This window comes from Eubalaena glacialis, chromosome 3 (genome assembly GCF_028564815.1).
Source record: "Eubalaena glacialis isolate mEubGla1 chromosome 3, mEubGla1.1.hap2.+ XY, whole genome shotgun sequence".
Classification (NCBI taxonomy): domain Eukaryota; kingdom Metazoa; phylum Chordata; class Mammalia; order Artiodactyla; family Balaenidae; genus Eubalaena; species Eubalaena glacialis.
In genome coordinates this window covers 10,143,516-10,287,694 of record NC_083718.1, presented here as the reverse complement: position 1 = coordinate 10,287,694, position 144,179 = coordinate 10,143,516, and the positions used below count along the sequence as shown (strand labels likewise).

Sequence of the window (144,179 nt, the reverse complement as noted above, 5' to 3'; positions counted from 1 at the left end):
GCCAATTTGTACCTAGGTGATATCAGGAAAAGTACTTAAAATTCTCTAAATCTCAACTTCCTCATGTATAAAATAGGAATAATAATTGTGAAGCGTTCCATATTTTTGGAGAATTCTTCGTTCTGTTACTAAGACTATATTTTACGGTTAGGAATTATACAAACTAAGGGAGCATCTTTAAATGTTTTTTATTAAAATGATGTTTTCCATTCACAGAATAATTATCTTTGGGGGACTGTTGTGGTGTCGTATTACTTTCTATATTTGGCAACCTCACGTTGCGACACTCCACACGGATGGGTGTTGAGAATAAAATGAAAATTCATCTGGTGGCCCATAGACTCTGTGTGAGCTTGCTTTCTTGTGATTTGAAGAGATGTTTCTCTGATGTTTGAATCCTGTTACCTGCTAGAATGCTTAGTTGAACTTGAATCTAAATTCAGTAAAATAAATTGTCTGAGTCTGACTACAAAAAAAAAAGAAAAAGTAAACACCTCATTGGATTGTTCTATTAGAATGAGATTAATGTTACTTCAGTTAGAACCTACACTTAGTAAATGTTATTTTTTCATAATCATTATAGTTATCATCATAATCATCCTTATATTGGTAATATGAGCAAATAAGCAGGGTCCTGTTATACTGTAGGTGTTTAATTAGTTCAAATGAAAAGTGAATGAATATCCCCGGAGGACAATACTTGTGTTCCACGTTTGAATTTAGCATCATAAGTACTCAGTCATTTTTATGGACTACATGAAATAATTAACATAGAGAATATTTATTAAAAGCATAATATGGTTATAGGATATGTAGTTAGATGTCTAGAACATAGTTGCCACTATGAACGTGTTTTCTAATAAATTACAAATTAATTGACGAATGTACTAATATTTTTGGAGAACCAATATCGATAATGTTGATAGTCAAACTAATTTTCTATCTTCCTACATAGATTTAAAAAGAATCCTTTGAGATGGCACTTGTCCTTATCAGTCACACCTGAACCTTCCATAAAATGTTATAATTTCAGAAACAGCTTTATGTCATGTAATCTTAAATATGTATCATATAAATGTAAGTTCACTTTTGTTATTATATAATTTCACTTAAATTTGACTTTTTAGAAAAGTCTTTATAGATTTAACTTACAGAAGAAATGCTCAGTGCCACCAATGTTGAAAATAATCTATTTAACTAGCAAGCCGCCTTCTATTCTACCATTTTCTATTAGACATCATGCTAAATAAATAACAATTTTTTTCAGAGTCTATTTGAAAATTCAAGTCATGGATAAAGTTTTAATAACAATTGAATCATTCTAACAATCTTGACTGCTCACCAATATATTATGCGTATACGTATAATATTAAAATATACTAAATATAAATACATGTGATTATCTTTCATACCAACCCAAACTAGTAAATATGCATTTATTGATAATTACATATTAATAAATAAAATGAATGACTTGAGCACAAGAAATGGTTAGTAATCAGTTTTTCATCTCTTGACATTGATTTAATATGTGGTCAGTTGCCAGGGATGATGTCAATTTCTCATGCGGTTCTGCTTAATGGAAAATACAATTTTATTACCTAATATAGGATCTGTTAAAATTTACAAAGTACTATTACCTGTAACTACTGTAGTTATTAAAAGAAAAACATAAATAATAATTTTATACAGGAAATAAAAGTGAATGCTAGCTTGAGAAACCATTTGCAAAATGCCATGTTTCTCTGGTGAAAGGCAGCACTATGCCTCTGGCGTCCCCTTAGGTGACATTCAACTAGAATACTGACTTCAAAAACAAGAGTGACATACTGTGGCTTGTACTTTAGTATAGAACACTTGCCAAAATGTTGGATACTAGTTTAAGTGCAGATGTGGACCTGGCTAGCATAGGAAAAAAAATAAACAACCACATTTGTTTCAAGCAAGTAAACTTATCTCAGCCCTGTTTTTGTTGAGGCTTTGATTAATAAATGGCATCTTCAAGCATGTAACAAAATGTGAACTTACTACAACCATAAATGGCAACAGGAAAGTGAGGAAGAGATTTTGAAAATACTCATTCATCTATCCTGAAACAATTAATCTTCAGAGGAAGTCATTAACATCAATCTCTTTAGCTAAATTCACCTGAGAATTAGATGCTAGTAACACACATTCATTATCTAACATTTGAGTTTTTCATCTCCAGACTAAAAAATAAGCAAGAACACAAAAGCAATTATAGTTCTTGCTTAACAATTTCCTCTGTTAATTACCTTTGCAAAGAATCAGTCTTTCAAACTGACATGCATTGTATATAAATTAATCTTAAAGAAACAAGAAAGTATACAAGCCTGCCAAGAGGTATTTTATTTTTCTCAGAAAGAGCATCAATCATAAATGAAAGCATTAGCCTCAAGGCTAACATTTTTCTTGGGTCCTATTTAGGAGTCAGAGGACATGGATTTATTTTCATTAAATATTAATCTTGTCTTATTTTATAGACTTTTAGACAAAACACCCTTCCAGATGTAATTACCTCAATAAAATTAATATTTCAAAAGGTAAATTTTAGATGTTAGAAAGTGATATAAAATTTACTTGAATATGTGTTTGTTATTTTTATAATTTCTATCTTATCCATTAAAATGTATTTTACTTTTATTATTGCCATGTGAGCTTGCATGAACAATTTACCTAAATAGGAGAATCTGTAGTTATTAGTTATTAAAAGTTAATCATCAGTTATATTAAGTAAGGTACTAACAAACAAGCTGCTGTAACAAACTCCAGTTACAAAATTGTTCCCACCCAACTGAAGTAAGCTTTTCCAGCCATACTGTGCGTGTTTCTGACGAGCAGGTTTCTTTCCTCCAACTAGTGTTTCAGGAACTCCAGTCCTGTTCAATCTCATGACTTGGTCGTTTAAACATGTAACATTCACTTTGCTCATTTTGAGATGGAGGAATTGTATTTGGAAAATTTTAACTACTAAATAATCGGAGTATAGGCCCTTTGGCTGGCTTACAGTTAGTAGATTTTTGAGTGATAGTAAGTCAAATATTTATTTTGTTGACCAGGCTAAGGCATGGAATTGGAGTATTCAGAGACCTAAACCTCTTTAAGGTCAGCCTTTATGTGAGTCAGAGTAACATAAAAACATTTCATGATGAAGTACATGTGGGGTAGGTGTGGAGACTGTTACTCTTCCACTCTCTTGAATCACTTTTCCTTAGCTCCTTTTTCTTTGTCTCCTTGTTTAAATACATACATTTAATGGATAATTTTGAAACCTCATAGTGCGTCAAACATTGTGTTAAGGGAGATAACATTGTAAAAATGACACATTTCTTTCCCTCAGAAATATCATAATCCAGTGGAGGAAGTACACATTTAAAAAAAAATTATAATGACATATCTAAAATGTTACAATGGACAAACGCCTACAATATTACTGGCATCAAAAGGGAATAACAAAATCTGCCCTGGTGAAAGTTAAAAGTTCTCCCCTGAGAAGTCAAGCTGTATCAAAATATAATTTATTCCAATTCAGTAAACATATATTAAATGCATGCTGACACTGAACCCTTAAAACATAAAGTGAATAAGACTTGGCCCTTGTTCTCAAGGGGCTCATAATCTAGCAGAGAGGAAAGACACAATGAACAGACACGTGAAGTATATTTATAAGACTTGCATATTTGGTTCTCTCTGAGCAACAGGAGACAAAACCTGAGGCTGAGCTGGGGTTGATGACCAGCACACAAAGCCAAGACCCCCTCCCAAGTCATGAATCAGACCCCCAGATCATTCAATGGGGGAATTAGAATCACTCTCTACTCCCACAGATGTATGATGGGAGAAATTCAGTGTCCATCTCTGGCTCTAGGAGGAACAGAAAAGGAAAATATGTCTCTTCTGAGAACTCTTGACATACTCATTTTAGTTTTGAATGGGAGCAGAAATCAGCCTGTCCAAGTGGCCCATAGCACTCAAAGCCAATGCTTTATATTTTAAAGTGATCTCAAGTTACAATTTCTCTTAGGCACCTGACATAATCAAAGAAAATCCTCTCTGGATCAAAATCTCAAAGATTTTTCGTCGGTAATATTTCAAGGAACAAGGATTTATAGTTGAAAATTACAATCAATAATTTTTGTTTAATTTGTTGTAATAATTGAGAATTGGCTGTAGGGAATTGGCTATAGAGAACACATACTTTTTAGTGAATAATCTTTTGGAAAGTAAAAGTATGGATGTCTTGGTAAATACTGTGAGCCAATAATTATTTTGGTGAAAAAAAAAGTAAAAGAAAATAAAAGAAAAAAAGTCATATACATCATGACCATAGTACAATCTGATATAATGGATTTTCAAAGGGGGAAAAAATTGACAAAACAGAAGAGAAAGATACTCAAAAAAAGGAATGGCTGAGAACTTTCCAAAACGGATGGAAAGCACCAATCTGTTTGGGCAGATGGAAAGGTTGAAATCCAATATGGTGGGAACTCTAGAGTCAGGATGACCCTTGAGAGTTGTGCTGAATAGAGGAAGGAGCACGGGGCCTTTGTCCTTCAACACTGATCATTCACTAGTTATAGGCTGCCCTCAGGGAAGGAGTGTGATCTAGGGTAAAGCAGCTTCTTATGGCCAAAGGCAATGCCACATAGATATAAGCTATCTACAAGCTGTAAGACATCTACAGCCAACACTGTTGGTAGACGTAGACATGAGTGTTTTGGTTCTGAAGGGGAATCAGGGACATGCAATAGCATCCACCGTAACTACATACACTCTAACATAAATACTCATGGAATATAGTTGGAAGTCCTGATAGAACTGCTCAATATCTGGGATTCCTTTGCCACACGTTAACTCAGGCTGAGTTGTTATGGACTACATGAAATAATTAATATATAGAATATTTATTAAAGCATAATATGGTTATGATGCTTGTATGGCTGACAGTGTAACAGACACCATCTTGGGCCCATACAGTTCCTCCTGTCCTTCTGCTGACCCTACCCAGGACTTTACTGTGTGGTAAATCACTTCTTTGTCGTCAAGGGCTTTTGAGTTAATAGATATCGTTTAATAATCATTAGAACCAGGTGACCTCCATGCTCTATTAGTCCCCAAACAATGATGAAAATATTTGCTGATGTATTCCTGGCACCCATGTACCAAGCATGTACCCCCGTACCCGAGGTTAACCATAAAATTGTCTCGATGGCCCCTTGTCAGTGTGCAGTGCAGCTATGAATGCTTCCAGGTCATTGTTCTGCCCAACCCCGCCCTGTGAGTGAGTTACCCTACAACCAACGGATCCATTGATTAGATGGAGCTGCTTGCCTCATTTTTCAGTCTCAAGATACCTTGTCAGTTCCGTGGGCACTTTTCGTTCCTTCCATCCTCCAAACGCTGCCGGAAGTTCCAACAATGTTTTAGAACAAAACACTTGTTTTGATCCTCACACTTAAGAAGTACTAGCTGGCAACATCTAAGAAAGTACTTCTTGGCCTCCGTGTTTCCCATTGTAAAGCTTTAATAAATATAGTTGTCACAATGTATGTGAAAAGGTAACAAATGTCATCCCCCTTCCCTACTCCTCCACCTTCCCCGCTTGAGTGGTGTGACTGCTGTTGTCCACCAAGCGTTAGCCGTGGTCGATGTGAGGACTAAAGGACTTACACTGCGTGGCTCAGTACTGTGGACAGCCAGCAAAACATGACCTTCATATTCAGGAGAGGGGATGCACAGAGAAGGAAACAAAGAGGAATCAAGTGAAGGGCAATGGCGCCTGGTTTATAAATGATTTGGTTATCAGGTATTAGAGTTCTAGCATCGAAGTCTCTTGAGTTGAAAACTAAGGGGGAAGGAAGTTGCGAAGTCTATGTGCAGGCAAGAAAAGTTCTATTCTATATCCTGGTTGTCAGGCTCAGAGAAGTCATACCCATCCCTATTCTCCATCCACGGCCCTTTTTAATATACTTTTCATCCCAAGGCTAGGAAATATCTTCACATTGAAATACAAAATAGTTTTTCCTGCTCTAACAGTAGAGGAAGGAAAGAGAAAGGGCTTGGTTGCCTGAAGACTAAATGGGAAGGCAAGGAGAGAAAACAAGTTAATGTTTTAAAATCATCATTAAGAGAGTATGTCTCACAATCTTCCCCCATTGATCTATTATGTATAGAATCGTTGATTTATCTTAGGCATTGTAACTGAAGTAGCTGTTTCAGCTATCTTTTTCTGGGTAACAACCAATCCCAAACTCTGTAGCTTAAACTACCAATTTATTCTTTTCTTTTTTTTTTTTTTTTTTAAGTCTTTATTGAATTTGTTACAACATTGCTTCTGTTTTATGTTTTGGTTTTTTGGCCACAAGGCATGTGGATCCTAGCTCCCCAACCAGGGATCGAACCCACACCCCCTGCATTGGAAGGCGAAGTCTTAACCACTGGACCACCAGGGAAGTCCCATACCAATTTATTCTTTATCATGATTTTATATTTGGCTGGGATGTTTTTGTTTCATCTGGGCTCACTTATGTGCTACCTTCAGCTAAAGGGTCTCCTGGGCTAGCAATCTTCCATGGCTTTGATTCCAAGTCTAGCAGCTGGTACTGGCCATCAGGCTACCTTGTTTCTCTCCCATGGGGGTCTCTCCTCCTTCAGTAGACTGGATCAGCCTTCTCACATGGCAGACCCAAACTGGAATCTATAAGAACTCTTAAAACCTGGTCCCCAGATTGGCTGTCACTTCTGCTGCACTGTGTTGACCAAACTCAATCACAAGGCCAGGTTTAAGGAGAAATAGGCTCCACCTCTTGTTGGAAGGAGAGACAAAGCCATATTGCAAAAGGTCACTGGAGTAATTGATGACGCTGTCTTGGAAACAATCGATCAAAGTATAAAGCATAAGTAGGAGATACGAGATAGGAGTGGGTTTTCATCGTTCCTCAGCCTTGAACCGTTCAAAGCAAGAAGGCAGGTGAATGCTGCCTTACAGTCCAGGTCTTGGGAGTCTGACAGCAAAAAAAGAGATAAAAGTCATCCTTGTAGAGTATATGTATTATATTTTCAGCCATTGCTCTCTTCAAAATCTTTCCGTTTACCAGGTTGGCCTGGCTGCAGGAACTTCATTTTTCCTGGCATTTTGCATTAATATCCTTAAGAGAGCTGAGTCCTCGGAGAACAGGTTTTTGTGACTGGAACAGTGTAAAGAGATACACTTCCTAAGCACTGTAATAATGAGGGAGGAAAATGGAAAAAGGTAAATAAAAATCCCTGCTTTATTTTCTCAGTGCCTAATTTTTTTTTTTCTTTTTCAAAATTATTAGTATTTTGAGGTTCTAAACATTGAAATGTCAGCATTTCCAAAGACTGTGAGTTTTGGATCAAAGTACACCTAGATCTGAATTTCATTCCTGCTGAGAGGTACAGTTCTGCTACTTAAATTATTTTAGGCTGAGTTTGTCTTTCTTTCTGGTTTATAACATGAGGAATATCAATTGAGCGATGGTTGTTAAAAGCTAAGCACTCAATATAGTTAACATATAGTTCCTGTTCTGAAAGGGCCACTTGTGCAGAGTAGGTTAACAGACAAGTCATAGATAAATATATTTCACTATTATGTGGATAAAAATGTGGACCTAGTACAAGGGGGCCACACAGTGGTAAGCAGTCACTTCCACCTGGGAACCCTGAGGGATTAAAAAAAATCTTGTTAGATATGGTTCTTGAACTAAATATTAAACTATAAATATGTATTCATCTAGTGGTGGAGGGGAAAGAAGCCTAGCAAAGACACAGGAATATAAAACAGTATTGCACACTTAGGTGGTTTAGCATGGGTTGAGCTTACAGTGAAGGGGAAAAAACATGGGGAATGATGCCTGGAGAGGAGGGGAGAGGTTATACCATAAAGATATTTTGAGTGTCATTAAAATGAGTTTCAAATGTATTCTCTAGGCTCAGGACACTATTGGAAGTGCTTATCAGAGGAGTAAAATGATCAGATTTCAGTTTCTAAGCTGATTCTGGAGCAATGTGGGATGTGGATTGTAGGAGTGCTCAACCAGAGGGGGGAAACCAGTTATAAGACTATTTCAGGAGAGCATGTGAAAGATGTTTAAGGGCTAGAACTAAGACAATAGTAGAGGAAATGATACTACAGATGAAAAAGCAGTAAAATATGATTATCTGCTTGTGACACCAATTAACAAGTAACCTGTCGTATCTAAATAGTAAGTATTAATATATGACATGAAATGACTGTTCCAAAACCAATGGCTCCTCTTACTGAATTTTTGTTCCTGAAATATCTAGAGCTTGTTTTATATTTTCCCCTGCTTAACAAGGAAACATCCAGTATTTGGTCATGAAAAATGCACTCCAAGCCTGGTCTGTTTTACACATTATTTTTTCACACATTATTTTACAGATTCATAGAACTAAAGCATCAAATGACAGCAAGATAAATTACTCTACACAATTCAAAAGCTATAGTGATACTTGCTGACAAACATTCACAACTTTCTCATTCTTTTGGAGACGTGTAAAACTAAGCAGTATGTATTACTGGAAAATGACAGTATTCTCTGCTTATTTTTACTGTCTAAACATAAATGAATTATCTCAATTGAATGGCCACCACTATGTGAAAACTAATACATGTCTTCTCCACTTTGTCTTTTCTGAAGCTATTTTTCCACACAAGGGACTGAAAACTTGATATATCTGAAGCTCCAGATTGTGTCCAAATGACTCAGTAGACAAAAAAAAAATTTTCAGTCTTCTATCTTTCAACAAATTCTATTCAAGTAAGTAGTACTATAAATTTACATGTAATTGGATACACACACACATATATACACACAAAGACCTGTGACTATTTTTCAGTTTTAGCTTACTTTGAGATAAAAAACATGAAAAACTGATTCCAAGTTTACACAGCAATACAAGCAAATATCACAAAGAAGTATCTAAATAAATGTTACAGATTTCAGAAGACAGAGACATTATGGTGACTTAGAATGATTACATTATTCTAATGATTACATATTCTATAATAATCATATTCTATGTATAATATAAACATCATATATAAATTATATAATTATAATAATTATATTTGAATGTTATCATTGTTAAGTTAATTATTAATAGAATGAATTTTTAAGAGAGGGTAAGACATAAATTGGTCTGTAAAAGCTATATAGGAATCGATTAAAGAAGAAAAGGGAGAAACATTTCACAGCAGAAAGAACAGCCTCAGCAAAAGGACTTTAAGTAGGCTGGTGATAAATAAAATGTTCATTATGTAAATGCTGCTTTGCTTCTTTCCAGTGATACCAAAGCTAAAATCATTCTGATAAACTGTAGTAAAAATAATAAAATATGACAATTTTAACAAGAAGACTACTGGTAATGGAAATGACATGGACATCTGGAGAGGAAGAAAACAGGTAAAGGGGTCTTGGCCTAAATATTAGGTTATCCTGGCTGCTTCAGTAAGTTTGGTGGTCATCAGAGATATATCTATATAGGGATGCTTCCTAATTGTGTAAATCTCCTATAATGGAAGAAGTAAACAAAATGTAAGTGACATCCGAAGTATAGTATTTCTGATTATATAAGTATGTCTAAAACATTACAATATCATAGATATACTGGTGCCATAAATTACCCTTCGTTTACTAACAATAATGTATGCATTGCAAAGCACTTTTCAAGTATATGAATTCAAGTGATTCTCACAGTAACTCTCTGAAGCAAAAGTATGGTTGTTTTTCTCGAACATCATCATCATCATCGCTATTTTTCCACTGTTATATAGTTGCTCAGAAGACATTTTTTAAAAATATATTCATATACTTCATAAACTGTAGAGACACAACTCTAGCCCAAGTTTTCATACAACAAATTTTATGCTTTATATCATGTCATGAATCTTAATAATTTACTAAAATTTAGTAGAAACAAATGGTGAAATATAAATAAACACACTGGCCATTTAGGGAAAAATTGTTTTTCCATATAATCATAATCAACCTCCGTGGATTACTGTAGATGACAGAAAGCATAGACAGGAAACCAGTCAATGTTGAGAATAAAAGCATTCAGATTTTCTGAATGCAAGAAACTTTAAAAATCTCTCAGCATTAAAGATACATCTACAAATGAGTCAGAAGATTAAAACTAATATGTACTTACCTCTATTATGTTATTCATTTTCATTTCACAGTAAGCTTATTTATTAAGCATGTTATAATTCGCACTCAATGAAGGGTAACTACAGTATATTATTTAATCACACAACATACTGATGATCACGTAGCAAGTGTCCAAGTTGATTAATAAAACATATATGTGATAATATTTGATAATAAAGATGATAAAATTAATATTCAGAAATTTTAGAATATTTGCCCAATATCTCACATTTGGGCTTTAAAATTACTGCAGCCTTGGAAGAAACTCAGAACCAGAGAACCCAGTAAAACCATGCCCGGATTCCTGACCCACACAAGCTGTGAAATATTAAGTGCTGTTTTAACTACCAAGTTTTGAGGTAATTCGTTACAAAGCAATATACAACCAATACAAACAACATAACACAAGATTCAATAAATTTTGAAATCATAAAGAATACGTTCTAAGGTCAAAGTGGAAATAAAGCAGATCAGAAAGACAGTTGGAAGTCACCAAAGTATGGAAAATAAACAACACACTTCTAAATAATCCTCCAGTCAGAGTAGAAAAAACAATAAAAATTAGAAAAACATTAAAAGCTTGCATGGTACCAATGCACCAGACCTGGATGCCAAATTTTGCCTGTATAAGTGACAGAACTGTGCTGGTTTTGTGCCTGATAATACACACTTAGTGTGTATTTACGCACCTGGAAATTTTGTGGATAATCTCATTTAAATTACTGGAAATGGGGCCTGGTACCAAGGGAAATAATGCATACACCCAGCCTGACCCCATTTGCCCCTCTTTTGAGGCAACATATCTTTGATGCAATGTGAATTTCACTGTCATTTACTAAATAATACTTCTTCTTTCTTGCCATTTAAAAAGAGAAAAAAAAAAAGGTATGTATAACTAATAAGAGGATTGAAAGACAGGTCATTACTACAGATACACAAAGATATAAAAGCTATTATTAGGAGCCTAGGCAAATAAAGCACTGGTTAAAAATGTTCCCAAAAAGAAAACATCAGGCACAGACGGCTTTCAGTCTACTTCTAAAAAACTTTCACAGAACAGATTGTTCCAATATTATATAAACTCTTCCAATCAATAGGAAGAAATGGAATATTCCCTAACTCATGGTGTGCATAACTCAAGATCAGAACTAATCAAAGACACCATAACAATAAAAATTAAAGGCCATTTTGTTTATCAATATAGATACGAACATCTTTTAATAATTTGCAAACTAGTAAGCTAAATAATGTGTGCAGATGTATGTGTATTTTAAATATATATTATATTAAAATATATATATCTCTCCAATATTTGGCTTATATACATATTTCTAACATCCTAGCCGAGGAACAGTATTTTACATCAAAATACAAATTGAAAATATTTATTTATAAATATCCACATTTGCCAATGTGCAGACCAAACATCTGTGGTCAAGTCATAAACACATGCACACATATGTTTCTTGATATTTGGCAAAGAGGTTGGAACCATTAGAAAAAGAGTAACACTGAGACTTAAATTATGCTATTATTATTGCTGGTATAAATACATTTGAACTTATTGTTTATAAATACATCTAAACGTGCTTAAAATGAGTGCATTTCATAACACTTAAAAGATATATTAAGACCAAAATTTTGAATATAGTGTCAAAATAATCTATTAACTACTTATAAAAAGTATATATTACTAACAATGAAATCTATCAAAGACTTAAGAAATCCAAGATTTATTTTACCCCATCTCTAGACTTTGTCTCATTTTTTTACTGAAAGCAGCTTTTAATAAGAATAATGGAATACCAATTTTCCAATACTAATAAAACATTCATGTATAGAACCAACTGAAAGTGCTGACATAAAATCTTGATAACAGTATATATTTCTGAAATGCTACCCTTGTATTTCCAAAAAAGATTATTATAAGACATCTTCATGTAAAGAAAATAATCATAATTAATTGGTAAATACCTTTTTTGAAATTTTAATCAATTAAAAATATGAACAGGCAGACTGGAGACATTACAGGTTCAGTTCCAGACTGCAATAAAATACTGCAATAAAATGAGTCACATGAATGTTTTGGTTTCTCAGTGCAGATAAAAGTTACATTTATACTATACTATAGTCTACTAAGTGTGAAATAGCATTATGTCAAAAAAAGTACATACCTTAAAGAATACTTTATTGTTGTATAATGCCAAAATAATTACAATAGTAACATCAAAGATCACTGTTCACAAACAATAACAAATATAATAATAACAGAAAAGTTTGAAATACTACGAGAATTAACAAAATGTGAGACTCAAAGTGAACAAATGCTGTTGGGAAAATGGTGCTGATAGACTTGCTTGACGCAGGGTTGCCACAAACCATCAATTTGTAAAAAACACAGTATCTACAAAGCTCAGTAAAGTGAAGTGCAAATAAACAAGGTATGCCTGTATATGATCATTAATCTCTGAAATTATAGACAGTAGACTAGAAAGTTCCATTCTATTGGGGAAGCAATGAGGATTTGGTCTCTGTTCTTGAGTACTTCACAGTTTTATGGTGCTACTGAAAGCACACAGCTCCTTCCTTGCCATCACCCACCATCTCCAAGAAGGAAAGGAGTTTGCTTTTGGGCTTGGTGAAGTCTAAGGACTACAACTAGACTTTATTTTTAAGAGCCTTGTAGTTTTAAAAAGCCTACACAAGACAAAACTCTTTTGCTCTTGGCTTCCTTCTGTTTGTTTTCCCCTTGACGTGATCTTCTCAGACTCTCTTTTTTCCTAATCAGAATTGAAAGATACAGAGGCCGAGATACGGATGAGAAATTAAAGAGAAAGCATAAAAGATAATGCTTGATCTACTTTAGTTTTAGGTTTTAGGCCCACTTTCTAACCCTGAGCTCAACTGAAAACTGCTTTGGGGTCTGTGGAGCCAAAACAGTCACTAGTAATAACACATCCCTTTGTATAGCTTTGTCCTCTGTACATATATTCCTTCGGAGAAAGTCCCAAGTTGCAGGCAGACAACCATTTCAGGGGAGGATTCAAATATTAGGGTCTTAGGTCCCAGAAATATTCCCACTTAATCTTTCCACGTACTTTTATAGCAAGAGACAAGTGTGTATAAATAAAAAGTGCCATTCAGAATAAGGGACAATATATGAACAGATTTATAAAGTCAAGAGGAGCACAAAAGAGATGATAGTCTGGTACAATCCATCCGAAGTGCCGAATGTTGCCATGTGATAGCAGTATCTAATAAAATTCACCTGTTGGTAATTCATTTGCTTCTGGAGCCAAATGAAATACGACTTTATGGGATAACGTGGGGGCTCCTGGGTGGGCGGGGGCACCAAGAGGAAGGCAGTACAATTTGTGTGTGTGTGTGCGTGTGTGTGTGTGTGTGTCTGTGTATCACTTTACGATATGTTAGTATGTGAGTTAATTTGTCTCAGTGTATTTTCTATAGTAAGAGCTAATCCAGTTGTTCCAAAACTGTGAATGACTCTAATATTTCCTATACCTGACCCTGCTTCCCCCTGCCCCCGGAACTCCCTGAAAGAGCTCTGGGAAACCAGCTCTTTGCATTGTTACCCCTCCCATTACCCCTGAACCTATTCCAACATGATCCCCATCTCTCTAATGCTTCTCCCATGAGAGCCACCAGCAATATTTATGCTGCCAAATCTGATGGTCAGTCCTCAGTTTTTATTTTTCTCAATTCAAAAGAATTTGACCCAGTTGTTCACTTCTTCTTGAAAACATATTCCCCACTCCCCTTCCTATTTATCCTTAAGGCTCTGGCAACTGTCTTTCAGTCTCTAGTTTTAGATTCACCACTTTCAGCTGAACTCTAAATGTTGGTGCACCCAGGCTTCCAGGATCTCTTTTTCTTTATTTCTGCAGTCACTCTGTGGGTACATTCATCCTAGTCTCCGGGCCTCAAACACCACCTACATACTGACAATTCCCAAATTTATATTTTCCCCTGAGGTCTCTCATAGGCCAATTTCATCATTGATATTTCTAATTGGATACTTAAATAGAAACCTGAAAAATGACATGCCAAAACTGATCTTGATTTCTATGACATCACCTCCCCACAAGAAAACGTTATTTGTCCAGTGCTCTCCATTTTGAATAATAGCCCCACTATTCACACAGTTGCCCAGACCTAGAACCTTGACTTTCCTCTGTTCTTTTTACTCGGTTCCCATATTTATTCCGCATAAAAACTTACTGACTTGAACTTCAAAATATCTGAAATACAACAACCTCTTATAAAGTCCACCATTGCCCTCTACTCAAGCCTTCATTTTCTTGTTCATTGATGACTTCAAAAGACTCCAGAATGGTTTCCCAGCTTCTGTTCTTCCCATTCTATATACTTTCTCTACATGTTTGTTACACAGCTGCTAAAAGTTATTGAAGAAAACAGATCTAGACAGAGATCTAACATCTTTTACAAAGATTAAGTCAAAATACAACATAGGAGGAGGAGCTTCAAGATGGTGGAAGAGTAAGACGCGGAGATCACCTTCCTCCCCACAAATACATCAGAAATACATCTACATGTGGAACAACTCCTACAGAACACCTACTGAACGCTGGCAGAAGGACTCAAACCTCCCAAAAGGCAAGAAACTCCCCACGTACTTGGGTAGGGCAAAAGAAAACAGAAAAAACAGAGACAAAAGAATAGGGACGGGACCTGTACCAGTGGGAGGGAGCTGTGAAAGAGGAAAGGTTTCCACACACCAGGAAGCCCCTTCGCGAGCGGAGACTGCGGGTGGCGGAGGGGGAAGCTTCGGAGCCACGGAGGAGAGCGCAGCCACAGGGGTGCAGAGGGCAAAGCGGAGAGATTCCTGCACAGAGGATCGGTGCCGACCAGCACTCACCAGTCCGAGAGGCCTGTCTGCTCACCCACTGGGGCGGGCGGGGGCTGGGAGCTGAGGCTCGGGCTTCGGAGGTCGGATCGCAGGGAGAGAACTGGGATTGGCGGCGTGAACACAGCCTGAAGGGGTTAGTGCGCCACGGCTAGCCGGGAGGGAGTCCTGGAAAAAGTCTGGAGCTGCCGAAGAGGCAAGAGACTTTTTCTTGCCTCTTTGTTTCCTGGTGCGCGAGGAGAGGGGATTCAGAGCGCCGCCTAAACGAGCTCCAGAGACAGGCGCGAGCCGCGGCTATCAGCACAGACCCCAGAGACAGGCATGAGACGCTAAGGCTGCTGCTGCCACCAAGAAGCCTGTGTGCGAGCACAGGACACTATCCACACCTCCCCTCCTGGGAGCCTGTGCAGCCCGCCACTGCCAGGGTCCTGTGATCCAGGGACAACTTCCCGGGACAACGCACGGCGCGCCTCAGGCTGTTGCAACGTCACGCTGGCCTCTGTCACCGCAGGCTCGCCCCGCATCCGTACCCCTCCCTCCCCCCGGCCTGAGTGAGCCAGAGCCCCCGAAGCAGCTGCTCCTTTAACCCCGTCCGGTCTGAATGAAGAACAGACGCCCTCAGGCGACCTACACGCAGAGGCGGGTCCAAATCCAAAGCTGAAACCTGGGAGCTGTGTGAACAGAGAAGAGAAAGGGGAATCTCTCCCAGCAGCCTCAGAAGCAGCGGATTAAAGCTCCACAATCAACTTGATGTACCTGCATCTGTGAAATACCTGAATAGACAACGAATCATCCCAAATTGAGGAGGAGGACTTTGAGAGCAACAATATATATATTTTTTTGCTTTTTGTCTTTTTCCGTGTGGATGACAGGGTCTTGGTGCTCCGGCCAGGCATCAGGCCTGTAACCTCTGAGGTGAGAGAGCCGAGTTCAGGACATTGGTCCACCAGAGACCTCCCAGCTCTACGTAATATCAAACTGCGAAAATCTCCCAGAGATCTCCATCTCAATGCCACGACCCAGTTCCAATAAACCACCAGCAAGCTACAGTGCTGGACACCCTATGCCAAACAACTAGCAAGACAGGAACACAACCCCATCCATTAGCAGAGAGGCTGCCTAAAATCATAATAAGGTCACAGAAACCCCAAAACACACCACCAGACGTGGACCTGCCCATCAGAAAGGCAAGATCCAGCCTCATCCACCAGAACACAGGCACTAGTCCCCTCCACCAGAAAGCCTACACAACTCACTGAACCAACCTTAGCCACTGCGGGCAGACACCAAAAACAACGGGCATTACAAACCTGCAGCCTGCGAAAGGGGACCCCAAACACAGTAAGTTAAGCAAAATGAGAAGACAGAGAAACACACAAAAGATGAATGAGTAAGGTAAAAACCCACCAGACCAAACAAATGAAGAGGAAATAGGCAGTCTACCTGAAAAAGAATTCAGAATAATGATAGTACAGATGATTCAAAATCTAGGAAATAGAATGGAGAAAATACAAGAAAAGTTTCACAAGGACCTAGAAGAACTAAAGAGCAAACAAACAATGATGAACAACACAATAAATGAAATTAAAAATTCTCTAGAAGGAATCAATAGCAGAATAACTGAGGCAGAAGAACGGATAAGTGACCTGGAAAATAAAATACTGGAAATGACTACTGCAGAGCAGAATAAAGAAAAAAGAATGAAAAGAATTGAGGAGAGTCTCAGAGACCTCTGGGACAACATTAAATGCACCAACATTCAAATTATAGGGGTCCCAGAAGAAGAAGAGAAAAAGAAAGGGACTGAGAAAATATTTGAAGAGATTATAGTTGAAAACTTCCCTAATATGGGAAAGGAAATAGTTAATCAAGTACAGGAAGCAAAGAGAGTCCCATACAGGATAAATCCAAGGAGAAACATACCAACACACGTATTACTAAAACTATCAAAAATTAAATACAAAGAAAAAATATTAAAAGCAGCAAGGAGAAAACAACAAATAACATACAAGGGAATCCCCATAAGGTTAACAGCTGATTTTTCAGCAGAAACTCTGCAAGCCAGAAGGGAGTGGCAGGACATATTTAAAGTGATGAAAGGGAAAAACCGACAACCAAGATTACTCTACGCAGCAAGGATCTCATTCAGATTCGATGGAGAAATTAAAACCTTTACAGACAATCAAAAGCTAAGAGAATTCAGCACCACCAAACCAGCTTTACAACAAATGCTAAAGGAACTTCTCTAGGCAGGAAACAAAAGAGAAGGAAAAGACCTACAATAACAAACCCAAAACAATTAAGAAAATGGTCATAGGAACATACATATCAATAATTACCTTAAATGTAAATGGAATAAATGCTCCAACCAAAAGACATAGACTGGCTAAATGGATACAAAAACAAGACCCTTATATATCCTGTCTATAAGAGACCCACTTCAGACCCAGGGACACACAGAGACTGAAAGTGAGGGGATGGAAAAAGATATTCCATGCAAATGGAAATCAAAAGAAAGCTGCAGTAGCAATTCTTATATCAGACAAAATAGACTTTAAAATAAAGACTATCACAAGAGACAAAGAATGACACTACATAATGATCAAGGGATCAATCCAAGAAGAAGATATAACAATGGTAAATATTTATACACCCAACATAGGAGCATCTCAATACATAAGGCAAATCATAACAGCCATAAAAGGGGAAATTGACAGTAACACAATCATAGTAGGGGACTTTAACACCCCACTTTCACCAATGGACAGATCATCCGAAATGAAAATAAATAAGGAAACACAAGCTTTAAATGACACATTAAAAAAGATGGACTTAATTGATATGTATAGGACATTCCTTGCAAAAACAACAATACACTTTCTTCTCAAGTGCTCATGGAACATTCTCCAGGATAGATCATATCTTGGGTCACAAATCAAGCCTTGGTACATTTAAGAAAATTGAAATTGTATCAAGTATCTTTTCCAACCACAACGCCATGAGACTAGATATCATTTACAGGAAAAAATCTGTAAAAAATACAAACACATGGAGGCTAAACAATAAACTACTTAATAACCAAGAGATCACTAAAGAAATCAAACAGGAAAACAAAAAATACCTAGAAACAAATGACAATTAAAACACCACGACCCAAAACCTATGGGATGCAGCAAAAGCAGTTCTAAGAGGGAAGTTTATAGCAATACAAGCCTAACTCAAGAAACAAGAAACATCTCAATTAAAAAACCTAACCTTACACCTAAAGCAATTAGAGAAAGAAGAACAAAAACAATCCAAAGTTAGCATAAGGAAGGAAATCATAAAGATCAGATCAGAAATAAATGAAAAAGAAATGAAGGAAACAATAGCAGAGATCAATAAAACTAAAAAGCTGGTTCTTTGAGAAGATAAACAAAATTGATAAACCATTAGCCAGACTCCTCAAGAAAAAAAGGGAGAAAACTCAAATCAATAGAATTAGAACTGAAAAAGGAGAAGTAACAACTGACACTGCAGAAATACAAAGGATCATGAGAGATTACTACAAGCAACTATCTGCCAATAAAATGGACAACCTGGAAGAAATGGACAAATTCTTAGAAATGCACAACCTGCCGAGACTGAACCAGGAAGAAGCAGAAAATATAAACAGACCAATCACAAGCACTGAAATTGAAACTGTGATTAAAAATCTTCCAACAAACAAAAGCCCAGGACCAGATGGCTTCACAGGTGAATTCTACCAAACATTTAGAGAAGAGCTAACACCTATCCTTCTCAAACTCTTCCAAAATACAGCAGAGGGAGGAACACTCCCAAACTCATTCTACGAGGCCGCCAACACCCTGATACCAAAGCCAGACAAAGATGTCCCCAAAAAAGAAAACTACAGACCAATATCACTGATGAACATAGATGCAAAAATCCTCAACAAAATACTAGCTAACAGAATCCAACAGCACATTAAAAGGATCATACACCATGATCAAGTGGGGTTTATCCCAGGAATGCAAGGATTCTTCAATATATGCAAATCAGTCAATGTGATACACCATATTAACAAATTGAAGGAGAAAAACCATATGATCATCTCAATAGATGCAGAAAAAGCTTTTGACAAAATTCAACACCCGTTTATGATAAAAACCCTCCAGAAAGTAGGCATAGAGGCAACTTACTTCAACATAATAAAGGCCATATATGACAAACCCACAGCCAACATCGTCCTCAATGGTGAAAAACTGAAACCATTTCCACTAAGATCAGGAACAAGACAAGGATGCCCACTCTTACCACTATTATTCAACATTGTTTTGGAAGTTTTAGCCACAGCAATCAGAGAAGAAAAAGAAATAAAAGGAATCCAAATCGGAAAAGGAGAAGCAAAGATGTCACTGTTTGCAGATGACATGATACTATACATAGAGAATCCTAAAGATGCTACCAGAAAACTACTAGAGCTAATCAATGAATTTGGTAAAGTAGCAGGATACAAAATTAATGCACAGAAATCTCTTGCATTCCTATAAACTAATGAGGAAAAATCTGAAAGTGAAATTAAGGAAACACTCCCATTTACTATTGCAACAAAAAGAATAAAATACCTGGGAATAAACCTACTTAAGGAGACAAAAGACCTGTATGCAGAAAACTATAAGACACTGATGAAAGAAATTAAAGATGATACCAACAGATGGAGAGCTATACCATGTTCATGCACTGGAAGTAGCAACATTGTGAAAATGACTATACTACCCAAAGCAACCTACAGATTCAATGCAATCCCTATCAAACTATCACTGGCATTTTTCACAGAACTACAACAAAAAATTTCACAATTTGTATGGAAACACAAAAGACCCCAAATAGCCAAAGCAATATTGAGAAAGAAAAACGTAGCTGCAGGAATCAGGGTCCCTGACTTCAGATTATACTACAAAGCTACAGTAATCAAGACAGTATGGTACTGGCACAAAAACAGAAATATAGATCAATGGAACAGGATAGAAAGCCCAGAGATAAACCCACGCACATATGGTCACCTTATTTTTGATAAAGGAGGCAACAATACACAATGGAGAAAAGACAGCCTCTTCAATAAGTGGTGCTGGGAAAACTGGGCAGCTACATGTAAAAGAATGAAATTAGAACACTCCCTAACACCATACACAAAAATAAACTCAAAATGGATTAAAGACCTAAGTGTAAGGCCAGACAGTATCAAACTCTTAGAGGAAAACATAGGCAGAACACTCTATGACATAAATCACAGCAAGATCCTTTTTGACCCACCTCCTAGGGCAATGGAAATAAAAACAAAAATAAACAAATGGGACCTAATGAAACTTAAAAGCTTTTGCATAGCAAAGGAAACCATAAACAAGATGAAAAGACAACCCTCAGAATGGGAGAAAATATTTGCAAATGAAGCAACTGACAAAGGATTAATCTCCAAAATTTACAAGCAGTTCATGCAGCTCAATAACAAAAAAACAAACAACCCAATCCAAAAATGGGCAGAAGACCTAAATAGACATTTCTCCAAAGAAGATATACAGATTGCCAACAAACACATGAAAGAATGTTCAACATCATTAATCATTAGAGAAATGCAAATCAAAACTACAATGAGATATCATCTCACACCGGTCAGAATGGCCATCATCAAAAAATCTACAAACAATAAATGCTGGAGAGGGTGTGGAGAAAACGGAACACTCTTGCACTGTTGGTGGGAATGTAAATTGATACAGCCACTATGGAGAACAGTATGGAGGTTCCTTAAAAAACTAAAAATAGAACTACCATATGACACAGCAATCCCACTACTGGGCATATACCCTGAGAAAACCGTAATTCAAACAGAGTCATGTACCAAAATGTTCATTGCAGCTCTATTTACAATAGCCAGGACATGGAAGCAACCTAAGTGTCCATCGACAGACGAATGGATAAAGAAGATGTGGCACATATATACAATGGAATATTACTCAGCCATAAAAAGAAACGAAATTATTTGTAGTGAGGTGGATGGACCTAGAGTCTGTCATACAGAGTGTAGTAAGTCAGAAAGAGAAAAACAAATACTGTATGCTGACACAATATATGGAATCTAAAAAAAAAAAAAAAAAAGGTCACGAATAACTTAGGGTCAGGACGGGAATAAAGACGCAGACCTACTAGAGAATGGACTTGAGGACACAGGGACGGGGAAGGGTAAGCTGAGACAAAGTGAGAGAGTGGCATGGACATATATACACTATCAAATGTAAAACTGATAGCTAGTGGGAAGCAGCCACATAGCACAGGGAGATCAGCTCAGTGCTTTGTGACCACCTAGAGGGGTGGGATAGCGAGGGTGGGAGAGAGGGAGACACAAGAGGGAAGAGATACGGGGATATATGTATATGTACAGCTGATTCACTTTGTTATAAACCAGAAACTAACACACCATTGTAACCAATTATACTCCAATAAAGATGTTAAAAAAAGAAAAATACAACATAGACCTAAATGTAAAATGCAACACTATATTTCATAATGAAATGCATGTGGGGTAGGCGTGTAGATTATTACTCTACCTCTCTTTTTGATCACTTTTCCTTAGCTCCCTTTTCTTTCTGTCCTCTTTTTAAAATGCATAAAAGGTAATTTTGAAACCTCTTGTGGTGTGTCAAACACTAAGGGAGCACCTGGTATGTGACCGACTGTCACTATTCTATGAAGTGGAGAAAGAGCAGTGAACAAAACAGTGTTTTCTGTCATGAATCCCTTCTCAAGGAAATAGACAATACGTATGTGAATTAATGTGAAATATAATATCATACATATTAGTGAAAAAGACATGGAGCAGATGGGGGATAAAATGATACTGGATGCTCTTTTAAATCAAGGAAACTATAATGAGATGATTTGGGGTGGAGGCATGCATGAAATAAAGAAGAAACTCATGCAAATAAAAAGACAAGAGAATTCCAGGCAGGAGGAGTAGCAGAGACAAAGGCCCTGAGGAGACACAGGGTTGATTTGTTTAGAAAAGGCAAAAAGACCAGTATGGCTCAAGAGGCATTAAAACAAGGAGAGGGAGAAAAGGAGAGGTGGAACATGGTATCCGATACAGCCAGGAGATGGCTCACGCAGATCTTTTTGAATTCTGGCAATGACTTTGTGAGTTATTTTAAATCTGAGAACATACTGGATATACTAAATCAGGTGAGTATTTGATTTCATGGCCTTATACAAAAATTAACAGGTTTTCTCTTTCAGAGCACTTTAGCTTTACAGAAAAATAGACTGGAATGTATAGAGTTCCCACGTGCCCCCTCACCCCACCCCTTATTACTACCTTGCATTAGTGTGGTACATTTTTTATAATTGATGAGTCAATACTGATACATTATTATTAAGTCCATAGTTTACATTAGGAATCATTCTTTGTGTTGTATGTTCTATGGGCTTCGACAGATGTATAAAGACATATATCCACCATTATAATATCACACAAAATAGTTTCACTGCCCTAAAAATCTCCTGTGCTCCACCTTTTCAACCCTGAAGCCCTGGCAACCACTGATCATCTACCATCTCCAGAGTTTTGCCTTTTCCAGATTGACATATGTTGGTATTATATAGTATGTAGCCTTTTTAGATTGGCTTCTTTCACCTCGTACTATGCATTTAAGGTTCCTCCATGTCTTTTTGTTTCTTGACAGCTCATTTCTCTTTATCACTGAATAATATTCCGTTGTATGAGTGTATTACAATTTGTTCATCATCTACTACAGGATATTCTAGCTGCTTCTAAGCTTTGGCAACTGTGAGTAAAACTGCTATTAATATCTGTGTGCAGGTTCTTGTGTGGCCACAAGTTTTCAACTCATTTGAGTAAATATTAGGGAATGCAATTGCTAGAACATGTGATAAAATTTATGTTTACGTTTTTAAGAAATAGCCGAACTATCTCCCAAGTGGCTATACCAAAATCATCTCATTAGAGTTTCTTTGATTTAAGAGTGTCCAGTATTATTTTATGCCCCATATGCTTCATGTTTTTTTCAACACTCATCTGTATAACATTACATTCCATATTAATTTGTGTATCTGTTGTCTCTTTCCCTGGGAAGGGATTCATGAAAGAAGACAGTTTTGTTCACTGCTCTATCTGCACTTCATATATTAGTGCCAGTGAGTCACAGAGCAGGTACTCCCTAAATAGTTATAGAATGAGTGATTGAAAGACTTGCAGGGAATCATTTTTAAATATTTTGAAAACTTGTATAAATATACAAAAGTTAAAAGTACAACGAATCTCCATTTACCCACTGCAGACTTGAAGAATTGTCAACATTTTGAAGAGTCATTAAATATAGCACATCTATTATTTTAATGACAGTTCATTTTATCAACTTCTTTTAATGTGAGCAAATGGTCTGTAGAACAGACAGAAAATATCATGTGGCAAAAAGGCCTACACTGCATTAATATAACAAATCTATATAAACAAAATAATGAGTTATTATAAAGCACCATATGTAAGTATACTAAAGCATTCTTACATACTCCCATGTCAACAACAAATAAAACAGCAGATTAAACACAGTTCAAAAAATTTCTCCTGACTTGCTGTTCTTCATTGTACACATTTATTTATTCTACTTCCTTTGGGCAGTACTTTTATCTTCATCCTTTTCAATTTCTCATATCTCTGTGGCATTCTGTTCAAAGGCCTCCTGGAACCTGCATCTTTGGGGCTATTTCTGCCTAAACAGTTTGACCTTTAGTTCCCAGCTTTTTAAGTTTATCTTATCAGCTAAGCTTGTGCCTCACTGCTGAGTTATGAAACCCTTTCATAATCGGTCTAGAGACTATCAATTTTCTACACTCATGCCCTCTCATGTTTTAAAACATTTTCGCAGCTTTAAAATATAATGCACAGAAAGAATATATAAATGGTACTCTTTTTGTACCTGTGTGGTCATGGAAGTGTTTCAAGAATGAACTTACCGACTACAGTGCCTTTTATTTGTTTACAAAATTATGTTGAAATAATGACTGAATATTTTAGTCAGACATCCTTACCCATTCTTTCTGAATGATGTTCAACTCAGAGACCCTAGTAATTGCTTTAGTCAACAAATATTTATTTAATTTCCATTTGTGCCAAGCATTATTCTAAGTAACAGAGATACAATGGTACAAAGGGCAAATAAGGTCCTTGTCTCATATTATAGCAGACTACTGTATAATTTCACCAAAGTTAAGTAATGAGCTTCAACAGCTTGTCCTCTTACCTAAAAGACTAGCCACATATTTCTTAAGATATTTTGTTTGGCCATTCAATTGTGTATGAATGAAGGAAAGGGCAAGTTCTTTCTTCTTTACATATCAAATTGCTATCATTTATTGCAGGCCATAAAGGAGTATTATTAGGAAATCCACATCAGACTATTTTCTTTAGTCTAAAACAGTCAATTAGATTGGTATTCAAGAACTCAGGTTTGAGTTGGGAAAAAAAAAAAAAAAGAAAAGAAAAAACAACTAAGCACCATAGATTTTCTAGTCATTGCAATAAGGCAAGAAAAAGAAACAAAAGCTATACAGACTAGAAAGGAAAGCAGAATGTTTTTATTTGCATATGGTAAGACTGTGCTGATAGACCATCCTAAGGAATTTATAAAGAGTTACTGGAACTAATATGTGAATTTAAAGAGGTTCCAAATTATGAAGTATACACAAAATAATTATATTTCTATAGATTAATCAAAAACTGTTGAAAATTAAAATTTAAAATGCCAAAAACATGGAATAATTACAAGTAGATTTAACCAGCTAACCATAGGTTCAAGATCTGTAAAAAAAACAAACAAAAAAAAAACTACAAAATATTGCTAGAAGAAAGAAATTTTAAAGCCTATATTAAATGGAGAAATACCCCATGTTCATGAATTGGAAGACTAAATATTGTTAAGGTATCAAGTCTCCCAAGGCTGACCCATATATTCGGTGCAATGTGGAGCATAATTCCAACAGGGATTTTTTTGAGGGGAGGAAGTATAAATTGACAATCTGATTCTAAAGTGCATATAGAAATGCAAAGAACAAGAATAGCCAAAACAACTCTTAAAAGAAGAATAGAGTTGGAAAACTTTTACCATCTGATTTGAACTCATTATAAAAGTACAATAATCAAGCCAGTGTAGTATTGGTGTTAAAGACAGACATACGTATCAATGGAACAAAATAAGAGCATCCAGAATTAGATCCACATGTATATGGTCAGTTGTTTTTTGACACGGGTGCCAAGGCAACTCCATGGTAAAGGACAGTCTTTTCCATGTTTCAAAGGTGCTGAACAACTGTTTATCCATATGAAAAAAAGAGACCTCAATCCTTATCTTGAAATTAAACACAGATATTACCCAAAAATGGATCACAGACCTAAATAAAAAGCTAAAACTGTAGAACTTCTAGGATAGTGGTTCTCAACAGGGGCCAATTTTGCCCCTGCCCCCTGATAGATATTTGACAATGTCTAGAGAAAATCCAACTTAGAATATCTGGCCCAAAATGTCAGTGAGGCTGAGGTTGAGAATCTCTGTTCTGGAAAGAAAAATAATAGAAGAAAATATTTGAGATCTTAGGCATAGGAAATGATTTCTTAAATGTCACACATAGAAGATGAATCATTATACAAAAAATAATGAATAGGATTTCATCAAAATCAAACAATTCTGGTCTTTAAAAGACACTGCTAAGAAAATAAAAATAAAAGCCAAATAAGATTCATAGAAATCTTCACTCAAATATATCTATAAAAACAGATGTATCCTTCATATATAAATAACTTTTACAAATCAATGGACACAATATTTGAACAGATATTTCAAAAATAAAACATATGAATGGTCAATAAGCATATTAAAGTATGACTGATAATATTATCTATTAAAGAAATGTACATTAAAATCATAATGCAGTATCACTAGACACTCATCACAATATCTAAAATTTAAAAAAACTGACCATATGAATTATTGGTGAGGATATGCAGCAACTAGAATACTCACACTTTGCTGGTGGGATATAAAATAATGCAGCCACTTTGTGAAACAGTATATCAGTTTCTTATATGTTTAAGCAAACTTATTTTTACCATAAGACACCTAGTTATTTACACAAGGGAATTAAAAACATATGCCCACACAAAGACTTTACAAAAACATGAGTAACTCAAAACTAGAAACAACCAAACTGCCTATCAATAGGAGAATGGATAAATAGTTCTGGTATCATCCACACGATGATACTAATCAGCAATTAAGGAAAAAACTACTGATCCATATATCAGCATGGACGAATGTCAAAAATTTGTACCAAGTAAATACGGACTCTCAAAAGAATGTATAGTATATGAAAGTGTTGATATAAAGTCCTAGAAGAAAAACAAAATTTTAATAAAAGAAGGCAGGTCAGAACTTGCCTCATGCCAGGTTTTGAAGGAGGTTACTGTTTGTAAGAAAGAACTTTTTGGGATGACGGACATGTATTCACAGTAGAAGCAGGTGTCACATTTATCAAAACTAGTTTTACATTTTAAATGGGTATGTTTTACTGTATGTAAATAAGATCTCAATAAAATTCATTTTAAAACTCCTAGGCACTATAGATCAATCTTAGTTTTATATTAAAAATCACATGTTAATTTACCTATAATTATATTTGTTTATCTCCAATGACCATCTCATGACTTCTTACAGGTTCAGTTTTCCCCAATATGAGTATGATTTCCAAACATTTATATTGGACATAACCTCTTTTCAACTCTAGTCCCACTGTTCTGATTAAACAGTCTAAGAATGAGTATCTTTTTTTTTTTTAATCCTCCATACGATTACACTTTGGACAACATGACTCTTCCCTACCCATAGTTAAGGTGACCTAAACGGACAGTGAACCCCTTCTTTAGCAAAATTTGGAAATGAGATCTCAATCTTAGTATAGCTGGTCTAGCTAGAACTGTATTTCCTGGTTTTATTTTTTTTCTGAAATCTAGTAGTGTATCTATCCCTCACCTCCTTTTTTGTTTAAATATCCCTAGTGGCTTTACTTGTAACCAAACAGTCTTAATCTCTCCAGATAAGGTCAATGGTAGTAACCAGGCTACTCAGAGAACAATATCCAGGAAATGTTCAGAGAGGTTATGTTATGGCCTATATGAATACAAACCAGCACACTCAAGATGAAGGTCAAATTTATATGTCAAGAGTGATGCTGACAATATAAGGGAAACTTTTTTAGGCATTTAATTAGTTTTTAGCATGAGAAGATTACCAGAATTATTTTGTGTAAGTTTGTAAGTTAGTACATTTATAATCAGTATGACAACTATATATTTAATACATTTACATTTTGGCTTATGCATTTGTCCTTTTATATATTTTAAGGTGAATTTGTCCTCTTGACTCAATTGCTTCTGGATACAATAAGAAACCTTTGTGTACAAATAAGTTTGGGAATCAGCTCCTTGATAATGTTCACAATAAAACAGACTTACCCCTTGTGAGACCTTATCTTAGCTGTCTACTGTTATTCCTCTCCAAAAATATTTGTTTTGTTCCAACTTCAATAGAAAGACTTGTGGTTCTGTGATAGGTAGCTGGAATATATATGCTTCTGATCTTATTTGTTCTCTGTACTATATGCACAGAGAACATGCATATACTAGAACAGGTATAGTACATGCATTACAGTAGTGGTTTTAGGATTTATGGAAAAAATAATTTGAGCTTGGTACAAATTCCCACACCAGGGATCCTAGCAAGTGACAAACATGAAGCATCAAAATAATTTTATAAAGTTATTAATTCATTAATTTAAATCACACCTTGTTCTCAAAATAAATTGACAGCTTAAAAACACAAAATAATGTGTAACAAAGTAGAATAAATTATTAGTAGGTGAGAAATGAAAAAAAAATGTAGGAATATAAAGCATAGCCAAATAAGGGACAGATATAAATATGCATATCATAAAATCCTTTACTCTCACTATTGGGGGAATCTACAAACTGGATTCTGATTTCCAGCTGTCAGATAAAAAAGAGATCTTGATCAGATGCATGATTCACAGTGGCTGTGAAATAAATCTCAAATCACATCTTCAAAGGAAGACAATTATTTCCAAATTCCAGAACTAAAAAGCACCTTATTAGAAGGATACTCTAACAAAGAACACTGAAGTGAGTGTAATAGCATCCTTACACTAGGCCTCTTATTGCCTATTAGGAGGCTCTTTCTAAGGTGTTCCTCATTATCTTTATACCAAAGAGCAATGTACTAACTGCAAGCATATACTCGGAGACAAAGTAGAATACACATTCCTCAATCCACATTCTATAGAAACACTGAAAGATGATTAGTAAAAAGATATTAGGTAATGTTGACTTTGAAGAGGTAGTCCCTGATCAGTAAGAACTCAGTCTCCAAGTAATCTAGGTGCTTGTGGAAGCTTATGACTCTTGCTTTAACTGGCCGAATGTGGGGTACATGCTGCTTTTTCCCTGGAAACTTTGTGGGGCAATCAAGAAACAAGTTATCTCCAGTAGAGGTAAGGAAAGAAGTAGGGGAAGGAATCCCTGTGGAGGGTCTGACCCTTTGGGAAGCATATGCCTTCCAACACAAGCCACTTTACTTAGGGACTAATGGAGGCCAAATCCCTTTCAAACCTAACAGACCAAACAGAATCTCACAGATTCATTTTAAGTAACTGTAGGGGACTGGTGATAACAATATGACTCTATAACTTGATTTAAGATAATATCACAAATTTGTAATCTTATGAGCACTGAGTCATAAGTATTTATAATTTAATGGCCATGGAGTCCTAAGAAATAATTTTGCTAGGACAAAATTAAGTGTTATCTCTACTTAGAGAAAAGATTTTGATTATTTCATCACACTCATAAAAATTTTATTCTTAATCTATGTTTGCCTTGCAAACAGTTTTCAGATATCATTGGTTGTGTGTTAATTTTAATTGAATTTAAAATCTGTATATAATTGCCCTATATTGCTCACTTCTATTGCTCTCTTATTTTTCTCTTTTGTTAGTTATAAAATATAAATTGATACTCATTTCTAGTAATACATGTAATCACAGCAGGACCAATGAAAGTAGCCTATTAAATATCATCAGTCTTTATTACTGCAAATCATAAATACCATTGGATATATGATACTGCTTCCACAGGAAGCCATTCTAATATTTTCTGAACTACAGAGCTACTTGAGTTTATAAAACTGAGCCATATATTTCATAATACATAGTATTACATATAGCCATATGTCCATAATATAGCAGGTCATTTAAAAATCACCTTACCCTTAACCAACAATAGTCTTTATTTATTTAGGCATTACCTTCTAGTCTTTATATTATTCACTTCACAAAAAAAGAGGAGATAATTAAAATTAGGCGGTAAAATTTCTAAGAATAAAATAACATTTTTCTAGACTTGAATGCAAGTAGTATTTTAGACACAATTTAAATATAGAGACCAAGTGATTTAAATAAGAGTTAGGGCTAGATTCTATGGTTTTTAATTCCTAGTCCATTATTTCCTCTATTAAATATTCCTGTGCAATTTGCTTATTCATTCACTGATTCATTCCTTGTCAGTCAATTGTTTTCTCAAGTAACATTTATTGAGTACCTTCTATTTTTTTCCAAAAACTGTTGGGAACTTAATTGATGACCTATTAGAAATGCCAAATAAGTAAACAGGCAAGCACAATTGCTTCAACAAACACAGAGATTGTTGGGAGCAGTTAGGAGAACACTTGACCTACTTTGGACAGTACCCAGGATGATGGTATTTTCCCTCTGGTACGAAAGATGAAAACTTCATGTGATAGGAAAGGAGCAACTTGAATTTGGGAATAGGGAGAGGCAGGGAGAAGTTGGGATGTTTAGTACCTTGTAGGCAGAGAAATACATGGCAATACTGAAACATAAGAAGCTCAGTATGGATGGAGTAGAGATATATTTAATGAGGAATAATGCGGTATATGTCTGAAAAAAGTAAATAAAGGATAGATCAGTTGTTATTCAACTTTTATGTTTAGGTACATCCTAAAATTTTGAAAGGCTATGCACATTTTTAGATGGCCATCTAAAGCTTTTAATCAAATTGAAAAAGATACAAAGCAAAAATTTTCCAGTGTACATAATAAATGATATTTTAAAACAAAATAGTTACATCACGGTAGTACCTAATGGAATCTAAATACCAGGGTGAGTCATCCATCATCATCTATTTAGAAAATACATGAACAAGCTCTTCTTACAGGAAGTTAGGCATCATTCTATTTTTCTCCTTAAAGTTAGTTTTCAATTTTACTTTATTCACAGATTTTCTACTTAATATAATTTTTATGCTTCAAAGACTTCTATTGATCATCTACCACATTTTTCCGAAATAAATATGAAATCAATTAAAAATTATTTTAAATTGTTTCTTACTGTGATTATAAGGCTACTACATGAAATACAGTTTTTGGATATATATGTTATAATTATCACACAATTTATGAATATAGTATTTTACTGGATTTTTTAAAACAACTAATTTTACTAAAATTATTTTCATGTGATAAAGTTTTTCCAATTAATTCATTTTCTATAAATGAATTTTATTGAATGCTAGAATGAGATATAACAACAGCAATTCTATTAACCAATTAATAAAATTGGACACAGGGGCATTTTGCATATTCCAATTTATTCAAAAAATATGAGAAAATTAATATTTTGTTAAATTTTAATACAACTTTACCAACACAATAATTGTTGACAAAATGCCTTAATCTTATTAGGTGCTTTAAATATAATTTTGTCAACAACTTTGGAGCTGCATATTCAGTTCTTTCAACATATATATAATGTCTGACATATGAATTAATTATCAAAAGCAGTCCTCCTATAAATAAATTAGCCAAATCAGATTACTGTCAGACAAAGCCTAACCTCAATTTTTGATTCAAATATACGTTACAAGTTCTTCAGAATATTATAAAAGCCAGTGAGAAAAAAATTATGAAACACTCTTTTAAGGATCTGTTGCAAAAATCAATCAAATCAAGATTAAAACAATATGAAGATACTATTATTAATTCACTTGCCTTTATAAGAAGCCATAATAATATTTATTCTATATGTTATTTCTTATTGCTTATCTGTAACAAAGCAATGTAATATATAGCTAAAATCATGTTATTCACAATGTGAGAAGTTTGACAAAAAGGCATTGTATTTTTTTAATAAAAGTGTGAGTATACTGAAGTCTGTATACAATTTTAAAGAAAAATTAAATAGGAACCGTGTATAATGTTCATAATTAATTTCATTAATGTTATTATTATCATGACTAGACTTTCCCCATATGCTTAATAAAGCAGAAATGTATATACTCTTAAAAGTAACCCATCCAACATCTAATATATAACTTTATTTTTGATAATAGGTATAAGAAAATATTAATCATTTAAGTCTAATATTAATCACTTATTAAGGCTAATAAAATGATGACTGACTAATACTAAAACAAGATTTCATGATATGCTTGATAAAATAGGCTTTTAGCTGACTGTATCAGTGAGGGTTCAATACGGAAACAGAGGCTATAGAAGGAATATCAGAATAAGGAAATTAGGAATTAAACCTTACATGAATGTGGGAGGAGTATGGAAAATGAAGGTCTGGAAGAGAAGAGTCAGAAGATCAAGATGAGAGAAACTGTCACTAACCAGTCCTCCTGAAGCACTGAAGTGGGCAGCTCCAAGCTTGCTGGAAAATCCAAGAACCTGCGATGTCTGACTGCCTGAGTGATACTGGGAAGGGGCAACTGACGGAGACAGCCATGGAAGCTGCCATCTCAGGAAAACTGCTGCTTCTGTGCAGTAGCTCCCTGGGCTGCCGGGTCCAGGCACCTCGAGTTGGGCTAGGCTGCTGGTGGTCAGCGGAGCCAGCGGGGGAGATGCAGAGCAGAGGAGAGCAAGGACAAGGTGGGCCGTCTTTCTGTCACCTTGTCAGGCTGACAACTTTCCAAGAGCAATAGTGTCTCCTTCACTTCAGCCTTCACAATTGTGCACAGGTTCCTCTTTTGGCCACTCTTACACTTAAACATATCATGAAGGGATTTCCTGAAAACCTAGTTCCCAGCCTTACCGAAGTGGGTGTTCCACAATTCAGGACATTGACTACTTGTAAAATGCACACTGAGTTGACAAGAAACCATATTAACATTTTAGTCTGTGGATCTTCTCCAGTGTAACGTGAAAATTCTAGTAGTCCCTGAAAACATTCCAGTTATTTTGAAATATATCAATGTCAACGGCATGTACTTCTTGGTCTACTTGAAGGTACTTTCCTTTCCAATTAAGGGGCATGAATATATTCAAGATAAACTGCATACATATGATAGGTGAGAGAAAGGCCATTTTTTCATTTAATTTTTTGAAGCAAATACTCCTCTTGATTTGCCTCATCAAACTCTCCCCATAAGATCTCTGCCTTTTTTGCAAGTCAGTGGATGAAAGACGTAGGATCCTTAAAAGAATATTACCATCACTCTCCCTGCCCACACACTCTACGAGCACATGTGGTTTCAGAGCATCCAAACAATTGCCAAAACAACTCATTTCTAAGCTTATGATGCATAGTAATAAGCTTAATTGCTGTCACAGCAATATGTTTGAGATAAGAAGAGGCAGTAAGGCCTCTGATGGGAAAAAAATCTTCCATTTTTAGGTGCTCTAAAACATCTTATACAACTAAGGAATGCACCATGATAAAATTCTAGGTGAGTAAATTATATGCATCTTTTTCTATAAAGTAGGGAAAGAGAAATTATGACATGGAAGGTGAAAAAGAAAAATTTACATGAAGTTAGTAAAGAATACATATGGAATTTGAGGGTCAGGAAATTGACTTCTTTAAAACTATTAATACCACATACCTCATGAAAATCTTTTAAAGAATTGCAGGAAGAAAAGCAGAGTTCAAGAATCACACGTTATAGTTGAAGAATAAAGCAGTGTGTAGAAAGATGCACACTTTCTACCTTTTAAAAGGTGTTTGTCAGAAACATGAGAATCGGTTGGAAAGTCACATGGTGCCTACCTGATGTAGATTCCTGTAGTTTCTCTCTCTTCCTCTTCTTTTTCTTACCCTGGAAGAAGATAGGCACATTGTCACGTTATAGACTATACTGTGAACACATGGATGAATGTGATACAAAAGGACAGGCAGGTGGTCAACCAAGAGATCAAGATGCCTCATTATCTCTCTCTTTATCATCTGCACCTAGAAACAGAGCAAGAGAGAGACATTCTTATCTCTCTGTGACCTCTGTCTCTATAGCTTCATATTTAGTATCATCAGTACTGACGCTGGCAGTGGCCACACACACACACACACACACACCAGGATAATGATATCCTAGGGCTGTGGCCACTTCAAGGAAAGTTCGCTTAAGGAGGCACTCCTTTTACTGGACTGGCCAAAAAGTTCGTTCGGGTTCTTCCATAAGATCTTACAGAAAAACCTGAACGAACATTTTGGCCAACCCAATATTTTTCACCACAGTCAGAACCCACTTCTGGTAGTGTTCATGATAAATCGTCCTTACTGTGAATTCCACCATTTAATTAAAAGCCCATGATGTTAACTGAGACCCCTCAGCCCCCATGGCACAGGCATGACATAACTAAGGACAGCAGTAGAGGGTAAGAGAGAACCTGAGAAAACTCAAACGGTAATTTTAAAGACTTATTCCTGGCAGTTAAGGACCTTGCTTCCTAAAACAGACACAGTAACATGAATATGCTTGCAACTTTAAATACATTTCAAAATCATCTTAATCACACATTTACAATTTATAGTGGTCCCATTTATAGTTGTTTAATTTTCTGTTTTTCTTCATAATTACTTTCCCCTCAAAAATTAACTGTAATACGGCATAGACACAGTAGATATTTGTTTTATATGAATAGTAAATGACCAACCTGGATTAGGATGGTCTTTTCAAACAAGTGTAACAGAACATATATCACATCCACTATCTCTATCTTATGTCTGCTGTGATAATCATATTAACAAAAAATAAAACCATAAGATAAAAAAAAAAAAAGACTCACAAAAGAATTTCATTCTACTACTGAAATCTTTAAACCATTAAGGGTCTTATTGGAAAGATCATTTGAAAATTTTTGGATTATATCTTGAGACAATGGGTTTGTATGGACCCATTAATCAAGAGGTTGACAATATTATTCCACAGTGGGGAGAATGAAGCTGAGTGTTCAAATGCACAAGAATAGGGATGATTTAATAAGACATTTATGTAAACCAAAAGGAAAGATAATGGTGAAGGGAAGTGGAAGAGGAGAAAGAGTGGAATAAATACACATTACTGATGTGAAAGTTAAATAAGATTGGGTAGTTGATTTAATGTATCAATTAAGCGAAGTATCATAGGCAATTCCAAATTTCTGTCTTACGCAACTGAAAAAATAATGCCAGCTACTATTCACTCATATAGAAAACACAGAAAAATGACTGAGAAAATGCTAAGATAGAGACCACTGGGCTATGTGAAGTGGCATTTATAGTGGTCTCCGTCATCCAGCTGCATGATATTTGCAAGATTTCAGGGGAAAATATATGTCCCAGGCATAATACTGTAAAAATATGTTGAACAAAATGGTTGCCAAAGAAACGCTGAAGGACAAGCATCATCGGAAATCTGAAAGGGGTCTTTTTTTAAGTACAGGTTTTTGTTTTCAGTAAATTTGCCATAGAAACCAGAAAACTTACCAGTTATTTTCTAAGCATACCTTGGTTTGGAAACTATGGCACTGAGATAATCATGCAAACCAATTAAAGAGTGCCCTTCCTGGTGCAGCTGAAGCCTGCCTTCTCAGCCTTTGTTTACTAAATGGGAATTCCCCGTGATAAATCGCTGAGAAGACCTCTTAATACCTGGTGGAAATCAAGACAGGGTTTTTTCCCAGCTCAATGTGTAGTTCTGTCTCTCTTTGGATGGTCCATGTTGAAATTCAAAACATAATCAAGTTAGGCCAAGTTTTGCCTCTTTTTTGGAAAGTATTTCATAGAAAAAGTTGTCAAGATTCTATTTATTACGTCATATCCACACCACTACTTCAAATTTAATACTTCAATATGATTTTGTTGTAAACTGTATGTATCCTTAACTTGTCACTAATGTTTAGGATGGCTGCTACTGTGATTCTTGTAAATGACTGGGTCAAGCGCCATTGTCTCTTACTGGTGAGTGGAGATACCAGTGAATTTTATTATTGTTAAGACTTCAGATTATTTGGAAACTAGATTGACAACTAGTGGAAAACAGCAAAAGGTAATATATAGGGACTTCTTGTGCTACGCTATGTCCCGATTATTCCTAGTTCTTTCACAAAGAAAGTTCCATAGGCAGGTGAATATGCGGAGCTAGTGCTCAAAGGAATGGGTTAATATGTAGCTATAAATATGATTTCATGAAATATGAAATCCTGGAACTGCAAGAGAGCACTGCTGCAGACTGAGTGTCTGTGTTCCTCCCAAATTCATATTTTGAAATCCTAACCCTGAAAGTAACGATATGAGGAGTTGGGGCCTTTGGGAGGTGATTATGTCCTGAGGGTAGAGCCTTCATAAACAGGATTAGTGCCCTTATAGAAGAGACCCAGAGAAATCCCTTGCCCTTTCTGCCACGTGAGGACATAGAGAAAAGATAGCCATCTAGGAAGAGGGTTCTCACCAGACGCTAGGTCTGTCGGCACCTTGTTCCTGGACTTCCCAGCCTCCAGAACTGTGAGAAATAAATGTCTGTTGTTTATAAGCCACTCAGTTTATATTTTTACTACAGCAGCTCGATCAAGCTAAGACAGGCACCAAAGGAAGAAGTACAAGAGAAAGAGGGTAAAGAATGAAGCTCTAAAGAAGATATACTCTTAAGGAATGGGCAGGGGAGTGTACCCATGATATCCAGATATGCTGGAGGAAGACAAGGAGAACAGGATACGGTGAGAGGCAAAGAAGAAAGAGTCTTAGTAAGGTTTGCCTAATTTTAAAAAGAGCTGACCATCAATATATGATTGGATGTAGCAACTAAATGTGATCTATTATCTTGACTAGAGCATGTTCAGTGAAAATAGTGAGGGTATAAATCAGACTTCAGGTTTTTGATTTTAAGAACTAAAAGTAGAAATGTAAAAGCAGTTAGTGTGGACAACCCTGCAAAAACATTTGCACGTTTAACTTGGGAAGACACATAATAGTTAAACATATGGGCTATGGGCAGTTTGTTGCGGCAGTATTATTGTGGTTTTCTGATACAGAAAGTAAAACATGAGTTCTTTGAATAACATGCTGATGCAAAAGAGCCAGTGATGATAAAAATATTACATGTTCAGAGGAGGAAGCATAAATAAGGTGATGGGTTTCTGAGGAGGAACTAAAATCTTGAGAGAATTTGAAATTTTATATTTCACCCATGTGGCAGAATTATAACATGAGTTACTAATTTGTTATTCCCTCTCCCTGTCTCATGAGTGTCCCAGTGGCTACTTTCACCTCCTCCAGCCTGCAGCAGAAATTTTAAAAAGCCACAGGCCAAAAGGCTTTGGATGCATGCTTACAGTGTGAGTTTTTTTGTTTTGCCTTTTTTTTTCACAGCTATAAGATAGGATTGAGTCTGGAGGAAAGGAAAGGTAACCAGGACTTGAGAGAATGTTTTATATTGGGACTTCAGACCATTGAAGTGACTGAAAGAAAAATCTTTTTTTTTTCTTCTCAAATTCCTGGGAAAGGAGTATGAAGAACTCAGTGATTCTGAGCTGAGATCAAATATGAAACATGCTAATCTACCATCTGTGGACCATCCACCATCCAACAGGCTTAGACCCCTGGAACCTCCTGAATAATAGGGTCAGGGGAAATTGTGGGAAAACGCAATTAAGGAAAAACTTTGCCCTTGACGAAGGTGAAAGTATACAAAATCAGTTGGGCTATGAGCTACGGCAATGGTGAGACACACCATTACCCATGAGGAGACTCAAGCAAACGAGATCTAGCGTTAAGAGTGGAGACTACGCCGGATCACAGAAAAGGCAGAGTAAGAAAACCCTAGGATGCCCATAGAGTGTGGACATCAATATTTTTGAAAGAATCTAATATTTCAAATAGGGAACTAGAAGAATTTCTGCAGCGCTTAAGGCCTAGTTACGATTCAAGACCATGAAGTTGCGGGGACACTAACAGTAGTCCACAGCATGGTAGTGCAGGAGAGGAAAAGGGAGTATCGGCATAACTCAGTGTTGTGATACCCCACCTCTACTTGACCCAAGTGAGCCCTAAGTAGACTACTTCAATCATATTGGCCCACTCTTTTTGTATGAGAATGTCTTAGAGGAGGTCAGAGAGATGTGAAGGGACTGAGGGGATGCAGAGTGTCAGGCATCTGGGAATGTTTAATTTTTAAGAAGAGATAAACAAAAGAAAAATGATGCTTTTCTTTCTGCTCTCTTTAGTTGTATCTGCAGGTGATACCTAGAACTATAGCCACTGTTTTGTGAGTAGAAAAATACGCTGAAATTGACAAAGAAAAACGATAAATGTGGCCATATCTTTGATGAATCATTGAGCCACTGAATTAGTCAACCCTCCAGCCCCTTTTTCTTCAGACAGCCAGTTATGTGAGATAAGAGAGGCTCATTCTTCAAGCCACTTGGGCTTTTCATTTTCTAATAGAGGAAAACATCCTATAGAAGTCATTTTTCCAACACTTATTTTTACTATGGTTTCAAAACACTGTGACTAAAAACACTATTATGTAAGGAGATTAAAAAATCATCTCTGTGTATGATTTAAGCACTCAATGTTTTTCGAGAACTTTACTGTGAATTTATTAGCAACTCTTTCCAACAGAGGTATGATAAAGTCAATGTTCTCATAATTTTAACTACTAAGAAGCCAAGATGAAGAGAGATAAGTGGATGATTTAAAGTGGCGCAGCAAATCTGCGGAGTAATTTCCAACTCCGAGGCAAGAACTCTCACAACAGAACTGCCCTGTCTCTTTTTATTGCTCTGGTTCACCTCAGTGTTTATGGCTGTGCAGCAGACAATGTGTCGCCTCTCACAATTAGTAATTTGGGCTAAAATCAAAGAGGTGTTGAAATAACTTTTATAATTCACAGTGTTTCTATAGGATGAACACTCCGATGAATCAGCTGATGCCATGGTCTTGTGAGCTTAATGCCCCTGTTTAACATTTATATAGGATTCTGATTACAGGAACACACACCCCCTGCCCCCCACCCAGCACCACTGCTGACATGAGTTTAACCGTCCTGTGAGGGATTATTTCAGCTCTGATGAAATGACAAAGAATCCTGCTAATTGTAGAGGAATCTTAACATACTGTTAGCATTGTACTCTCTTAATACTTTCAGTGCGTTCATTTTTTAAAAATTCCAAAAGATTATGTTAATAATCTTTTTTATTTTTGTTAATATTGCATAAAAGCAGGTTAAACAATTCTATCCTTAGATTATTCCCTCATGAGGTTACATTATTTCTCTTTTTAGTTCCTCTCTAATATTTTGATATTGCTGTCATTTTATGACATTTTCTAGCCTTAGCTATGTTATTTTTTTTCTTGTGTGATTATGTTTATTTTTTAAAATTATGGAACCGAGCAGAACACTGCAGCCCCCTACCCCACACCCCAAGTACAAAACCAAGCAGCAGACTCAGTGTCTGATGCACGTTCCTGAGTCGTTTTACAGATACTATAACTGCCACCAGAGGGGAGGAAAAAAAAAAAAGCTAACTGTATGATGACCAGACTGCAGCCATGACACAAGCTGCTCCAACTTGAGCAATACTGAATCTATGGCTAGCACAGTTCCAAGAACTGACTCAAAAGAATGGGATTAACATTATTGCTCATAATAATCTATATCTTTGTGGGTATCAAAATAATTGTAGCTTGCTCTGCCCAGATACGTAAGTGGGCAACTGAAATTGTCAGCAAAGAGATGCTACAGACCCATGTTGACATCGTCCACTCTGAGAATTTCAGCCTGAAGAAGTTACAGAAGATGGATCTTAACCCCTAACCCTATAGAAATGGAATGATGTTTGACAGTGGGGAATTGAAAGCAGCTATTCTGCCCCTTTCCTGTTTGCCCATTTCTGTTTCCCTCTAACCTTCAAAGAACCTAATTATAGGAATGAGATCACTGAGCAATTTAACCTAACTCCTGATTTATGCTCTCCTGAATGCACACCATGCCTTGCCTAACCTGTTGATTCTTTTCCTAGATAAAAAGAAGAATGAAGAATTAAGTGGTTAAAAAAAATGACCAGTTCTACCCCCAACAGCTCCCCTTAGCAATCCTGCAGGCAGATCACTCAGGCAAGATAACATCTGAAGAGAGAGTCAGCCAGTCTGCTCGCAACGGAGAATGATGCAGAACCCAACCTCCTGCCTCGATGATTCACTGGGATTCTTTCCCCAACTCCATTTTTCCCTTTGAAAACTGTCATGGCTGAGCAGAATCATCAGAGTTGGTCTCTGGACACGAGTCCACCATCTCCCCAGATTGCCGGATTTTATGATTAAAGCACCTTTCCTTTCTACTGACACTTGCCTCTTGAATTATTGGCTTCTAAGCTCAAGCAGCTGAACCTGGGTTCAGTAATAATTATACCATTATAAAACTTAATAAAAATTTCTCATGTGAAATATTTTTCTTTAACATTTTACAACTTCATCAAATGCATACCACAAGAGATTGTTGTTGTTGCTGTTTAAATAGGGTGTTCTCATGATTTTAGTATTATACAAATTTAAGTTGAGACTACACGCAGAAATAAGTTTAGAAAATGGCCTTACAAAAGACTGGGAGGGAGCAGTGTTAAAAAAAAAAAAAGAAAAAAGCCCACCCAGGGCTGCTATGCAGTAATAAGAATCCATGCATGCTTTTCTTCAGGTAATCAGCTTTGGGACAGGTTTCATCACTGATCAATCCTTAGCTAGTGTAAATGGATTCAACTAAGTACTCAGTTTAAATCCAAATTATAAAATCTCTACTAGAAGTACTGCTAGTTGTCTTTGGTGGAGCTAATGGCAGACTCTGGGAGGGCTCACACCAAGGAGTACTTCCCATAACTTCTGCTGCCAGTTTCCTTGTCCTCATGGTGAGGCACAGCCATGCCCCGCCTCTGCAGGAGACCCTCCAACACTAGCAGGAGGGCAACAAGTCTCAAAGAGATTAATTGGACCTGAATCACACAGCTTCTGCAAGATGCCCTCAAGAAACAGGATATAGAGAAGCAAGAAAAACTACAATCCTGCAGCCTGTGGAACAAAAACCACATTCACAGACAGATAGACAAGATGAAAAGGCAGAGGGCTATGTACCAGATGAAGGAACAAGATAAAACCCCAGAAAAACAACTAAATGAAGTGGAGATATGGATGGATTAAATGCTCCAACCAAAAGACACAGGCTTGCTGAATGGATACAAAAACAAGACCCATATATATGCTGTCTACAAGAGATGCACTTCAGACCTAGGGACACATACAGACTGAAAGTGAGGGGATGGAAAAAGATATTCCATGCCAATGGAAATCAAAAGAAAGCTGGAGTAGCTATACTCATATCAGATAGAATAGACTTTAAAATAAAGAATGTTACAAGAGACAAGGAAGGACAATACATAATGATCAAGGGATCAATCCAAGAAGAAGATATAACAATTATAAATATATACGCACCCAACATAGGAGCACCTCAATACGTAAGGCAACTGCTAACAACTATAAAAGAGAAAATCGACAGTAACACAGTAATAGTGGGGGACTTTAACACCTCACTTACACCAGTGGACAGATCATCCAAAATAAAAATAAATAAGGAAACAGAAGCTTTAAATGATACAATAGACCAGATAGATTTAATTGATATTTATAGGACATTCCATCCAAGAACAGCAGATTACACTTTCTTCTCAAGTGCGCATGGAACATTCTCCAGGATAGATCACATCTTGGGTCACAAATCAAGCCTCAGTAAATTTAAGAAAATTGAAATCATATCAAGCATCTTTTCTGACAACAACGCTATGAGATTAGAAATGAATTACAGGGAAAAAAACATAAAAAAAACCCACAAACACATGGAGGCTAAACAATACGTTACTAAATAACCAAGAGATCACTGAAGAAATCAAAGAGGAAATCAAAAAATACCTAGAGACAAATGACAATGAAAACATGACGATCCAAAACCTATGGGATGCAGCAAAAGCAGTTCTAAGAGGGAAGTTTATAGCTATACAAGCCTACCTCAAGAAACAAGAAAAGTCTCAAATAAACAATCTAACCATACACCAAAGGAACTAGAGAAAGAAGAACAAACAAAACCCAAAGTTAGTAGAAGGAAAGAAATTGAAAAACAAAAACCATATGATCATCTCAATAGATACAGAAAAAGCTTTTGACAAATTTCAACACCCATTTATAATAAAAACCCTCCAGAAAGTGGGCATAGAGGGAACCTACCTCAACATAATAAAGGCCATATACGACAAACCCACAGCAAACATCATTCTCAATGGTGAAAAAGTGAAAGCATTTCCTCTAAGATCAGGAACAAGACAAGGATGTCCACTCTCACCACTATTATTCAACATAGTTTTGGAAGTCCTAGCCACGGCAATCAGAGAAGAAAAAAGAAATAAAAGGAATACAAATTGGAAAAGAAGAAGTAAAACTGTCACTGTTTGCAGATGACATGATGCTATACATAGAGAATCCTAAAAATGCCACCAGAAAACTACTAGAGCTAATCAATGAATTTGGTAAAGTTGCAGGATACAAAATTAATGCACAGAAATCTCTTGCATTCCTATACACTAATGAAAAATCTGAAAGAGAAATTATGGAAACACTCCCATTTACCATTGCAACAAAAAGAATAAAATACCTAGGAATAAACCTACCTAGGGAGACAAAAGACCTGTATGCAGAAAACTATAAGACACTGATGAAAGAAATTAAAGATGATACCAACAGATGGAGAGATATACCATGTTCTCGGATTGGAAGAATCAACATTGTGAAAATGACTATACTACCCAAAGCAATCTACAGATTCAATGCAATCCCTATCAAATTACCAATGGCATTTTTTACGGACCTAGAACAAAAAATCTTAAAATTTGTATGGAGACACAAAAGACCCCGAATAGCAAAAGCAGTCTTAAGGGAAAAAAACGGAGCTGGAGGAATCAGACTCCCTGACTTCCGACTATACTACAAAGCTACAGTAATCAAGACAATATGGTACTGGCACAAAAACAGAAATATAGATCAATGGAACAAGATAGAAAGCCCAGAGATAAACCCACACACCTATAGTCAACTAATCTATGACAAAGGAGGCAAGGACATACAATGGAGAAAAGACAGTCTCTTCAATAAGTGGTGCTGGGAAAACTGGACAGCTACATGTAAAAGAATGAAATTAGAACACTCCCTAACACCATACACAAAAATAAACTCAAAATGGATTAAAGACCTAAATGTAAGACCGGACACTATAAAACTCTTAAGAGGAAAACATAGGAAGAACACTCTTTGACATAAATCACAGCAAGGTCTTTTTTGATCCACCTCCTAGAGTAATGGAAATAAAAACAAAAATAAACAAATGGGACCTAATGAAACTTCAAAGCTTTTGCACAGCAAAGGAAACCATAAACAAGACAAAAAGACAACCCTCAGAATGGGAGAAAATATTTGCAAACGAATCAACGGACAAAGGATTAATCTCCAAAATATATAAACAGCTCATGCAGCTCAATATTAAAGAAACAAACAACCCAATCCAAAAATGGGCAGAAGACCTAAATAGACATTTTTCCAAAGAAGACAGACAAATGGCCAAGAAGCACATGAAAAGCTGCTCAATATCACTAATTATTAGAGAAATGCAAATGAAAACTACAATGAGGTATCACCTCACACCACTTAGAATAGGCATCATCAGAAAATCTACAAACAACAAATGCTGGAGAGGGTGTGGAGAAAAGGGAACCCTCTTGCACTGTTGGTGGGAATGTAAATTGATACAGCCACTATGGAGAACAGTATGGAGGTTCCTTAAAAAGCTAAAAACAGAATTACCATATGATCCAGCAATCCCACTACTGGGCATATACCCAGAGAAAACCGTAATTCAAAAAGACACATGCACCCCAATGTTCATTGCAGCACTATTTACAATAGCCAGGTCATGGAAGCAACCTAAATGCCCATTGACAGATGAATGGATAAAGAAGATGTGGTACATATATACAATGGAATATTACTGAGTCATAAAAAGGAACGAAACTGAGTCATTTGTTGAGATGTGGATGGATCTAGAGACTGTCATACAGAGTGAAGTAAGTCAGAAAGAGAAAAACAAATATCGTATATTTAACGCATGCATGTGGAACCTAGAAAAATGGTACAGATGAACCTGTTTGCAGGGCAGAAGTTGAGACACAGATGTAGAGAACAAACGTACGGCCACCAAGGGGGGAAAACCACGGGGGTGGGGGTGGGGATGGTGGTGTGCTGAATTGGGCAATTGGGATTGACATGTATACACTGATGTGTATAAAATTGATGACTAATAAGGATGTGCTGTATTAAAAAAAAATAAAACTGTAAAAATTTTTTTAAAAAGTACTGCTAGTTAATATTTATTTCACCAATAAGCATTTAAAGGAAAAAACAAAGTGTAAACATTTTTATTTAAGTAAATTCCAGTAAAAAATTAAATATTATTTATTTTTAATTGACTAAGAAAATGGGATAGAGATGGTTGATTCTAAGAGAGATTGGGTTAAATATGTCAATTTAGTGCTGCAGAAATATAATTGTATCAAAAATATCTAAAAAGATAACTGTACAAGCTGACCTCTACAGTCTAGACTTGTTATTACAAAAAAAAAAAAGAATTCAATGTTAATTTGAACCCACATCTATATTTTAAAGCAACCTGAACCCAAACAACCCACTAGAAATCTATTTTTTTCTGAAATAATTCAGATGATGATGATGAAGGGATTCCACAAAATACATCTTATGATAGTTTTATTACTTATCTTTATCTACTGGTAGTAAAAATATCTAGAGCCAGTTTAATTACCTGAGTCCAGTATTTTGATTAGTCTTGTGCCTAAATCTCTTATTCCTTCTGTGATTTTAAATTTCAAAAGGATATTATTATATACTTTTACTATTTTTCTGTAAACAACTTAATTTCTTTTTGAGAACAAGAGAATATAATCCATAAAGTACAGCCACAGTTGAACTTACAGATTATATTTTTAAGAAAAAGCATCACTGCACTGTAATTGTAATTTGAGGACAGTTATTATGTTTTTCTGTAACTGTAAGTATAATTTAAGGACTGTTATTGTATTGGTTTTTCTATTTTTATAAACTCAGATACGGTCCAAAGTCTTACATGAAGATGGTGCTCAATAAATGCTTATTGAACAAATTCAAGAATAATAATTATAGGTCTTTTTGAATAAATAAAATGTGCACTTCAGGAGAATTGGTTTTTGAACAGTACCCCATTAGACAGGGAATGTGTTTTGAATTCAGACAAGCCTTGGTAGAATCTTAGGTTTGCCAGTTGTCATCTATGTGATCTTAGGCAAGTTATAACACCTCTGTGAACTCAGCACCTCATTTATAAAATGGGGATGTATATCCTGTAGTGCTGTGAAAACACTAATGGCAATGTATGTAAAGCATCTAACGGATAGCTGGTACATGGTATACACTCATTAAATGGTTATTAATTTTATTGCTTATTATTTTTACTCTTTAACTTCCTGCAAATATAGGATTTTATACTATTCAAGCTTGATATATGACAGGCAAATTTACATAATAGTTAAGGTTAATTTTCAGCCCCTTGTGCTACTCCTTCACTCCTTTTACACCCTCTCTACTTTTTCCTGCCAGTAATCAATTCCCTGATGATAGCTTCTTGTTGGCAGTGTGGCTACTCTAACATGGATGGGGTTTCCCAGCCCCCAAACCAGAAGTTGTTCCACAGAGTCCATACTCATGTTTCATTTCCTCTCTCAAGTTGAATCCAAATTCAAGAGATTTATGCACTTCTAAGGCATAATGGGGAAATTGGAACATCTGATTCCTTGGTACATTTGTCCTTGCTGGCATCCACTGAAATATCTAGTTTCTTGTCTCATCTTTTGACACTCTCAAAACTAAAGAATTCACTTTTCATTGCTTTCTGTTGCTGTGACATAATTTTCTAAGAGTAATGGCCACCAGGAGCCTGGCTGGGATGGAAGTGTGCATGTGTGAAAAAAACCCTGAAAAAAAAGTTAATAGTTCAAATATATTAAACTCCCATATATTAAAAAAACAAGGAATATTCAAACAGCAATGAATAACCTGTTCTTATTAGCTGAAGGAGAATTTTAGAGTCAGAGAAGAGTCTCCCACTGGTAGAAGAACTAAAATCAGACATTGATACATCAAAGTCAAGTCAGGGAAGAACTCAGCAGTTTGAAGGGCTCGCTATGTCATTGCTGCCTGCTAACCAAGGGCAAGAATCAGGTCACACAATACCCTGACCAGGCAGCATCTGTTACAAGGTGAGGGACAGATCTTCTCTAGTTCTGGAACCAGAACAGGAAAGCAAAAAAAAAAAACTAAGAAAAGCTCTTCCTGGAAAAAAACATTAACTGGAAAATGTATAATTTTCTTGCTGGATTGCTCAGCTATTAGTGTAGTGTTAAAACCCAAAATTCAACAGAGGAAATTTGAAGATCTAATTGGCTTTATTAAATGACTCAGGAATTGGACAGCATCCCATTTAACAACTAGAAGGGCTCTTGAGGCATTGTACAAAATGGAAGGGTTTATAGGCAGAAGGAGGGTGGGGAAACAAGGTATTAATAAAAGAAAAAGAGTTATTTTGAGCCAGGGCAACTTCTTTTGTAGGGGCAAGGGAACCACAAGGATTTTATCATGAAGATTGCCTCTTCTTCCTCTGTGGGGACGGAGAGGGATCACATGACAGATTATCTCATTGGTGAGGGCCGGAAAATTCCAGCTTGGTTGATTAAAATTACATTTCTGGGAAAGGTAGAAACTGCAGTTAGATCAGGTATTAAATCTAGGTTTTGTAACATGGGCTTTAGCATGAGTGATGCCATTTGGGGCCTGTAGTTTTGTTTTTAACAGCAGCTTGGTGAAGACACATTGTGTGATGAGTAATTATTATGTAGTTTATTCTATTGGGGATGTATATTATTCTTAAATCATACTTTTGTGAGTTTTTAAACAAAATTCCAAGATAAAGTAATTCTAGAACCATAAAAGACACTCAGAGGCAAAAGTTAACACCAGAATTTAAACAAATTCTTTAATACCAACTACAAACAGAGAAATTAGAATAGACTGCTATTTATTTTTATCCAGTTCTGATCCAAAAAAGTAACAATTTGCTACTGACTGTCCTGTTGTAACATGAAACATGGATCATCAGGAAGCTTAGGAATCTAGAAGGAAAAAAAAAAATGCAGAACCAGGAAGAGGTAGGAGAAGGTGACTTAGAATGGGCATTGTAACAACAAACCTCATCTAAATTTCCCCAAATAATCTGATAAGAACTGGGTATCAGAGTTCCATCAGAAAAACAAACACAGAAAAAGTGATCTGAATACTAATATATTATAGGAGTTAGACCTCAAGCCATTGTGAGCTGGTAGATCAATTTATGCAGCTTATTGTCTGTTGCGCCAGCTCTAGCTCAGCCAGACCAGCAGTTAGGAAATAAAGTGGAAAAGCTGAGACCTGCAGGGACAAATCGGAATCCATGAGGAACACACAAGGACAAAGTGGAATTTATGGCTGTCTGCCACCACCTACAACCCTGATGGCATGATGGCTGCAGGACAGCAAGGCACCCTTTAACATGTCACTGCACTGTACTTGGTCTATAACGTAGAGAAGCAGGAGATGTAGTGGGAGCCGAAGAAACTGAGGGTCCCCTGTCGCCCCACTCTATCAGTGTGAGCTAGAAGATCAGAAACAAGGTGAACAAGCTTCCACAGTGTCTGGGGACCTACATCAATCTTCGGAACTTAAGATCTGCCCTCCACATCTTGCATAAAATGTCTTGCGGCCAATGCCCACAGGGAAGAGAATTCTGGAAACTAGAGTTCCAGTTTAGGTAAGTAGACACAGGAAAAATTTACCACAGATAATTAACAGTAAACAGTTACTTTAGTTATAAATAAGTATAATTTATAATTTGTTCCGAGTCATTTTGGTTTATATTTGTAAACTACTTAAAAAGTAGTTTATTTCATAATGTGAATAATACCAGGGATGGACTGTCTGATAGCAAAGTATACGCTTAGGACATCAGCAATGTGGAGTGATCAAATTAATTATTTTGAACAAATCTGAAATAATTTGGTATTTCTAAAAATGTGACAAAATAAACATTTTGGATGCTGTCATTGTTATTTTATAGTTTGGTTTTGTTTTATGTTGAATTGTGTATTACTGAATGGGCAGTAAGTAAAGACTTACCATAATATTATCAGTTATTAAGATCTCCAAAAGGTTTAAACAGGCTTAAGTTCTACAAAGAATAGAGTTGTCAAAGAATAACCGGGTTGTTTACATAAAATCCCAAAATAAAACAAACCCTTTTAGGATCTAAAAAGTACATTTTTAACAGACTGAGTCCAATTAACTCTTTTTTTTTTTTTAATTATTTCTCTTTATTTTAATTTATTTATTTATTTTATTTTTGGCTGTGTTGGGTCTTCGTTTCTGTGCGAGGGCTTTCTCTAGTTGTGGCAAGCGGGGGCCACTCTTCATTGCGGTGTGCAGGCCTCTCACTATCGCGGCCTCTCCTGTTGCGGAGCACAGGCTCCAGACACGCAGGCTCAGCAGTTGTGGCTCACGGGCCCAGTTGCTCCGCAGCATGTGGGATTTTCCCAGACCAGGGCTCGAACCCGTGTCCCCTGCATTAGCAGGCAGATTCTCAACCACTGCGCCACCAGGGAAGCCCCCAATTAACTCTTGAAGTCACTTTCCTGGTAGTTAATCTGGGAATACCCAGCTAGCAACACTCCTTGTAAAATGAAGTCTCAGTAGGCTCCATTCTCTAGGTGCACTGAATTTTGTATATGTAATAGAACTTGTGATTTACTTTATGTTATCAGTCAGGAACTAAACATATCAAGACCAACCTTCTTAGAAAATGCAAAGTCTATTGATATCTTTCAATTTATGAATAAATAAAACCAAGTGGTAAAATGCCATCTCTCACAATTGCATTCAGGTCCCAAAATTCAACTGTGAAAATTTAAACAGATTCCAAATCCCTCGTATATATTCCCCCTTCTTATATGTTGTGTATCCTCACAGAAACGGATGATAATTCTATATAAACAAACTGAAAGAGCTCCTGGACTAAGGTTGTCAGACAAAATACAGGACCAACCAGTTCAATTTAAATTTCAGATAAACAATACTTTTTTTAGTATAAGTACTGTATGGGACATATTTAATACTAAAAAAAAATACATATATATATCTGTTATGGGAAATTCAAATTGAACTGGGTGCCCTGTATTTTTATTTGATTTATCTGGCAACTCTATCTTATGCATAAGGTAGAAAATTAGTATAACAAATGTTCACCTGAATTGTATGAATGATTCGTACGTGGGAATATCAGAATAGCTGTCAGAAGGCTAGAAAGAAACCTTCTTGGAGATCATGTGCAAGTTTTCATGACGAGGAGGAAGTCTCCTGCCTCCTTCTCCCCATCTCCACTCCATCCCAGGGAACATGTTATCGTCCAGCCATTTTAGCCTGAGGGGCCTGCCTGAGTCACTAAAAATGAATTAAATTGGCTGTGTATCTCCCCCATTCCCCAAGAGAGTATTTATCATTGCTGTCGTCCTCCTCTTTCCTCTCAATGCTTCTTGGTAACAATCACAGCTGCTAATGTCAAAAAGGAACAAAAAAGATTCTGTTGTCATAAAAGTGCTTCTAACATTTTTTTTTATTACACACCATGGTGATATAACTAGCTTAAAAAGTAATCTTTCAAACCATCGTGAGAGGAAGGAAGGGCTGTTGAAACCCCAAAAAGACAAAAACAGAATGTTAAAACTGCAACTGATCCCATTCTGATTCTTTCAACAGCTTCTTTCCTCTTTCAAGTTCTGAGCTTAACATTTAAAGAAGTATTGGGGAGAGGAGTGGACAAAGGCTTAAGACAAATAAAGTCTAAATCTACAAAACAGATGAATAAAAAGCAAGAAACAAACAAACATCAGTCAAACAAATGAGTTGCTTTTAAGCACTGTCCCCTCTCCATGCCCTATAAAAAAAAACATAAAATATATAAAACAAAAGTTATTTGTATTATCACAAAGGTTTATTGTCAGTGTTTTTTTAGTGATTTTTCCAACTAACTAAATTGTATTGACACCAATAGTTTTAATAATAGCAAGATGATACTAGGAGATTTTAGGATAAAATAAGAATAGTGTAGCTCTTAGGAGAATAGCTTTTATAATTAGATAGCTTGAAATCAAATATGGATTCTGCTTCTTTCTAGCTAGAGGATGATCAGATAAAGCTACTTAACCTTCTCAAGTTCTAGTTTGGTTTCCATTTATAAATTGGTGTTATTAATGGCACCTCTTTTATAGGGGTCTGTGTAATGATTAGGTGAGACAATGTGTGCAAAGTGCTCGGAATAGGGCCCACCAAATAATTTGCTCTAAAATAATTATTGCTTATGATACAGCTCATTATTTCCTAATAACTTTATTTCATAAATTGTCACAAAGAAGCACATGAAGTTCTGTTTTGAGTCTGGTAAGGAATATTGAAGGAACATTGAACTTAAGGGAGGGGAGCACACAGAGGAAAAAGATGGGTTCATTCATTCATTTATTCAGCAAAATGATACTGAGTACCTACCATGTACCAAGCACTATGGACAGACTAAGTTTACAAAGCTGAATAAAACATTCCCTTTCCTCAAAGACCACACAATCTAATGAGGGAAGCAGCTAGGGCGCAAGACATTTCTAGTGTGCTGAGTGCAGTGATGCAAATACTCATAGGGAGAGAGGTGCCTACTAAGGCCGGGGATGAACAGAGAAGGAGGCATCCTTGAGGACAAATGTTTTTGTTCAGTCTTGAAAGATGTACATAAATTAATCAGATAAAGAAAGGAGGATAATTTAAAAGTGGACTTTTACAACATAACCACAGCTTGGAGGTTCACTGTAGCATAGTACAGGATCTACAAGAGCCACAGGGAGCTACAGTGTAAAGTTTAATACAGGAGTGTCAGGATACTAATCTACAGTGGAAGCCACAGCCAGAGTGTGGAAGGTCTCATACAGCAGAGTTAGGTGTTTTGATTTTATCATGAAAGCAGTAAGGGACTATGGGAGGATTTTAATCAAGGGAGAGATATAATCAGATTTTTCCTATTTAAAAGACCACTCTAGAAGCATGAAAAGATTATACTGGAGGGAAATGTGTATAGAAGGAATAGATCACATCTGTTGCAGTAATCAAGGTGAGATTTTGATTAAGAAAATGGAAATTGCTGTAGAAATAGAGAGGAAGGAAAGGAATTAAGATACATTTAGGAGTAGAATTGGAAGGTTTGGAGTGTAAGGATTGAGGAAAATGAATAATCAACAGTGACTCCCAATATCTGCTTTAGGACAACAGGTTAGAGTACGGGGGCTGGAAAAGGGGCAGGAAATCAAGCTTCTTTAAGTCATTAAGTAATTGCCTACATTAGCCAGAGAACCTAATTGTGAATCATTTAACTGATATTAGAACAACACTATTTTAACATGTCTTTACATGTTAGGCTTTTAATTTTTTCCAGAAGTCTACAAGTAGTGTATTCTGGTTTTAAAGTTCTTGGCAGATACACTGCTTATATTCAATTGGCCCTTTTTCATTTCTAAGGAGAGTTTCAAGTGAAAATATGTTCTTTCCTGTAATAAAGAGAAGAAAGCTTTCAGGTGAAGGAGACCCTTGTTAAATTTTGCCTTTTGTAGACAGCAAGGCATACACCATAAACCTACACATATATGGAGCTACTCAAAAGAGAGAAATGCCTATATATTTCTAAAGCTTTTCACCCAAAAATGAAATGAAAGCAAGAGTCCTAGTAAAATTAGATTTAAATATGGAAATGGGGTCAAAACATACATGTGAAGAGAAAGCTGCATAGGAGGGAAGCAATAGTAGAAAGCATAAAATATAAATGAAATCTAATGAGTCTCCAAATGATTAAACTTAGGAGAGTCTTTTTCTCTGGGAAGTCTAACACTTACCATACCACATAAGTTTTATAATAACATCAACATTACTTATTAGAATAAGGATTTTTATGAGACACTGGTAGAGTATATTGGAATGGCAGATTAATGTGAAGTCCCAGTTTTCAGTAGCTTATAACTTTGGCAGTACATTTAATTTCAAATGGAACTTGGCATGATTTTACTATGTCAGACTTTAGTCCTTGCCAAGTTTGACAAACATCCAGTTCAGCTGTTTTGGGCTAATGTGAATGCCAAAGTAAAGACTTCTTCTTTTTTTTTTTTTTTTTTTTTGCATTCAATTCAACAACATTTTTTCATTATAAAAAGCAAAAATGAGTAAATGAGTGTTTATTGTCAGGCTCCTTAATTAACGTAAAACAATCCTCACACAAAGCAGAAATGCAAAGTGATTCAGTGAGCAAAGTAATGGACTGGGGACTCCACAGAAATAATTCCAGTTTTGCTACCAAGTCACTATATAAACTTGGAAAAGTAACCTTGCCTCTTTATGTCTCAGCTTATTCAACAGTAAAATTAGGAGATTAATACAAACCTGCATAATCATAATGAAAATGACAGTAAAGCAGTTTTCAAATTTGAACATATAATAACTTCTCTTTTCAATATCCTTTCACTATAGGGATTTTTATGGAGACAAATTTTGGCATGCAATGATGACCTATCCAAAGGTGTATAAAAAGCTAATCTACTAATATATAAACTATACCATGGGAATTAATTAGGATCTTTGGAAAGCTATGTTTTTTTCTTTTGAGTCATTGGATATCATTTAGTGAATTAATGATTTGCTGCACCATTTTGGAAATTACTGCTTCATTACATAAAACAATGCCCAGGTGGCCTGAAGAGGTTAGTGCAGTGTACTCTGAAAAACAACTCATTTTCTGTTAAAGATAGTTCATGCAGTAGACCAAAAAAACCAACTAGCTTGAGAAGTTAGTGAAAAGGATGTAGTCTCTTTCTATGTGTAATGAGTGAAATCACTATTTTCTTGGTCACATTAAGGATTAGTAAGCTCTTTTAAATGGCACAGTTGACAGAATGACAGCTTGAGTTGCCTCTTAGGTCAACCCAAAACACCAGAGTAATCCAATAATTTTAATTCCATAGATGTAGCAAAAGATTGTATCCAACAAATTTTCAGTCATGTTTGGATTGCATAGGGCCACACACACTAAAAAAAAATAAAAAGACATCTAATTACATAATTACCTACAAATGTCTAGGTATTCACTATCATGTAAGAATAAACACGGAGAGTGACATCACCAAGATGGCAGAGGAGGAGACCCTAGCCTCCATCTCCCAACAAAGATCAATAATTAGAAATTAGACAGCTATGCACAAACAAAAACAGCTCTGGGAGAGCTCTGGAGTCCATGTAAGAAACTTCATCATTTCAGTGGTTCAAAAAACTTGAGGATAACTGCACAAAATAAGAAGGAAAAACAGCTTCATTTTGCCTGCATCATCCCATCCCCCAAGCTGGCATTGCTCAGTGCCAAGAGGGAACAACGCAGCTAGAAACATTTCTCCTCATAGAGTAAGGAAGAATGGGGTGAGTGACCAGCTGCCCCAGCCTTTTGGAGCACCACAGAAAGGTCCTGCTTTAGTTTCACCCAACCAAGTGGATCAACAAAGCTGTGATACACAGTGATGGGAACAAAGAAGAAAAGCGGGGGCTACCAATATCAGCAATGGAGTGTAAGCAAGCACAGTTCCCAGTGACCTTGTTTATGATCTCAGCACCTTTACCACAGAAGAAACCGATGGCCAGAACAAATGCCATGAACCCTGCAGATTTTGCCAGCTTTTTGCCCCACAGGTTATTTGTGTTCCCTGACGCCAGCTGCCTGATTCCCTCCCTGCTTCCTTGCCCTCCTGCCCCTGCCAGAGCCCAGGAACTATACTAGCAGCTGTCTCAGGCCTCTGCAGCTGCACGAGTGCAGAATGCCAGTCTAGATCCCCACGGTTGACACCCCACTGCCATGCAGGCATGCAGAACTAGCCCTTCCAGCTGTGCACTTGCACACTGCTGGACTTAGGCCCATCACCAGCCTCCACTGTCATGCACTTGTGGCAAGACCCAGCAGTGCCAGTAGTTTATGCTGACAGCCAGGGCCCCTACCGCTGTGAGCGAACCCACAGCTGGCACCAGCCTTTGCTGCTTGCTCTGGCCCCCACCACTACATGTGTATTTGCAATCAGCCTCTACCACTACACAGGCACTTGCAGCTGGTTTCTGCAGCTGAGTGTATGCACACCACTGGCTCCAGCCACTAACGTGGCTTTCCCTGGGCCCTAGAACTCTAACAGCCTGTATAGTATCTTCAGACCCCCTGCAGCACTCACCAAGGACCAGGCAGTAGTCGATACTGTGGACCCCAATGCCCTAAGCCAATGAGCCACAACACCTGGTGCTATCACATGCTCCCACACTTGATGCCCTGCACCACTAGACTCAGGGGTCATACTATGCACCGGCATGCCCCCACCCACAGGTGAAAGTATTCCTTTACGGAAATCAGTCTATAGAGTCTGGAGGAGGTGACTGCTTCTTCAAATGTGCAGACACCTACACAAGGCTAGAGGGATCATGAAGAATCAGAGAAACATGACTAACCAAGGAAATACAGTAAGCCTCCAGTAACTGGCTCCAAAGAAATGGAGATTCAAAAATTGCCTGACAAAAAATTCCAAATAATTGTTCTAAAGATGCTCAGAAAGCTACAAAAGAACACCAATAAATAATTGAACAATATCAAGGAAACAGTACAAAAACAAAATGAGAAGTTCAACAAAGAGATAAGAAAACATGAAAGAACCAAACAGAAATTTTGCAGCTGAAAAATACAACGACTGAAGTGAAGAATTCAGTAAAAAGCTTCAATATCAGACTAGACTAAGCTGAAGAAAGCATCAGTGAACTTGAAGACGGATGATTTGAAAGGTCAGAGGAACAAAAATAAAAAAGAATAAAAGTAATGAAGCAAGCCTACAAGTTTTATGCAACACCATTAAAAAGAAAAAAAAAATGTGTCACTGGAATCTGAGAGAGAAAGAGGTAAAAAGCTTATTTAAAGAAATAATGGCTGAGAACTTCCAAAACCTAGGGAAAGATTTGGACATCCAAGTTCATGAAGTTAATACATCACCCAAAGATTACAATCAAAAATTGTTTTCTCCAAGACACATTATAACAAAACTGTCTGAAATCAAAGACCAAAAGAATTCTAATGCAGCAAAAGAAAAAAAAAGTCTCTAATACAAGGGAACCCCCATAAAGCTATCAGTGGATTTCTCAGTAGAGACCTTGGCAGGCCAGGAGAGAATGGGATGATATACTCAGAGTGCTGAAAGAAAGAAACTGCCAACCAAGAATATTTCACCCAGCAAAGTTGTCGTTTAAAAATGAAGGCAAGATAAAGACTTTCCCAAACAAACAAAAGCTGAGGAAATCCATTACCATCAGACCATCTCTATAAGAATTGCTGAAAAAGGGTTCTTCAAGCTGAAATAAAAGGATGCTAACTAGTAACATGAAAACATATGAACATTAACAGCACACTGGTAAAGTCAAGTATATAGTCAGATCACAATACTCTAATACTGTAATACGGTGGTGTGTTAATGATGGTGTGTTAATGGTGCTGTTCTGAAATTGTACCAAGTATCTTTTCCAACCACAATAGAATGAAATTAGAAATAAATAACAAGAGGAAAACTGGAAATTTCACAAGTATGTTAAGATTAAACACTACACTCTTGAACAGCAAATGGGTCAAAGATGAAATCAAAAGGGAAATTAAAAAATATATTGAAACAAACAAAAATGGAAACACAGCATACCAAAACTTGAGATTCAGCAAAAGCACTGCAAAGAGGAGAGTTTGTAGTGATAAATGGCTACATTAAGAAAAATGAAATATATCAAATAAACAACCTAACTTTCACCTCGAGAAACAAGAAAAACAAGAATAAACTAAGCTCAAAGTTAGAAGAAGGAAAGAAATAATTAAGATCAGAGCAGAAATAAAATAGAGAGCAGAAAAAAACAGAAAAGGTCAACAAAACTACGAGCTGGGTTTTTGAAAAGATAAACAAAATTGACAAACCCAGGGCTTTCCTGGTGGCACAGTGGTTAAGAATCCACCTGCCAGTGCAGGGGACACGGGGTTCAAGCCCTGGTCCAGGAAGATCCCACATGCCATGGAGCAACTAAGCCCATGCACCACAACTACTGAGCCTGTGCTCTAGAGCCCGCGAGCCACAACTACTGAGCCCACGTGCCACAACTACTAAAGTCTGTGCGCCTAGAGCCCGTGCCCTGCAACAAGAGAAGCCACCGCAATGAGAAGCCTGTGCACTGCAACGAAAAGTAGCCCCCGCTCGCCACAACTAGAGAAAGCCCGCATGCAGCAACGAAGACCCAATGCAGCCAAAAATAAATATAAAAAATAAATAAATTTATAAAAATTGACAAACCTTTATCGAGACTTACCAAGAAAAAAAGAGGACTCAAATGAAATTATAAATAATAAATAATCAATAATAAAGGACACATTACAACTGATACCACAGAAATACAAAGAATCACACATGACTACTGTGAACAATTAAACACCAAAAAACTGAGCAGACTAAAAGAAATGGATAAACTCCTAGAAACATACAACCTACCAAAACTGAATCACGAAGGAATAGAAAATATGAACAAACCAATAACAAGAAAGGAGACTGTATCAGTAATCAAAAACTTCCCAACAAAGAAAAGTTCAGGACCAGATGGCTTCATAGGTGAATTCTACCAAATATTTAAAGAAGAATTAATGCCAATTCTTTGCAAACTTTTCCAAAAAAATTAAAGAGGATGGAACCCTTCCAAACTCCTTTTATGAGGCTAGCATTACCCTGATACCAAAGCCAGATAGGAGAATATAAAAAGAAAACTATAAACCAATAACCCTGATAAATACAGATGTAAAAATTCTCAACAAAACATTAGCAAATTCAACAACACATTAAAAGGATCATTCACCATGACCACATGGGATTTATCACTGGGATGCAAGGATGATTCAACATATATAAATTAATACATATGTTACACCACATTAATAGAATGAAAAACAAAAATCATATAATCATCTCAATAGATTCAGAAAACCACCATCTGACAAAAATATAACATCCTTTCATGATAAAAACTCTCAAGAAATTGGGTATAGAAGCAACATATCTCAACATAATAAAGGCCTCGCAGAAATTAAAAAAGAAACAAAATGAATGACCTTGATGTTTACTGTTTCAACTTTAAATATTAGCCAGAGAGAAATTATTGGCCTTAAGGATAAATGTTAAATGGAGATAGTTTCTTTTGAAGTATTATAGAGGTTGTGAATTGTCCCATATAAAATATAATGAATGTGTAATATTTACATTATTAAAGTGAGGGAGGAAAACAAATCAGCAAAGCATAAATTAAAACTTAAAATATAATCATATGAATAAAAAAGTATGTTAAACTCCTAGAGTTGGTAATCTAACAAAGCATTTTTACATATTTTTATACTTCTTTCTATTCCAAGAACAGAGTCAGCACCCTAAAACAATACAAAAGCCCTCAGACAAATCTTTTAGATTCTCAGCAATTAAATTTTGGACTCAACATATTGCTACAAAGCTTTGCTGTTTCTCTCTTAATCCTTTATTGTTTAATAATCTTTCTTCACAGATGGTAACATGCAAATTATATTTTCCCAATGTAAATAGTGCTGGGAATGCAGATTTAAACCTGAATAAATCAGATTTGTTTTAGGTGGCAATGACAATGAAGAGAAGGACACATGGAGATGCCAAACAAACTTCTTGTTTCATTCCACTCCTTACGGCCTTTTGGTTCCTTAGCAGGTGGGAAATCATCCAAACAGACTGTATATCAGTATTAACTCAATCTTATCAACTGTTTACATTGAATTAAGAGTGGGTACTTGTCAATTCACATAATTACTTTAAGATGTCTATGCCTGCATCACTGTAAGTGAAAGGAAAACTGTCTGAACTTTGGCACAGTTATATGCTGTATTCAACAAAATCCCTCTTAATGAACCATTAGCTCCTTTCCACTCTCAGGTGACATAGGTAACTCCTTTCCCATCATAATCTGGAATTCCTCTTCCTGAGTTACAGTACTACCAAAGAAAGCTATTCTCATTTAATTCAGTGATCACATCCAAATTATGTGCATAATGGAAGGCTAGGATGTTAAGTACCTATTTAAAATATTAAGAGGTAAGAGGAGGGTTTGGCAAACTCTTAGAACTAATGCTGCTATAAAAAATATATATAGTTCCTAAAGCAGTTACTGTGTAAATATCCTAAACAGTATTAAAAGAAGAATAGACTTGGCGCTTCAACCCACATTTCCACTCAACCGACTCTTTCAAATATGGTTTGGGCTTAATGAGCATTGGCAGGTGATTTTAAAGCTGATTTGGAAGCATGTTATGAGTTAAAAGCAGAAAACTATCTCCCCTTAATTTCCCAAACATATTTTCAGCATAATGACTGAGGTACTTTTTCTCCATATTATTTTTGGTGTTCAAGGAACATAAGGTAAATATAATCAGAGAGAGACCCAGATAAAATATTTGACGGTGGTTTTCCAGACAGTTTTAAATTCAAAGGATCTATTTTCTACAGAATCAGCAGGTGTCAAATCAGGAAAACACCAGCAATAGATCTTCAATAATTCCAGTTAGATGGACCTAGGCAGGATAAGACAAGCAGGTATGAAGACTAAAAAATTAGTTAGAGAAATAGGCAAAAAATTGCTCAGGTCTGCAGGAGCTATAACCTAAGCAAATAATTATTATCAAACATGCAGAACGGCAGAAATCAAAGAGAGAAAGAACAACTGCATAAACACAGAACAGAGGAAAAAGAGATTTGATGTTAGATCAACATTCAAAGCCATGATGCTAAAACCTGTCATCAATTTAGCACATTTGGCAGGAAAGGGTGGTCATTTGAAAGGTACTAATTCTCAGACTTTACCACTGTAGATTTTGATTAATTGTTTTACAGTAGTATTGGATTTCGGTATTTTTTTAAGCTCCCTGGGTGATTTTAAATTGCAGCCAGGGTTAAGAAGCACTTGTCTAAAAGAAGATACATAACAAGAAAACGTGAAGCACAGAAATAGCCAAAACTGTTTACAGATTGGTTATGGCTTTTTACATAAAAGGACATTGATAGATCCTTACTAAAAAAATATAGGATCTTTTGTGGCAATCCAACTTATTGGAATCTGTGATACTGTGATTTTTTAGGTCTTCATCCCCATTTCTGGCACAGAGCTCCTAAAACCCTTGGAATTTCCTAAGTGATGAGAGAGATTAAGATATCTTTTTTATTCACAACAAGCCCCTTTCAACCACAGGAGTTTATTGTTAACATTTGGGAAGCCCTTAAAGATGGAGGCTGAAGGCCAGTTGCCAGGGTAATAAGCCCTGTGACAGAATTTTCAGCCCCGCTGCACCCCCACCAGGTCTCTGGGGAAAGGAGAGGGACTGGGGGTTCAATGAATCATCAATGACCAGTAACTTAACTAATCATGCCTATGTAATGACATTTCCATAGAACCCCAAAAGAAGGGGGTTTAGAGAGCTTTGGGGTTGGCCATGTGAGAGTAACCAGATCAGGCCCAAGAAGGAATCGATCACGCTAAGAGTGCATCAGCACACCAAAACTCAGAACTAAGTTTCTATGCTGGGCTCTCCCAGAAAAGGAAGACCTTGTTCAACCAATCGGCACTTGCCTGCTCAGCACAAATTACCTGACTCAGAGCCAAGACTTCCTTTTGCTCCATGTAAGAAAAGTAACCCAGCTTTAACCCAATCAGCAAATGCCCAGTATAATATCCTTGTTCCTGCTCACTTTGGTCAATAAAAATCTCTCACTTTGTATAGCTTTTTGGAACTCCTTTCTCTCTGCTAGTTTGGATGCTGCCTGATTCATGAATTGCTGAATAAAAGCCTATTAGATCAGCAAATTGTCTGTGGAAAATTTTCTTTTAACAGTGAACACGTGGAAGTGCTGAAGACGGCATGGAAGCTCTGTACCCCTTCCCCATACCTTGCCCTATGCATTTCTTCCATCTGGCTGTTTCTGAGTTAAATCCTTTTATAATAAGCCAGTAATCTAATAAATAAACTGTTTTCCTGAGTTCTGTGAGCTGCTCCAGCAAAGTAATTAAACACAAGGAGGGGTTGTGGGAACCTCCAATTTGCAGCCAGTTGGTACCAAGTACAGGTAACAACCTGGTCTTTTGATTGGCATCTGAAGTGGGAGGGATCAGGCTAGTGGGACTGAGCTTTTAACCTGTGGGATCTGACACTACAGTGTCAGAACCGAATTACAGGATACTCAGCTGGTGTCCAGCGAGTTGGATAATTTCTTGGTAGGGGCGAAAACCCACACACTTCTGGTCACAGAGGTGTCAGAAGTTAAGTGCTGAGAGTAGAGAACAAACACAGAAGCGTTTATCCTTTACAGGGGTCTCCAAAACTATATCCTTTCTCTTTTTCCCCCTAGTTGCCACACCCCAGGTGTGGCAGGATGCACAGAATCAAACTTGAAGTCCTCTTAAGGAGAGCTGTTGACCAGTAATTGTGACTTTTCAGTTCCTTATGGAACAACTGAGTTTTTCCAGTACTTCAGCTATACCCATACTCTAAGGCTACACAAAAGAAATCTAATGTTTACCAATGAGATCAAATTTATATACGGTAAAAGTCACAGATCTTAATTCCACAGTTCAGAGAGATCTGATAAATGTATACACCAGTAATCACCAACACAATCAATATGCAGCACATTTCCATAATCTCAGATTTCACCACCTTCCATTGTACCACCTTCCATTCAATCAACCTGCTCCATGGACAACTCACTTATTTCTGTCACCATAGATTAACTTTGCTTGTTCTCAAACAAGAAACCTATAGTATATACTCTATGATGTCTCGATTCTTTCATTAACTTTCATGTTTTTAAAAATCTTTGTTGCTGTATCAGCAGTTCATTCTTTCTGTAACTAAGCAGTATTCTATTGTATACGTACATCACAATTTATCCATTCTCTTCTTGATGGACCTTTGACAATTTTTGGCTGTTATGAACAAAGCTGGTATAAACCTTCTTCAGTAAGTCATTTTGTGGGCTTGTGCTCAACGTTCACTTGGGTAAAATGAAAAGGAATGAAACTACTGAGCGTAGGTAGGTGAATATTTAACTAAATAAGAAATTTTCAAATAGCTTTCCAAAGGAATTGACCACTTTATACCCCAGCAATGGCAGAGAAATGTCTCAGTTGCTCCACAACATCACCAACATTTGCTGCTATCAGTCTTTTTAATTTTAGCCATTCTAGTCAGTGAAAATAGTGTTTTGCTGGTTTGAATTTGCTGTCCTTGATGACCAATGATGAAGAGCAGAGCTTCTAAAAATGTGATTCCTGGACCAGCAGTATCAGCATCATTAAGAAACACGTTAGAAATACAAAATTTATACTCCATCCCAGGCTTCATGAATCCAGAGCTCGGAAGTTGGAGCTCAGCAATCTGTTTTATCAAAACCTCCAGGTGATTCTGATCCAGGATTAAATTAATCCACCTACTCAGGTGGTTTTTGGTCTCAAACTCTACAGCATGAAATGTAGGTAAAAGTTAAGTATCTTAATTTGTACTTAATAGGAATGATTTTATACAATAGAAAATAGTTGTCCTTACATAAATAATATTCTAGATTATTCCTATAAACAAAACTAGAACTCAACCAATTTGAATTTCTTCAAAAATCTAATGCCCATATAAGTAGACTTCCTAAACATAAAGCTCAAATAACTCCTTTGAATTCAAAGAACAAATTAAGGATGAAATTTTAAGATTATAGCATCTCAGACATCTAGAGCCCTGGAAATACTGTTATTTCCTCTAATTTAATGTTATTATCCCCAATTAAAACTCATTCTTTTTATTATACTATAATACACAATATGTAGAAATGAGCACCTACATTAACTTTCAAAGCGTCTCATGTAAATGAGAATACGGCACAATAGGAGGCATATTACAACCTTGTCATTAATTTGAACCATTATAAATCAGTCACGTATTAAGTTTCCCTTGTATATTAATATTTTAATAAAAGTTGGCAAAAGCCACTTAATTCATGTTTTGTAGAAAGTCTAATTTCTTCATGGTTTTCCCAAACTCACAAGGTCTTGGGTTCTTATTGTTCAATGGTGTTCCATGTTATTTTATCCACCCTATTCTTGAATTCATTTTTGTTCTACACATCTCCTCTCCCCTTAAATACATGCCAATCTATGTGTGGAATTCAATCATTTAACTGATTTTCCTAAAAAACATTTGCAACTGGGATTTATGTGTATGACAAGTTTAGTGAAGCTTTACAGTAATGAACCGATCCTTCATCAAGGTAACTAACCCTCCTAGATAATAGACACTCTCGCTCTGGAAAGTCTCTCACCCACGGCAAAACTGGAAATTTCTCAGCACCCACAATTCTCCATAAAAGCCAGTCTCCCATTTTGTTGCAAGGCCTTTGTTTCCCCTTCTCATCTTTCCCAATAAACCTCCCACTCTGATTCTCTCCTTTTCCCTCCCCTACTCTCCAATTTCTCATTACTCTTTACTATCATGATATAGCCATCTTTTTATTTCATTGTTTTGTCCAACCCATGCCTTTGAGGGTCACAGATACCAACCCAAGGAGCATATGAAACTATCAAACTGCTTTAGAAATCACCTTCAGAAGAAATCTTATACTGGCTATTAAAATTGTATTTGTATATCTATACAACATATAATTACATATATGTATATGTAAGTATTCAATGTGATATGCCAGCAGCTTATTCCTATTTGACAGATGAGGAAACTAAGGATCAGAGGAGTAAAATAATTTGTCTAAAATTATCATACAGTGGGACTTCCCTGGTGGTCCAGTGGGTAAGACTCCGTGTTCCCAATGCAGGGGGCCTGGGTTCGATCCCTGGTCAGGGAACTAGATCCCGCATGCCGCAACTGAAGATCCCGCAGGCTGCAATGAAGATTCTGCAAGCAGAAATGAAGATCCTGCAAGCGGCAACTAAGACCCATCACAGCCAAATAAATAAACAAATAAAATATTTTAAAAATAAAATTATCATACTGTAAATAGCAGAGCCAGAATTTGATCCCAAAATGTCTTACTCTCTATTATAGCAAACTGTCCATTAGGAGATAGTACTGGATAGCAAACCCAGAAACTGCCCCTCTACCACCACCAAACACACTCACCTGTAGGACCAGCCACGTAACTTACACAGCTCAGTGCTAAATGAAATGAGGGGCCCCTTGTTCAAAAACGAAGAATTGCAAGACAGCAACATCAGAGCATAAAACGAAGTTCAAGGACCTTCTAGGTATGGGGCCTGTGTAACTGAAGCTGGCCCTGCTCCCACATCATCCACTTGGGAATCCACTCTTTTTCTACTACGGAATATCAATTTTCCATGCATTTTTCAACTCTTGTCTTCGGAGATTTTCCATTTCCTTATGTTAGTTTCTGGTATTTACTAACTTTGTACATGCTCCCTGTATTAGGTTCGGCACACGGTTCTTCTAACTTGATATGTTTCCTATCGTTCTTGCCTCATGAATTCCCATTAATTTCCCCTATTTTTTTCAAATAACCAAATATCTGAAGGACCCCCAGCACTTCAAGAAAATAAATGTACCACCTTTGTCGTATTTCGCATAAAGTGAACTAGACCTGTCCAACTCTGGAGCTATTACACAAACCTTGCCCCATGTACATGGATCCATATAAAACTGTGCTAATGTGCAAATAGTGGTTTATTTCAAACTCCTGCTAATTCTGTGGAATATATCTCTCAATTACTTCATCATAAATTTAATAATTGCTTTTTGGGGAAGAAAAACACGTTATTTTTTATCTTTGGTAATCAATAATTGCATACTTTTTAATCACATAATTATCTACTACTTTTCCCTTTCACCATCACAATAAAAGTTTAAACCGAAGACATTTTAACAGTTTAGAACCTAAGCATTCATCTGAATCACTATGGGGCTCAGTGGTTTTGCACTGCATAATTTTGAAAAGCAGCTTTTCATAAAGTGCATGCATGCTATTGGAATAGTTTAGCAGCTTCAGAATCGACTATGTAATTTTGAGGCAGAAAAATAAAAACAGGGTTTTATCTGTACTTCCTGCTTGGCTAAATTTATAGTATAATGCTTTTTTCTTTAATTAATTTACATTGTTGCAATTTATAAATCTATTAATAAATAGCATCCTTTTCTCTGCTTGAGTTCCGACCCAACTGAGATAAAAACAACAAAATTAATGCAACACAAAATAACCCTTTATAATGAAAAATGCTAGGCTGGAGTATATGACATATAATTCTGATCAAGTCATCCTCTTCTATCCTAGATTGTGCAGATTGGCTGACGTATCTCCAGAGCAAGCCCTGATATGGGGGTTTCCAGTTATCTAATGCTCTGTAAGAATATTACCCCAAAACTTTGTCAAGTGAAACAATAAATTAGTATGGTCACAGAAGACAGGTTTTGGCTCTTTTAACCCAATGGATCTATCCATCTAGAGTTGTGGTCTACACTCTCATCACCTGGGAAATGAGATAAACAGTTTCTTACAAAGTCTTGTACCAATGTTATGACTACTCCTCTAATGCCAATCTTTTTCTCTTTGGGAATTCTCCTGGGACTACTGATGGACAGACCAGATTTACTACCAAATGTCTCTGAAATAAGTCAGAACAGAATTAAAAAAAAAAAAAAAAAAAAAGACAAAACTCCAAGCCACTCTATTTTATTACTTACCCCACATTTTTATATTCCCTGTAGTCTAATACAATTCAGTATATATTCTGTAAGGAGATCAAATGACAAGATTAAGATTCTCCAATAATAAAACACCACCTTGATAGAGATGGTCAAAATTTACATATAAGCCTACTCCCATTATCAAATTCCATTCTCTCTGATACTCATAACCTCTCTCTAGCCCTTACTCTATCCTGGAGGTGGAGAAAGAAAAATCCACAAATCAAACCCCTTTATAAGTTGGAGTCTAAAATAATTAGCAATATCAAAATCTCCTTCCCCCATGAGTTAAATGTCCAAAGAAATTAAAGCCAAAAATATCCTCTTCCATTTCACACTTTACCCAGTTTTAGCCAAAAGACTCTCAATGTTTATGTAGACTTGTTAGGCTATCTCTCACCGGAAAAAGATTTATTATGAAATTTTTATGGTCTCACAAATTGAATTAATTTCATGTCATGTTTCTGATGTACCTCACTTTTAAAGAACACTTAAAGATGACAGCATATGCAAAATTAATATAGAATTAGTCCCATATTCACCAAATTTAAAAGCAAGCCAACCCTTTTCCCAAAAGCAGTTCCTCAAGCAAAATTATGTTCCTATAATTTAGTACCTAGTGTTGCCAAAGAGCACGGTAGAAACTTGGTAGTTTCTGAGGGAAAGAGGCTTAGGAGAATAAAGTATCAGATCAAGCCCCTTCAGGATGTTTTCAGACTATGATACTTGTGAACATAAATTCGACTGGGAGAAATATCCTAGCAGAATTTTAATTCTGCCAATGTGCAAAACCACCTCTAGAAGGAAAAACCTAATTTTGCATAATGTCTTCTCCCTAAGTGATTGAATGTTGGTGACGTCTTGCAAAGCTTAAAAATATAGAATCATGGCAGCCCTTGTCATCAGGTCTTAGGACAGCTTCCCTATAAGCAGAGCCTGAGATGTGGATTCTTGCCCCAGGGATTGATTTGAGGGTACGCTGTCTGGTAAAACCTATAAGGGGATGGGGAAGTTGGGAAAGGAAGCTTCCTAGTTAGGAAGCCAGGAAAAGTTGTGGGTTTAGCTGAAGTTTAGGCTTAGCTTGACCCAATGGGGTGTTCTGGAGTGTAATGGCACAGAGGTACACCTGGGAGCTACAGCGGCAGACACTCTCAGGAGCAAGGGAATCTGATAAAAGGGGTCCGGACGGGGCACCAAAAGCATCCATCTCAAATGCAAGTTAGAAGCTTAAAAGAACAGAGTTTCTACTGATTAAAGCCATGTTCCATAAACAGCAATTATCCATGAAGCAGATCATCATTTTGATTTTGCAAATCTGTGGAAGCTATCACTGAACACCTTAAAAATTTGATAGCATATTTGGAATTTTATTTTCTATCAAATGAAGATACATGAATAGGAAATTAATGAATCCAGAATCCATTTCTTCTACCAGGAGATAATTGAAATATAACTGTAACTTTGCAGAATAAATTTTTGGACCTGGCTACTATGGAAGGATTGGAGATAAATTTTAAAAGTATAACATTACTTGCTTCTTCTTGAATAAAATTTAAAATGAATATCGAAGCTTGCTGAAATTGCTTTAAAATCTCTTCTTCCGTTCCTATTAACATACTTATGTGAAACTGGTTTCTGCACTATGAGAATTGAAAGCAAGGAGAATGAAAAACAAAACATAGAACCAGTTTAGATATCATTGTCTCCGTAAGTATCATTCATTCAACCTATATTAGATAAGTTAACAAGCAAAAAGAAAAAGAAGTTCATTTGTAGCTATAAAACTTTTAAATATTGATATACATAGATTGGCTCCAAGAGTGATTTCAGGTGCTTAATATGTGAATCACTATTTCACATGTAAGTTTTGTTGATTCACAACTGAAGAACAACAAAGTTATGACTATAGGAGAGATTTTCTATATTAATAACATATACAAATATTTTCAATGAATAATGCCTTTAAATTTGTAATTATTTATTTTTCACTGTTTTATGCCTGTTCAGATTAGATTTATTGGAGTGCATATATACTTTTTTCTGTTGAAAAGAATAATAAAAATGTTGAGTCTTGTATTTTATATGAATTTTCATTCAATTTTTTAAAATAGTTTAATTTGTATTATATTTTACAAAACTGTCAGTCCAAGATGACTTTGTAGTTAAAAAAAAAAAAAAGAACAAAAGCAAAAAAATCAAGATCCAGCTGCAGCAGCTTGTACTCTGAAACTGTCCAAATCTGACAAAAAAACTATGCTTTTGCTTTAGGCCAGCACCAGGCTAAACTCCTCCCACCCTGGTAGTAAGCAGCCAGCTAAGATCCACCCACCACCAACAACAAGGAATGTACCTTTCCTGACGCCCCACTGACCTGCATGCTTTAGCTGAAGCTTACAAATCCTGGGGTCAGTACTGAGAACAGCATAACCTTTTCTGAGAAAGCTATTTTTTCTTTTACCTCTCATCTCAAAAGCCCACTCCTCACTCTAAATTGGTTATCCTTTCTTTTTCTCTGAAAACAATTAAAGGAATCAGGAAAGAACATCTTTATCTTTCCACCACAAATCCACAAACCCACCTTTTCTTCTCTTCGAAAAGGATGAACTTTTTCTGAGGCCAACTCTCTTTGTATATAAAAAAATTCCATCCGTTTTCTCCTCTCAATCACATTTTGTTATATAATTATGCCTCTGTCTCTTGGCTCTTCAGTTCTCCTCACTCTACTGGATCATTTACACATGTGCTATCATGCTTCACTCCTTAATATGGCTCCTCTCTTCCTCTTCCTCCAGCTCATGCCCCATTTTCCTGCTCCATTTTCTCTAAAACCAAATTAGATTCAGCTTTTCTCCTCACCATTCCAAAGTCACTGCCTCTGTCGATGGCCTTTATCTAACTAAATTCAGTGCTTTACCCTTGGCTCTCATCCTATCTGACCTAGAAGACCATTGATTCCTTTTCTTGAAGCATTTTCTTTACTTGGAATTTAAGACTTGCCAATCTCTTAGTTTTCATTCTACCTCACTGACACCTCCTTTTTAAACTTCTTTGCCAGATTCTCCAGACTTCTAAATGTTGGAATGCCCCAGAGTTCTGTCTCTGGCCCTTTTCTGTTCCCTAGCTGTGTACAAAGCCTAAGTGAAAGGACCACTTTAACTGGTCCTGTAACTTTAAATATCTTCCATTTCTTGATGGCTCCTTAATTTATACCACCAACAGTGGCATTACCCCTAAACTCCAGACTTGTACAGACAACGACTTAATTAACATCTCCACTTGAATGTCTTTTAACATCTCACACTTGATGTGTGCAAATTGAACACCTGGATCCCAGTCTTCCAAATCACTTGATCTCAGCCAGTGTTTCTCATTTAATTAAATGGTGCTGCAATTCGCCCAGTGGTTCTGGCCAACAATTGTGGAGTTACATTTGATTGATCTCTTTCTCTCACAACCTAGAAGTGTAGGTAGAAGCCATGAACATCAACTACAGGCCTGGATCATTAAAAACAGAAGCAGGATTTTCTACTCTCTTTCCTTCTCTATTGAGCCAAGCTGGAGGCACTGTATACTGAGGCCTTAGAGTGTCACAGAGACATTTGAAGGCAACTAGATCCATGAAAAACAACTTGGATGAAAACGTTCCATGCGGGTCATCCAATAAAACAAACATTAGGCTCTTGTGTGAAAGAGAAACGCACATGTGTTGAGTTAAACTACTGAAATTTTGGAGTTGTTTGTTACAACAGTGGCCTGTTCTTACTAATACAGAAGTTCCAACCTAGAAGGATGGTACTAATTATCAACAAAACCAAAATTGATCATGTGCTGCTACTGATTTAGTAGTTAGGAAGCAGGAGGCAAAGGTACTTAAAAAAGCAAGCTTGAAGCCTGGTGAGTCATATTATTTTGTGGCAAAACATTTAGTAAAAATTCACCTGCAACAACTTGAAATGAGGACCACATACTTACTGAACCAATAATTTTAAGGTAGTGCCTGGAAGGAGTCAGAGTGATACTATCCATCGGCTATTATGAGCTGCTTTTTAGAAGACATTACAAGAAAGGGAGCTGCCAATTAAAAAAGCAGCTGATCTTCAGGGAGAGAGCAAAGGGAATGGAGAAAGTCCACCAATCAAGGGCATTATAGGTATGGAAAAGCTAATTGCCCTGGACCATAAATAGTAAGAGACAGAGCCAAAAAAAAAAAAAAAAAAACACTTGAGAAACAAAAGTCCAAGAAAGCTTTCAAATTAAACTAAGTGACTCAGTTTTGCAGGAAAAAAATCAGATTAAGAATATTACCAAAGACTCTTAGTGTCTGTAGCCTCAAGGTAGCTGTAGTTAATCAGAGAGCATGTGGATGGAGATAATAAAGGACAAAGTCAAGCTTGGGAAATCCTTTTAGGTACATATTTGTGTTTATTGCCACATGGAACCGTCTAGAAGCAAATAGATAAAAAGCTTCCTAAGTTTTTGAGGAAATTGTATTGCCAAAGAAACTGCAAGCCTAGTCTAAAAATAGTCTATGACCGCTTGCTGTCTTAAACCCTCTACTGAAATAACCCAAGGGTATTTGATGAGTCTCTGACAAGAAGCAGTGCCACAGCTATATTTCCCCAAAGAGGACATACTCCCTCTCATCCATGTTAGCTTTGGCCATGGAGAATAACAGAAAAGTACTTCTAAAGAGCAGAGGAAGGAACCATGAAAAATTTTAAGGGAGTGTTATTAGAGAACAAAATCAGAGTTAACAGGACCTTTTTCTTACCCCCAGTTAGAAGGTTTTCATAATGTGTGCCCAGTAGACACTAGTAACTGCTACAGTCTAGGGTAGTGACTGCTCTGGATGGTCCATTCTGACCTTTCTGGGCAACTTTTATTGTAATTATTGTGTCCTCACTTTATCATGATATATTGGGTATGGAGATGCATATAATTTTTAGTAACATGTATTTTCAGTTCATACCACAAGCAACAGCTAGATCAGACAGAATAACTGCTCAGCACCTGGAGCACATGGGCCAGCAATTGAATAGGGCTATTGGATAGGATTTTTCAGTTACCTGACTTAGGAAGAAGGGGATGTGTCATATGTACACAGGAGGAGTGCAACGGATATTTGGTGGCCAAACTGGCACATAGTGGCAGAGACTGGCAAGATTTTAAATCTTTTACCTCTTTTTCCTGGGCACTTAGCTTGACTGTATATCACAGTTTTGCTTGCTGGAGTGATGAGATTGAGTTCTGACCAATGGAATAAAGGTGGAAGTAACATGTACCCTTCTAGGTTTGACTCAAAGTATATATCCCAGGAGATCCCCTTTCTCTCTTTCTCTGTCAGGGGCTGCAAGCAAAGGGTTCCAAGGTTATTTGACAAAATCAAAAGATGGAAGGAACTTAAAGTACTACTTGACAAATAGAAACTGGAGAAAACAAGCTCTTCATGTCCAGAAGACTTGCCTAATCAGAAACTGGGCTACTACTGGAATAAGAAATAAAATGTTATTATGTTTTCCATTGAAATGCTGTATTTATTTGTTATGGCAGATAACTTTCTCCACTAATAGAGTAGGTATTATTACTTGTTATTATTATTTTATACTCCATTTATTATATTTTCAACCACCACTTGACTAGAAGTTACTTGAGGGCAAGACAGAGGCTTAGTACTTACTCTGATGACTCATTAAACTTTCTTCCAAAACACATTCACTGGGACCTAACCTCTTAAAGCAATGACATATTCTATACCCCATTATGCTGAAAGGGTAAGTTCAGAGGCATTAGAAGATTAAAATCTGATATGAGAGAACATTTATAGCTCTGCTTTATAGATTTTAGAAAGGTGCTAAAATCAGTACTTCCTGTCCAATATTTGGGCAAAATGTGTTAGCTTTTGGTGTGATGGTGGCTGGGAAAAAAAAATCTCAAGATCAAGGTAGTGTCAGGTGAAACAGAGATAAAGTCAACTTCAGTTTATTTAATTCAAACCTTTAGCATAATTCTCAGTCCAAGAAGAAACAAAAATATTAAATCCTACTGATAAATCCTGAACTTAGCTGTTAAGACTAAAAATTAAGTTAAATTCTGCAATGATATATCTACTGCAGCAATCCCTATTCTTATTAGTGCTACCACATGCATGACAAATTCCTCTGTCATATTCATTCATAAACATTTGTTAAATTATCTGATTCCTATTAAAGAAGCCAAATTGTAATTAACCTCTATGTTTAAAGAGCTTTCACATATTTTTCAAACCTATGTACTCATTAAAATTTAAATAATTTCTAAAAATATCCTCTATAAAATCATTTTTTAAAACAATCTACATGTTTAGAACACTCAAATATTTTATATGAGAAAAACATGAATTTATTTCTGGTGATTTGCTATTAATGACATATACTTTCACCTAACTGAGAAATCTGCTGAAAATAATATAAATTTTATTGTAGTGAAAATAGAAGCCTGAAAACAAATGAGAACTCCTGAGTCAATTATGATGAACTATATACTTTCTTTTCGGTGGGTTATAATTCTCCATTCAAATCAGAAGTGTAAGATTGAAATAACTTTCAAATTCTTTTGCATCATTAATTCCACAAAGATGAGTTTTCGGGATAAAGAATACAAGTGATTTGTGGTTTTAAGTTTAGTGTGAAAGAGAAGTGTCTGGAAATCTAGTGGACAGATTTTGAAGGCAGCAGAGAGAGATACAGTCATGTGGTCACTGGAACTGGCGACTATTGTGAGGAAGAGACCACATGGGCCACTTGAGATCATGCCATTCAGCCCGCAGGTAATGTCTAATTCTCACCCAATTGGTTGGGAAGTGCTGAACTTCATTCCAAGAACACGTCCTTTAACTTCTCTAAGACCCTCTGAAAATTAGCTTGGAAGCTGATCGAACCCTTATTCTAAAAAGTAGAAAATGAGTGAAAACTGTCAGTTACAAGGAAGTCAAGTGGAATTATGGGTATAAACTTTCTCTTAAGTATTGCTAAATCAATAAAGTCAATATCTACTCTGGAAGTACCCAGTGATGATGAGGATTTTGTCCTACCCTACTGGCAGATAGTGTCATCCAAACCTGGAATCAAAAACTAAAATAAAAAATAAGTCAGATGTTACTTAATCTAGCCAGGCACAGGGGGTGCTTAATCTCCTCATCAGGACTGGATTCAGAGTGTGTACGTGGTCAGTGATAAAGGTGCTAATGCCAAATGATCAGAGGAGAAATCCAGGCTAGAATTTGTTCAGATGACCAGGCAACCAGACGGTGGTAGGGAAGGGGGTGTCTGACAAGTCCTTTAGATCAAAACAGTACCTGCAGCTGAACATGGCAATCAGTCTGGGGTAAAAATGAGATGCTGATAAAACACTAGCTGGGCGTGATCAGAAACAACACTAGCCAAAACTCAACTCCTTGAGAGCAGGGCCCAATCCTGTTTCATCTTCACATCCCCCATGCATTATAAATTGCCAATGTGCCTGTGAATGAATTTTTAAAAAACTGGTATCTCAGGGGAAAGATGGACATATGGAGCATTTGGGCTGGGCTTTCATTCACCATCTCACTCTGATGGTAAGTCCATTCTGATATTCAAAAGAACTCTCCTGATAGCTGAATTTTGGTTTCAATGAAGTAAAATCTAGATTTTAGATTCTCAGAAACCCAGTATTTCCTTATCATGCAAAAATATATTTATCAAGAGTCAGAAGAAATGTTCATTTTTCAAGGAAAATTAAATTATGCCACGTAATTCTTTAAAGAGGAGACAAGGCCTGGGTAGTAATTACACAACAGATTTACAGGAAGAACACAGAAAGCATGTTTCCACAACCAGTGGCTTTCTGTCTCTCTCCCTCTCTCAGCTTGTGCCTGTGTATGAATGTGTTTGCTTTTTGCTGTTGTTGTACAAAGGGTAGGATGAGAAGATAAAGCAAACTACTATCTCAAGTAAAAAAAAAAAAAAAATGATGTGTTTGTTCAGGAGAACAAGTTTGGATTATTGTCTGGAGGTTAATTTTCTTAAGAGAATCTACAAATAAATTACACTAACAGGGAGTTCATCAAATGCATTTTTGTTGGTTTTTTTTGGCTAGAATTCCTGAAGGATATATCAGGTAGAGAACAAGTAAGGGAGATGAACTTTTAAAAATCTTCATGATACACACAAATTACCTGATTATATGTTTTCTGATGTAGCAGATTAAAGATAATACTAAATATACTTAGTAAAATTTAAACTCATTTATAGACTAAAAATTACATCTACAAAAGCAAACAAAATCCTTTCTATAATAAAATGTGTTCTTTGAAGACTGAATTATGGGCATAAGATAGTAGCATATTACTACAAGATATAAGTTAAAAGGGAAAAGATATTAGTAAGTTGAATAAAGAATTATTAAATTTACATTGGAACCAACCATGCAGAAGACTGATATATAGTAGATGAATATCATCAAATTCATTATGAAGCCTACAGATAAAATAAATCAGTCTATCTGACAATTATTACAAGGATTATTCTTCTGTCCCATGTGAACACATGTCACAATATTATTTAGTATCATCCTTTAAAAATACAAACCCTTACAAAAAAATCTGCCATGTTAATCTAGTTTTCTAAATGAACACTGCCCAGTAGTCAAAGAATATATAATATTATGTATCACTTTCCAAAATCTTTTCAACCTAATGTCTAAGCCATATCTTCCTCAATTTTGATTAAAACTGAAAGAGCTTGAAGTTGCCTTTCATTTGTTCCTCACCTAGTTAAAACTGAAAAAAAAAATTAGCAGGTAAATTAAAGTTTATAAAAGTCACAAATAGTTGCTGAGGTATCACCTTTTATTAGGAGCAGTGAAATATGCATAGACATTTCTAAATCAGAGCTAACAAATTAAATTGCAAAGTTTAACTTAATATTGCCCAATTTTTGCACATTTACATGGAGAAACAGAATTCTCATCTTTTATTTGGAAATGTACAGTTTGGATAAATGTAGACAAAACATCTGAATGAAAAGTAAAAAACAGTATGTCCAATCATCCATTTATTCTAGTTACTCACATAAATCATAATATATCTGGAAGTTCAGATATTAACAAAAAAAGCCAAGGTAGATATAAGAACAATCAAGATGTTTTATGCTAGCTGCATCAAACATTTGATTTTTAGACACCTAGATTTGTAAATCTCCAGGTGGAATTTCTCAGTTTTATCCAAATACGTAGACATTAGTCAAAACTTATTAGTCCTGGGACTTCCCTGGTAGTCTAGTGGTTAAGACTCCACGCTCCCAATGCAGGCCTGGGTTCGACCTCTGGTCAGAGAACTAGATCCAGCATGCCGCAACTAAAAGATCCCGCGTGTCACAACTAGGACCCGGCGCGGACAAATACATAAATAAATATTAAAAACAAAAAAACTTATTAGTCCTGAAAAACAGACAGCAAGGTAATCTATAAAGTCAGAAAATTTTCCTCCTGTTAGTGAAAACTGCCTTACTATGTAAAAGACACCTATAATCCTTTATATCTTTCTTTTAAAAAACATTCTGAATTTTTCATTTGTTTGCTGTTCATTAAAAACAAATTCCCTTGGCTTCCATATTATCCTCTCGTTTCTCGTCTACCATTTTCACTGTTTATTCTCAGGCATCTTAATTTCCTGTTTTTTCTCTGCTTGCTTAATTTATTTTTTCAGCATTTTTCCCTTGGCCACATTGATTTTTTTCTCACTCTGTGTCATTCAGTCGGTCGCTCTCAATAAATACGTACATTTTGAAAATTCGTTGGGGCATGATTGGTTGTCTCAATAATAGAAAGAAGCATGTTTAATGGGCAGGGACCAGTTATGCTAAAGTCCTGCTGTCTATGGAGTATTCCTTGAAACAGGAAATGGCTCACAGCATGGTAGTAAACATGTTTAAATATTCTGCAGTGAGCATTTAACTCCAATTTACATAAAATCCAGCTAATGTTTAACCTAGGCTACAATTGTAATTTCTTTTGTTTGGAACTTTAACAATCACCTGAAATACCTAAAGTCTCCTTCCTTTTCCTTTTTTGCTCCCTGCAATGCAAGTCTGACACTAAATACACAGAGCTGGGTCAAACTTCACAAACTCAGAGCACAGTCCTCCATAAAACTGCCCTCACTTCAGATACAAGCCTGGAGCCTGGGGGTTCTAGGGCCCCTGCCCTTCTGACAAACGGGCATCAAACTTAGGGGTTCCACTACCCCTGAGTTTCAATAATTCGCTAGAAAAACTTACAGAACTCAGGAATGTGCTATACTTAAAATACAGTTTTTATTACATCAGAAAAGGAAACAAATCAGGATCAGACAAAGAAGAGACGCATAGGGCGAGGTCTGGGTGGGTCCCAAATGCTAATATATCACCATCCAGTTACACTGACGTGTAACAATACACACAGAGTGCTGTTAACTGGAAGCTCACCCAAACCTCCCAGTCTAGAGTTTTTATTGGGATTTCATTACACAGGTACACTTGATTGAATCATTGGCCTGTTAGTTAATTCTGTCTCCTGCCCCCTCCCTCCCTGAAGTCAGTCACATATCAAGTGGCTCAAAAGCCTCTAATTACAAGGTTCGGTCTTTCTAATGTGGTCAGCCCTCATCCTGAGCCACCTCATTAACATAAACTCAGGACTGGTCTAAGGGCACTACCAGGCAAAACAAAGGCACTCCAATCATTCTTGAAATTCCAAGAATTTTGAGACTCCCTCCCAGAAACCAGGGGCAAAGGCCAGACAATTCTTTATTACACAACACTCCCTATTATCTTTCCTTATGTCAGACTCTCATCATCTTTCCAAAGTGTTGTTTTCATTTAAATTATGTTTCTACTTCCAACTTGGTTCTGCTTCAGATCTGTGCTCTGCAATCCTGCCAAAGTAATCTAGCTAAAATGCAATCTGCATGATGTCAGTCCTGTTTAAAGTCCTTTAACAGTGCCCTGAATTTAACAAAGAAATCTAGGTTCCTTAGTGCAGCATACAGCACTTTCTGAGAGCTTCATTGCCTAGTTCTCTAGCCTTACACATATCTCAAGTTACTTATTTTTCCATTTAAAAAACACATCTAATTGTATATCCCTACTAAAGTAACTGATATTATAAAGTAACTGATCTTGGGTGCTGTTGCTCATTCTATTTTCATTTTTAAAAGACCTTTCCCTCCCTCTACTCCTAATTGTCTGCATAACCCACTGTAAGACTCATATTAGGTGAAATTAAATCTTTCTTGTTCTACCCATGTTGGGTGAGCTTCCATTTTTCTGCATTCTCTTGGAAAATCATTTATTTTCTTGTAAAAATTATTTATGCAAATGTCTACACTGAAAAACTGCCCTTGTGGGGTTTGTTAAGAGGAACCCATATATTCAGGTGGCCATTATGGCTTCCAGCTTACATCATAGGTGGTCATGCCATGTGATCAAGCTCTGATCTAAGGGATATAAGAAGTGTTATATAAGACTTCCAAGAAGTGTCCTCAGCACTGATCCTGTCCTCTACCTACTTTTCGCTTGCTAAAGTGAGAATATGCAGACTGGAACCAAATGGTACCATAAAGTGGAAGCCACGTGTAGAGAAAGGTGACATGACCAACAGAAGGAATTGTGTTCTGGATAATTACTGTATTTATCATCTTTGGACTAACTACCTTGATATATTTTTTCCCATAAATGGGAAATAAATGTCTATCTTTATAAACAGCTATTATTTTGGTCACTCCAGCCAAATTCAATACTGATTGCTATTCTTCTCACAAAGTATAAGCTCTTACTATCTTCTTAATTACCAGGAACAAGAACAATAGCTAGAATAGTATGTACTCAGTAATTGTTCACTGAATTGAAATAAAACACAGACGTAAAAGCAATTGATTTCTATTCATAAGGAGATAATGAAGCATTTGTCCAATAATTTATAATAGACTAAGTCCACTGAAATAGGTGTTTGGATAATGACAATTTTAGGTTTCAAATATGTAAAATAAGTGCATGAAATTGGCCAGATGAGTAAATATTTGTTAGATAAAAATTACACATTTTAGAAAGCTGACCAAGATACCCAAATGGCAAAATATATTATAAAAATAACATTTGTATATTTAAATATAAGTGGCTTATTTACTTTAGTATTGGAAAGCTTAAGGTAAAAATGATATTAATCAATATTCAAATTAATGGAAAAATATTTTGGTTTATTTATTTTGTTTGCACTCAATGGGGTATGTCTTTGTCAATGTCAAATCCAATGTTTACCTCTTTTGGCTTCTGTTCTATCACTTCCTCCTGGTTTTCCTCTACTTCGCAGACTCTCTTCTCAGGCTTGTTTGCTGGTCATTCTGTTTCTGCTCAGACGCCAAATGCTGGCGTCCCCTAGGTCCTCTCTATAACCCCCCACACTCCCGGGAATCTCACATGGGCCCACAGCTTTAGCTACCATCTATCTATAAATCTACATCTACCAAATCAATGTTTCCACCCTGGACCTCTCCCTGAAATTCCAGATTTGTCTATCCAAATTTCTTCTTCAATACCCAGAGTCATCTCAGACTTACCATGTTCAAAACAGAATTATTGAACTCCCACATAAGCTACCTTCCACAAACAAACCTGCTTTTATACTCATCTGTTTCTTTTCAGTAGACATCCATTCAGTAGCTCATACCAAAAACGAGATCATGTTCCTGATGTGCTTTATTCATCATATCCATTTATACTTCATGCCAAATTTAACTCTAAAAAATATCTACATCTCTTGAATATACCCAATTCTTTCCAACTAATCTACAATTATCCTAAATCAAACCAACATCTCACTCACCTGGACCATTACAATAGGATCTTACACGATCTCATCTTTTATTTTGTTCTAGGGCTCCTGGTCCTCCTTAAAAACCATTCTCCACATAGCAGCCAACATTATGGTTTTTAAGTGTATAAAAGAACATGCCATTTCTCTACTTAAAATCAGACATTTAATAAATGTTGCAAAAGAATAAATCTGGGTGGGAAAATTCTAAGTGAATATAACTTAAGTGCAGAAGGTTTGGACTGGGTCAGATTTGAGCAAAATGATATTTTGGTATCACACAACTGCTCATTTCATGACGTACAACCATAGAAAAAGCATTGTATCTCTTTGAAATTTTGATCCTTATTGGGTATACATGATACCCAATAGAGATGATGCTGAATAAATGCACCAACATCACACTTTCCAGAGCAAGAAGCCATTCATAGATCTCAAAGTGTAAAAGATTAAGTTGGCTATAAAAATCAATTATATTATAATATCTCTTTCTTAATAATGTGGAACACAGTCTTATAAATAGAGTGATTATTCTAGTCTTGATAAAAGCAATATGAAAATTATAATACAGTTAAATTAAAAAACATTAAAAATTCCTTATATATCGTTCACGTATATTTATAAAATATTATTTCAATACCAGCAGTAAAGTCTTATATCTTTTAAATCAGTGGAGTACAGTTGGTGAATTGTGGTACATTATCACACACAAAAGCAATCCATCAAATATAGGTTGTATCAGTAGGACAATAATACTTTGATCATATGCTTACAATGCATGAAACTGGTGACTTGGTTTCTCATTTATTGCTTCCTTATTAGTTTAACCTGTTTCTCATTCAAATCTAGTAATAAAAATTATTCTACTTGGATTTTTTCTAATGAAAAATTGTAATAAATAAAAAGAATTTCTTAAATATAGAATAGAAATTTTACTTTTATTTTGTTTCACGTCAGAGATTGACTTCTCTAGAGGCAGTTACGTTTCTTCTTCCCAAATTATCAGGTTATCCCTTGATTAATCAAAGAATCTCAATAAACAAAGTTATCTAGCCCTCTATTTCTAGGTCAACTTCTTATTATTGAAAATTCTTTTTGTTCCCCACTATATTAGTTTCCATTTGCTACTGTAACATTGTATCACAGACTTAATGGCTTAGAACAACACAAATCTCTCATCTTGCCATTCTAGAGCTCAAAAGATGAACTCTTATTGAGCTAAAAACAAGGTGTCAGCAGGGCAGCATTCCTTCTGGAAACAATAGGAAACAGTCTGTTTCCTTGTCTTTTCCTGCTCCAAGGACACCTGCTTCTCTTGGCTTATGTCCTCTTTCTTCCATCATCACAGCCAGTGCCATCCGGCCAAATGTTTCTCATGCTGCCACCTCCCTGTTCTCTCTTATGTCTCCCTCTTTCACTTTTAAGGTCCTTTGTGATTATATTGAGCCTGCTTAGTCTGTTTGGGCTACTATAACAAAATGCCACAGACTGGGTAGCTTATAAACAACCGTAATTTATTTCTCACAGTTCTGGATGCTGGGAAGTCCAAGATCAAAGCCCTGGCAGTTTGCAATCTTTCACCGTAGCTTCACTTGGCAGAAGAGGCAAGGGAGTTCTCTTGGCCTCTTTGATAAGAGCACCAATCTCAATTATGAGGGCTCTGCCCTCATACCTTAATCACCTCCCAAAGGCCCCCCTTCAACACCATCACAATGAGCATTAGGATTCAACATATGAATTTGGGGGTGAGGGGCACAAACATTCAGTCCATAGCAGGGCCCAACAGGATAATCCAAGATTACCTCCCTACCTTAAGTTCAGCTGACTGGCAACCTGAATTCCATCTGCTACCTTAATTACCCTTTGCCATATAACCTAACATATTCACAGGTTCCTAGAATTGGAACTTGGACATCTTTGAGGAGCCGTTATTCTACCTACCAAAATCACCAACGGCATACAACTACCACTGGGTTGTCAGGGGATAGAGAGAGATACTTTAGAACTTAGTTAACCTTAAAGAGTATAAATGCCATGTTGAAAATTAATTTTCCCTCTCCCAGATTAAACACATTTTTATTCATCTAACCACTCACTCATCAAAACATTAGGTGCCCACTGTACCCACAACACTGAGGATAACTTACAAAACAAGACAGACAAACCCCTTAGTTTGATGAAGTTTATAATTCTTCAGGGGAAAAGGTATACTGGAATTGGTATGAATGTTACAAAGAGTTATACTCAACATTATGGGATTTACTAGGGGTCCCTACACAGTTAGCAGTGGTTGGTTCATTAAAAGAGGTGGAAAATTATTTCAGCTAAAAGAATCATCTCCCACTGGTGAAACAGTAGACACAGAGGCTAATAGAGATGTTATCTGGAGCCTTCTAGGACAGTCCAAATCGCATCATGTGAAAACTCAGTCTGGTTTTAGAACTCTTTGAGGTAAAACTCAGTTTCTTGAAAAAAACTGGAATGTTTACTTTACCATAGCAGGTAAACATTCAGATTGTTAACACTAGTGATCAGATTGTTATAGAACACATCAAAGACATGAAGAAAAGAGTAATGATGGCTTTTACGACAATAACAAAGCAGTATAGTGTATAGCCAATCTAGAGAGAACATTAAGCTCTGTGGGAGCAGTGCTAGAGTATGAAGCCATTTTCTTGTTACTATGGAAACAGCAAAATGTCAACTATTTTTAGAGCTTTGTTCCAAGATTCAACCAGCCATGCTAGTTATCAGTATGTTTAAAGATGCCAGAAACATATGCCAAGTAATATAGCTAGAAATTTAAGTTTGTAAGGTAATTTATTTCTTCTAGAGCATTTTAATAATATGCATGGCCCCTACATTTAATTCTATTTATGCAATTAAATATCCACACTTTATAAGAAATTATATAAACAAGTATTATTTTATATACACAGTTAATAAAATAAGTTACATCCACATACGGTTTTTCAAGGGTGAGTATAACATTATAGTGTTCATAGCTATAAACACTATAATTAACTTGGTACACAGACACTCAATTAGTTGGTCTGTTATCACTTAGCTAATTTCTTTCACCTTCAATAAACAGCTACCGAAAGCGAGGCACCCCACTAGGTTCTGGAAATATAAGGATGACAAAAGTGCCATATTTTTCCCCAAGTACATATTTCCAAACATGAGCTTGACCTTAAGAAGCATGACATTATAAAACCTGACAAAAATTTTAGGACAAACAAATGTTAATTAAGGAGACTGTCTCCAAAAATAAAATGTCTCCAAGAAGCAAAAATGAAGAATGGCTTCATGTTTACCTGTGCAATTTCCTTTGTGTTTGATGCTTAATGAAGCTCCTCTGGCAAACAGGAATCTAAAATCCATTTGTGCAGTATACTTCACATATTGGTATGTAATGGAAAAATAGTAACTTCTATAATTTTATGGGCAAGATATAAACCATGCAATTAGCAAAAATGATGGAGTTAACGAAACTTTGAATTACCAAAAGTAGCATTCACTCATTACTATGTATATATAAGATGTTTATTATTCACGACCTTCATCTCCTCTATGAACATTTTGGGGTTTTACAGACAAACGTAACTACTGAAAGCGATTTGAGAAGAAAGTGATCTGGTAAATTATTCTTACACAGATTTACTTTCTTAGGTTATCACTGATGCCTCCTGAGTTCTGTAGCTAGAGACAACTAATTGAGAGTAACACAGTCAGAAGACATTTTGCAGAAAAAATACCCTCTCATTTGGAGTGATTTAGACACTGTTGCTACCAATCCTGACTGACAAGTTAAAAGTCAAGTTATTAGGCAAATTTATCTAATTTAAGTGGATTAAAATCAGTACAGTTGACCCTTGAAAGACTCGGGAGGGGGGTGTTAATCCCCATATAATTTATGGGGATTTATAGGCCTTCCCTATCCAGGGTTCCTCTGCATCCACATATTCAACCAATAGAGGACCATGTAGTACTGTAGTATTTATTACTGAAAAATATCTGTGTATAAGTGGACCTGGGCTGTTCAAATCCACATTGTTCAAGGGTCAACTGTATTTTGAAATCAGGATAACAAATTATTGTACTGATTAGTTCATTAAAATTGGTGTCCTTTGGTTAAGAGGTGATAGGCAAGCCTTGATAGCAAAAAAGAAAAACAATGTGTGTGCGTGTGTGTGTGTGTGTGTAGGGGGGTGCTGAAATGAGCTAAAGTTGCTATCTCCCTGAAACTTTAACATGCAAAAAACATTTTACAGTATTTCAAAAATACTCATACAGATATCTATGTATTTTAAAATGACATTTGCTGGTACTTTAATGAGAGAGTCACATTACCCAACTGAAGTAAAAAGTTAATAGAATCATCCAGGTAATTGTACTTCAAATTATTTAGATACCTCTAGCAGAAAATAATGTCTTCTCTGGGAACCGCCCTCTGTGGAAGGCTATTGCCCCACCCCCAGTTATGCCCACTCATTGGGGCAACTTGCTTATAGTGATGCAGGACATACAAAGGTCTGGTCCTTGTTAGTCTCTCAATCAATTTCCTACAAATTTCCTATGGTACCTAATATTAATTTACATGACCATGCAGGTTCAAAGCTCCCTGTGGGATCAATTGATGCCCTGTTAAAATGAATTGCTGTTCAGCTTCTCCCTCTGCTGAATCTTGGTCCCTCACGCCCCTACAGGGAATTTCTCCTAAAGCTCTCCCCAGTAAACCTTTTACACTCAAATCTCCATCACAAGAGTCTGTTTCCAGGGAACCCTAATAAATCCCTTAAAAGTATTTGGAGAACTAGAGATAGGCTGTATAACAAAACAAGCAGAGGGTTGAAAAAAGTAGGTTTTCGGCCCCTATTTATTTATTTTCTTATTACTGATTAACTCTTGTAGATCTCACATACTGCCTGTCTGCTTTATTAAGGATTATCCATGAAAACAAATATATTCTTTTACATACTTGTTGCTACTAAATGGGGAATGTGTAGCCAACTTCACACTCCTTGGAGCATATTTTTCTGCATCGATTATCTATGTTAAGTGACACCATGGTAATGTTTTATTTACTTATTTATTTATTTATTTTGTAATGTACAAAGTATACATAACCTAATTTGTGCATTACAGAGCCAAGAATACCCCTCAGGAAGTAACTCACATTTTTCATTTAATAATCAAAAATCTGTTTACAAAATGAGTTAAAGATGTACATACTGGGACTTCCCTGGTGGTGCAGTGGTTAAGAATCCGCCTGCCAATGCAGGAGACACAGGTTCATGCCCTGGCCCAGGAATATCCCACATGCCGTGGAGCAACTAAGCCTGTGCGCCACAACTACTGAGCCTGCGCTCTAGAGCCCACGAGCCACAACTACTGAGCCCACGTGCCTAGAGCCTGTGCTCCGCAACAAAGAGTAGCCCCCGCTCACTGCAACTAGAGAAAGGCCGCGCGCAGCAATGAAGACCCAACACAGCCAAATAAATAAATAAATAAATATATTAAATATATATATATATATATATATATATATATATATCTAAACAGACACCTCACCAAAGAAGATATACAGATGCAAATAAGCATATGAAAAAAAAAAAGATGTACATACTATCCTTATTGTGTAATTGCTGTTATCTTCACTACAATAGACCATATATTTCTGTAACCTCCTACACTTCCTCAGTGCCTAGTACAAAGTACATTTACAATAAATGAATGAATTGATGAATAAAAGATGATTTTTATACTGAGCTACCATATTTATCAATAACCGGCAAACAAGTTAAGGTCAACTAACATTTATGTATTACCTTCTACATGCTATGTCTTATGGTAGAAAGTGAAGCAGGTTAGTGTATAAGAAAGAATCTGTTTGGAAGATCAGATTAACCTGAGTTGAAACCTCAACTTGGCCATTTATTGATGTGATTTTTGAAAGTTAATGAACCACTTCATTTACTTTCATCTTACTGTTTTTGTTTTTTTTTTTTTTGGTCTTCTTTACTTCTTTCCTATTCTCCTCCCTTCCTTCACCCCCTATTTCTTCTTTCCTTCCTTAACCAATATTAATTAGGGTCTATCCACCATATCAAGCACTATGTGGGTGTTAACAAATATGACTGTGCACAGCACAAGTTTTTATCCTCAAATTTATCACTATTTGGAATAATAAACAACAACAAAAAAGGGGGTGTGATAGATTTTTAACTCAGTCTAGAGTATTTGGGGAAGACTTACCAGGACAGACGTTTTCAAAGGTAAGTTCAAAAATATGATTAAGGGGTTATTTTGGTAAGATGTGGAGACAGTGCCTGAAGAGGAGGGAGAGAACTCCAGACAGAGGTTGTAAGTAAAGGATTGTGCAGAGGTGTGAAGGCAAGAGAACAAGGGAGTGTAATGGGAACTCAGTGTAGTTCAATTTTGTGAGAATTATTTATTATGAGTAAAAGAAACCCACTTAGGTCTAACAAAGAAAGAGGCATATGTGATAAGTATCCAGAGGTATCTAACAGAATCCAAGAGGGGGAAGGTAGCCAGGTCCTATGAGCGACTGGAATCTATCCTAGGCAAGCCATCATGAGCTGATGCTCTATTTCTTTGGACCACATGGTGTTTTATCTCTGTTTCATTCAGCATCTCTGTTTCAGTCTTTCCTGTGGTTGCTCTTTTGCTCTTTTTTCTTTTTTTTCCCACATGCAGTGGAAACATTGCTTTCCCAGCCCCACATCTATACCATTACTCATATTTCAGAGATTCAGCAGAATTTGATAAGAGGCCCTTTTCCCCAAATCCAGGTTACTGCAAGTGAAAATTCCCATGGGATCAGACGCCTATCCCAAATCCAACCCTACTCTAAGTGAGTCGGAAAGGGGTTATAGTTTGGACAATGTGGCCCGACCTGAGGGCTTGTTTCTATAGAAGTGGTCATTAAAAGAGGATCACCTCTGTGACTAGAGCATAGAGAGAACAACGGTTGGGTGGAGGAGGGAATGGGATTGAGCAGGGGAGAGAGAAAATATCCATTATCTTGTAAGTTACAGTGAGGACTTTGGACATTATGCTTGGGGTATGGAAAACAGAGATTTGAAAGTGACAGGATGAGATTTTCTTCTTTAGAAAATGTACCTTGTGTGTCCAGCACAGTGTAGGGAGACCTGTGTAGCCCAGGTGAAATACAACTCACTAGTGGCAGAAGTTAAATAGTTTATAGAGACTAGAAATGAAACCAGGTCACAATGAAAACTGCAAGGAGCCTAAAGGATTTACATTGTCCTCAGCGTTACTATGAGAGTTTTTACTGGAGTGGATTCAGGATTTGGGGACCCAAAGCACTGAGAGTTTGGGGATTCTCTTTAATAAAAAAAATTACATTATAAAAATAAAGAATAATTGCAGATACTTATTTCAATCAGAAAAGAGATAACAGTGAACTTAGATTTATGCCCAAATCAACTTCTCCTTAGCCACATTCCACAAATGCTTAAGACATTCCAGGGTCACCCAACAGGAGGGAAATCGTGGCAGAGGAGAAGCTGAAGTCGAAATACACCGTGGTCCTGACTGAATACAGTAAAAATATCTTACCTTTGCAAAAATTTAACATACATAAGACCATATGAACACACTGCTGGGTCTCTTCTAAAGGCACTAAAGGGCGAAGGGTGTTAAAGCTTAAGCTTCATTAGTTTCACTGTACATCCACCTCCAGTTTCTAAATATGACAGATCAAAATCTCCCAGGAAAGCTAAAAATTCTAGGGTCCTTACAAAGCTAAAAACATGTATGTTTGAATCAATCTAATAAATCAGGAAGAGAGTAATGTTATTCCACATGAGCTTGGATGTAGACTTAGAATTCATTTAAGGCTATGCTCAATGACTTACCGCTGTTCTTCTTCTACATACAGTTAGTTAACAGAACAGCATTTTAAATGCCTATACGTCTAGTGGCCAATGCCCTGAAATTGAAAAATACACTGTTTCTTGGAGCTATCTGTTGTTTGAAAAACTTGCGGGTTTAGGTTTACTTTAGAAAATCTACTTAGTTCTAAGGCACTTCTAATTTTTTTTAATGTTTAATATCCTGAGTACACTTAGAGAAATATTCTCTTTCACTTGCTGTAGATGACTGAAAATGAGTGAGTCACTCTTCACTGCCTCTATTCATGCTCTCTGAAGGGGAAGCATCCACATTTAAGAATAATTATCCTAAGGCATTTGTTGTCCTTTGAAAAAGTGTTTTCTAAACAGACACACCAGGAATCCTTTTTTTTACAAGAGCACTCAAAATAGACAACTTTTGAAAATGAGTTCAAAGTTTATTTCCACTGAATGGATGAGAAGGTCTTTGGGGTCAAATGAGGAAAAAAAGTCAAATTTCTTGAACTTTAAAATATTAGGCTATAATAAACATTAGAACAAAAAATTTAAACTTAAAAAATAGATAGATTTTATATCATCCTTGACTTTTTATCCATCCGGATACCGGAAAGTTTCTTCGTTACTCATTTCTAACATAACGTCATTACTTGGTATTTATAAAATATCTCCATGTAGAGCATATCTTTTTATTTTTTGTAATTTGGAGTGTTTGTTGCTTATGAAAAGTGTCAGACTGACATCCCTGGATACCAAAGTCCTCAATTTGTGCCTCAGATAAGCCGTGGGGAAGCACAGTCTTCTCAATGATCCTAGACAACGTAGTTAAACTGTTACAGAGCAGTTTAAGCAATAACTGCATGGCTCAGGGCCTGGCCTCTTTGCTGAATCTGTCAGCCAAGGCACCAATTAACTCAACTACAATTTTTATGATGTGTACCAATTTCACTGAAAAGTGAATACATGGGTGTAGGTTTTACAGTTGCCTCAAGAAACAAAGAGCCTAAACTAATTGCAAAAGCTGTCACCACTGTCATTGAGCCACTGAGTTGAAAAGTTTACTGAGCAATCTTTTTTAGTTTGCTTTGTACCTAAAATCATGATTTTACCTAAAGTAGACTATTTGCCTTGGAGCCAAACATAAAACAAGGAGAAATTCATTAAATAATGATACAAATGCAGACCTTAAGTGTTTTACTTAGATGCTCATAAATTCTATTGTAGCTACTGAACAATCTCATTCTTCTCAGTTATAATGCTTAATAAATTTACTGCTAAAACTCATTCTTAGGCAACATTGAGCCTTCATGAAAATGTTATTTCCAAAATGTATACACGTATTCTGTGTAAGATCTGTTTTTGTGACTTGGTAATGATTCCTGAAGACTGAATGCATGGGTGTCTGCCCTCTTTTGGTTATGAAAATCAGACAGTCTGGTGGATCTGTGAAACTAATATAAAACTGAGAAACCTCTAAGAAAACAGAGGAGTTAGTCTGAGGTGAATGTTGGGGTAGAAAAGAAGAGGGTCGGTAGATGGTTCTGAGTAGAGGAGTCTGGTTCCCAGTGCAGAGCTGAAGCTGGGAGAAAACCTGCATGCTTTTTTCTCGCCTCCACACAGCCCTGGGTGTGCCACTGTCCACCATATGGCTACTGGAGTCAGAAGAGCAACAGTCAGCTCACATCCGGCTGCGATCAAAGACCAAGCTGTCTAGACTGAGAACTGACAAAATATACCTAGAAAGACGAAACGACACTTTTCCTACCCCACTCCCTCACAGACTGGGCTAGAATTAGAGACTTCTGGAAAAGAACAACACCCAAGCATGAAGCCTGGAGAATGTTTTGAAGGGCAAGGTCACCTGCAAGGTCATGTTCAATAGGTGGTAGAGGTCTCTTTGCCCTGAAGCATATTCTCCAAACTCTTCCCTTGAATGCCAGGAACAGAAGCTAAACCCAGACTTTAGCCTCTCTCTCCTCCATAGCTATCTAAGATAGCTGAAATGGAGCTCATGGCCGGGAATAACAAGAAATTCAATGAACAGAAATGCACATAAAACTACAAACTGAATAGTTTATACCACATGAAACAGAATTAGTGTAACTGAGACACAAAAAATATAATAAATAGGTCTAAAATACCCTAAAAGCATTAAAGGCAAAGAATGGGAACAATAAGCAGAAACAGATAGAGACATCTGTGGAATAGATGATATTTGAATTTTAAAAATTAGTAGCTTGGAAAAAGAGCAGAATATATATAGCAGAAAATCATCTTAAGAAACTCCTCAAAAGAAAATACAATGGATAAAAGTAATTGGCAACGCAAAAGAAAAATTAAGACATGGGGAACTTAGTAGTAGGTTTATCAATATCTTTATACCTGAAGTTCCAGACACAAAAAAGTAGAGAGGGGGGAAAAAGCATTGAAAAAATAACGACCAAAAAAATGGCCCAACTACAACATAATCTCAAAACCACTTTAAAATTTTAAAAAATTAAATAATTATATATAAAAAAGCTTCCTAAAAAGACTATGCATTCTATAAACAAAAAACAAACCAAAAAACCCAACAGAATTAAATTGACACTGAACATTCTAATAGTGGATGAAAGAAGAATCTTTTTAAAGTGTTAATGGCAAAGTTCAAACTTGGTACAATTTTATACTCAGCCCAAATTGTCATTTACATGGAAGAGCGAAACGGCATGTTCTCCAGGGCTGCACTGTCTGTAGAACTTTTTGCTTAATAATCATACGTGGATATTGATGACCACCTTGGAATGTGCAATCCTATAACTTCCATTCCACAGAAAGACCATCTTCAAATTTATTCTCAGAAAAACAACTCAAGCAAGAAAATAGATCAAGGGGGGTTTCTATGAGATATATTACAATAGTAAATATTAAAGTAATACGTATTAAATTTTAAAGTAAAGTAATATTTATTAAATGTTGAAGTAAATTTAATATTTACTTTAATACTTTAATATTTAGTTTAATGAGGTTTACTGTCATATAGAAAAATAAAACAAAGCCCAACAAACGAAATAAACATCTATTACAATCAGAACTAAATTGCAAATAATATCAACACAACTGGGTGAAAAAAGAAGAGAATGAGGTATAAGGAGAAAAGAGCATTATATTCAGGGAAAAGATATGGGTATTTATGAGCTTATCAAATAGAAAAAGAAAAAGACAAAATATGTCTGCATATAAGTGTAAAATGTGTAACTTTTAAAAAAGCATAAAATGTTAATCCAGCTACTGGAAGCCAAGAGAAAAGAAAAAATGTGATAAATAGAAAATGTAATTTGCAAAAATAAGTCCTAATATAATAATAGTTTCAATATAGTTGAGTTAAACTCATAAATCAAAAAGACAGATGCTCACATTATAAAAAGCCATCCAGCAATGCTTTATCTTGGAAGAGATAAATTAAGAGAACATGTGAGCATTAAAAATAGGAAATAAAAATACAAGAAACGAAAGCTTCAGAGAGAAGGGAATTAAACAGTATGTGTAAAACAAAGAAAAAGAGAGATGGGGACTTCCCTGGTAGTACAGCGGTTAAGACTCTGAGCTTCCACTGCAGCGGCCGCGGGTTCTATCCCTGGTCCAGGACCTAATATCCCACATGCCATGCAGTGCGGCCAAAAAGTAAGGAAAAAAGAAAGAAAAAGAGAGATGGCATCAAATAGGTAAAAGAAACAATAAATAAATAGATATAATAAACATATTAAAGAAATATAAAACAGTGGAACTATAAGAAAAGTCGATATGTCAGTAAATCGTACTCTGACTACTCATATTCATTTGAGAAATGTATCAAACTGGCAGAAAAAAATAACTGAAGGTACAGAAAATTTGAAGACCACCACAAATTACCCTGAAATATATGTGTGTGTGCACACGCACATATACACATACACTTTACATCTCAAAGAAACACATACTCATATTGAGCATATTTGGAAAACAAACAAAATTGGGCATGTAATATCCAAAATGAAATTGTAACAAATTAGACAAAATCAACAACTTAGAAATTTTGTTTGCTGATGATGAGATAACAACTGAAATCATTAAATGTGAGTGTATATTTAAATTATATATAAATTATGTAAAGGTAAAATAGAAATATATACTTATATGTTTATGTATATCCTGCTATTAAACGTATTATTTGTCTTATAAATAAAATTAGTCAAAAATACTTAGAACCAAATGAAAATGAAAACACTACATTTCAAAAGTATAGGGTATGGACAATAAAGTAGGACTAAAAAGGAAATAAGTTTACGTATATTTAGGCAAAAACAAGACAAATTATAAAAATTATCAAAATATTCGATTTTAAAAGGTGATGAAAGATCAAGAGAGCAAACCCAAGGGAGACAGAGGGAAGAAAATAATAACTATAAGAGTAGAGGTCAGTATTATAAACAATAATAACCAGAAGAAAAGTCAATAGAAAAGACTAACAAAAATTAAAACAAAAACAATAGTGTTTTAGGAAGAAAAAGTAATTCAGCCAAATCTCTGCAGAGTGATAAAATAAATGAGAGCATGCAAATAAACTTTTGAATGTAAAAGAGAAATAACTGCAAACTCAACAGAAGATTAATAGCTTAATAAAAGAACACAGTGAACAAATACACACTAATAAATCTGGAAACTTATGGAACTTAAGAGAAAACAAATAGCCTTTTATAGTCTTATATTTTCTATCTTTTCATTTACTTCAGTTGACTTCATTTACCTCATGGTGCATAATTTTAAGATCTGCTTTAAAATCTTTATCTGATAATTTCAACATCTGGGATATCTTGCAGCTGACATCTTTTTTATTGTCTTTCTTTTGGAAAATAAATTATATTTCCCTGGTTCTTTCAAAGTTGAGTAATTCTGATTTGACCTTGTACAAACATAATATTATATATACTCTGGGTTCAGCTGTAAACTTCTGCAAAATACCACGGTTTTTGTTTCAGAAGGCAATCAACCCTGTTAGTCTTACACTGGAAGTTCTATGTTGCCTTTTATGTGGGTTGGAAGCAATCTCAGTTCGGTTCTCCAAGCCTTTGCTACACTGGTTTGATCTGACCCATGCGCGTGTAGATCAGAGGTTAGTCCGGAATTTGTGAGGGTGTTTCATACACAGGATTAGGGAATCTCCTTATCTGCTTCTCTCCCTCTACCATCATTTTTCAACCTATAGGGGTTCCCTTTCCTGGTTCCTCTGGCCCAAAGGATGGCATGATTTTTGTCAGCATCTTACCTCTGGCAGGGCGTGGCTTCCTGACGGGGACCTATTTCTGAAACATGACCTTGAGAAAAACTAAAAAAAAATTTTTTAAACTTTCCTCCACAATCCACCTGCTTTTGTTCTTGTTCTCAAGCTCTCAAGTAACTGTTTTTGTGTTTTGCAGAGTTGATCATAGTAATCAGTGAGAGGAAGGGCTGAAGCCCATCAGTGTGGTAGAGTGGGTCAGGTTTTGTATTCAGATTTCTGGATGCTAAATAACTCAATAGTATGCTGTTCTCATTTCCAACTCCTTTAAGATCTTGAGCATAGTCACTGAGTTGTCATTTTAAAACAGTGTATTTTTATTGAGAAACTACCATGTGTTAATAAGCACTAGGATGACAGGGATGAAGATGCAATCCCTGATCTCAAGAACTTTGAAAATCAAGAATGAAGACAGTTTAGTAAATAAACAAATGCAGTGTGACAAGGACAACAGTGGAGACACGTATAGGATTCTATGAGAATTCAGAAGAATGCTTAATATAGCCTAACTCTCCCTAGAAGAGGCTATTTCTGTGCTGAATCTTGAAGGATGTGTAGGAATCACGCAGGTGAAGAAGTGAGGGATGGGGAGGAACTCCTAGGCATAGAACAAATAAACAAACAAAAGCAAAGAACATGTTAACTAGAGTAGGGAGGTTGCTGAAAAATGTATGCAATCACAGGAATCAATATTATGTACCACAGAAAAAATGCAGGCTCTTCATGGAGAGATTGATAAAGATTGTATAAATGCTAGAGGAGAGACTTGCTCTTAGTGACACTATGGAAATGGGCAGGAAGACATGGCATAGGGAAAACTAGATGGACTAGGAAACTCTAGTGGTGAACTTGGTGGGGAAAGAGGAAAAACCTCCCTGAATTGAGGCATAGAAAATGAGAATGGAAAGAAGTGAATGGAGTAGATTTGAGGGAGAGTTTGGAACTGATTAGAGAGGGTTTGGTAATGGACTTGATGCTCCAAGTATGGGAGAAGTCTCAGGATATTTCCAGTTCTTGCTTGTTTTATAAGGCAAGTGGTTCTATCAAAGATCAATTTCAAAATCGTAGGCTGGATCTTGAAAGAAAGAAGCTCTGTTTGGTTTAGATCTTGTTGCAACTTGAAATGCTTATGAGTTTCTCACGTGAAGACACCAAATGGGCACTTGGATAAATGCAACTGGACTATGGAAGATGGGTTGGGGCTGGATGTACATCTTCGGGGGTCATGGCATTATGGATGTCAGTGGCAGAAGAGACACTGGGAAATCATTTATTCAAATCATATTATTTTTCAGGGAAACCTCTTCAAATTGAGAGTTAAGTGACTTCTTCAGTTGATAATCTCAAGCAAACTGGGACTGAAATGTGGATATAATGTATTTATATCCAGAGATGTTAATACTGTGCTGCCCTGTACTCTCTCTATGTGGAGTAATACTGTTCTAGAAACTAAAAAGCACACCTTCAGATGCCAGATATGTGAGTGACAAGGTTGATTTTATTTTGTGACGCTTAAAAAGAGTAGCTTCCATTCTTGCTCATAATTTATGTTTAAATTTCCAATGTTAAAGGTAATGGACAGAACAGAAAACAGGAAAACTAGTAGAAATGATGAAGGGATAGAATTTGAGTTTGACTAAACCTAATTTGAAAAATAAGTACCTGAACTAGCTAACAATCTTTAAAGGAAGTAATACGTATAAAAAGTGCCTAACAGAGAAACTCACACAGTAATAAGCTCCCACTCAAGCAATTGTAGTTTTATTAGTTTAAAAAGATAGCCACTGAGGTTATTCCTACGGTGTCCATTAGAATGTGAAAGACTGTTCTGAAACTAATGGCCTAGAAGTGCTAAAGCACTGAGCATTCCAAGGGAGACAAGAGTTACCCAGGTGTGCAGTTATCACCTGAGGATAACTTTCTTGTTCAACGAGTTTCTTCTTGCAAATGAAACAAAATAATATTACCATTGATGAATTCACTATTTCCTCCAAAAGCATGTGTGAAATGTTTCAAATAGCGAGAATTTCCCCATGTAAGGGAACAAAATTTCCCGCCCCAAAATGTGTCTCTTTGGCAGGAGGATTAATTTAGGCTGATAAATTTTAAGAAACAAAAGACAGGAAGACTCCCCCTTAACTGCCTAAAAGAATTCAGATGGAGGCCCTGTTCCTGGAATAGAGCTATCACCAGAGATATCTGCAAAGAATGGGGTAGGAATGGTGGGGGGCAGGGCCTAAAGATCAGAGTCCACTCTGTGTCCCCTTGTCTCTGCACGGTCCAGCAAATATTTGTTTACCAAGCGTTTGCTTTTCCATCTCCATGTGAATTGTCTTCCTCCCCTTTCAAGTCCCAAACCACTATCTCCAACATCCTCTTTTGTCTTTTGCTGAAGATGGTATTTAAGATAAGGGTTTTGGCCATTTTGGTGAGTTACTCAGTTCTCCTGGGTCTCTCCCATGTACATATGTTATTAAACTTTTCTTTGATTTTCTCCTGTTAATCTGTCTCATGTCAATTTAATTTTTAGACCAACCAGAAGAACTTAGAAAGGCAGAGGAAAATTTCTTCCTCCCTGACACCCGTAACTGCTAGAAAACCAGTTCATGGATCAAAACCAGACATATTTTCGCTATAACAGCCCAAAGGTAATGTAGAAATTTTGAAGGTTAAGAGAAGAGATACATTCTCACTTGTCGATACAACTGAATCTGTCTTCATCTCTAACCTTTAACTAATATAAATGCTGTGACTATTCAAGAAAATCTTGATCCAGTTTATTATGTCAATTGTGAGATGAAGAGGAGTGGTTAGTTGAACTTCCTTTTATCGTGATTTCAATAAATGTACATTACACTTACAGTGATCAAAACCACAGATATGTGAAAACAACAATGAAGCATGAAAGTGCTGTTAAGCTACTGAAGTCGCTCTGTTACACACTCAGATGTCTGTCCAGTGAAGCACTGCCCTGCTGCCAGCTGGGCTAGCCTGGAATATTTCTATAATTGTGATATATGGAGGCAAGTCTGTGCTGATAAAAAAAAAACAAAACAAAGAGTAATAGGCCTTAACCCTGGTAATTACCAGCCTGCAACAATTTGAGCATGAAAATATTTTCTTAAGTTCCATGAATCAGGAAGAAATTTGGATTAAATGGCCTCTTAGGGATCACTTCTACTCTAAGAATCTATGATGCTGAAATTTTTTCAGTGATGTGTAGAAACTCCTCTCTGGCCCTTCAGAAAATCCTCATCCACAAAATCCTGTTAAAATCTCTTGATCTAGTCAAGCAGACATATTTTTTCTCTCCAAACCTTATAAATGTATACTCAACAAATTACAGATTTTCTTTATATTGACTAAGAATAAGGGAACTCTGACTAATGAACTCTCCTTGAGGGAAGTCTTTGGATATTAACTCACTATGATTGTGACTCTTTGATTTCTTCAGCAGCTAACACATTTCGCACATATCATCAGTAGTATCACATATTAATCATAGTGTTAAATTACAAACAACAAAGACAAGCCCTGCCTAATTTAAGCCAGAATGAAAAATACTGATTGAATTTTAAGTTGTTTATAGAATTTCTGGGAGAGTTGGGAGGTTAGGACACAAGAAAGGGAAGCTGTGCAGCCAGACCAGAGCCAGAATCATGCCCAAAAATATCACTCCTGGGTTGGCATGGCTGCCTGCTGCCATCGCCGTGCACCCTGGCACCTGAAGTTGGTGTCACTGACACTGTTGGCACCAATCTCAGGATGCTTCCCCTGTTACTGCTGGCCCTGCCACCCACGGAGATGGACATCGCTGCCTCTCCAGTCATTTCTGGAAGCAATTCTTCACTCTGTTCATTTGAATCCATTTCTTCAGATTCAAAGTCCCAGGAGATAACATCTAATCAGCCACCCTTAGATTATGCGCATGTGCCTCAGGTTCCAAGGTACAGAAAGGCAAATGGGTGGCTTTCCTCCTAGACACAGAAGTCAGAGACTTTCTCAGGAGTACACAGCCAAGAGAATTACAAATAATAAAAGGGCCCAATGAATAGCTGCAGAAACGAACAGAGGAATGAATAAATGAATGAAATGGTCAACTTGCACCCAAAAAATGCACTTCAAATAGACAAAGATTTATACTATAATGTAGAGATGTGAAAAGTCTATCATGAATAGTAAACTTTTTTTTTTTAGTAAGAAGATATCCACAATGAGCACCTTACTATACAATTTAAATAAACCAAGAGCAGCAAGTAGCATGCTGAAGAGAAGGAAAGAGAAGAGAGACAAGGGTTGGAGCATTAAGAAAACTCCATTGGATCCACACCTTGCTCTATTCCATATGCTTTAGAAATTCAGATCAAGTTGAGACATAAAACTGCAATCAACAGCTAGTTTACTGACAGAGCTAGGTTAGGTGAGGCCACTTAGAGCAGGAGTCAAATGGATCTAATGACTCCCTACAGTCTCTATGTCCAGACAGAAGAGAAAGAAGAAAGAGAAGCAAATGCCCAATGTCAAGAACACTCACCTGATTAAAACACAACTCACTTTACTTCTATAGAAAGGAGTAGGGCAAGAAGTTAAGATTACTTAAGGAAATATAGGATCAAGATAAATTCATAAATAGGATCAATATTTATTAATCTTAAACTTTCACTGTCAATCCTAAGAATTAACCATGGTGTAACCATTCCACATATGGGATGAATTGTGTCCCCCCCAAAATTTAAAGTCCTAATCCCCCAATACCTCCGAATGTCGCTATATTTGAAAACAGGGTCATTGCAGATGTAAACAGGTAAGATGAGGTCATACTGAAATAGGTTAGGCCCCTATTTTAATATGACAAGTGTCCTTACAAAAAGGGTAAACTGGGACAGAAGCACACAGAGACAGAATGCCATATGGAGAAGGCGGCAGAAATCTAGGTGATTCTTCTATACACCAAGGAAAGCAAAGATTGCCAGCAAACCACCAGAAGCTAGATTCTTTCTCACAGCCCTCAAAAGGAACCGACCCTGCCAACACCTTGATCTCAGGCTTGTAGCTTCCAGAACCGTGAGATAAATTTCTGCTGTTTAAGCCACTTAGTTTGTGGTACTCTTGTTATGGCAGACCTAGCAAATTCATACGGAGCTCTAGGGAGATCAGCAAAACTCAGGAGAGTCTGTATCCTATTCACCAAAGACACTGCCAATTATAACCACTGCTGCCTTGAAGCTTCTCTTTAGTCTAAGATGTCCTTCTTTCTACTGTTCTATTTCTCCCACTTTTCAGGATGAAATTACTTCAACAAAGTATGTATTGTACTTATTGTCTCTACTCTTGTTTCATGCCAACCTCAAAATAGAGCAATCTAACTTGTCACTCACCACTTCACTAATATTGCCTCCTTGAAGGTCATGAGTGACTCCTACTTTTAAATTCATTACATGATGTTCAGAACTCTTTTTGATTGTTTCCTCTTCCAGGTTTATTGATTTTTTAAAATGACTATTATGATATATTTTATTATAATTTATCATAATCAATTTTTTAAATTGTTAGCTACTATAATATATTCTCCAGCAATTTCATTTAGCTTTTATGGATTTGAAGACCCACAGTTATTCTTTTCCTCTCCTTCTGGGAACCTATGTGGAAATGATCTTACGGATACTACCTCTATATTGACTACATCAGAATCTACATCTTCAACTTCGACATCTCTCATGAGTTGCAGATACGTATTTCCAAAGTTTTGGTGAACACCTCCACCTGACTGTTCATACGCATCTCATTTAAGACTAAACTGATCATCTTTACTGCTGTTGACACCCGTTCCTCACAGACTCCTCCACAGATAATTTTACCAAAACCCACCCCCAAGCCTAGGAGTCTTCCTTCTCATTCCACATCCAGCAAGCCATCAGGACTGATAGACAATTTTTCTTTACAAATAAAATTTCAAATATAACACACTTAAAACTCTTTCATTAACAAACACACAATATTCTTAAGCATATACAGCAATATTTGACACTTTCCTAAATACTCCAAGCTATAGCAAACATATTTTTCAATAGACTGACTTTGAGCAAGCTTTCTTTGTCTACCTCAAGATCAAGTGTGTGTACTTCCTGTATGTTCTCTTAATATCTATACCACTACTGACAGTACTGGAATTTTAAACTCTCTGTTCAGCTTTCTATATATTTCCTCAGTTGTGAGCTCCTCAAGAGTAAAAAGTCTTAATTCCATGGCTCAGCAACCAGGACAGTGATTGTAAGGATGATTGACTACATTTGTTGAATAACTGGAAGCCACTAGAGTGTTTGGAAGCACTTGTTATTTCCAATGATATCAGATCTCTAAAGATAGAGGGGGAGAGAGAGAGAGAGAGAGAGAGAACTTTTACATCAAATGACTGAACTTGAATTACTTCCTCAAAATGTCAGAATTCCCCAAAGAGTAAAATATCACTGACACAGGTAAAAAGTGTATTGCTTTACCCTTGGGGTTTCTTTTAAGATATGAAGCAGCAATAATCTGAACTGCAGCATACCTCCTTTTTAGAAGGAAGCATATTCTAGGTTTCTCTTTCTCTATCTGTGTACATTACCGGAAACAAGGCAAGTTAAGTCCCCAAAAGGAAATCTAGGTGTTGCTTATGGTAGAGATATTATGTTGGAAAAAAAGACAAATGGAAATTCACAACATTCCTTTCCCACCACATTCATTTAACAAATTTGGCTTTTACAAATGATTCTCTTTCAACAAAGGTTTCTACAGCTTAAAAAAAAAAACAATTACCAGTATAGACAAATGTACCTTGTTGTCGAAACCAAGTTCCTGGTCAGATGCACAGTGAGGCCAAACAAACCAAAACGCCAGAATTTGGAGCAGAAAAAGATTTATTGCAAGGGCCAAGCAAGGAGAATGGGTGGCTCATGCTCAAAAGACCCGAACTCCCTGATGGTTTTCAGGGAAGAGTTTTCATGGGCAAAATTTGGAGTGAAGGCAGTAGGGTGTGTGATATTCTTCTGATTGGTTGGTGGCGAGGTAACAGGGTGGTGTTCCAGGAATCTTGTGTTCAGTCTGAAGTTACCATCCTCCACCAGGGTGGGGGCCTTAGTTCTTGTAGAACTCAAAAATATTTTGTTATGTGTATCCCTTGAGGGAGAACCAGGACTCTGTCCCACTGCTACACTACTGTTTCTTGACTGCCTTTCCTTTGTTTCTGCATTCCCTCACTCCTCTAACTAGTAACTGTTTGAATCTACCCTTTGGAACTCAAGGAAGGTCTAGCAGGTTGAAACATTTTTCCTACAAACAAGAAATTGGGGACACAGAAGGGCTTTTGTACCCAGGAGGGCCCCATAGGGTCCTGCTCGATTTCAAAATGATGAATGCAATAAATAGATGATGAAATCCAGAATGCTGGTGAGGTGTGTATGACTTTGGAGAGGAAGCTGATACAGCCAGTGTAAAAAATTTAATTCCTCAAAATCCAATATAAAGAAATATTATCTTTTCCTATGAAATGATAAACTGTTACATGAAGTAACAACAAAAGTCACAAAGGGCAAAACATTAGATTATTGATGGTTCTAGTTCTGATTCTGGTTCCTTCTTGAACATATTTAGAAAACACAGGTGTACAAGTGAAACCGAGCAGGACCCTGTGGGCTCCTCCTGGGTACAAATCCTTTCCTGTTCTATTTCTTGCTTGTAGGAAAAAGGCTTCAGCCTCCTAGACCTTCCTGAATACCTTAGGGCAGATTCAAACAATTGCTAATCAGGGAAGTGAATAAATACAAAAACAAAGGAGGAGCAATCAAGAAACAATAGCGCAGCTATGGGTCAGGGATCTGGTTCCTCCTCAAAGGATATACATAACAATATTTTTGAGTTCTTCTGTAGGAACTAAGGCCCCCACCCTGGTGAAGGATGGTAACTTCAGGCTGAGCACAAGATTCCTGGAACACCACCCTGTTACCTCACCACCAACCAATCAGAAGAAAGTCATACACCCTGCAGCCCTCACCCCAAATTTTGCCCATAAAAACTCGTCCCTGAAAACCATCAGGGAGTTCGGGTCTTTTGAGCATGAGCCACCTGTTCTCCTTGCTTGGCCCTGCAATAAACCATTCTCTGCTGCAAACTCTGATGTTTTGGTTTGTTTGGCCTCACTGTGTGTTGGCACTCGACCTTGCATTCAGTGACATAATGCCCACTCTACTTTTAAAAACCCACCTTCCTAAAAACCTCATTGCTCTAGCTGTTCTAAAATAGTAGACCCTTAGACATCCCTGTCTCTTGTATCAAAAATATCAAATGAAATATTAGAGTCTGGAGACACATTTTGTATGTACGCACTGTTGCGGAGGAAAAAATTTTCCTCTGCCCTTGTAAGTTCTTCTGGCTGGTCTAAGAAGTAAATTGATATGAGACAGATTAACATGAGAAAATCACACTAAAGTTTAATAACATGTATACATGGGAGAGAACCAGCAAAACTGAGTAACCCACCAAAATGGCCTAAACCCTCACTTTCAAAACCATCTTCAGCTAAAGACAAAAGTGGATGTCAGGGCTAGTGGTCTGGGACTTCAAAGGAGAGAAAGGCAATTCACATGGAGCAAATGTCTGGTAAACAAATGTTTGCTGGGCCTTGTAGAGAGAGACAACCGGTCAAAGCGGACTCTAATCTCTAGGCCCTGCTGAGTTTCCCCCATCGTTCTGAGCCCATATTCCCTGCAGATGTCTCTGGTGTTAGCTCTATTCCAGGAACAGACCCTTTATCTAGATTCTTTCAGGCAGCTAAGGGGGAGGTTAAAAAAAAAAAAAAAAAAAAAAGACTTACTAAGTCTTCTGTTTCATAAAAAATAATCAGCCTAAAATAAACCTCAGACCAAAGAGACATATTTTGAGGTGGCAAATTTTGCTCCCCTACAGCACCAGAGCAGTAAAATCAGATGCTGTCAAGGAAAGTTAACAAAAATTAATAAAAATACGAAAGCATCAGTACCTCTAAAAGTGACAGCCACTGGTCATTTCTAAAAAAAAAATAAAAATAAAAGCCAATCCAAAGATGCCAGATTTTATGAAATTATTTTCCAAGAGAAGCAATAAAAATATTTTTAGTCAAAAATCTTCAATGTTTAAATACCGATCCATTCTTTTATAACACAGTGCAGGCAAAAACAAAACAAGTCTGCAGCTCTACCTGCAGGCAGCCAGTCTGCCACCTCTGGTTTACAAAAGTCCTTGCTACTCTCCTTGATAACAAGAGAAACAATTTGTGTTGGGTTTTTCTACATAGGGATTTTAATTCATTAAATAGCTTAGTTTTTCATACTATACTATTTTGTAATGCTTTGTGGTCCCTCATGCATGGGTCACTTCTCTCCAACTGCTGCTTCCTTGAGGGTAGAGGTAAGCTTATATTTCTTTGTTTTCTTTCTCAGAAATAAATTCACAGTGGGTATTCAGTACCTCCTTGTTGGTGGGATAATATAATAAGTGTCCTGAGAAGCCCAGTTCAGCTTGGCTCTTCTAAGCCCTTTGAACACATAACACAACTAGCAAAGATATTTCAGAAAATATCCTTCTGGATACATGACTTAGCCTATCATTTGGCTCTTAAATCAAAAGGAAAAATGGTAAACAAATACTTCTGTAGCTCTACTTCTGTGTTTCATATTAAAAAGTCTGAATTGTGTTAAATGCAGGCTTAATTCAATTTCGTTGATTTACTGAACTGACTGAATTCCAACTAAGTGTCACAGTCTTCTAGGTGCTGCAGATGAAGCAGTTAACAAAGCGAAGTTCCTGTCTTTACGTCCAGTACATTTTTACAAGGGGTTTTGCAAATAATATGCTTACCACAAAGTCTGTTTTTACTGGTCTTTATTCTAACCTTGGAAAATATTCAATGTTAAAGATAAAATTTTTTGATTTATGGTCTCTTCTTAGGTGAATACAAGAAGTCCTCTTACAAACTTTTAAGTAATTATACTCAATAATTAAACGATCAAGAAAGATCCATTCTATTTTGTTTAAATGATTCAAAGGGAATTGAAAGTAATGGTCTATCCGGCAGAGTTGTGTGTAATTATTTTCCATTATTATTTGCAATAGACCAGAACTTAAGCTTGGAAATATACAGTGCTATAGGGGATATTACAGAAGAGTCTAGAAACTAAGTAGGCTTGTACAGTGTTGTACTAAGTAGCATTTTATGGTTGTTGTATAAAATAACATATTGCTATTGCCATTAGTGCAGCTAGCCTGCAGATTCAGACCTTCAGGAATAAACCCTGATGGGGTGATCACTGACTGATGCTAACATTTTGCTCTCAGCAACACATACTTGCAAACGAAACAGCATGTATTTGCTGTGACCTTGGGGAAACATCAGTTTCCTAAAGATAAACTGACCAACAAATATAAAAGGCACGTAATCCCAAACTAATCAAACATAAAACAACTTAAATAACTGGCATTCAGGAAATGAGCGTAATAAAAAGGAGTGCAGAATCATGTCCTTATCTTGAATTCCTTTTACAAAAGTTGCAAAAGTTAGAAGGATGGCCACTGCTTACACAAGTACTTCAGTATTTTATTGATTTATTTTTTTTTTTCCTCAAGCTGTTCCAAGGCTCCAGGCCTCCCAGGAAGCAGAAAGTTCTACTGCCATTCCTTCTGAGGCTGCCCTTCCATGTTTATCTCTGGGTGAATGTGGGAGAGAAGGCCTATGCTAGAGCCAGGGCTTCTTGGCAAGCTTGATAAATCAACAGCAATTAGTAGCGTTTCCTGCCAGGCAAGACTCAAGCAGTAGTGGGTGACTTTCTGATCTCTGGTTCAGTGCCTGCTTCTTCCCCCTGCAGCTCATCCACTGGCACAGTCCTCTTGCTCCTTAAAGTGCCTTCCTGCTTTCCAGATGACCAGACAACACCTTTGCAAACATGGTAGCCGTTAGTCAAACTTAATGAAACAACTTATTTTTTCTTAATATTGATAAATTACGTAATGAAGTAGATGTTCTTTAGTTCATATAGAGCGAGACAGTTCTTGAAAAAGAAAGTGCACAGTATAGGAAATAAATTTGTTTAGGATATGACTTTGTGCTCTTTAATCTCCAAAATTACAATGAAGAATAATGCATAAGTTGAGAAATTTGGTGATTAGTTCTTGTCTCTGGCATTTTGTGTTTAACAAGGTTTCATGGGGGAGACTGCATAACAGAAACCAATAGAATTAGGTCCTGTTTCTCATTCTGTATTCAGAACAGTCAAAAGACTCAAAAGAAATCTTATTTGGAAAAGCCCTGGAAGCCATCTACGTCAACGTCCTTAAATTTCCGAGAGAGAGGACTTTTAGTCTTTCAGTGAAAACTAACTGTGAGAGGGTCATTACTGTAGTACTGCGTATTGCAGTCAGCTTTACTCATCAGACAGTTCTAGGCAAAACCTGCCTTTTGCAAATCCGCCCATTGGTAAGAGTTCTGCCTTTCAGAGACACAAGGAGAAGCAGGTTATGTCTCCAGATAAACTAAATTAACATATATTCCACATAGGGACTATTTAGTGAAATATGGAGTAAAAAGTGAATGCGAAATCAATACCTGGGGACCTTAAGTGTGGAAGTACTGTGGGAGACACTTCAGTCATGCATTAAATATTTATTAAGTTATGCACAACGCTGGGCACTGGCAAAGTTCGTTAAACTGTGTGAACAATACAACTTCTAAATGTATATATTTGGCTGAAGTGCATGCAATTCTTTCAAAATTCACCCAGTTTTTATAAATGGTATATGCCAATTTATATTTCTTTGTATTTTATAATTGTATGTTCGAGGTCAGTAACCCTCAACCTTCTCAAAGCCACACTTCCAGACCTACCTCCAGCACGCACCATTTGCTCCATGTGACCTGAGCTACTCATCCTTTTCCTAAACATCATTTTGTTTTTATTCAACTATGACTCTGATTCCTTCCTTCTAACAGTTTCTTTTATCCCTTGGAAAGATCGGTTGCAATCCTGCATACGTAACTCCTTGTGAAGCTTTTCTCTGACTGTAGTCAGAGAAGAAATTTCATAGCAAATTTATAAACAAGTGGTTTTCCATATTGCATCTTAAGTGTATCCCCAACAAATTCCATTTCTAATTAATGCTATCTTCTTATGGGGAAATATATAAACTGGTTATGTCTGGGCTACGCCTGGAGAAATGGGCACTTCTCAATCTAAATGTCCTCCTAAAAGAAGCTCTGAGTTCAGTAGACCTACCGCTTGATAAAGGAGACTCATGAAGAAAAGGGTCAGAATATTTCACAAAAGAGGAGGCTGGAGTGAGAACTGTGAAGGAGAAAGTTCAGAATGATAGTATGTATAAGTCTTATCTCTGGTTATGGTAATAACATAGAAATATGTCAAGAAATTTTAGGTCAGGACTCAAGACTGGAAATAGTTATAAAAACACTGGAAACTTTGTAACTTTCACATGTATATCTTTTTTTTTTAACTTTTAAAATTTTTTTTTTAAACATCTTTATTGAAGTATAATTGCTTTACAATGGTGTGTTAGTTTCTGCTTTATAACAAAGTGAATCAGTTATACATATACATATGTTCCCATATCTCTTCCCTCTTGCAACTCCCTCCCTCCCACTTAAAATTTTTTTAAAAGAAGCAACTTTTTAGTTAAGCAAGGTATATTTGTCAACAGGTCTGACGTCCTGACATTCAGTTCTCATCCTGCCATCCTTCCATTTCATTCCTACTAATGCCCGTCAAAAACGTTCTATTAATGAAGGACTGATTTAATTTGATCAATGGAAAATTCCACTCTGGTCTTAGCCCTGATGACTGTCTCAGAACCTCCTTCAACTGGTTACTGAGGACACCTTGCTGAATATGAAAGTCTCAGTCAGACAAGCGCATATGGAGAAGTGCACTGGTGGCCACTGGCCTGGACTGCATCTAAGAAATCCACAACCGGCCACATATAGAGAGGAGAAGACTAGAGGCCCGGAAACGTGGATAGCCTATTTAGTAGAAGGTTGTTGAAGACCATCTAACTTGATGCCAAAGATCACAGCTTCCCAGTATCATAAGCTGCACCTATCCAATACTGCTGTGCAACTACAACAAATGCCTTGTTAGAAAAGGTAAAAACAAAAAACAAAAAAAAACTCATCTATTTTGTTTTTAACCACTTAACTAAGATGACCAAAAAAAAAAAAAAATAGTGAAAAGGAATAGCTGCAGGGGTTTTGAGGGATTTAGGGGCATATCAAGGAAAGAAAAATATGAGCATGAGAGGCAGTTACCACACACAATGGTGACCGGGTGGCACTTGGACAGGGTTGAATGAGAGGCGAAGTCTCTCACAGCATGAGATGGTCCAGAGGCTTACAGTGAGGGTGCCACCATCCAGAAGGGTATGAAGGCAAGAGAACTCCCAGGAGAGAAGGGGATCAGAGAGGAGGCTTGCAAGTCTAGGTGATGTCACTCAGCAGCATGGCTGGGAGTCTCTGGGTCAGACAGCTCCAAAAGGGCAGCTGCAGTGGCCTGGGGTCTCTATGGCCTGGGGCTATCTTATCTATTGCCAGCAGATGGGGAGTAAGATTCTGCGGGGGGGTATACATAGCACGCAGGCCCTAACTGGCTAAAAATCTGCTTGTTTGGGCTATTTTTAAATAATTGGATGTATAAACATCTGAGTTTGGCACTAGCAGGCTTTTGAGCTAACGGGTCTCAGCTTGAAGTAAAGAAATAAGCAACATAGGGGCCAATACACAGAGGCCATCTTTGGCTTATTTATATAACGATAGGAAAAAGGGAAGATTGCACCTCTTTTCTGGAGACCATTTTAATAGGACACAGACACAGCATGAGACTCAGGACTGTATATTCTAAGACAAGAAGGAAGAACAAAAGGAGTTCAGGGGGATCTGAGAAGCTAGCTGAAGGCTTAGTGGTGGAAAGGCCTTAAAAGTTCCAGTAAAGGTCTGCAGTCTGTAGCTCCCACCAGGAGCCAATGATTCTTTAGTGAAGAGCAAATTCCCTTATGCTTTCAAAAGCCCTTCCCCATTTCTTCTTACTTCAATATCACAGGTACAGTTCTTTTACAACAAATATAAATCAATTTCTTATCAGTTGAAAGCTCTGTAATTTCTTTTGTCTTCTTTAAGCATTTCTGCAGATGTTAACCTTTACAACCAGTGCACACTTGATGTTGTGCAAAATTATGTTTAAGCGCTATATTCTACCTAAAACAAGGACCATAATTTTTGTCCCAAATTTAGATTATAACCTTTAAAAGTATTTATTTAAAGTGTACTGTGTGTCAGTCTGTATCCAGACCTTGGGAGGAAGGTTTGAGATGAAAAGAGCCAGCTCCTGGCCTCACAGAGCTGTGTTAATGGGTCAGCTAGGACTCCAGTATGTAACCAGACTGTTTTTCTACACAGCTTGAGTGGAAGGAATCGTGCAGCTCCAATCCATTCTGGGGCTGTGTTAGTTAAGCCTACAATAAGTTAGTTATTGTAGGAAATCCAGTCATCCAGCAGCAATAATTCCTTCCATTATGCATTTTGGGTGTCTTCTAGGGTTTTATGTCTGTGGAGCGAACACAATCTGGTCCAGGTCACTTCTATATAGGTGAGCTGACTACAAGAAAGAGGAAACTTGAGTGATATTCTGCAAGGACAGAATCTGGCAAAGTTCCCGGTTCCTATGAAGTCCATATGTGCTAAAGCAGATTCACTCCTTATGTTAGGAAATCGTAGGGGAAACTTATTCACTCCCCAGTGTAACCTTTCTGGGAGGATTCACATTTAATTAGGATCTCTGAATTAAAGATCTTTCACATTTCTGTTGTTTCATGGGTATAAGGTTTAAGAAATTCAGGTTGTACAATAGGTTATCAGGGCCACTAATGCCGAAGAACTATGTCTTAAGCGTGAGGTGCCTCAGTAAGTGGGAGAGTGCTGTGCCATCTTCCTAGGCAGGCAATTGCTGCCTACACCAATGAAGTCTTAGCAAAGTGTTAGGTCTGTGGTACAGGAGTGTATTGGTTTGCTAGGGCTGCCATAAAAAAGTACCACAGACTGGGTGACATAAACAACAGAAATTTATTATTTCACTGTTCTGGAGGATAGAAGTCTAAGATCAAGATGTTAGTAGGGTTGGTTTCTTCTGAGACCTCACTCCTTGGTTTGTGGATGATCTTTTTTCTCTCTTCTGTCTTTACTTGGTCTTCTCTGTGCATGTCTGTGTCCTAAAATCTTTTTATAAAGAGTCTAGTCACGTTGGATTAGGGTCCACCCATATAACCTCATTTAACCTTATTTTCAGGTGCTGGGGATTAGGAGTTTAGCATGACTTAAGGGGGGGACACAATTCAGTCCATAACAAGAGTGGTGACTGAACATGTCAAGCTACTGATGCCATATTTGCTTAATGAGAACACTGTGGATAATTTGCCTGAATCAGGCTAAATAAAGACATCTCTTCATCTTGAACACAATCATCGATTTCAGTTTATTATTTATATACAAGCACTATATGAGAGACAAGAAAGCTTCAATAGCACTAAGTCATGGTTAGTAAGGGTGTCTGCTCTTTACAAAACCAATAACCCTATTTTGAGTCAGAATGATCCATTCTTCTAAAATAATTGGCACTCCTTCCCCTGTAGTCAGGTATTCTATCTTCTCTAATACCAAAGGATACAATTCTCCAAAAAATGATCTCCCATAATCGTAAGGTGATTTTCTGTGGCTGCTTATTCTGTGATAGAGTTACCGACTCTCATTAAAGGAAAGAAAATCACATACTTAATCTCTGTTGGGGCCAACCCCCTGTATGCACACAATTCATATACAGCTGAAAACAGTGGCAGGTACGTTCTATGCAAAGAATGGGAGCTACAAGAGTACAAGCACAGAGAGGAGATGGCTGACAAAGAACAACAGTATTTGGTATGAAAGCAGTTTAGGGAAGGTATGTCTGGTGGCAGAAGGCGAGACGGAAAGAAGGGGAAGTAAGTTACAAAGGACCTGGAACATGAAGCTAAAGAATTTCAAGTTTATTCTGAAAGTTTTTCCTCTGTTGTTGTTTTCTTTTTAAAGGAAAATTTGTTTTTCTTCTTTCATAAATGATCCATTACTCAGAGTATCTGCCTCTTGGGAGTTATGGAACAACAGAAGTCACAGGTACTCACTGTCATCATAATATTCTTAAAGCTTTAAGTTTATGAAAATATTTTAGGTAGGTGCTCTCAATATGTGATGGATTACAATGCATACAAAATTATTCAGCAATGTAACATGTACACTAGAGGGATCTGAGTTAAATGACTACATTTTCATAAACAAGAAGAAGACACTGAAAACAGATATCTTACTTAAAATATGTCATATAATTCTTAGTTTTAAAGGTCAAGTGAAGACATAATTAATTGAGGGAAATTCTTAAATCCTTTATTAAATTTCTTTTAAATGCAAATGGTCTCTGAATTCATTTGGAAGATACTATCATATCACACCACCTGATAAACAATAAACTCAAATTCAGACACTGAATCAAACTATGGAGGTTAATATCTATGCCTTTAAAATATTTATGGCACTACTTTATTCCTCATGAGTGAAATACTGCTAGTTGAGTCTTTACTTCTGGATTTAACTAGGAGTTTTGTAGAGAAAGCATTCCACAACAGGTCTGAAATGTCCTGGTGCTTGCTTTTTTACATCCTCATCCATGGGCTCATCCTCACTTCATTTATTTCAACAGAAAGCTGACATTTGTCTAATATTATTTCTAGGTTATCGCTCCCAGGCTTTTGACCTTTATCCTCCAATCAGAAATGTCCTTTTCATAGGTCGTCCTGCATAATACAGAAAATCTCTGTTCAGTAAAACACTCCATTCCTCATAGTTTCTTCATATGGGCAGTGAAACTTGAAAGTTTCCTATTCTGTCAACTTATCAACTTACTTCATCATCTGTCTTCTTTAATTTAATGAAAAAGTATTATACAATAAAAGAGTTGTATATATATTAAAGAAAAATTTTTTCTGATGCTTGTTAAAATAGTAAGGAAGATTTTATTCACAACTATTGCAATGGGTGTCAGTACTATTAAAATAAAGGAGAGAGATGGGGCTCAATTCCAAATACAAGGATAAGTGGGGATTTATAGCCAGTGAACAGGATAAAGAGGATAATGAAAATGGAAAACTATTAAGAGAAGATGTCAAGTGTAGGGGAATTCTTGCTAAACCAACTTAACAGGATTCTTGCTGAAGGCCAGCCAGAGTGATCAAGGGTGGGAGATGAAAAATCTGATCAGGTATCAAGGGTGATCAGATATCAAAAGTGAAGGTGATTCTCACTAAACTGACATAGGATTTTTGCTAAAACTGGGGTAGGCAGGCTGAAGAGAAGGCCCAAAGACAAGGCCTAGTTGAAAAGAGGGCTCAGAGGAGGCTGACTAAAGTTTGGTCAAGGAGAGAGTCTTTGTCAGTAACCTATAGTCAGTCTTCCTTTTTATAGGAAATATAAGTTATCTCACATTAAGCTTTTTTTTCTTCCCCCTAGTCCATAGGCTAATCAAAGGGATTTGTTAGTTAAATAATCAATGCTTTCTCTGGAAACTACTCTTCAACTGTTGCAAAATAAAGTTAGGAACAGTAAATGTATGATATCTTATCCAGGATTCTGGTGAAAACTTCCCAACTCAATCTCTGCATATCATCTTGTAGTGTTTGTTTCCCACTTTAAAAAATACATTATTCTTTGCCAAAATGTGTGTAAAAGTTTTTATGACTCAAAATACTATGCTTACTCCCTCCATGTTCTTGAATTTTAATTTTTCTCCCATTTAAACGTTCTTTTTTTAACTCTTTCCAGATTCTCTGACACATACATATATATCTGAACTACTCAGATGTGTCTGAAATTCACTGCTGAACCATTTTTATCTTCAACTAATACTGTATACACAGTGTTAGATCTTTGTGAGGAGAGGCTTTTGGCACTAGGCACTGTAAAGAATTATGTTGACATCCCATCTTTATCTATCTCACTATTTTAAGTTCTTTCCTCATTCCCCTTTCTAAACCTGTGAATAGTACTTTAAGCATAATATATTGCCTTTTTCCCAGCACTTTAGTTTTGGAAATGCCTACTTTTGCATAACTTTAAGAAAAACAATCTTGACTTACATGACCAACAATACATGCTTTCTTCAAAAATCAGAAAAATTATTCTAAACTTCCTTCATATTTTTACTTATTTCCCCAAAGTTCAACAAATCGTCTGCCATTTTCTGGCTCTTTGTGATATACCACTGTGCTTAGTGCATCTTGACCTCTGACATTCTTGTCAACCTGCGTAGCGGTACTTTTGTAAAAATTTCCTAAATCAATGTTGAATAATGTCAGAGGCTGCAGTCTGGATGGCCTCCCTCTCATCCTGTAAATGCCACCGTTAACACGCTTTGTATCACTGTGCTGGTCATTTCATCTTCTCATACATCACTAAAATCAGCAGGGAAATTTTTTTCCCAAAAGCCCTAAAAGTCTTTATTCATAAACAAGACCATCAGATGAAGATGCATTTTTACTCATTTAAGAGCTTGAGTTAAGCTTCAGTTCTTCTCTACTAATAAATGTGTTTCTTTATTCCTTGTTGCCTGACATTCACCTGCATGATTCCCCCTTCAGCTATTATGACATGACCCTCCTTCACAAACAACATGAAAAGGTTGTCTTCTCTTTCATTTCCATTACTATAGTGACTATGTACTGGACCGATCATCCCAATGAAAACAACAAAAAATATTAAATAAAATTTTAAATTCTTCATATCATATGTGAGATCTAGAAGACATAAACGGTTACTGGGGCCAAAAACTATATGAAGACAGGAACACATCAAGCAAAGTGCTAATGTCAGCTTTTCACCTTAAGGAAATTCAGTATGTAGGAATCTACCTGCTTGCTAAGTAACTTCTACAGAGTATCTGCTTAGTTGCTCTTGGTCAGGGCTGTCTATTTTGTTGTAATCCTGACACTGTCTGAGGATAATCACAAGCCTTTCCACTGTCCCTGCTGCTGAAACCTCACATCTGCAGCTTTCTTGTCCCAACACCAGGTTTTTCCATTCCATTAATTGCCTTGGTATTTATGAAGAATTCCCAGCTGGCTTCTCCATACCATCTAACAGAGGTACAGGAATCTGTGAAGTTGGGCCCAGTCACCTTTCTCAACAACTGCTACTATACTAATCCCATGTCATTTGAACTTGGTACCATGCCAAACATGAGAATTTTCTGAGAAGCTTGCAGGAAGAAAGAAGGAACAGAGGGAGGGAGGGAGGAAGGAAAGAAGGAAGGAAAAGGGGAAAAAATTGCTCACAATTTTTATATTTCCTCAAATCTATCTGGATCCTTCCAGCCACCCTGTACCTCAGGTTTAGATTTCAAGATGGGACTGAGAGAACTGTGTCTCAAAATTTCTCTTTCTGGTTCTCTCTCTTCTGATGTTGCCCACCTTGTTCTTATCTTCATGCTCTCTCTTAAGCATCCCTCAGCACAACCCTGAGTTTCTTTCTGTCATGAGCTTCTGTGAAACGTTCCTTGTTCTCTGATTGGATGTAGCCAACCCTACAAGTCATCATTCCACTCATTTATCAAAAATATATTAAGCATCTACCATCAGCCAGGACTATTTTAGACCCTAAGGACTGAAGCACTGAGTGATAAATGAGATAGACAAAATCCTTGCTCTGATATAGCTTACTTGCTAGAGGGTGAAGACAGATAATATACAATTTTAATATAATATAAATTAAGAAAACATCACAGATTACTAAGTGCTCTGCACATATTTAAACCAGGGTGAAAACATATAGAGTAACGGAGTGTTAAATACATATACAGTAATTATACTGAGGAATCAGGGAAGATTTCTTATAAGGGTGACATTAACCTGAGATTTTAATCATATGGAGTTAACCATGTAAAGATAATGAAGAGGAACAATCCAGGCAGAAAACAAGACCAAGATGGCTGAAGTGCAATCAGTAAAGAGGAAAGTTTATTGAAATTTTGCAGCAGTCAGAACATATAAGACTGCTAAGGAAAAGTGCCTGACCTCATTCTAAGTGCAATGGGAAATCACTGGTGGGACTGACATCTTAAAATACCCATCTGGCTAGAGCCTAGAGGAGTGATTCTTTAACATTTTAGTCTCAGTATTCTTTTAAATTGCTGAAAGTTTTAAGGACCACAAAAAGCTTTTGTTTATGTAGTGTGTATCCATTGATATTTATGGTATTAGAAATTAAAGCTAAGAAATATGATAATGTTTTTAATTAATTCACTTAAAAACAAACTCATTACATGTCAACAAAAATAACAGATTTTTGTTGAAAGTAACTATTTTTCAAAACATAAAAAGAATGAGAATATTGGCATTGCTTTATATTCTTGCAAATCACTTTAATGTCTGTCTGAATAAAAGAGAGCTATATTCTTATATCTGGTTCTGCATTAAATCTACTGCAATATGCTCTTGGGTTGAAATATCTGAAACAATTTGGCCTCCCACAGATATACAGTTGGAAGAAGGAGGAGAATGTTAATAATCTTTTCGATAACTGTGGATACTCTTCTATGATACTACACCAAAACTTTACAAGTGATAGTTTCTTAAAAATTAGTTGCAATGTGTAATTTGAAACTATTGGTGAGTTTCTTACACTTTGTTATTGTAAAATCTCTTGCTGAATCTCGCATTTAGGAGGAAGTACTTTACCCCTATGTGATTTGGTAAAACAAACATTATTCATTAGAAAAATATTAGTTGCATGAGTTATGCATCTCTTCCTTATGTTAACAAATTTCATTAAACAATTTTTTTAAATCACATTTCTTATTATCACCAGTGACCTCACCAGTCAAGTGTTTAAGTTTTGGAAACTTGTCAATCTCACAGTAGCAAATCCAGTTTTCCAAACTTCTGATTTTTCTCTCAGTAGCTCAAATTTTATCGTTGGCAATAAACACTGTCAGTTGTTCTCCTTGACGTGACAATGTTGCTTCATTCATTTTAGACAATGTCCGAATACCTTCCTATGTCTGAATAACTTCAGTTTTTCTGTCTGTAATCTTTCAAGTAAAAAATGGTGTTCCATGAATAAGAAGCTGCTAATTCACCCCACAACACAAACAACTGAACAGTGTTTTGCCTTACACAAACATCATACCTTTGTATGCAGCAGAAGTGCTTCGTGTGTACTTCCCATTTGGTCACACAAAATACTGGAAAGACATATGCTTATTAGTTGGAGGTCAATAAATTTAATATTTTTTTCAGTTTATCAAGGACATTCATAAATTAAACTTACTTCTTTTCAACTGTGAGTGTGTGGGGATGACAAACATAATGACTAGTAGTGGTTTTGTGTCACTGCTTCATTTGTACTAAGGCACCAGCTGTTTACCCAGCATAACTTTTGCATCATCTGTGCAAATGTTCACACAGTCAAAAAGGCAACTAACATATTAGTATTACTATAAAAATACTTTTGACCTTAAGGACTATCTGAGTCTAACAGTCTCGGGGATCCCCTGAAGTCTGTGGACCTGACTTTAAGAACCACTGGTCTAGAGAACAACTGGGGAGGAGGGTGAAAACAGAAGCAGCTGGCAAGTTTTTTGCAGTTTTGGAAGAAAAAAATATGGAGTTTACATTCAACATGCAAGTAATGAAACTATAAAGAAGTAAACAAATTCAGGATATGTTTTGGTGACAGAATCAACAGAACTTACTGTTGGATGTGTTATGAGAATGAAGGAAAGAGAAGAATCAATGACAACTCCAAGATTTTGCCCTCAGCAAACAGAGAATCTCCATTATAAAGATGAAGAAGATGGGCAGGGGCAGATTTGGAGAGAGAAGATGAAAAGCTTAACTATGGGAGTTCCACAGACCCCCTTTCCATATCCTGGAAAACTTGGCTTTTCTTCTCTAGATCTAAAAAGTCTAGTGTCTAATTTAAAACCAGAAACTGAACAAAATTTTTGTTCTAGGCATTTTCTCCTACCTCCTTCATCTTTCCTGTTTACTTAGTTTGTCATGGGGAAATAACCAGGTAAATAAAACACCTCCTAACTTCATGATCTCCCCAAAAAAACCTTAATGAAGAAGGGTAACATTAGAGAACAGTCTTCATATCACCCTCACTTCTGGTATCAATTGCAAGTTTGGGGTTTCCCAAGACCACCCTCACTTCTGAGACCAATTGCGAATTCAGTAGGTCCCAAGACCATGTTTACTTTGACACCAATTACAAGTTTGGGGGTCCTTAAGACCCCTTACCCCCTCTGATAACCCATTAGACTCACAGAACTCACTGAAAGCTGTTATGTGTATACTCATAGTTACAGTTTACTACAGTGAAGACATACAGATTAAAATCAACCAAGGGAAGAAACACATGGGACAGAGTCCAGGAAAGTCCAAGCATGGAGTTTCCAGTTGTCCTCTCCCAGTGGAGTCACAGACAGTGCTAACTTTTCCAGCAGTGATGTGTGATGATACACACTGCCAACCAGGGAAGTTCACCCAAGCCATGGTGTTCAGAGTCTATACTAGGGTTTGGTCATATAGAATTGTCAACTGCTCACATAGCTGACCTCACTTCCTAGGCAACTCTGGAGTTTGAGCTGACAACAGATAATGCAAAGTTCCCACCATAAATCACATCTTTGTACTATGTGGCAAGACTCAAGATCCCCCGGTAAACACTTTTATCAGATAAGACATCCCCAGGGCTTTGACATAATCTTCCCCAATCCAAGGGCAAAGGCCAGACCTCTCATTGAGCAAGGGTAAATTCTTTACTGCACTGACCAAGGATTTTGTTCTAGGTAGTTTCTTCTATCTCTTTCATCTTTCCGTTTGGCTTAGCCTTAATGCTTAAATGGCCAAATAACTAAAATACTCCTCACCTCTCTAACCCAACCCCCCACACCAAAAAAAAAAAAAACTTAATGAGAAAGGAAAACACAGTGGGTGGGTATTTCAAAAAATTTTTTTAGATCTATGTAAAGATTTTGCTATAGTACTTGACTAACATATTTTGAGAATTTTCTATGTGGTAGGTACTGCAATTTTAAGTTTCATGATCTTATAAGTAGTATTCACGTCCTAATTTTATAGGTGAGGAAACTGAGGCTCAAAGATGTTAAACAATTTGACAAGTCATACTCAGAGAGTATGTGGCACAGCCAAGGTACAAATCCAAGTGTGACTCTGGACAGTCTTCCCCTGACTGCTAAGCTGTACACCTCAATAAAAGGGAGGTATGTATCTGTCTCACAAGTATTACTATTATAATCATTTTCAGTCCCTTCTCCTACACACCTGAATTTATTGGGAATGAAATTCATTCATCTAGGTAAAATTTACTTTTTAAAGATTTTTATTTTATCTAATTCTGGGCACTGGACTTTCTTAGCAGTGTCTTCCATATTTTATGGCAAAGTCTTCTACAATTTGCATGGCTATGAGAGCTTCCTTCTCACAAAAATACAAGGTTATACACCATTACTCCTCCTTTAAGTACAAAACCTAAGGTACTCTTAATTTTTATTCTCCTTGCTTAGTATACTCTACCCACTGCACACTATACTCAATACTATATAATATATCCTCCATAATATACCTTTGGCTATTTCCTACATCACCAACAGTTTCTCTTTCTATGTGTAAAGCATCTTTTAGGTGGTTTTCCCCATTTTCCCTTGTCACAGTTTATATCACCATATTTCCTTATCCAAATATATCTTTCACTGAAAGACTTTTACTGAAAGCATAAAAATAATCACAGGAGTCTTTGAAGCAATTCTTTCACCTTTCCCCCACTCCACAGTTATTTTCAATGATAATCAACTTTCAGAGACAAAACACCATGAAATACTTTTAATAGTCATGTTCTCCTTCTCCTTTTTATTTATATAATCTCCAAAACAAATCCATCCTTTCAGTAGATCTTAAGTACCAACAGATCTCCTTATTTCCAGCAATTTCAAACACAATACGTTGTCACTGGCTCTACACTAAAGGAAATGAAAAGTGGAAAGAACCATCTGGCAGCATGAGTACTCACAATAAATCTCCCCTCAAAAGGGCTCCAAAATTATCTGTCTAGGCATCTTCCCTACCTCCTGTTCAACTGCATTCTCTTCCTTGCCCTTTCCCTGTTTTATTTTTTCCTTTATCGTTTCCATTCTGTTATGTCCACCCACATTCTTTTAACCCTCTCTATTATCTCTCCACTTAGAGGTTTCCAAATGTATCTGAGAAGACACATTCTTGGTGTTTTTATCTGCAGCTGTAGGTATGGTTAGAGTTCAGAATGTGAGTCTCCCCATTTTGGCGGATTTGCTTCTGTTGCTGTCTGTCACTTTACATTTATTTCTTCAACCTGGTTCTGCATCACTTATAAAAGCAGCCATTATTATTCTTTACTGTAAATCCACTTCTTTGAACTAATGTAACATCTAGTTTAACTGGTTCTTCTTCCTTTTTTCTTTAAGGAAATTCTACTTACATACCTAGGTAAAAATTTTAATTTTTAACTCAGTACGTTATCATCCCATTTACAAAGGTTTAAAGAAGAAAAAGAGGTTAACTTCTCAAGGTCACTAAGCCAGAAAATGACAGACAGTTCTTGCAAATAAAGTCCCTTATTTAGGGAACCACATTATTTGTAAGTTGCAATATAATAAATGTTATATTATATTAACTTAATATTATATCAATATTAGTATAAAACATTATAGTATTAATTATGACAAAGCCAATATATTGTATTAATATATAGTACATTATATTAATATAGTATATACTAACACACTATATTAATATATCATAATAAATGTTATATGTAGTTTTAAAATATACAACACTTATTTAAAAATCAAATCACCAAAATATGATTTTTGTAAGGATTTAACTGAGGAAAATGCTATTTTTTGCAAAATGCTTTATTTCAACTCAATTATCATGATCTTTCCTTTATATATTCTAAAAATTATTTTTGCCTTGGAACTTCTTGATGAGACAAACATAGGTTTTCTCTGGTGACAAATAAAATGATGCTATGTTGGTTCTTCATCACAATTATATCACCATAAAAGTGTTGGCACAATTAAGGTTTTTAGTAGAAGTAAACTTACAATGAATATTCATGTGATTTTTGATATATTACTGAAACATTTCCTATGAGTAGTAGACTTAATTCACAGGTAAATTCCTTCAAAACATGTAATTTTAACTTTCAGCACTTCAACTTACATTGCAGGTAAAATGGAATATTTAAGCTAATCTTTCTTAACATCATAAATAGAATCACTTACATCAACAAGCAGTTTCTATGTTAATTCCAGCACTACCAACTTCCCCTTCATTTAAATGTAATAATATTTAAAAGGTATTTCACTGTAGAACTTTTAACAGGATGATGATAATTTCTTGTGAAAACAAATTTAAAATTAAATATCAAAATTCCATTCTGAATTTTGAAGGATTCTAACTAAGGGCCAGATCCCCTGATATCTTTCCCTATAAGATGTATTTGAACAAGTAATTGGGGCTTCCTTTTTGTGTCATTCAGGATAGGTAAGGTTAGGTTGTGGTAATAAGTTAACTCCCAAATCTCAGTGATTGAAGCCTAAAATGATACATTTTTTAGCTTCCATTACATGTTTATCGAGGGGCACAATATGGGACTCAGCTCATCACAATCCCTCTAGGTCCCATACCAATAGAGCCACCCTCATCACAACTGGTCCTAGTATCTGGAAATACTGCCTGACCACTGCCCACCTGTCCTCCCCCACCACCATGTGAATTCAATATTTTTTTCACGATTTTCTGTTTTATTTTCTTTGTTCTTTCTCACTCCCAATCTCTCTCCGTATCTCTAAATTCATAGTCCATCATCTCCAATTTAGAATTTGTTGGTTTATTTGTGATCTCTCCTTTTAGAAGTTTCCAATTGCTATTGAGAATAGAAGTACACCATAATTATGTCTAAATCTAGGAGGATACAGAGAGTTCTGAAGTTGTTGCACCATCAATTAAACGCTCAGTCCTAGCTCACTGGCCCATAGCTCACTGGCCATAACTAGTCATTTGACTGCATCCAACAACAGTGACTTAGTAAATATAATAAGCCTGGAATGCAGAGTCAGAAATATTTAGTGAATGTAATTAATATTAGACAGCCCACTCTCTGATCACCTACTTTCACTTCCAAGTCCATAGACATCTTCCCCACTCCCAAAAGGAAATAACTCCAAAGTCCCATAAAGTCAAGACCCAAACTTCAAAGTCCATGATCTCTAAGTGATGAGCAGTAGGCACTACAGCAGGTCTAGATAGGACCCTTTCTTAATGCATAGATATATCAGAAAATTGTGTGCTCGACCTCCAAAAAATCTGCAGTGGTTCAACAAAAACAGGACAATCAAAATAAGCATTCCCATTCACAAATGGGAAGAAAGGAAAGTACACAGATGTCATTGGTCCGCAGCAATTCTGAAATCTCATGGGCCTTTCAGCTACAAGAAGACCCCATACTGGCTGTGGTAAATGTATCTCAGTTAGGCCCTGATTCCATGCTCAGGAAGTGTTGGTCTTTGACCTCTTTGATCCTTAGCTCTGCCTCCAAAGATATCTTCTCTCTTCTGTTATCCTGTTATCCTATAACCTAACTCATCAAGAGGTTTTAACAATGGCCAAACCCCTGACTGCATTCTTGCTGCATGGCTGAATTTTAATCAACCTTTGTTCAAGAAATTTCCTAAAATTATCTCCTACTGGTCAGGACTGAGAAGAAATTGCTTTTTCCAATTGTACAATTTCTCACATTTTTGGAGTCTCTCTAGGCTCTTTCATTTCTGCTTATAAGCTGGCCAATTATTTCTGGATCCATCTCTTCATCTATTCATCTTTTCATTTTCCAAACTCAGCCAACAGTAACCAACACACATTACTAACATTCTATTTCCCAAACACTTTCCTTAAAGTTACAAGGTCAGAAGATAAATTATCCACATTGCAAATGATGACATTTGACAGTTTTATCATGCGTTTCTCCACTACCTAACAAGGATGACTCTCCTTCTAGTCTCTAATAATAGTTTACTCCTAAGAAAACTTCTTAAAGCAATGTAAAATACATTGTTTGGTTATTATTGCATTTGGCTTCTGGTGCCAAATTTGTATCAGTGAGGATAGGCTAGTTTAGGCTATGGAAGAAAAGGGAAGGGAAGGGAGGGAAAGGGAAGGGAACTCCTAAATCTCAATACTTTTTTTAAAAAAAAGAGTTTTAGTTTTTGCTCTCCTTATACATACATGGTAATTTGGCAACAGACCTCTACACATAGTCTTCATGCAGAGAACTAATTTGCCAGGGAAACCTCTTAAATATTGATGCTTATGTATCATTCCTTATGTATTGGTTTTCTATTCCTTTGTAAAAAAAACTACCACAAACTCAATGGTGTAAAGCATCACTTAAAACAATGCACGCTTATTATCGCATAGTTATTGTGGGTCAGGGCCTGGGTACAATATAGCTTGGTCTTTTGCTTGGGGCATCACAAGATGGCAATCTTCGTGTTAGCTGGCCTACATTGCTTACAGAACTCACGGTACTCTTCCAAAATCACATGGTTGTCTGCAGAATTCAGCTCTTTGTGGATGTATGACAGAGGTCTCCTTTTGCCTGGTGACTGCTAGCCAGGGTCTGATCTCAGGTCCTAAGCACCACTCGTCCTTTGCCACATGCCCCTCTTACAGACAACTTGGCAGCTCACTTCAGTAGGTCAGCAGGAGAATTCCTCTTTTAAGGAATCAAATGATTATCAAACCCATGCAGAATAATTCGAGTAATTCAAAACCAACTGATTAGGGACCTTAATTACATCTGCAAAATCCTTTCATCTTTGACATATAATGTAACCTAATGACAGGAATGATATCTTGTTCACAGACTTTGTCCACTTCAAGGGAGAGAGGGTTATATATGGAAGGTACACTAGGGAGGAATTTTGAGGGTCATCTGAGATTTCTGTCACATATTATAAGAAGAAAAAAAAAATTCTCAATAGAGAATTTTTGAGGGTCTTACCCTGCCACTCAATACCCAGCCCACAGCTGACTTCTGATAAGCCATTGACTAGAACTAGCCTCACGGCTCTGCTGAACCACAGAAGGCAATGAACTGCAATCCTGCCATATTTCTGGGAATATTAAGTCATCCAATTGTTGGCCCCCACATGGCCTACAGCTAGAAAAATGTGTAGAAATCACTATCCACTACCTTGAAGGAAACAAATATTTGAGATATCTATAACACAGCTTCAAAACCAGTGATGGGAGAAGGCAACATTTTAGGTTTTTTATTGATCTTACATATTAGTTTGGGTGTAAAGCACAGATCTGGAATATGGAAGGAAAGGAAACTCAACCTCTCTGAGGTTGAAGAACATCCCTTTGGTCATACAGGGGGTTAGTAACAGAGCTAGCATTTAACCTAGTTTGTCTATGCTCTGTCCACTGCACCAAGCTATCTTCTGTGTATGTGGACTGTGTAGAAACACTGTAATGTGAATTGCCAGAGTACTGGAAGTTTGAAGTAAAGATTTTTTTATGCTTCACAGCCTAAATGTCCATCAACAGAGAAATGGATAAAGATGTGGTACATATACACAGTGGAATATTACTCAGCCATAAAAAGGAATGAAACTGTGTCATTTGCAGAGACATGGATGGACCTAGAGAGTGTCATACAAAGTAAAGTAAGTCAGAAAGAGAAAAACAAATATCGTACATTAACGCACATATGTGGAATCTAGAAAAATGGTATAGATGGTCTTATTTGCAAAGCAGAAAAGAAACACAGACATAGAGAACAAACATATGGATACCAAGGGGGAAAGGGGGTGGTGCTTGACACAGCAGTGTAAAGCAACTATACTCCAATAAAAATTTTTTTTAAAAAAGAAAGAAAGAAAGAAAAAGAAAGGGGACCCTTGTACACTTTTAGTATGGAATGTAAACTGGTACAACCACTATAGAAAACAGTACGCAGGTTCCTCAAAAATTTTTAAATAGAACTATCATATAATCCAGCACTCCCACTTCTAGATATTTGGGTTTCCAAAGGAAATAAAACCATTATCTTGAAAAAACAAACAAACAAAAAAGATTTTTTATGCTTGATAAGTAATAATCATCTAGTTATTTTTTCATTGATTCATTTATTTATCAAACAGGTATTGTGCCATTTACCACATTTCAGTCATTAGCTCTGAAGCTGAAAGAAAACTATATTAAGACACAAACCAGGGGCTTCCCTGGTGGCGCAGTGGTTGAGGGTCTGCCTGCCAATGCAGGGGACACGGGTTCGAGCCCTGGTCTGGGAAGATCCCACAGGCCGCGGAGCGGCTGGGCCCATGAGCCACAATTGCTGAGCCTGCGCGTCTGGAGCCTGTGCTCCGCAACAAGAGAGGCCGCGATAGTGAGAGGCCCGCGCACCGCGATGAAGAGTGGCCCCCACTTGCCGCAACTAGAGAAAGCCCTCGCACAGAAACGAAGACCCAACACAGCCATGAATAAATAAATAATAAATAAAAATTAAAAAAAAAAAAAAAGACACAACCCAGTACTTTTTTTTCCTTAGGCCTAAAGATAAATGTGTAGAAGACTCTTCTGAAGTTTCATACTTAATAGTAAAGACAATGAGACATATCATAACCTCCCAAACACTGTGCTCTCCTTCCTTCTTAGTACAAGAACTCCGTTGTTCTGTACTGCAGCAACATGACTATGTTCTGCCTGTGAGATGTAAGTGGAAGCCTTGGGATCTCTAGTTTAACAGTCAGATATAATTCTGATACATCTCTCTACCAATGCCCTTGTCACCATTCTTACAGAATACAGTATCCATGAAGATGATGTGCCCAATATCCTGGTTTCTCAATTTCTTAGCCTTATCAACCCCAAAGATCTGTGTTTTCTACTTGACCCCACCCTGTCATCCACATCTTTATCTTGATTCATAGCATGAGTTTATTTCTTAAGCTTTTTTTCACTTAGTGTTAAAATGTCACATTACTTCCTCCCTGTACCTTACTCTCAGCTAATGACCTGCCATGCACACTGGGCCTTTACACTTGCTGTCCCCTCTGCCTAGGTGCTTTTCTCTAGACATGTGCATGGCTGGTTTCTTCTGGGCTTAAATATTACTTTTTACAAAATGCATTCCCTGCCTATCTAAGATCAAGTGCCCCATCTCCCTGATTAAATTCCTTAACAGTTTTCATTATCTAAAATTATTTACATGTTTACTTCCAATTTCTCTTCCTCTTTAACATAAGGAGGGGTTTTTGGTCTGTCATTTTTTCCACTGATATATACCAAGGACAGAGAATGGTGCCTTATAAGTAGAAACTGAATAAATACTTATCAAACAAATACATTATTGTATGGTTTTATAATGTTTCTATAGAAAAGAGCCCTGCTGGAAAGTGGTTAAATGAATTAATGAATGAATTAGCAGTGAAATGATTTGGACCAATGAGGTGAGGAAGTGGGAGGCACTCCTTTTTGATATAGCAAAATTTTTTAAAAATTTAAGGACGAAACTTTTACTAATGTTAAAAAAAACTTTTAAGCATCACATGTAAGGTATTTATTAAAGAAGAATGTCTTTATCAACCTGAGTTTTTTACTTATTACATAACAATTTCTGTTTGTAGTTTTATCAAATTTGAGAGTGTATTTTGCATGGTATACTTTGTTGCATATACAAAATTCATTTTGCACAGACCTGAGAAATACCTCAAAGTGACAGAAAATTGACAGGCAATCATCTGCCATATAAAAATAACAGTGAGTTTGGCTTTTTCATCAAATAATGAGGGTATGTTGGGGTGGAATACCATGAAATATAGACCACATAGCATACATACAAATCACGATAGGGCTTACTGAGGGCTTTGCAAAGAGATCATCCAGAGCAGCTGACTTGCAGCCACAAAGAGAGACTTTTGTGACTGATGGTTAGGATAGATGAACTGGACAAGTTCAGAAGCTGTGGACAAAATAAGAAACAGTGGTTTCGAGCAGAAACTCCAAATCTGAAGGCATGGGGCAAATTCTCCTCATAGCAGGCAGCAATGTTAATTGAACTCATCTACACTGACAATCTACATAGACGTCCACAAATGAGAAGCAGCAGGGATGTATGTAATGACAGTACTGATGGGCTAAAGCATGAAAGAATAGGTAACACTAAATAAAAAATGATTGTGTATTTAGATTTTCATAAAAATACTAATATTATGTGCAGCAATATGACCCCTTAGGTAACAAGACCCCCTTCACAAAGTCAGCATACACCAGATTGGAACCTGCCCACAGGGCCAGTGACAAAGAACAGGAGTCCGGGCAGGAGTGAGTCACAGTTGAGCCAAGAGCCAAGAGGGAGAAATGGCATTATATCCAAAAAGAAAATGAAGTTAAAAAACAATGCGACCGCTTTCTTACAAACTAAATGATGGTTGAAAAGATCCATCCATCCATCTAGCATCCATGCTAGAGCTGGATGATAAGATATAATGGCACCCTGATCAGAAAGGCTGAGAAAAAAAGACTTGGAAAAGGATCACGGTCCCTACTCTCCAGCAAAAGAGGTGAAGTGTATGAATTCTACTACAATTACATAATAGACTGTAATACAAATTTTAAAAATGATATAAAACTATATTTATTGGTCTAAAAAGATGTCTCTGGTACATTGTTAATAGAAAACATTTACAGAAACATATATCGTATACTCTCCTGTTTTAAATGCTAGAGAAAAAAAATGGAGCATATTCCAATATTAAAACTTGGTAACTAGAAGTGGAAAAAATATGGGTAATTTATTCACTTTTCATGTCTGAATTTTCTATTTTGCTTTAGATTAAATTTATTAATTATGTAACAGAAATAATCACATACCAAGAATAAAGTTTGGAATAAATTATTCAAATGATTTAGTCATATGACTTTTGCATATGAAAAATATACACTGAGACACACCAGATAAGAGGGGCAGTTCAAGATAAAGAGTAATAACCCTCATTGCAGGCGTCAGGTATACTCTGTTAGAAAAGAATATCCATGTGGCCAGCCTGAGCTATAAGAAAGTGAGATACTCATTTTGTAGAGAATCCTAGAAAGATTCGTTAGTATAATGACAAAAAAGAAGACATTTTCCTAAAGGCATTCAGCACCTAGTCATTTCTTTCAAGTATTAAAGGTCATAATAAGTCTGACAGATCATAATGTTTGTTTTAGTTCTTCATACTACCAATTCTGAGAGAGTTTACTTACTGTGAGGTATGTTTCATAGATGTCCTCAAAATCCAAAAAAAAGATATTAAAATCCTGTTTTTATCTACTTAATCTTTACCTGTAGGCAGAAATAGTATATCCACCATTTTTTTTTTCAATATGACTATCTATAGGGTACCTGGAATCTAGACTATTATCAGGAAAGAGCATGGTGACAATTAGATGAAATTTCACAGCCGGAACTGGTTCCCTGGGTGTGTGACTTGTGTAGTCACACAGGGTCCAGTGCTGAGAAGGTCCTCACACTTGGTTTAATGGTCTGATGTTGCTGTCTTGAAATTCTTAATAATTTTTTAACACAAAGCACTTAATTTTATTTTGCACTGGGCTCCACTAATTTCATAGCTGATCCTGCTTACAGTATGTTATAACTTGGAATCTTTATTGTTCTGGGATGAGTTGGAAAAAGTCACACCACCAACCCCAGAAGACTAATTCATTTGATGTCAAATATACACGTTACAAATAGAGCAAAATGCCTATTTGGGTACTGACTAAAGTGAGTATTAGTTTGAAAGAGACTGGGAAGTTTAGTTTGAAAAAGGAAAGTTCGGTTGTCTGGGAAAGTAAATGTTATTGCTTAAGATTTATATACAGCCAAGTATCAAAGCTGTGCACACATTTATGATTAACTTTGTTTTGAATTAGCTTTGTTTTGATTAACTTTGTTTAATTAATTCCTGCTATTAAAAAAAACTCTTTTACGTAAGATTTAAATAACAAATCAGGAAATAAAGTAGAATTTCTTGAATTGGATGGGTTATTTGAGCATGACTTTTTCTATGTCAGGATTTGTGACCATCAGAAGATGGCAATTAGAAGCAGCCCTTGGATCTCGTGGGTAAGAAGCAACTGAACAATTTTACAGTTATGCATTACATATAGGATTTGTCCAAGTATCAATCTTGCTTTCTTCAGCATTTTTCACAAAATCTTTGTAAAGGCAGGACACAACCTGACAATGGTAGTCTTTAAGGAGTGCTGCCTCTTTTTTTTTTTTTTAATGTGAGCAGAAGGTGAAAGGGAAGAGATTTTTGTTTTCCTAAAACAGCACAGCTTGGTGAATATGATACCTTCTCACAAATCCATAAAGAACTGAAAGTTCATGCAATTTTAAAATACCTCAGGAAATGTTCATGAATATCTTTTAATTCCAAGTCATTTAACTTGCATTTAAACATGCTGGTCTAGCAAAATCATACTGGTAATTTCATTGGTACAAATAAAACAGATCTGAATGGAGTGGGATTTGGGGAAAAGGAAGAAAATTAAAATTATTGCCTTTAGGAAAATAACACTTTTATAACATAAGAAAATTTTAATAACTTTAAGTTTATCTACCAAAAAATTTCTTTCTAAGAGTTTGAATTCAAGCGATTAGTTAAGCTGGAGAGACTGGTGTGGGAATTCTCACTCCTTTAGTGAGGAGCCCACATAGGGTGCGTTACATAACCTCTCAGCCCACTGCTCATCTGCAAACTGGAGCTGACTGTAGTGCTTTTCTTTCAAATTTATTTGAAGATTAAATGTGAAAATATATGCAAAATGACTGGCATATCGTTGATGCACAACAGATGCAACATCTCCTTGATCTCTATTTTTTTAATAAAATAATATACACATATGCCACATGTATAAATGTTTGCCTATCAGTTTTTTTTATCTGTCTTTTCAACTGATGTAAAAGAGAACCCAGGGTATGTCTCTCCCTCTCTCAACTTTCCACTTTCTTCAGGATACCCTAAGTCTCTTAACTCCTCTCACCTTCCCCCAGGATCTGATTTGTTCTGTTTCTCAGCCTCAGGCCTAGGTCAGTTAGGTTCCATCAGGTACTGGAAGGGTACAAACAGCTTTAAAAATTCCAGGTGGGAGAGGAAGGAACAAAGATGATCTCTTCCCTGTGCAACCTTGAAATGTAACAACTACAAGGTAAACACATCTCAACACATCCAAGATGGTCTATCATTTAGTGTTAACTTTGGTATGTGAATATGCTAACAAGAGTCCCTGTTTTCCTTTTCCAACCATCCCAGATGCTCCCTTCTGCTCTCCCAGATGGATTGGGCCATGGCTAGAAGGTAACATGGTGGCACCCTGCTCTGAGAAAAAGATAATCCTGGGTGTCAGGAATTAGAGAAAAATAGTATATGGATAAAGGTGTATATATAGAGTATATTTCATATAATCAATTAGAAGATAGGTGAGATACATCTTGAACATTTAATGGATAAAAGGACTTTTCTGAACGGTTTGGATGGTTTTACTGCAGGAAGATGAACAGAACAAAGCAAGCTCTATAAATATTGATCGGAGTGAAAGTAGACACAGAATACACACAAGTGAAATCTTCATAGGCTCCCAACTTCCCACTAAAAGTATAAATCACTTCTACTAGAATATCAGACTAAAACCAGTAAGGCCTCTTGCAAAAATAATTAAGAAAGCCTGAACGAGTCAGAGAAAACTGAGTGGAATAGAATCATTGGTTGTGCAATAGTTTTCCTCTTTGAATCTAAGTGTAAACACTAAGGAATATGTTATAGAAAAATTCTGCTCCATATCAAGTTTTAACTTGTTCAACAATGACAAAGTATAGACAAGCAGTTGTATTGTTTTAAGAAACAATACTTGAACAATTACTCGAACAATTTAAGGTAGGTAAGATGCTTTTGTTTGTCATCAGGGTAGCACTGTTCACATGATAAATTACATGGCTCGGAAACACTACAGCTTAGTGAGATTCCTTTTTTTTAAATGTCACATAACACACTGCCATTGCAATCTGTACTTGTATCTGTGTGCTGTTTGTGTAACAAAGGCCTTTACATTATTTTATATGTGTAAAGAAACTATACTTGAACTTTGCCTATGTGGTTAATTGCCCTGAGATTCCTGAAAAAGGAATCTTTATAAGGAAGCTCCTTTTCCTTCCCGTAAAAACTACATCCGAGACCACGCTAAGCTACCTGGGTCCTGACATTTTGGCAGTTCTCCATTCTACACCTTAGCAACATGGAGTGTCTCTACGATGGCAGACTCAGATAGCAGCTTCTTCCTCCACATTATGGGAATTTAGAAAATGTATGTCTTTCCTGCACAAAGTCTAATATTTAGTTGGTTCTCAAGAATTAATCAGTGAAAATAATATCTACTTGGAATTTTTTAAAACTATGAGTAGCCAAAAAGTGAAGTATCTTCCAAAGTAATAATAGTGTGTATCTCTCTGTAGATATACACCTTAACAAGTACTCCAAAAGCATACGTGTACACACATCACACATGCACATTTAAGTGTACTAACATTTTTTCTAGGAAGTCAACAGCAGCTATTTTAGATATTAAACATAATATAATCAAATAGATAACCATTCTGATATAGCTAAACATATTTTAGCAAATATGTTCAGCCTCAGTCTAATTGATTTATGTATGAATTCCCCATGGAAATTATCTCCACCCTACAAAATTATTCAATGTGGTTAATGTGCATGTTAAAAAATGCTGATGGGAAATACAGAGAAAGTGATCTCTGTCAAAGGATATGCATTTAAGATCACAAAGCATTATCAGAACTTTCATGAAATAGTCACAATATAATGTTGTTAAAGGGATTGTCAACAGAAGTTCAGAATACTGAATTAAAGTAACTTGGTCATACTCTACAAATTATTCCTTTGTTTAAAAATCATTTTCAAAGCAATTATTCATTAATTCTACAAAATTGTTAGCATAACTCAATATTAAATTCTGTAACTGATGCTATACTATCTAGAAATAAGGAATTTATATTCTCTCACTCATTTCTCTGGAGTGTGCCCACTGAGTGGAGACAAACAGTAATACACCTAGAATGAATATTATAGAACTGTCTGATCCTAATACTTAAACCTAAAATAGCATATGGTTATGATCCAGTAATCCCACTTCTGGGTATATAGCCAAAGAAAACAAAATCAGTATCTTGAAGAAATAGCTGCACTCCTATGTTCACTGCAGCGTTACTCACAATAGCAAAGATATGGAAACAACAGCAGTGTCTGTCAATGGATGAATGGAGAAAGAAGACACAGCGTATATATACAATGGAATATTATTCAACCACGAGAAAGAAGGAAATCCCGCTGTTTGCAACAACATGGATGGACCCTGAAGGCATTATGCTAAGTGAGATAAGTTACACAGAGAAAGACAAATACTGTATGATATCACTTATATGTGGAATCTAAAAAAAGCTAAACTCATAGAAACAGAGTAGAATGGTTAGCAAGGGTTAGGGGGTTGGGGAAATGGAGAGATGTTGGTCAAATGGTACAAACATTCAGTTATAAGATGAATAAGTTGTGGGTATCGAACGTACAACAGGGTGATTATAGTTAACAATACTGTATTACATACTTGAAAGTTGCCAAGACAGTAGATCTTAAATGTTCTTACCACAGAAAAGAAATGGTAATTTTATGAGGTGATGGAAATATTAGTTAATGCAACAGTGGTATTCATTTCACAGTATATAAGTGTGTTACATCAATACGTTGTACATCTTACACTTACACAATGTTATATGTCAATTTTATTTCAATAAAGCTGGAAAAACATAAATAAAATAGCGTATGGTCATAATAAAATTTAAAAGGTAAATTGCTTGCATTCATCAGTTATTATGCATAACATTCCTTAATATGGTGATGCATCTTTACATTTTATCCAGTATGTGACATCATTATAGAGACTGATAAAATTCTGTAAATATGTAAAAATACGTACATTTTACTCTATACTTGTACTATAAAAAATACTGTGATTTACTTAGTCTTTCACCAATTTAAAACATGTTCAAAAGTAAGTTTAGTTTGAATTAAATTATACTACAGAATCTAATTGATTTTTCTTTTGCTAAATCCCAGATCTCCATGTGTGGGCCAAGACCCATTTTTAAACCATGTTCAATAAACTAGCTAAATTTATGTTATTTTCCAGTTAAGGATAATGTTTACAGTCTAAGACAATGATCCAAAATGCAAATTGAAATATTTCACATTCTATGAAAACCATTTTAAAGGACTTAATAATAAAAGATAAATTGCCAGCATTACATGGTCTGTGAGATGCTGAATGATTTTTCCTCTCCCTATTTCTCCAGCCTTATCTCAAGTCTCCAGTCAGTCCCTGCCTCATTCTTCTTACCAGGGGCCACAGAATCAAGTCTTCGGAGGTCTGACAGCTCACCTGAATCTGTGCCCTCAGTCGCTCCCTCCTCCCTAACTTCTAAGTCTCCCTCTGAACGCACCTGCAGCTGTAGAAGACAGTTTTTGGTATGTTGATAGCATTCTACTCTAAGCATTGCATCTCTCTCCTTCACTGCATGAGAGCTAATTCTAGCCCCACAAGAGCTTGCTGACTAAAGGCAGGAGCAACTGAAGATCAGGGGAGTGACAGCTTCAAGGGGAAACCTTCAACCAATGGTATGTGTGCAGGGGTGAAAGTGGGTGAATAAACACCCCAGTCTCTCCATCTTCCCCTGGAACAATTCAGAAATATGTTCTACGTGTTTTCTCAGAGGATCACCAGTAGGACTGAGGCCCAGTTGCCCAAAATAGAAACCCACTTATTAACACATATCTCATTTGCATTCCTTTCTTTCTGTTTCTTTTTCAGCACTTTTTCATTTGTGCTTCCTGGAATCATTTCTCAAGTAAAATACTTGTTCCCAAGTCCTTGTTCCCAGGTCTGCTTAACTTAAAAGGAGTGGTAAGCACTGTGCTGATCTGCAGAATCTATGACCAACGTAAAAACATTTGATTCCTTTTGAATAAACCATAGCAAGGGGAGAGGGACATTCAGAGGCGTAGGCCCCTGTGATTTAAGCTTTCTGATACTGAATTACTAGAAGCTCCCTGAATAGTCATTTTATTTCACCATTCTGTGTCTGCTTTCATGCTATTTTCTAAATGAACTGCCCTTCCCCAGCTTCTTCACTTGCACAATTTCTTATCTTCAAGAAGCAGCTCAGATATTCTGTTTGAAAAAGCCAGAGTCAAGCTTCTGCCATAGCAACCGACATGTATTTCACATACAAACCTGAACACATTACATGGAGATGATCTGTGTAAGACTCATAAGCTCTTTGAGAACAGGGCCCACAACTTACTTCCCTTCGAGACTCCAGCACAGGGCCTGGTATGTACAGGCGCTTACAATAATAAATGAGTAAAGACCTTTTTTTCAAAAAACACTTAGAAGATGTCAGGAAATGTTTTAAGTGCTTTACCTGTATTAACCCATTTAATCCTCAAGACAACCTCTTCAGGTACGTACTATTATTACCGTCATTTATAAAATGAGCAAACTGAAGCAGAGTGAGGCGAACTGACTGACCTGCAGGTGACACATCTAGCAATGAGTGAGCCCAGAACAGATTTAGACTATAATCTATGTTCTTTACGGCTACCCATCATTGCTTCTTTTGAATTAAATATCAAACAGTAACATCTAACCAATAGAAAACATGATTTGTTATCATTTTGTTACAGACCTTGATATCTAATCTACGCTAACCCATGTTCTTCTCTATACCTAGTTTTCGAAGGAAGAGCTTACAAGTCTCTCTCCAACAATATCATTTACAAAAGCATCAGTAAAAAAAAAAATATTTCCATCACAGCATTCCTAAATATCATATGATTTCTAACTTACCAATGTAGATTTCCTTACGTACCAGAAATTTACTTTAAAAATTTATTTAACACCCCATGGAAAATAATATGCTCAGCCTAGGTAGTACCAGTTTTTAGAAATTAATACTCTTTTGAGAAAAGAGTCAAAGATTATTTATAAAAAGTGAATGATAAATGATCAATTCTTTTTTTTTTTTTTTTTTTTAAATATTTATTTATTTATTTATGGCTGTGTTGGGTCTTCGTTTCTGTGCGAGGGCTTTCCCTAGTTGCGGCAAGCGGGGGCCACTCTTCATCGTGGTGCGCGGGCCTCTCACCATCGCGGCCTCTCTTGTTGCGGAGCACAGGCTCCAGACGCGCAGGCTCAGCAGTTGTGGCACACGGGCTTAGTTGCTCCGCGGCATTTGGGATCTTCCCAGACCAGGGCTCGAACCCGTGTCCCCTGCATTGGCAGGCAGATTCTCAACCACTGCGCCACCAGGGAAGCCCGATCAATTCTTAATACATTCTTTAGCTATGTAAATAAAACCAAAATACACTGTCTAGGGTCCTACTTACACAGGCTGTTAATGGCAGTAGACTTGGTAAATTTCAGAGAACCAGCCTCAAGTGATTCTGCAAGTCACATTTCACACTGTGTTCATCCTGTTTCCTGTCAACAGTGGCTATAAAGGGCACATAAACTAAAATTTATGCCCTTTTGAATCTGTAAATGTTCTGTGTCCTTAGCCTTTAGCAGTGGAAATATGCCAGTAACTTTCTCTTATATAATCCCTCTTCTCCATCAGATTTGAGGAAATTTTAACTAGCATGGAATTATAAATTGCTAATGTCATTTCTGTATTGCTAGGCTCCTGGTAATCTTAAATCCATATCAAGAATTATTTTAGAGTAAATTCATACCCCAGTCATTTGAAAAGACTGCAGTAAACATCCAATATATAGTCCATAAAAAACAACTTTAAATGCATCACCTAAGTAAACTTGGGGACTATTTAAAAATTTAGGAGTCCTTGGCCAAAACTTAACTGAGAGATAATACTTCTAAAAACATTATCTAATAAAATGAATGGGACAAGATGAAGAGATTTATTTTGTTAGCCAAACCGTGTAATTTAACACTGACCTTTTCATTTTCCTAACCTAAATTTTCTAACCACAATCTCATTTAAGCCATTATTTTAGGTACGTGATTTATTCTCCACATTATTCTAATAATTCTCAATAAGCAAACAGGGAATTTTTTTTAATGTAATGATTGTTTAAAATTTTAAACTTCTCTTTTTTTTTCTAATAAATATTCTAGTAAATAGTATTTATGTATCTCATCAAATGTTTTCTTTTTATTTTTCTAGAAGTTATTTTCCAATTATGTTTCCATAAAACACAGTGATCTCTCCAGCACAGACAACTACTCAATGAAACAATGTACTTCAGGTTTTAGGTAGAGAGCTTAATATTACTATAAATGCCTACAAAATATTCTTCACTTGTATGAAACTGGGTTTATCATATACAGGCATCCTATTTCTTAAAGTCTTAAATCAGAAGTAAAATTTGAATATGCATTTGGCTCAAGAGTTCTTAGAATGTGTTCTGAGAGACTGTGGGTTAAATTATCAAGTAGTATTTAATGAGCATATCAATTCTGTAAATTAAATGGCTTTAAATTACATGTTTTATACTACACAACTACTAGAGACAGGGATAAAAAATCTATTTATTTGCACATTTCTGTTTCAGAATTTTCAACACGTTTCCTTGTAGACTCTAGGTTCTTTTTTTTTTTAAGTTGTTTGTTCAAAAGTGAGGTAACTGCATTTTGCAGTGCTCTGAAATATTTGAAAAAAAAATTGTGTTCTTGATGGAGATTAAGAAGATAGATTTGAGAGGTTTTTTGACTTTTAGGAAATAGTTTGCAATCTGGGTTTACCATAGATTTCTGAAGTGCAGAGTTACTACAAGGGGCCTGTGAACTGATTATCTATGTGTACAAAGCCGTATATATAAAATAAACATGTAGAATATCATACACTTATATGTGCCATTGTCAGAAACATATCTGTGTGTCATAAAGAATAATGTGCATACTTATTTTAAACATTAGTAGAGTCACAGTAGTTTTTGTTATATTTCTCAATCCACAGATGCTGAAAGTATCACAACTAGCTTGTGTCATATTACATTGATATCATAAAAAAATCTTTGTGTTCAAAATGCTTGGAAAACACTGTTTGGAAGGCTTGCTACTAAAGGGAAAATTATTTATATTTTCAATTTCAGAGTATTTACCGTTCATTCTAACTGTGACTTAGAAAATAATATGTCATTATATTGAAAGAACCACTTTTTTTTTTTTTTTTTACCAGAAGTGAGGAGGTGAAGGACATGAATGGATTGTAGAGGCCAAAAAATCCACTTCTTTCCACATTTACATTTTTATTAAAGATCTGAACTCTAAAATTTAGGCATCAGAGAGGCCTAGAAGAAAACTATTTGAACAATAAATATACGTGAACTCAAATCACATTTACCTTCAAAATTACGTATTGTCATTGAACCAAACTCTCATCTATCAGGGTGATTTAATTTTCCCCTCATCCTGTTTTCTGGACTTTAGTTGTTATGAATGTATATGTGGTAGGCAGAACAATGGCCTTTCAAAGATATCCAGGCCCTGTTCTCCAGAACTTGTGGGTATACTATGTTACATAGCAAAGAGGAATTAAGGTAACAGAAGGAATTAAAATTACTAGGCAACTGATCTCAAAATAGGGAGATAAACATGGATTATCCAGGTGGGACCAATGTAATCACAAGGGTCCTTAAACATGAAAGAGGGAGGCAGAAAAGTCAGTGTTAAAGTGATACCATGGGAGAAAAACTCAACCGGACATTGCAGGCTTTGGAGGGGGACCATGAGCAGCTTCTAGAAGCTGAAAAAAGCAAGAAAATGTATCCCTAGAGCGTCCAGAAAGGAAGCTGCTGACACTAATTTTAACCAGTGAGACATATCCTGGACTTCTGACCTCCAGAACTGTAAGAGAATAAATTTGTGTTGATTTAAGCCACTAAGTTTGTGGTAATTTGGTGCAGCAGCAATAGGAAACTGAGTTTGCTAAGGTGTATGCACTTGATGACTATGTAAATTTTCATGAACACCGAAAGAATTCAAGTGAAGTAACGATGAATTAGGTTAGCCCTTTCCCAACATAACTGCTGAAGCAAAACGACTTTTGCTGTGGAGCTAAACATGATATAATGGGAAGAGATTCCTGCTTTTCCTCAGGAAAGAACATTTGCGACAGTAGGAATGAGGCAGAAATCTGGACAGGTGCATCAGACTGATGCATGGTGAGCAAAGCACTGGGCCAAGAGGGTTCAGTCCAGGCCATTTCAGGACCACCTGGTCTCTGACTTGCTCAATGCAGCGCTGATTCTGCAGAGGTGGGCAGAGCAACAAATGAGACCACATGACTCATGAGCAAGTGTGAGTAACCCATAGGAGATTTTGGGACTCTGTGGGAGAAGAAATCCCTGGGGGATGGTGTAACGTTAGAAAGGAAATGAAGAATTTATTCTGGGAAAAGCAGTACAAGCTCTAAGCAAATATAATTTTGCTATTAAAAAGACCCAGTCACAGATATAGAAAACAAACTTATGGTTACCGGGGGATAAGGGGAAGAGGGATAAATTGGGAGATTGGGATTGACATGTACACACTACTATATATAAAATAGTTAACTTATAAGAACCTGCTGTATAGCACAGGGAACTCTACTCAATACTCTGTAATGGCCTATATGGGAAAAGAATCTAAAAAAAGAGTGGATATACGTATATGTATAACTGATTCACTTTGCTGTACACCTGAAAGTAACACAACATTGTACATCAACTATACTCCAATAAAAATTTTAAAAATAATTTTAAAAAAAAAAGGATCCACACACTCAAGCTTAGAAAGGGCTAGTCATGTGATCTACATTTGAATTTGTCTCTCTTAATGGATTAATCAAGGAGGACAAAAACACAAAAGAAACCCCTGTTGTGAAAAAAAGAGCCAGCTCAGAGGGAGGTTAGCTGGTCACTCTGAAAGAGAGCCTCTCAAGGTGACAGGGAAACTTTAGTCTCAGGTCTGATACCCATTTTGCCAGGAGCCCAAGTCTGACAGTACAGTCCCAGTCGGTTGGACCCTAGAGGATGGACTTCTACAGTCAAACTTAAAAGAGACTGATAATAAACCAGGAATATAGTTTACGTGCTCAAAACCAGGGCACTTCCTCCCTGTGTCTTCCGTCAAGAGCACCTCATTCTCAGTGTCAAGGCAACCGAGGTGCTTAAGAGCCCAAGTTTGCGAGATGGGCACAGAAAAAGAGCAAAGGCTTTAGAAGGCCTGAAAGAATATTTTATCCGGTCAATGAAAAAGCCTGATGAAGCATCCTTGTTCAAAACCCTAACTTTCCAGTGAGCTGAACACTAATATCACTTGAAATACTATTTCTCTCAGTTTCTTGGACTTGGACAAAGCTGGAAGAAAAATGTCAAATGCTGGTATTTAAATCATGTTTATGAACTTCATGTGAACCATATTTAAACATGTTATGAAAAAGTGACTGAAAATACAAGATACATAATTTATATATTATACGTATTATTTTTAGTTTTATTTCTATCCTAAGGATAAAACCTGGTCACCTAGAATTTAAGGGTCTCCTGCCTTCATTAGGAATCCAATAAGCAGTATCTTAAGTTGGATTTCTGAAGACAGTCTCTCTCACTTTCTCTGTCGCCCCGTAGATACACAGGTATTTGTTCATTATTAGTTTCGTTCTCAATTTTTCCATCAACACTAGATCCTAGACGTACCTCATTTTAGCATCTATATTCCAGTATTTAACAAAATAAACCAAACCAACCACCTTTTCTGACCGATGCTCAGGGAATATGGGTATGAATGCTGCTGGGTTCAAAGAGCAGAGTACAACTGTGACCAAAGAAGGTTTTCACAGAGACTGTTTCTCAGAGGTCATTTCTTTTACACAGCTGCGAGTAATGATGAGATCCTCATCGCAGAAGTAAACGCGGAGAGCTTCCCTGGTGGCACAGTGGTTGAGAATCTGCCTGCCAATGCAGGGTACACGGGTTCGAGACCTGGTCTGGGAGGATCCCACATGCCGCGGAGCAACTAGGCCCGTGAGCCACAACAGGCGTCTGGAGCCTGTGCTCCGCAACAAGAGAGGCCGCGACAGTGAGAGGCCCGCGCACCGCGATGAAGAGTGGCCCCCGCTTGCCGCAACTAAAGAAAGCCCTCGCACAGTAACGAAGACCCAACACAGCCAAAAATAAATAAATAAAAATAAAGGAATTCCTTAAAAAAAAAAAAAAAAAAGTAAACGCGGAGTCAGAGGTAATCACTGCTAAACATCAGCTTGGTCAGTCAAGACCACAAAAGAAATGTAAACACATAACCCAAAGAGTGGCTGCCATTACCTTTCAAAACAGAGCGGCGCGCGTGGTGAGTCTGGCCTCCAGCCGCTGGGCCCGACGCTGACGCCCCACCTCCCGCTCCCGCCTCAGAGCGCCTGCTGACCCCACGTCGACCCCGCCGCCGACGTTGACCCCACGTCGACCCCGCCGTCGACCCCACGTCAACCCCGACGCCGACTCGCCTTCCGCAGCACCCTCACCCAAGCGCAGTGTCTCCTCGTAAGCCGCCCGCGCTGTGGGAGGAGAGGTTGCATGGCTCTTGGGTGGAATTACACTTTGGCAATAATGGGAACGCCAGCGTTGTTCCAGACTGTTTCTGTTTATAATGGCAACGTGTAAGAAAACTGCTGGGTGTTCAGCATGAGTCTGGACGGAGTAGCCCCAAGACTTCTCTCTGTGACCGCCCACCTCGCTCATAGACCTCGCAAGATACCAACGGAGCTTCCAAAGCAGACACACTAATATTGATGAGAAAAACAGCTCTCAGTCGGAGGAAGATTACATGGAGACAAAGAAAGACGAAGAAAGCATCTTGAAGAAAAACTCAGACTGGATATGGGACTGGTCAAGTCGGCCAGAAAACATCACTCCCCACCCCCAGTGCCTCTTCAAACCCCCACAGCGCACGACCGCGCTCAGCTTGAGGAACACGAGTGTTAGGGAGAAAGGGGGCATCTTCTCTGCAGTTTCTAAAGTTTTTCTTTCGTCTCTTCTCGTCTCTCATCTGCTAGCCATGGGGTTGGGGATCTATATCTGAAGGTTCCTGAAAATATCCACCAGCACCTTTTGATGAAGAATTGGAATCCGGCTTTTTCATTTAGTGGGAATTTACATTGGGGTTTGCAACGCAGCTTACTACCATCTTGGTCCTTGGGTGGCTGCACCACTTGTGTCATTTCTTCTGTAAATGCCGCATTCCGAATTCAGTAAAATAAAAATAAGACACTTAAAAAAAAGAGTGGTGTGAGTGAATATGGAGCATGTGGAGTTGAGAGGGAATTTCATTATAAAAACACTAAAACACTCCAGGACTCCGTGTGAAATGTTCATGAAATTAAAAACAAAATTATGTGGAAATTTCCAACAGGGGTGCCTGCAACTATAATATATACTTAATCATTACTGGCCTCCCCGATTTAGCCACTCATGTATAGTAAATGGAAACCATGTGAAGTGGGAGAAATATCAACTTTTGTAAGTGGGTATTTTCAATGAAATAATAAATATATTAAAGATTTTAAGCCTCTGGATTTCTTGTCATTCCCTTATAAATTCTCATAATATGAAAACATGCTTGTTTTGTTTACCCATGTCTTCACATGAAAAACCATGCTGACAACCTATTCATTACCAAAGCAGACCATGCCAAGATGATATAATGTGGTCTCTACCCACCAAGAGCTTTTATTCTGTAGAGGAGAAGGTCACATGCAACTTCTCACACAAGGAGACAATGGGATATTCTAATTGAAGTTTTTCCAGTGTCCTTGTTTTGATGTCCTCACTTGGCTTTGGGCTTCACTAAGTATCCCTGCTCATAGAGTCTGTATTTTAGTTCTTTCAGCTATAATCCAGTTTTATTATACCTGAGCTCTGTCGATGTGGTGGTAAGGTGGGGGGGGGAAGAAGAACATTCTGTGATCTTCGGATTAAATCTCAATCATTTGATGTGCCTGTGTCTCGGAGGTGTGACCTTCACAGGTGTTAATCCAGCCTTTTTACCTTCAGCCTCCTATGCCTTTCTCTGGCTGCAGCATTCCCAAATCGATTTCTTTGAAACCCTGATTCTAGATGCCTGTTTTTCCACCCCTTAAGTGAGATAGGAAGGCTGAAGTGAGTTCTCTTCCTTCATCTGGATAAAGTTTAAGAACTGGGCGAAGTCCTTTCTACCGGAAAGTAGACCTCTGATATGGAGAAGGCTCTGAGCATGTTTCTAAATGGTTACTCTTCCCTTCCCCCTGCCAGAGGCAAGAGGGGATCTTTCTTGGACTTTCACCGTAGACACATGATGGGGTTCCCGGAAGGAAAGCCCATAAAAACGTGGGGTCTCTCTAAGGTTGTGGTTCCCAGCAGTTTTTCACCCTCACACTAGTCTCCACTCAACCTCCAAGAATTCACCAAAATTACCACTCAAGTGTTACTACCAGTTTATGGTTCCAACAGCTTCTATTGCTGTATCTCTCTGGGTGCACTTATCTCTCTAGATGTTGGGTTGCTGGTTTACCCTGTAACCTAGTTCTCTGATGGGTCCAAGATGTCATTGTCCAGTTTTTTCTTATCGTAAAGATGGGAGTTATGACTTCCAAGCTCTTTACATGTTTGGTCTGAAACTAGAAGCCACAATTCATTTTTGATATATAATATTGAATACATGCATTACCACTGTGATACAATTTCTAACATTCCTATTTAGGGATGATCTGCAAGAAAAATATCCTAGATCCTTATTTCCACCCTTTGAAAATGTAACATAAAGTAACAAAAATATGTAAAACACATCTAGGGCAAAACTTAAATATATATATAGACTTTAACTTTTAATTTAAAAATTAGACACAATATTAATAAAATCCCCTAAATATACAAACAATGCCCCATGCCCCCCAACACAGTATCAGACAAATTAATTTAAACAATAACACAGAAAAAAAGAATAAACAAGAGGAGCCAAGAAAACCATGTAAAAAAGGGAAGAAGACTAAGTCTATAAAATATTTAACATACTGTAAAAATATAATAAAATAAAATGCACAGTTTAAAAAAGTATGATTGCTGCACTTTTCGATAGGCCAATTAGGACAAAATCCAAAGTTCAGATATAGACTTAAATCTTAGAGAAATTTAATATACTAGAAGATTAGCATCTCAAATCAGTGGGGAAAAGATGGCAGTTTTAAAGCAGTTATGTTGGGACAGACGTATAACCATTACAAAAAAGATAAATGTACATTCTCACCTTGCTACTTATAAGATGATAAATTCCAAATGCCCCAAAGATTTAAATATTAAAAATGAAACTATGCCAGTATTAACAGGAACCATGAGTAAATTTCATTAAAACCTGAGAGAGGATAGAATTCTTCCTAACTATGACTCAAAAACTAACAGTGAAAACTAAAACATTTGATAATTTGACTATATTAAAATAAAACAATTTCATTAAAACATAAACTAGAAAACAATAGGCAAAAGCCAGAAGACAAACTGTGGTAAAAATAAAATACAGAACATATAGAAAGAGCTAACATCCCTAACATTTAAAGAGCTCCTAAAAATCAAAATAGAAAGACCAAACCCGAAGTGAAAATGGGCAGAAGTTATGAAAAAGAGAAACAAATGCAATTGGGATTTAAATATACAAAACTATGTTCAGATTCAGACATAAGGGAAAATTAAACAAGCATTTAGGGGCATTTATGGAAATACTGATGAAATTTGAATGAAGTCTATAATTTAGTTAATTATACTGTACCTCCAAAGGATACAAAGTTTCAGTTATGCAAGATGAATGAGTTCTGGAGATCTATTGTACAGCATGGTGACCATAGTTAACAATACTATATTACCCACTTTAAATTTGCTAAGAGGATAGATCTAAAATCTTCTACACACATACACACACACACACACACACACACACACATACATACACACACACATACCACAGTAACTATGTAGAGGGATGGATAAGTCTTTTATGATTGTGGTGATTATCTCACAATATATACATATATCAAAACATCAAATTGTACCCCTTAAATATATACTTTTTTTGTATGTCAAAGATATCTCAGTGAAGTTGTTTAAAATATATTATACCAATGTTAATTTCCTTGTATTGGTAATTTTACCATCGTTATGTGTTACGTATGATATTAACCTTGGGTATAGCAAGGTGAAGGGTATATATAAACTGACTTTATTATGTTGCAACTTTTCTGTGTCTATAATTATTTCAAAATAAAGAGTTAATTAAAAAATTAAGCTACATACACACACTAAAACAAAACAAAAATTTTTTAAAAATAATGAATGACCACTTTATATTTATCTCTCAGTAAAAATCCAAAGGCTTGAAAATGCAATTTGTTGGTAAGGTTGTGAGGTAACAGGCACTCACCTTCATTTTTGGTGAGAATACAAAATAGTATAGCCTTAAGAGAGGGACACTTTCAACACAGTGTTTACCATTAAATTCAGCAAAGCCATGTGCAGTATTGTGATTTATAAGAAATATATATTTGGTTATCCCAATGACCATTTCTCATATATTAGTGGGTCTTTGTCCAGGGTTCCAGACTCACAGCTCCCCAAACCCTTGGAATTTCCTAAGTGAGGAGAGATATAAAGATGTCTTTGTTGTGTAAATGAGATGACTTTGGGACCTCACTTAAGGATGGAGCTGATTGCCAGAGAAGCCAACCAAGTGATTAGATGATTGGACCTTTCAGTCCCACCAGGACAGCCCAGGAGAGGAGAGGAGCTAGAGGTTGAATCAATCGCCAGTGGTCAAGATTTAATCATCCATGTCTGTGTAATGAAGCCTTCATAAAAACCCAGAAGGAGGGGGTGTCAAGAGAACATGTGGAGATTTGGGGAGAGTGGCACACCTGGAGTGGCATGGAAGCTCTGAGCCCTAACCCCATACCTTGCCTTATGCATCTCTTCCCATCTGCCTCATCCTGAGTTATATCCTTTTATAATAAACTAGTAATCTAGTAAGTGAAATGTTTCTCTGAGTTCTGTGAGCTGCTCTAGCAACTAAATAGAACCGGAGGAGAATGTCATGAAAACCTGTGATTTATAACTAGTGGATCAGAAGTACAGTTGTCTGAAGTCCAAGGAGGGGGTTGTTGGAACCTCCAATCTATAGCCAGTCCATCAGAAGCACCTGGGCATGTGACTGGCATCTGAAGGGAGGGGGGCGGGTCTTGTAGGATTAAGCCCTCGACTTGTGGAATAGTGTCAAATTGAGTTGAATAGTAGAACAACCAGCTGGTGTCCCAGGAATTGTTTGTTAGTGTGGGAGACCCTCCCCCCACCACACAGGCTCATGTTGGAATTGGGTTCAGGAACACAAAATACCATGTCTATCCCGAAAATGCACTGGTACAAAAATGAAATGTCATAAGCACAGGGCTATTGACTACAGCCTTATTCAAGTTGGCAAGTGATTGGAAACCACCCAAATGATCATTGACTATGAGATACTCACACAATATAATCGAAAAAGAAATGAGGGAAATTATTTTCTGGGATGGAGTGATCTTCTGTACATATTTGTTAAGTTAATGTAGCAAGTTGAAGAGTTATGTTTATAGAATTTTTTTTGTACAGAACATTTTGAATTGTAAAGTGGGGCACACAGATAGAATGTTTTATTTTGTATTGTAAGATGGGGGACATTTATATACATACATGTGTATACTTACAAAAGAACACCAGAAAAATAAACCAAAGGGGGTAAAAAAAAAAAAAAAAATATATATATATATATATACACTTGTCTGTATAGACAGAAAGGAAAGGGAAGGATGACAGGGACAGAGGCAACATTTCTCTGATATACAACTCGATATATAATTTTGAATCATACTAACTTAGTATCACATACAGGAGAAACAAATTAAGAACCCCATTTTTAAAAATTTTTATTTATTTATTTATTTATTTTTGGCTGCGTTGGGTCTTCGTTGCTGTGCGCGGGCTTTCTCTAGCTGCGGTGAGCGGGGACTACTCTTCGTTGCGGCACACGGGCTTCTCATTGCGGTCGCTTCTCTTGTTACGGATCACGGGCTCTAGGCGTGCGGGCTTCATTAATTGTGACATGTGGGCTCAGTAGTTGTGGCACACGGGCTTAGTTGCTGAGGCGTGTGAGATATTCCCAGACCAGGGAACGAACCCGTGTCCCCTGCATTGGCAGGCGGATTTTTATCCACTGCACCACCAAGGAAGCCCCAAGAACCCCATATTTTGAATATAACTCCTTGGTGAAATATATTGTAAGGACAAAAAAAACAGCAAGAAAAAAATGTAGATGTTATTCAGCAGCTTTATTTTAGAGGTAATATTGTTACTGCTATTTAGAAATTATTTTATGTACCTTGTTGGATATAGCAAATAGTATTTTATACTTTTTTCAGTGTAAAAAAAAAAGATATAAAATTAAGGAAGTATGAACTTATTTTTATTTATTTTCAAAGTATATATTTTACTCTAAAAGCAACAACAACCCTGCAGCGAAGAGCACTATAGTGCCCTCATTTTGGATTCTAAATACCATTTATAAATAAAATGAGTTAAGGCCCCTTGGTGATATGACTGATTCTAGAACTGAGATAGGAAATGTACAGAAGAACATGTACCAGAAAGCCAGGAAGCAATAAAAGAACTAATGAGTTGGCCCTAAATGACACAGGAACCACTTGGAAGTTGATCCCAATGGACAAAGATAAGACAGTTTGGGCAACAAGTAGAAAAATAACTGGAATTGATAACTAACATACAGAATATATAAAAACCCATGAATTTATAATGATACTCAAAAAAGAGAGAACAAATAAGTATACACAAAATATCATAGGTGCTAGGGGAACAACTCATTACTATAAAACAACTTAGAGCAATAATAGAGGAAAAATTAAGTATTGGTCAGGTGACTTCAAATGACTTGTATTTTGGAATAACCAAAAAGTCCTGATCAATAAGGAAATGTTATTCTTTACAGAAAAATTCCATGGAAATTGAGTAGAAGGAATTATAGAATTAGAAAACATCATTTTGTACTGCTGCTTAAATGACAGGTTTGGGCAATGATAATGAATATATACTACAGACATTTGGTGAATAATGGATAAGGAACTAAATATTTACATGGTATCAATGTATCCCAAGCTCATCACTGGGGAAAAAACAAAATGATACAATGCAGGAGTCATTTTGTTACCACCTGAACCCACTGAACTATCTTAGGATACAGCCAGTAGACACAAATCCATATGTGACCCATTTATTTCAACTGGTAAATAACATGAAAAATTGGGGGGGGGGGGGGGGCAGAACATAATATTGTTTTATACTATAAGTAGTTTAAGAGGCATAACTAACAATTGCAACATGTGGACATATTTTTGGATGCTGATTAGAACAAACTATACAAAGACATTTTTGAGCAACAAAAGAAATTTGAATATGGACTGGGTTTAGTAAAGATATCAAGGTATATTTTAGGTATGATAATGGCATTGTGCTTATCTAGAAATTATTCTTTATAAAGACATGCTGAAATATTTAAAAGGGAAATATTAATGTCTGGGATTTGATTTAAAATGTTTAATCAAATTTCAAAAATAAGGACAAAAAGGATAAAGAAAGTGTGGTAAAACAGTGTTAATTTTAAAACTGAATGTTAAAGGTATGGGGACTTATTATGATATTCTATCTACCTTCAAACTACAGTGAAAATTGTATGATATTTTCCAAAGTCTTTAAAAATTTTTTTTGGGGGGGACAAAATCCATCACAGTAATTTAAAAATTTCTTTTTGTTGATACCTAACAATTTTTTTGCTTCTTATAGTGATATTTGAGAAATTAAGTGCATTTTATCTCTTAAAAAGCCTGCAATGAGGAACTAATTTGAATGACAAAAGCTGGAACAACTGAAAAGCAAAATAAATACTATGGTACTAGACTGTAAGTCAAAATATAAATATACCCAAGTCCATACTGATAAATTACTGGATAAATAGAAGGAAAGAGATAAATCTTCCTTACAAAAGAATTAAAAATAATTTATATAGATACTTCCTCCTCCTCCTTAATTGTGGGCTGAACTTAGTGAGTTGCTTCCCAAGAATAGCACATGAAAAGGTTAGAAAAAGAAATTTTCAGTGGAGAAAGCTGGCAAAGTCTACCTTAGCCAGCAGATCAAGTCAGCACCACCAATGGTAAGTCATGCTGATAGCGCGTTCCCACTGATGTTATGTGATGCACTTCTTTGGTACCTTCTCCCAAATCCATAACCTCAGTCAAGTCATGATAAAAACATCAGACAAACCCAAACTGAGACATATTTTACAAAATACCTGATCAGTTCTCCTCAAAACTGCCAAGGTCATGAAAAACAGGGAAAGACCAAGACACTGTCATGGACAGAGGCAACAAATGAGATACGATTAGGAAATGCCATGTAGAATTCACGACTGGGTCCTGGGACAGAAAAATGGCATTAGTAGAAAGAATAGAAATCCAAATAAAGTCTAGTTTAGTTCATAGTGATGGACTAATGCTGATTTCTTAGTTTTGACAAATGCACCAGGATTATGTAAGATGTTAGCAATGGCGACAACTAGGGAAAGAGTATGTGACAACTCCTGTATTATCTTTGTTACATTTCTATAAATCTATAATCCTTCCAAAATAAAAAACTTATTAAAAATAACTTTCTGATCAAATTTAAAAACTTAACAATATATTATTTGAGTCCTAGCAAAAATAGCAATTAGGCATTAGAAAAGAGGCCTTTACAGGACTGCAGGTGGGGAAGGACACCATTGAACTGCATAATACTAGAGAAAGTGGGAGAATTGTCCTGGGACTAAAGCCTGGAAGAGAGGCAGGCTAATGGGAGCTTTTATCCACTTGCAGATTAACGCCTCTGTGGGAGAGGAAAAGGAACCTTGTAGGAGTCAAGTCATAACTAAAGAGAGGGATGCTATACATAGAACATAAGCAGAGCATTTTCCCAGCTCAAAGCTTTTAGCCACTCACAGATGAGCCTGGGGAAGGCCTGGGAGTTATAAAAACCAGATTCCAGTTTCAGCTCTGCCAGTAGTATGCTGACAGTGAACAAGTCATGTAATTTTTCTCATTCTTGATTCTCTCAACTATGGG

The 144,179-nt window shown here is 36.6% G+C and overlaps 1 pseudogene; it reads left to right on the top strand.

Moving 5' to 3' along the window:
• Positions 1-31,966: 31,966 nt before the first annotated feature.
• Positions 31,967-136,075, top strand: LOC133086902 (BCL2/adenovirus E1B 19 kDa protein-interacting protein 3-like; annotated as a pseudogene).
• Positions 136,076-144,179: the final 8,104 nt, after the last annotated feature.